Source organism: Callospermophilus lateralis, chromosome 3, assembly GCF_048772815.1.
Source record: "Callospermophilus lateralis isolate mCalLat2 chromosome 3, mCalLat2.hap1, whole genome shotgun sequence".
NCBI classification, from domain to species: domain Eukaryota; kingdom Metazoa; phylum Chordata; class Mammalia; order Rodentia; family Sciuridae; genus Callospermophilus; species Callospermophilus lateralis.
This window is the reverse complement of record NC_135307.1, coordinates 26,863,026-27,004,790: the sequence shown is the minus strand read 5'-3', so window position 1 is coordinate 27,004,790 and position 141,765 is coordinate 26,863,026. Positions and strand designations below refer to the sequence as shown.

Genomic DNA, 141,765 nt, shown 5'->3' with positions numbered 1-141,765 from the left:
GAGGTTGTGATAATGAGGCCACAAAAAGTTGGGAAGCATTCTTGTCCCCTTGCTTTTTGTGTCTCAAGTTCCCTCTGTCTCCTGGTGTGATGAACAAGTATGGAGCAGTCTGTGTCCCTTTTATGTGTAGAATGTTGGTCAACATCTCACTGTTACCTGCACCTGTGTCCCCAAGCTTATTTAAGAACTCTTCCTTCTAAACTCACTCATGAAGCCACGTGCTCACCCCTGGCTGCTGTTTGAACCTGTGGTCAAAAGGAGAATGGGCTGGGAAATTCCAGATGATGCACATTCTTTTCAGCCTCATATTAATAACTGGATGTCTAAGGAGTGGAATTTCAAAGATCATCTCCTCATTTAAAAATTTTATCCTCTTGAAAATTTTATTATTAACAAATTACCTTAATAAGTTCTTATGATCAGTTTCACTTTTTCTGCAAAGGAGATGTCCTTGAGGTGTACTAAACCCATAAGTTCATGTAGTATTTACCAGGGAGTCATAATAACTTGACATAGTTTAGAAATGCTAAGGCTTCAGGATGCCTAGTAATGTGGTCACAAATGCACGATTTAGATATGACTGATTTATAAATAAGCAACTTGGTAAAATCTGATCAACATAGAACTATTACCTGCCGTTTGCTTTCTAAAAGAATTTCCAAAACCACAGCAAATGTGTCCTGAGCAGACTCAGCTCCTTGTAACATTTTCCTCTTGGCCCAGTCGGTTGCCTCCTCTGAGTCTGTGTGGTGCTGTAGACGCTCTGCTCTGCACCGTGCTAGGAAGCTTCCTGTTTGGCAGCATATGTTTGGCAGCAAAGCTATAGAGACAGGTGCATTCTAACAGCCTGGGCTCCAGTCCTGAGTCTTACTGAGTGTCAGAAATCTGAAAACACTTGCTGAGAAACAAATGTATTCCATTGGAAAAACCCTCTGTGGAGCTGTACGCCTCTTGGACTCTTCTTCCTAGACTAAGGTTTGCAGTTCCCTTCCTGTCACGGTAAAAGAGGAAGAAAGCCTTCATCGGTCCTTACTGCTGAGTGGCAGGGAGAGGTGGCCCCCACCTCCAGGTCCTCTCTGATCTTGCAGCTGGATCTGGCAGTCTCTGGGCACTTAGCATGGGTGTCCTTTCCCTAGTTGAGCTGGAAGCAGACAAACCCAAGTAGAGAAGCTAGGTCTTGGACAGGGAGATCCATTGAGGCCAGCGGCCAGACCAGCCAAGGGAGGAAGCTTGGAGATAACCAGAAGACCTCCGTGGGTCGCACCGGGCTGTGAGTACTGATGGCCTTAGTGCTGCATGATGCCCTTTGGTATGAAGTACTGCGGCACAGCTACTGTTTTCTAAAAGTGAGAAGCCAATTAGCTTAGCCCAGCCCTTAAGAGAACTCTGGCAGGTTTTGTTGGCAATATTGAAACACATCTAGAAAAAGTTTCTGATTGAATTGGTTATGGGAATGGAGTTTAATGACATTTGTAATTTATTACACATTGCTTTTTATTGATTATAGTATTGTCTGACTTTTCTTCTCTATTATAATTCTTTAAGCAGCAAAGTAACTTGTGCATATATTGAAGTGGTTTTCCAGCTATGAATTCTGTAGGGTAGAAATTTATTTACCAAATGTGAATTCTTTTGAGAAAGTATGAAGTTATGTAGAAATTGACTGTGAAATGTCAGAGAAAAATAAAAGTCACTTACTTGAAACTATTAGGCCGTTTTGCTTTATAACTGCTTAAAAAATACTGAGTGAAATCTAGAGCAAATATTTGAATTGGGTTAAGTCAAACATGGATACTCATGCCGTTTGAGAATATTGGGATTGGACCTTGAATATGTGGAAATTTCATTGTTCAGATTTTCACCAGTGTAAACTTAAAAGGAAATGCAGGCGGTCTCAAGGTAAGTGAGTGGCCTATTGCTCCCCAGGACTTGGAGGTTTATGCTGCAGTGTTTGGGAAGAGGGAGAGGAGAATCCAATCCAGCAATTTCTTCCTTTCTTTCTTTTTGAAATTTGTTCTTTTTAGATATACATGAGAATAGAGTGGATTTTGTGTGTGGGAGGCGGGTACCAGGAATTGAACCCAGGGGTGCTTAACCACCAAGCCACATCCCCAGCCCTTTTTATTATTTTATTAGAGATAGGGTCTCACTGGGTTACTTAGGCCTTCACTAAGTTCTGAGGCTTGCTTTGAACTCCTGATCCTCCTGTCTCGGTCTCCTGACTTGCTAGGATTACAGGCATGCGCCACCATGCCAGCAAGTAGAGTGTATTTTGACATATTATACATACATGGAGTACAACTTATTGTAATTAGGACCTCATTCTGTGGTAGTACATGATGTGGGGATTCACTGTGGTGCATTCCTATTGTAAGGAAAGTTATGTCTGATTCGTTCTACTGTCTTTCCTGTTCCCATCCCTTCGTTCCCCTTGGCAATCCAGTGATTTCTTCCATCTGACCTGACATTTCACAAATAAAACTTTAAAATGACCAAACTACTCCAGTTGTATTCTGGGATAAACCACAGCCACGTCAGGTGACGTTCTTTCCACAGCAGAGGCAGACTAGCAAGTTATCTCAGGGCCTCCCTTCGTCCTGCTCGCTTAGGCTCTGCTCCCTGTTGAGGCCCATCTAAAGGCTCTCCAAGGGAGAAATGGTGTCCCCCTGCTTCCTATGCCCGTTGGGAGCCCTTTCTGGGGTTTTTAAGACACTGGGAATAAAAAAGCTTATCATCATTAAAAGGCCCAGAGGGTTGTCAGAGCCTACAAGTCTTATAGCACTATTTCTGTTTTATGGAATTGTTTTAAGTGACTTTTGACTGGAATAAAAATGGGTAAAGCCAGGCGTGGTAGCTCATCATCCCACAACTCTGGAGCTGAGGCAGTAGGATCACAAGTTCAAGGCCAGCCTCAAAAACTTGGCAAGACCCTATCTCAAAAAGGACTGGGGTTGTAGCTCAGTGGCAGAACACCCCTGGGTTCAATCCCCAGTACAAAAAGAAATAAAAAAGGTAAAGATGACTAGAGAAGGTCCCTCTTGAAATAATGAGAACCATCATTCCTAAGAAGTGAAATCCAGAGAAGCAAGAGAGGACAAAAAGGAGCTGCCGTAAGGCTTAGGAGGCCCCTGTTGCTTGAGCCTGCAGCTCTGTGCCCATCCCCAGTGTGACTTGTGTGGAGACGCCTGTCTAGGGCTGCCTGTTTGTGAACATGTCATTTAAGCCACATCTTTGATGCTATCACCATGGATGATGGCCTGTGCAATGGCATCTGAAGAGCAGCATTCACATGTTGTATCTATGATTCATTAACCGGTGACTTTGGTTAGGTCACTTAGCCTCTCTAGCTGTCCCCCCTCTCAGCTGAATAAAGAGCTAGTTATCTCTGGGACTCTTCTCAATGCTATTGTTTTGTAAGGGCCGTAGCTATGTTCCTGGTGAGCCACAAAATTAATATATTAAAAATTTAAAGAGCCTGTGGCACTTAGAAAAGAAGTTCCTGGTGCCCTGGGTAAAATTAGTTTAGTGTTCTGCCAGATTTTTACCCAGTGATGTGTGACTCTGGGAGAAGAATTTTGCCAGTCTGCACTGGTTTGGCCTTTTTTAAAAATTTTGAACATGAATTCTCTAATGTCCAGGTGAAAAACTGCACTCAAAAGAATTCTTATTAGCCCAAGCCAGACATGGTGTTGCACACCTGCAAGCCCAGATAGTTGGGAGGCTGAGGTAGGGGATCACAATTTGGAGGCCAGCCTGGGCAACTTAGCAAGACCCTGTCTCAAAATTTAAAACCAAGGGGGAACTGAGGATTTAGCTCAGTCCATGAGGCCTTGGGTTCAACCCGAGTACCACCGAAATAAAAATTTTTTAATAAAGCCCTAAAGGAGAATAATGTGGGTTTAGGCCACCACATGTCCTTGGCTGGTCTGCAAATAGTCCTGTCCTTTCATCTTCGATGAAGAACATTCTGTTTTATCTTTGGAGAGCGTCCTTTGGCTTTTTATTCCCTCTCCCTGTGTCAGGATCCTTGCGTTGATACAATGGTATTTTCACATCAGTAGTCAGACAACAGATGCGGTGGTTCTTTGTGAGGTCTTTATTCTGGTCCCAGCCTCCAGTGTCACCTTTCATCCACATGGGAAGAGAGAGGAGGGGGTATGCTGGCGACGCAGTGCCGGCAGAATGGTCCAGACAGGCAACCATGCGATGCATCTGTCTCTTGCAGCCTCTATCTTCCTTATCAAAAGAGTAAGGGGGGGCTGGGGTTGTGGCTCAGTGGTACAGCGCTCTCCTAGCATGCATGAGGCACTGGGTTCGATTCTCAGCCCCACATAATGGTAAAATAAAGGTATTGTGTCCACCTAAAACTAAAAAATAAATATTAAAAAAAAGGAGGGGAGTAGTCCTTGCTGTATGGTTGCCATCTTGAGGTCATCATGTGATACAAAAGTCCGTCTTAAAAGTGTTTTAAAATGGATCTGCACAGCCGGATGCAGTGGCGCACGCCTATAATTCCAGTGACTCAGGAGGCTGAGACCAGAGGATCACAAGTTTAAGGCCAGCCTCAGTAACTTAATGAGACCCTGCCCCAAAATAAAGAAAGTAAAAAGGGCTGGTGATGCAGCTTGTTGGTAAAGCACCCTGGGTTCAATCCCAATACAAAAAAAAAAAAAAAAAAAAAGCTCTGGCAGCAGGGGTGCCTCCGGTGATGGAATGCAAGTGAGAGCACTCGGCCTCTTGCTTGAAATAATGAAGTTTCTCTTCCACCAAGACCTCAGGCACAGTGAACTTGAAGAGAGTCGAGCCAGGAGGGTCCCTCTGCCTGGCTTTCTGGGAGATGTTCAGGGGTCCACGTGTGACAGTGGCTGTTCCCTCGGAGCCCCTCCTCCTCCTCAGAGCGCGTGCTTGATGAAGGATGGTTATGCAAGACTTAGAGAATTGCTTGAAAGAACAGGCTGCACGATTCCTGCCTCCAGTCGCAGCAGCTGGGATAGACGGCGAGAAGAGCCCGTGGAGCGCGCGGTGAGCAGCGCGTGGGTGGAAGCCGCCAGGAAACCAAGGTAGTAAGCCAGGCGCGGCCGCGGCCAGCCCCGTGAGGCCGGCGGGCTGAGCCACGGGTGTCCCCGCACCTCGCCAGCCTGCCGGTAAAAATAGGTGCCTTTCAATTTCCTAAAGACTCGCTTTCTCTCATGAATCAGTGGCCTCAGAAGGATGCTCACTCCTGGTGACCGTGCTCAGAGCAGAGGACGGCAGCCTCCCTGTCTGGGAACAGCCCCCAGGCTCTGCTTGCTGGGTGGGCAGATGGCAGCACTGGGCCTGGAGCCGGTCCTTCACATGGGCTGAGAGTGACAATCTAAACCCTGAAAAACTGGGACCTGCTACTCCACTCTGTGGAGATGGTAAACCGCAATATGTCTCTGCAGAGGCCTGGATGAAATCCCCATCTCTCCTCATCTCTGCTGCAAATGAGTTGATTGTCCCCACAGGAGCCGGGGAGAGCTCCCCCTTCACCTTCCTAGAGTTCTCTGTAATGAAGTGACCATAGATCCTTCAGGAGAAGGGGCATAGGATTCCTCAGCATGCACGGGGGTAAGTCACAGGACTGCCCTGGGGGTCCAGCAAGGCCCAGATGCCCTGTGCCCTTCTGCATGGTAGCACAGGGAACTAGGCAAGACAGAGGCAAATCAGAGGGGTAGGAAATGAGCCTCAGGAGGAACGCATGGGCCAAGGGGACAATCATTCTTCAGTGGTATTTCTTTGGAAGAATGAACAGGCCAGGGAGACAGCAGGAGCTCGAGACCTTCCTCAGTCTCTCTTCCTGTGACGAGAGGTGAGTTAGTGAAACCTCAGGGAGGGGACCAAAGACAAATGTACTCCTCTTTGGCAGGTCCAGGCTTTACACAGATAAGAGAAATTCAGAGTAAAGCTGCTTCTGTCATGTGCTGTTCTCCGAAAACCTTTAACTTAAAATAACAGTATACCAGGTGCCATATTTTGGGGTGAAATGCCCTGCGCTTCTTCATCCCAGTCAGGGGAAGGAGATGGAAGATGATAGAGCCAAATAGAACATGGCCCCCTCCACAGGTCCTTTGACATGTGCAGGAAACCAGCTCCAGAGGCTGGCAGAGCCTCCCCTGAAGGCCGACTTCTGCTCCCCTCTGTTCTCCAGCAAGGCCTTCCAGCCTCTCACTGTGCAGCTAAGGAAATGCAAACGAGTGTTCACCTAACCAGAGCACACAAGAAGGGCAGGAGCCCACCACAACCAACAATGCTGAGCCCACAGCCTGGCCATTGCAGTCACACAAGTTCAAAAATGGTCCCCTACACTGTGGCAGGCCAAGAGGGACCAGGATCCAAGCCAAAGCTCTTGTCAAGGAGTACATAGGCATATTGCATCCTTCAGCCTGTGATCATTTTATTCTTAAAGGCTTTTACAAGCATCAGCTTTGTGGTGAGCATCTAGCTAGTAAATTACTAACATTGCTGATTATACCAGTCAGGTTGGGTCATAGTGACAATGTCACTTCTGTTCAACCCATAGCCAGGACTGGCCTCCTGGCCCCATCAACCATAGGAGGGTGGGGAGAACACACACTGAATGGTAACTGTGCTAGTCAGCTTTCTGTGGCTGTAACAAAGTACCCGAGAGCAACAATTTAAAACAAGGAAAGGTTTATTTTGGTTCACAGTTTCAGAGGTTTCGGCCCATGTTTGCTTGGCCTGGTGGCTTTGGGCTTAGGTTAGAGGGAGCTCCCCAGGGCAGAAGTGCATGGGAGGAAAGCTGCTCAGCTCCCAGCAACCAGGAAGCTGAGAGAGTGTGAGAGGAAGGGGCAGGGGTTCCCATGTCTCCTTTGAGGACACACCTCCAGTGACCTACTTCCTCCACCTCCTGACGTTTACACTATTCCCCAGCAGAACCCCAGGCTGGGGATCGAGCCTTCAACACATGAGACCACGAGGATATTTAAGGTCCAAACCATCATAGTAACTGTCTCTCCGATTTTTTGTTTTAATTCAGGGGAAGGAAGGGTTCTGTAAATCTCACTTTGGGGACCTTTAAAAATCCCAAACATGTCTGTGGTCCTCATCACTCAGTTATTTACTCCTCCTCAAAAATGTGTGTTCCCAAACTCTTATCATCTCCACTTCCTCAAAGTTTTGATGATTCCCAAAGCTTAGCAACCACAGCATAGGCATTGTTACTTCAGGGTAACAAACACATTAAATTGTTTGTGTCCTAGGCATGAGCCTACCTGTAGGGTATCAAATGTGACTGACACAGACATGGTCCCAGCTTCTAGTCCTGCGGGATGACCATCAGTCAGTCACGTGCCCCTTTGATGATCTGGGTGTCACTAGATGGCCTCTGCATGGTAGGCAAGTGCTCTACCAGGGACCCACACCCCAGCCTTCTCACAAGGTCTTAGGTATCCAGAGTTGGGTGTATTTGCCAGGACAAGGTGGTAACTCCTACTCCCTCCTACTTTTATCCCAGAGATCAGTGCTTTGATAACCTTCGGGTTAGCACACTTTGATGAGTGAGAGTCCTTACTGTCACATTACTAAATGGAGAACAGAAATGTTGCAATAGGCACCATGTATGGATTAGTTGACCATCCACTCCACACCAGGCAAGCATACCGGGAGAGGGTGCTGGGAGGTGGACTTTCCTGCTCAGCCACTCACCCCTAGAGCTCACCCACAAGAGCCCCTGCCTGCTGTTCCTGGGCTGGCCCCATTCTGCCAGCAGCAGCAAGATCCTCTTCTGCCTTTGCCTGGTCCCCGCCCTGGCGGTACGCAATGCTAGTGCCCAGCACCTACACACATACTGTGCTCCCTGGCCTTGGAGCTCTGACATCTGAGCCAGGAGCTGTGACCTGTGGGGAAAGCAGTGGTGCAGGACTATGCCTGGTACCCAAGGCGAGCTACGGACCAGAGCTGCAGGCGCTCTGCAAGGCCTCCAGAGGAGCTCAAGGCTCATTGAGATTTGAGCTCAGCCTTGGCACGTGGTGGAGCCGGGGCAGAGGCATGATGGTGAGATGGAAACATCCCAGCTTCATGCCTTGATCTGGTTTCTGTGTGATCCTAGCAAGTTACATAACCTCTCTGGGCCTTGTTTCCTCATTTGTTGGGTTACTCTCTGTCAACACTAGAAGACTGTTGTGCCTTAATGGAAAGTGTCTAGTGCAGTACAGTGGCCCCACTCAATAAAATGATCATAAAATTGTTCCTGCACGGAAATGGTGCCGCTCAAGGTCCAAGGCCAGCATTCCACTTGGTACTTTCAGATAGTGACCAGCAAATCAGCCAGCTCCCTGCATGCTTCTGGCATCCTGCTGCACCCAGAACAGAGCCCCTCCTAGGTGCACACCCTGCAGAATACCTGCCAAGCATGGTCAGCCACTCTCCCAGCCTGTCCCAGGCCTCACCCCTCTTTAGAGCTGCAGAGCCGATGGGTGGAGAGCCACAGAGGAATCAGGAGTATTGACAGTCAGCCCTGGCCAGGATCCTTAAGCTCACACCTGGCCCAGCCTCCTAGCTGGTGAGTCAGTCTCCAGTCTCCTGCACACCTGTGTCAGGTGAGCATCTTAAACTCCCTTGGCAAATGTGCAAAGCTGGGACCTACAGCAATAGCTCTCTAGCATCACATTGGGATAGTCCCTGGAAGGGGGGGTCATTCATATTCATGCTATAAGTGTGGTCAGCAGCTTCACCATCACCTCGGAGCTTGTTAGAAATGCAGGGCCCCAGGCCCTTCTGCATTATTAACAAGATCCCATGATTCCCAGCATCCTCAGGTCAGTATCAGGAACATCAACACCAGCTTTACTAAATGCTGTGCATCGTCCAAGTCGTCACACCTCTCAGCTATTACACCCCTTTGACAAACAATGATATCACCTGCCATTCATTCAACAAATCCTTAGGAGTGACCATCTGAGAGGCTCTATGCTAGGGATTGGTGATTTAAAAAAAAAAAAAAAAAACAGGGCCACTCTGCTGGGGAAGAGCTCAGAGGCCAATGGGATAGAATTTCAACCTCATCACTTACCAGCTGTGTGTCCCTGGGCGCCTTTCTCAGCCTCTCTGAGTTCCCAGTTTCCTTTTCCGCACAACAGGACTAATAACCACACCGCACAGGGCTGCGGTCATGATTCAGTGAGCTTCCCTGAGCCAGGTCTTCACCAGGCCTGGATCTAGCATGAGCTCAATGACAGTCGCTATTGTGACAAGCAAAAAAAAAAAAAAAAAAAAAAAAAAAAGCCCACGGGGTGGCAGAGAGGAGGGAATGTAGGGAAGACACCACCAGCTCGTGGCATCTGGGGAGGGGGCGATAGGGACCAGAGCGAGGCTGTGAGAGCGGAGAACCTTCCCGGAGGGGCTCAGGCCGGGGGCGCGCTCTAGGGACGCTGTGATGCACCGGCAGCACTGGGGACCCTGTGGCGGGTCTTTGCACTCACGGACGCCGGCTCCGGATCAGGCCGTTCTCCCTACTTTGCTGTCGCGGACAGGAGTCTCTCCAGTCCGGCCGCTACTGGCAACTTCAGATCGCGCCCTGTCCCCCGGACGCCCTTTGTGGCTCGCGAGGCCACCCCCCAACAGTCCTCCAGTCCCGGGGAGCGGGCGCCTGGGGAGCGGGGCAGGGCGGGCGGCATCTGGCGCCCCCTTCCGGTGGACCTGAGCCGCTGCAGCTGACCGCCCGTCCCGGAGGCTGGGTCCCTCCGCCTGGGCAGTGAAAGGCCACCCTGGCGCGCGGGTCCCAGGAGTCGGGGTTCTGCGGTCCTCGGGGGTGCACCATTGTTTCTGTAACTTAATTTCCGCTCCTGAAAGCGTTGCTAATGAACCACTCTCCCCGGCTGCTCGGTGTTAATGATCCGGCCCCGGTGACTCTGTTCGGCCCGTGGGTACAATAGCCCTTCCTGGCTGCTGGTGGTCTCTGCGACTCCGCTCCATCAAAAGCAAATTTTGTGTCATTTCCTCCCTCGTCTTTCCAGCTCTGAAATCACGTCCCCCACTGTTTTTCCTCTTGGCCACTGCGCCTGCCTTCTGCCTGCTGTCCACAGCACAAACACTACGCGAAAGGGTCGGGAACTGGGGCTGATGGCCCAGGACCTCAGCACACCCCCGGCGTAGTCCACAGGAGAACTCAGCTCTCCCGAACTTGGCCTCTGGGGGCCACAAGCTTATCAGCCTTCAGGGGCCACCTAGGCAAGGGAAGGATGTGGGTAGATCAGTGTGGGACAGCGGGGAGGAGTGGAGTCTGTGGCAAAGTAGAACCTGCGTGTCCTTTGGGGGGTCATGTCGATGACTCAGAACCACTGGGCACTGAGTCATTGACACAGGCATTACAGTGTGGTGACCTTTCCAGGATGCTACTTACTGGTGGGGGACTTGTGAGTGCCCCTGCCCACTTCTATCCACCAGAGGCCTCGTTTCTGCCCCTCTGCCTGGCCCCTCTTCCTCCTACCCGCTGGGAAAAGTTACCAGGCAGCCCCTCCGCTGCTCCCACGGGGCCTCCTGCCCCCGGTGCTTATGCCTGCGACGTCTCCCTGCACCTCTGTTGAAATCCGCATTCTCCACTGTCTCAGCGGCTGGCCCACCTGTCGGCCAACGGCCAGGAAGCAAAAGAAGGCAGCTTGGTTTCAAGGTGTTCAGCAACAAAGGCCTCAGCATTTGGAATTATTTTTAGGGAGATATTAGTGGGAGGTATTTCAGGCATGACAAGGAGGCCAGAAAGGGGGCGTCTGGGGACGGGAAGGGTAGGAGGAGCCCACACTGGACGGCCCTCCTGTCTGGAAGGCCCAGCTCTGCTTTGCTAGGGTTCCAGCTCAGCTCCCGCTCCTGCCCCAGAGTTCTGCGCCAACACTGTCCCAGGAGGGAGGACGCGAGTGAGTCCCTCCTGCAGCCATCCTGTGACCTCTAGGAGGCGCTCTTTCCCGGAGTCCTAGATGATCTTGCCTGCAAGCCCACACTATGGGGTCTCTGTGCCTCCCCTGCCTGGGTCTCCAGGGGGTGGGGGTGGAGCCATGGCTGGCTAAGCTCTGCCTGCCATGGTGGCTGGTCCCCTCCTGCCCCACCCTGACCCTGCCTGGGAGGGTGCATCCTTGAGCCCTTGCCCTGGTAAGCCTTCCTCCTTGAGCCCTGGGGAGGCTGGACTGTGCCCAGGACTCCAGACACTCCTCCTCTGGAGAAGCTGCTCCACCCAGGGCAACTTGCCCACAATCCCCAGTCCAGAAAGGACCCCAGCACACCTGCTTCTACCTGCAGAGGCACCAGGAGAGGCTGATTATCAGCTCTGTAAGGCAGAGGCTGAGCCTCGTTCCTTTCTCTGTATCCCCCAATGCCTGTTATGTTGTAGATGCTCAATAAAAATGTTGAATGAATGAGTCAATGAATTAATGCATGAAATTTTCACTCCTTGTTACTTTTCAGAAAGGCATTTATTGGATGTTTACAGTGGGCCACAACAAAAACAGTCTAGTGTCTGGTTGAAAGGAGAGACTCAAGAAGGCATCCTTGGTTTGAAGCCCAGCTTGGCCATTAATTAACCATGAGGCTTTGGGAAAGTTATATAACCTCTCTGTGACTGTATCTTTACCTGGAGAATAGGCATTATAATAGAGCCTACCTGACTGGGCTGATGTGAGGAATAAATGAGTTAATATAGGCAAATTGTATGCATGATGAGCTCTTGGCATGTTGTGAATGCGCAGTAAATGTCGATCATTATTACTACTAGTAGTAGAATTACTGCATCAAAAACAATGTCCGTGCTCTACATGAGAGAGGGGAACCAGGATTCCTGTCTCCAAGAGTGAGCAACGCAGTTGGGAGACAAACCCACAGGCTGGAGTAAGTCAGATGGCAGAGAGCTGTCAAGAGCAGGAGAAGCTGGCTGTGGTGGTGCACATCTGTACTCCCAACGGCTCAGGAGGCTGAGGCAGGAGGATCAGGAATTCAAAGCCAGCCTCAGCAACAGTGAGGTGCTAAGCAACTCAGTGAGACCCTGTCTCTAAATAAAAGACAATAGGGCTGAGGTTGGGGCTCAGTGGTTGAGTGCTCCTGAGTTCAATCCCTGGTACCAAAAAAAAAAAAAAAAAAACAAGAGCAAGAGGAGTTTGGTCAGAAGATTTGGCAGGGGGCTGGACCCTTTGAGGAGAGACCCCAGGGAGAAGAGCCATGTGGAGAGCCCTGACCACAGGAGGAGGTACGCGGACCCCCAGGTTATAGAGAGGGGTGTCCACTGGACACAGAGGGAACTGCCTTGCCGGCTAGGAGGGGACATTGAACATAAGGTCACGCCCTAGACACCAGGCTTCCTGCTCCGTTCCTCTCTGCTCTTGGAGACCGTGCCTGCTGCTGAGGTGGTGTGGAGAGCCAAGCACAGCAGGGGTTCCCCCAGGCCCTTCTTTGGGTGCAGAGGGACTCGGGGATCTCAGCTGAGCTCTTCAGCAGCTCTGGGCTGACGCCCTCAGAAGTGGTCTCCCCCGTGGAGGATACTGTAGGTCATTCAGACAGCATCCACACTGGTCTCACCCAGAAGGACACTGTGAGCCTGCAAGTGTCTGGGTTTTGTGACAAGTGATCAGAGGGAGGAAGCAGGGTTCTTGGGGAACGTGGCTGGGGACAGAATCTCCAAGTGTGCCTGCACTCCCAAACAGATGCAATTCCCAGAAATCACGGGCCTCTACTCTGTGCATTTCTCTGTCCTCCACTTTGGGCCATAGCCCTGCTCTGTGCATCCTGCCTGGTCCAGAGGTGGCCTCCTCCAGGAAGTCTTCCAGCCCACAACAGTTGAGTGATGCTCTTCTCCAGGCTTCCGTAGCACCTGTCCTCCCAGCAGTGCCCAGGCCACTGAATCCCTACTGTCTGCACTCCGGGGTCAGGCTCTGGGTCTTGTTCATCTTTGCCTTTCTAGTTCCTGGTGTGGTGCTTGGCGTGGAGTCAGCTTCCGTGACTGAGGAATGAGGAGTAGTGGGGCCAGCACTGTGCAGAGTGAGAGGGGCCAGGGCAGAAGCAGAGGCCCAGAGCAGAGGCCCAGACCCCCGGCCCAGACCACTGGCTTTGTCCCCACCAGCAGGCTCGCCTGGCTGGCAGGCAGGTCCAAGTTCCTGCCTCCTATCTAAAGCACTCAGATGAGGCAGGAGCACCTCTGCTCCCCTCCAGCCCTCCTTTTCTCCCTGGAGGAGTGGCCACCTGCAAGCCTCACTGTGAGTGTGCCCAGGGGTGGGACAGGAGAGGAGAAGGACTCTCATGAGCAAGGAGGTCATTTGGAGAGCTCAGGTTACAAAAAGGAGCGAGGGCATTTTGGGGACCAAATGCATGGACAGTGACAATGATAATCATGTTCCTAGGGAAGGAAACATGTCCCTAGGACCTAGGATTGACTTGTCGCAACAGAGGAGATGTTAGGGTTGCCCTGGGGTGAAGCAGTTCATCCTTAGCCTAATCCAGCCCCAGGGCCTGGGCCCAAGCAGCAAGTGTCTCATCCAGCCTGGAGGGAAGGGCCAGGGGACCCCTGATTCCTACTGCTCAGGCAGATGGCTTGGGGGAGTCATAGAGAGTCATGCTGCCAAGCATGGCTTGCAGATGTCCCCTGAGCCACACGAGGTGGCCAAGTGTTTAGTTAAGAATGATACCATTGGCTGTCAACTGGTGGGTCAAGAACAGCAGCAAGTGCTTTGGGTGGCTCTGAGCCCCAGCGTCGTGTTCCTCCCTCCACCCCAGTGCTCCTGACAGCCTGTCCTTGGGGGTCATCCTAATCCCCTGACTTAGCCTTCAGGGCTTCTTGGGCCTCTCCCCAGCACTCCTCCAGTCCTGCCTCCTGCCTGAGAAGTGCCTCTGACACCCTCTCCCTTCTTAGGAGCCACACTCCTGCCCCCACCAGACTCCTGTTACATCTCACTCAGACAGAGCATATGGGCGCCGTCAGTGCCCAGCCTGCAGGCTCTCCCACTCTATCCTCCAACGCTCCGCTTGCTGAGTTCTCGTCCTGATCCTGCCACTCCCTTGTTCTAAACCTTTGCTGGGTCCCGGCTGCCTGTCGAAATTGCCACAGATCCCTTAGCCTGGCTTAATAGGCCCTTTCTGCGGGGGTCCCCACTGCCAGTCTTCAGGCCCTCTCTGAGGTCCCCAGTGCTCTGGGACTCCCAGCCTGTTTCCCCGACATGGAAAGCCCTCTTTGTCTTTCTCCATCTGCTGAGATCTCCTCCGGCCTTTCAGGCCCTACACAAACAGAACCCCCCAGCCCAGTCCCAACTGTGTTCCCTCCCTCCTCTGAGCACTCCCAGGAACCAATCCCAGGGTGAGTGTGCACCTGGAACACAGTTGTCTCAGCTGTTTTCTAGTCCCACAGGGTGCAGAGCATGGCTCTGGGCACAGGAGGGAGGGATAAATGGTGGGAAAGGCAGGTGTGGCGTCTGTCCTGGGAGTGCAGACAGCCCTGGGAGGCTCTGAGAATTAGCCACAGTTCCCTCTGGGGAACAGCTGGGTGCTACCTCGCGGGTCGCCTGTCTGTGCGTGTTCAGGCAATGCAGACCATCACCATACGGGCCTGTGCTGAAGCTTCTATAGCCCAAAGAGAATCAGCTCTTTGCCATTGCAACTCCCACCCTTGCAGGGCTGCAGGCCTTTAGGATGCCCCAAAAGCCATCCATTCACCTGTTTAGCCTAACCCCTGTCCCTGCCTGCCTCAACACCTTCCTAGCTGCTCCCGGGGCAGTAGCATAAGGTCTCCAGATGTCACAGGGGCTGTAGGGATGGAGGGCCTGGCCAATCTGCCCGGCAGCCAGCTCCAGCTGGGATGGAAGAGCATCTGGACTGCCTTCCCCACTCTCCTCCCTGCCTGCCCTCTGACAGAGGCAGGGGGGCGGGAGGAAGAGGAAGAGGGAAATTCTCAGGTTAAAACGTCCTATCTCTGGTCTCTGTGGGTCCACAAACCCCAGCCCTGCAGGCCTGCTGTCAATCAGAACTAATTTTTTCCCTATTCACCAGCACAAAGCCGGCCCTGACTAGCCACAGCTGGCCCTGGTGGAGGACTGGAGCAGAGGCCTGGCTTAGCTGCAGGACTGAGTGAGCTGAGGTCCCTGGGGAGAATCAGGGGCTGCAGGGGTGGGTTACCTGGGGAATCTGGGCCTTGGTTATTTACCAACTGGGATGAAAGCATTTTTTTTAAGAGAGAATTTCAATATTTATTTTTCAGTTTTCGGCGGACACAACATCTTTGTTTGTATGTGGTGCTGAGGATCGAACCCGGGCTGCACGCATGCCAGGCGAGCGCGCTACCGCTTGAGCCACATCCCCAGCCCCAAGCATTTTTAATATTTATTTAAAATCTTTGAACAGCTGTCCCAACCACAGTGCCCAAACGATCATATCAAATCCAATTTAAAACCACATATTTTATTGATGTCCTTCATCAACAAACACAGGGCCATGTGCACAAGCACTATTCAAGTCCCACACCTGGCAACCTCCCCGCGGTCACCTCCACTGACCGGTGTTTCAGGAGTTGACCACCCTGAGGGTCTCTTTTTGCCCTCTCGTGGGAGGCCCTGGGGTGCTGAGCCCTCAGGAGGGGGCACAGGGCCCAGCTGGCTTCCAAGCTGGAGCTCCAGGGTAAATGAAATAAGTGATGAAAGAATGAATAAAGGCAGAAGAGAGCCAGGGTGGATTTTCCAGCCTCCCACCATCCCCGCCCCCTGCACCGCCTACGTGTGGTCAGAACTGGGAACGCAGATGGCCCTGGTGACTTCTCCTTCAATGAAGCCTGGACTCCCCATTAGTCTGCCCTGCCACATCCCTTCCCTCAAAGTGGCCTGCCCTGATGACCACCAAAGATAAAGCAGAGTGACCATTTGTCAAAGGGTGGGAGTCAGTGTGCAGGGGGCAAGGAGTCCCTGACGGTAGGGGATCTCATCGTCCTGTCCACCCCTGTATCACCAGAGCCTGACACTCGGCACATAGTTGGTGCTTGATAAACCCATGTTGGATAAATGTGTGAACTGCAACAATGAATAAAGGCAGAGGGGAGAAGCAGGAGCAGTCAACATTCGGACATAGCCCTCTAGGGGGCATGAAGGCGGGGCCTTGGTCAAGTCCTCTGAGCTCTGCTCAAGAATTCAGTGTTGTACAGCAGGGTTGTGTCCCTGTGGCCACCCACTGGACACTGCAGGGTGTGGGCTTCAGTCTTCTGCCTGGATGGATGTCAGGTTGGCCTTGGGACCCAGTCAGGAGGGGGCACTTGTGTGGGGCCCACTCCCTCATGTGTCCCAGGGGTCTGGTTCTCTGGCCCCCATCCAGGGCTACTCAGCCGAGCAGGGAAGGTCTGGCAACTGCACCTCATATTCTGGTCATCCTCATCCCCCAGGCTCCTCCCTCAGAGTTGGACATGACCTTCAGGCTTTTCTCTCCCCACAATGGACCTGACCCTGACACCCTTCTGGGTCTCCCTGTCCTCCATGGCCAGCCCTCTAAACCAGAAACATCCTGGTAGTCCTCACCACAGTGGCTGTATTGGGCCTCAAAAGTTTGCATCATGATTTTTCAGCCCTCTCCTCTGCCTACCTCCGCTCCATGAAAGCAAATAGCTCACAGACATCTCTGCAGCTGTGGCCTCTGGGCCCAGCAGTCACAAAGAGACTCTCCGAGTGGGAAGGGATTTCTTGTGAAAAAAAAATTCCTTGCACAGCATGTCTGACAGAAGCCTTCCTGGACCCCGCTAACCCTAACGCCGACCTCCAATGGCGGAGCTACTGCTTGCCCAGGTATCCATCCCAACATTGGCCATTCCAACACTGAAGCTTTAGCTGCTGGAATGTCCTTTATCCAGGACATAAGTGAATGCATTAGCCCCTCCCTCCCCTAAGCATTCTTCCTCTAGGCTCATAAGAGTGCATCTCTCTCTCTCTCTCTCTCTCTCTCTCTCTCTCTCACACACACACACACACACACACACACACACACCACCCTTCTATTCAGGGATACAGGGCTGCACAGTCACATGCTTTCCTCATTCATTGGGTGACTCCTCTTTCCCTCTTCTTTCTCTCCCAACATCTGGCCAAACCCCAGGGGCTGGGGGAGTGCCGGGCAGGGAAGCCATTTGGTTGCTGTCTCCAGAGAAAGAGCTTTGAGCCTTGGGAGTGGGCACCAAACCACTGTGCTCTTCGTCCCCACCCACAACCCCACAGAGGAGGTGACACATGCCCACCCCTCCCAACTTCCCTGGCAGTTGGCAGAGGGGACTTGGTTGCCACTCGCCCATGGTAATTTTAGACATTTGCCAGCTTCCAGGTCTTGGGGAGCCCCATACCAGCAGCAAGAGTCACTCCCCACCCCCAAGATGAGGGGGAGTTTCCTGCAGACAGAGTGAAGGCAGGAGAGGTGGTAGAGTGTGGTGCACCAGGCACAGAGGGGAAGGAGGGCCCCGAGGAGGGGAACAGAAACAGAGACATCTGGTGAGAAGCCCAGCAGTGCCCGGTGGCCGTTCTTCCTGCCATGGCCCACGAGCTAGCGCTGATCTCTAGGGGTTGAAGATCAGGGGCGGGTGCAAGGACCTTACCAGTTGAAGGTTGCGGTGGATCATGGGTAGAGACAGATGTCATGGTCTTAATGTTCAGAAGGAGAGAAATGATGGAGTGTCTGTCTGCTATTTGTCCTGCTGCTTAGAGCTCTCGCTTCCGACATTGAACATGGGGACCAGCAGGCCCAGCAGCCACCTCTTTCCGAAGACTTCCTGCAAGTTCTTGCGCCAGGGTCGGGCCCTCACTGCCACCCCCTTCCGAGCCTGGTGGCGGGTCTGCCCCCGGAGGATCAACAGCAGCTGGTGGCAGCAGAAGCCGGCGCAGGCCAGGCCGATGGCAAACCAGAGGTAGAGCATGAGGATGACGAACATTTCAGAACCGAGGACAGCTCCTGCGGGGGAGGGGAGACGACAGAGCCGCTTTACACCCAGGCCACGTACGGAAAAGCGATCGGGCAGGCGCTTTCCGCGGGGAGCGGGGGAGATTCATGAGATTGCAACTACGTTTTGTAGCTCTCGCCGCGCTGCAGCGAGCGACAAGAAGGATGAACTAGTTGCCCCAACTTTTCCTTATGTTGATGGCTCCTGGGGGGAGGGGAGAGAACTGGGGATCTGGGGGGAGAAGGCAGAACAGCTTGATAAGCTCAGAATGAGAAGCCCAGCTTCCCTGGGCAGTCCAGATGCTCTTACCGCCCCACCCCTCTTTTTCCCTGGAGGGGTAAGCTGAGGGCCCTTTAGGAACGGATGCCCGAAGCTGTCTAGACTGCTCTCTCCCCTCAGGGCTGGGAACACTGTCCTGAAAGACTCGGGCAAGTGACAGCATGATGGAAAACAGCACCTAGTCATCAAAGGGGACAAGTCATGAGCTCAGTCCCAAAGGCAGGGGGCAGAGCGCGGACTTGGGAGAATAATGCAGTCGTTAATAGCAGCAAGAGGACAGTGTGGTCATCTGAACACTCTGCTAAAGCTGCCCAATCCATCAGAGCTTGCTAAAGCTGGAAGAGGTCCCCAAGGTCATCAGTCTGACCCCCGACAGTGGGGCAACACCTCCCCTAAGGCCCTCTAAGCCAAGCGCTTTCTATTACTGCTTGTAAACATCCACTCAGTAAGAGATCCCAGTCTTCCCCATGGTTGGGGGTGGGTGGTCCACACTGGGCTTGGATCTCCCATCTTGTGGACTCTCACAAGTTTCTGATCCTGTGTTGTGGTTTGTTCCTCTGCAAAATGGGCATAATAATAATGATTCCCAGGGTTGCAGGATTCAAGGAAATGATGTATGAAGGAGTCAGCCTTCTGGTTTACATGCAGCCCAGCACTCCCCTGCTGAAGGTCATTTCACAGAGGAGGTGACTACATCCAAAAAGGGTTCGAGTTTAATTCCTAAGGCCACCAAGCCTTCTCCACCTTTCCAGGACTTGGAATCCTTCCTAGGCTGCAACTTTGGCAGCTATGGTAAAGACACCTACCTTGACCTACCTGGCAGTCAGGATGGTGGGTCCAGTTCAGAACTCAAAAGCCCTCCTTAGCCCTTTGCTCCCTGGAAGACAACCTCTTTGCCACCTTCTCCAGGGAGATTTTGGGTAGCAGCTCCAGGGAACACCTGTTCTACCCCTGTACCTCTCCCTCGTCTCTCCCCGGCCCTTCTACCAGCTCCCTTTTACAGGTTCACATCTTCCAAGGCCTCTCCAGGCTCTGATTTCCAGACTCCAGAGAATTAGGCTTTTGGTCCTTATCAGGTCTGAACAGTGTTGAACTTGGCAGCCAGGAAGAATGTGGGTCTGATTTGGGTTTGTTCATTAGCAGCCTTTTCTCCCCTCATCCCTACGAACTTTGATTATAATTTTTTTTTTTTTTTTTACAAAGTTGAAGACAAATTGATCCAGCTGCCCAGGGGATAGAAAGCTCGCTCCAGCTGGCATTTAGAGCAGCCCCTCCACTGACATGGTGGCATCAGTGGGCCAGAGCTCACATGGAGCCATGCCATCCCCTGACCCACTTCTCCCTTGTCAGCACAGATGAGCTTGGACAGCCACATGCAGGAGGGAGCACCCTGGGGCCCTGACACCCTTTGGGCTTGAGGAATGCTGATGGGCAAAGATGGCCCTCAACTGGGATGTGAGAACATCAGAGCTGTCAAGCTCCGGCCTGCCTTGCATCTCAGCCCCAGGAACGAGCTTGGGCGGGTGGAAGCTGTTTTTCACAGGCTTTTTTTCTGGCACTAAAGCAAGGCATGAGGAGAAACCTTGCCGCCTTCTCCAGGCCCCATGCAGCAGCTACAAAAGGCTATTCTGGGGACCTGCTTCCTTTCAAAGTGTTTGAAGGTCTCTAGCGTGACTGCTTCAGCTCCTCTCAACTATTTAATAATAGTTCCATTTCTTTTAGAAAATCATAGAGTTTTCCTAAAGGGCCTAAAAGGTCCCATTTTCTGATCTCTCCTGTCCCTGACTCCCACCAGCCATCTTCACAAACCATCACCCAATGTCTTCCTGAATACATTGGGGATTTGATGACGCCTCCCTCCCAAAGGGGCTTCTTCATCACGAAACAACAAAAGAGAAGCAGCCCCAGAGAGACAGTGGGGTCTAGTGGAAAAGGTACAAGCTTTGGAGGCAATGGCTTGGAGTCCAAAGCTGTGTGGTTTTGAAGCAACTTCACCTGGCTGAGTGTTTTGTTCCTAGGCTTTAAAAATGACTTGATAATACCTACCTCACAGACTGTCATGATTGGATGAAATGAGATGTGCCTGGTGGATGACACTTAATGGGTGCTCAATAAACATAAGTTCTTTTTCCCCCTTCTGGACTTTCTGGTGGCCCCTATCCACTGACATACTCATCCAAATGCCACAATTCATGTCAGATGCTGTCCTCCTCTTTTCCAGATGAGAATGCAGTTCAGAGGGGTGATACAACTTGTACTGGTCCCACAAAGTCAAAAGAAGAGACAGCTTCTTAAACTTAACTAGCTAGTCCTCTCTCTCTTTGACATTAGCTGAAGATCAGCAGCCAACTTCAGTTCAGAAGACCCCTTCCACCTTTAGTTCTCAGGGCCCCCACTCACAGCATCCTGTGCTTTGATGGCAAATCCAACTCAGGGCTGGGGACAGCTCAACTCCTGTTAACCAAGGTGTGCCTTCTGACACTCCTGCCCTCCTCTCCTGAGCAGATGAGAGAGGGGTTGCTCTGGGAACTGGGGTAGAAAGGATGAGAAGAAGGAGATGGAACACGGAAGTGTATGTGCGGGGGGGGGAGAGATGTAAGGTCAGCAAAGGAGGAAGACGGAGATGGAGAGACGTACACGAGAATCTTAGCCTCCTTTCCTAGTGAGGAATGGTGAGGAGGTGAAGGATAGTGGGACTCAGCAGCCTGATCAGGGACCTGGGACCCAAGGTGGACACTAACTGGCTCTGTCCTCCCAACAGATTAAAGCAAGAAACCCTTCTTGCTTTCTCTCCTATCTCCTAAACCTAGCACATATGGACAGGCCTCAAGCCCAGATTTATCTCAAATCAAACCATTTCAAGATCCTCCTTCTGGAATCACCCATTTTTATGGTTGGTGAAACTACTTGGAAAAGGATGTGTAATCAGGTTCTTTGGCTTTCCTCATCTCCCCACCTGTCTGTGCTCACACTCCACCCCCCAACCCGCCCACCTACCCTCCCCCATCCTGGTTATTTCGGTCTTGGCAGCCTCCTTTGGCAGCACAGAAATCCAGAAGGCCCAAGACTCTGAGTTTTGGGCCCAGCTCAGTCACCAGTCCTCCAGGCATTCCCCTGGCTGGGTCCTCTCTGTTTTCACTGCCAATGTCACCGCAGTGCCATGCCTGGGAAGATCTGGGCTGCGGCCACAGAAGTCACTGAAATGATCATTTCCCCCAGAATGGATCAGAATTTTCTTTCTTTCTTTTTTCTTTTTTTTTTTTTTTGGTACCAGAGATTGAACTCAGAGGCACTTGACCACTGAGCCACATCCCCAGCCCTATTTAGTATTTTATCTAGAGATAGGGTGTCACTGAGTTGCCTCGCGCCTTGCCTCAGTGTTGCTGAGGCTGGCTTTGAACTCACGATCCTCCTGTCTCAGCCTCCTGAGCTGCTAGAATTACAGGCATGCACCACCAAACCTGGCTAATAATACGGCCATCAGATTTGTTGTTGTTGCTTCTGGGGACTGAAGTCAGGGCCTTGTGCATGCAAGGCAAACACTCTACCAACTGAGCTATATCCCCAGGCCCCAAAGTGAACAGAATTTTAAAGAATGTCCAACCTAGGCCAATCCAGGTACTTCAAGATAATCTTAAGTTCTTAGTAGAAGTAGTGCCTTGTCACTCCCTCTTCCTGGAAGGTCAGTGTTTGGGAACATGTTCTATTTCCTGTGCTGCTGAGGGAGCCCTGGGCCAGAGATGTCTAGTTAGTTGTAGTGGTAAGACACTGGGCAGGCCACTTAGTGCCACCTAAGTCTTAGTTTTTTCATCTGAGAAATGGAGTTAACACCATACTCACATGCACAAACATATGCGTGTGCATGCTACCAATTATGGGAACCAAATTGGGCAGAGTCACACACCAGGGTGGGCAGGGAGTGGATGGAAATACAGTAGGGGCAAATTTCAAGTCTGCATAAAGTAATAAGAACTGCCACCAGGAGCTGAGTGCCCCAGGGCCTGGCTCCAGGGAGCATTACTTGCGGCATGCCATCCAAACTACAGTCTTTGCCAGGATGCCCAGTGGGGCACGAGTGTGAGGACCCACATACCTGGTTCCTCAGATTCTACACCAGTCCCAAGCTCTGTAGTGTGGCTATGGAACCATTAGACATGGCTGCATCTCCAACCAGGGTGGCCCTCCTCTAAGCCACCCACAGGCTGCAGCACAGTCTGGTGGGGCCCACAGAGTAGGCAGGAGGATAGGGCTTAGCTGGTGTCAAGTTCAACCTTATTGTGGTTGGTTGGTAGCACCTCTGGAGGACAAAGTCCCAGAGCAGGACTGGGGTCAGACAGAGAAAGGTGATGAGTGTGTCTGGCACAGAGCAGGTGTACTGCCTGGATGTGACATTCCTGAGCAAGTGGATGTTGTGATAGTGAGGAAGGCGGGAGTCTGTCAGATAACAGCATGCCCAGTTAATTTGAATTTCAGATAGACCCCAGGACATTTTCTTAGTTCTGTCTCGTGCAAAATTGGGACTTAATGATACTAAAAAGTCATTTATCTGAAAATTTAATTTAGCTGGGAATCCTGTGTTTTATTTGCTAAGTCTGGCACCCCCTGGAGTTGGGGTGAGAAGTCTTATTTGCGGAAGCTGCCTGCCAAGGCCCACTCACCGGAGAAGAACTGGCTGATGGAAGTGGGCAGGAGCGTGAGGAAGGCCAGGGGATGGGCGAAAGAGATGGAAAGGACAGCAGAGATGTAAGCCACTCCGGCCACCATGGAATAGAGGCAGGCAAGGGAGGTGTAGAGGCAGAACAGGACGAAGTTGCGCATATTCCTGCTGCCGATGCAGTTGCCGGTGAAGAAACAGTGGTGGTCGTGCCGCAGCGTGACTCGGGCGCACACCCGGCAGAAGTGGGTGCTGGGCGGGGGGCACAGAGCCCTCTTGGACGAGGTACCCTGGCAGGCGTCCAGGTCGTCTGGGGAGTTCTGGATGACCAGGACATAATTACCCAGGGCGTTGGCGGAGAGAAATAGGAAAAGCGCCCCGTGGAGCAGGGCAGGCGAGAAGAGAGGGGCAGCCGCGGGGTCCTCGCGCATGCTGGGCAGGAAGAGGAAGAGTTGCAGCACGAAGGTCACCAAGGAGATGCACAGAAAATAGGCGGGGGCCACGACGTTGAGCAGCCTCAGGGCCAGCATCCTCGATTACATTCCTAAGGAGCGCGGGATGAGAGAAAGTCTGACTTACTGCGGTGGCCAGGGGGCGCCCTTGCGCGCTCCTAGCGTCTCCCGTCGGAAGGGCCGCAGGCAAATCTACCCCGCCAACCTCAGTCCCGGGGGGTCATCCTTCTCCATTTCTCTAATCCGGGACCAAGCAAGCCAGGGATCACGAGACCACAACGGGCTCCTGGGGCTAGGCCCTACCTCGGGGAGGCTGCTCCCTCGAATTTTGAGCGACCTTAGGGCTCTGTCGCCACGGGGTCAGGCACAAGAAGGGAAGGGCTTTTTCGTAGTCGTAGGGACCGTGGGGAGGAGAGGGCTAGGGCTGCGCGCCGCAGGGCAGTGGAAACGAGCCCAGGTTTGGGATTTTGGGTTCAGGCCTCCCCAGAAGACAGAGAAGGATTTGAGGCCGGGGGACAGAGGGAACCATTTGACCTACAGGAAGTCCTCCTTCACTTCCCCTTCTTCCGCCCCCCCCCCCTCCTCACCTTGGGCAATACCCAGGGATCTCATTGGTTACCCAAGGCTCTTTGGAGGTATGTTTGTGTTTGTGAGGGCCCTTGGCGGGGGTGGGGGGGTGCGAGTGACAGTACGTGTGATCTATGTGCGCCTGGGTGTCTGGGTTTGTGTGTCTGTGTGTACACACACGCAATCACTGCTTCCTGGCTTTTTATTTAAAAATCGATTCAAACAATCGATACATCCACACGCGCACAGGCAGGCGCTGGGTGGGTTGGGGGCGCAGCGGGAACACTTTTGCTTGTGAGTCCTTCCTGCCCAGCCCATCTCTCGGACTCCGGCTATTTGTTTGCAAAAAAGCGTTTTCCTTTGAGGCGACGAAATTAAAATCCCCCCTTCGCGCCCGCCTCTCGCCCTTCTGGCGGGAGACACCCAAACAATCCCCAAGGCGCCGAAACCCTTTCGATGCCAAGCCCTCCCTGAGCGAACGAGTAGATTCTCGTGTCCCTTTCCTGGGATGGATACCCCTCCACCCTGCCGAGCGCAGCTCCCACCACATCCCTGCCTCACCCCAGCCCCCGGACCCCCGGAGCCCGGGTTCCTGCTCAACTTCGGAAGCCTCCGGGAAATAGCATTCTGCGCGCTGGAGAGAACTTTTCCGGGGGCTAAGGAATTGGACAGGAGGAGGCTCGAGAAAAGTTCTGGGAAGGCGGCTGCACCCAGGATGGACGGATGCCACGGGGCCTCGGTCCAGGCAGTCCCATCTGGATGGAGGGGACAGGTCACCTTGGACTCCTCTTTGCAGGTGATGGCGTCCCCCCTCCCCCGGGACCCCTGGCTGTGGTGGGCAAGCGCAGGCCTCTCTCCGCAGCTGGGTGCAGCGCCGGGCGCGCCTGAGCTTGGTCGCTGAGGCGCGGTACCGCCCCCAGCCGTGCGCCTCCGGAGGCTGCGGCGGCGCTGCCCACCCCGGAGAGCCCTGGGTCCGGGGCTCCAGCGAAGCAAGTGTCTTCCCCGCGCCAGTCGCCAGGGGGGCGCGGGAGCAGCCTCCAGATGTGCGGCGGCTCTGGGAACGCAAGAACAGGGGCTGGGGAGTGAGGGGCGCTCCGCAGGCGGCCGCAGCGCGGGAGAAGGGGCGGCCCAGGGCGCTCCAGCGGCCTGGGGTGCAGGGAGCTGTCCGCTCAGCCCTGGCGCTCGCCTCGCCCGCCACGGAGGGCGGCACAGCGGAGCCCTGCCGAGGCAGGCAGCGCGGGAGGCTGCCGGCTTGTCGGCCACTGCCTTCCGGACGCCGGGGAAGCCGCCCCCCGCGCCACCGTCGCCACCGCCTCCGCCGCACCGCCGCAGAGGGGTGGGGAAATGAACTCACCGAGCTCTGGTCGCCGACAAGAAGAGCCCAGACGCCGGCTCGTGCCCGCCCAGAGGCTGCAAAGTTGTGGGCTCGGCCCGGCTGGCCCTCAGCCTTCTCACGCGTCGCTTCGGGGACTGGGCAGGTAGCGGGGCTGTGGGGAGGAGGGAGCGGGCAGCTGCCGTCCTCCCACTTGGGCGCCAGCGAGTGGGGGCCAGGAGGCGGCGGGGATGGCAGCTGGGCCCCCCCGCCCCGCCCCCTCCCTCCTCTCCTGGGGGCGGTGCTCTGGCCACCGTCTCAGCATCGTGGACTTGCCCCCCTTCCTCCCCTCTTCTTGGTTCCCCTGGAGCGGGCCGGGGCGCCCTGCCTGACTTCAGCCGTGGTTGCAACGGGGAGATAGGAATTCATCCCTGATGTGGACGCTCCAGCCGTCACCCAGTCCTTCTCTCCTTCCTTCTTCCTGGCTATGACCAGTAATCCTTCTCTCAGCCTGGGCTGAAGGGAACTTGGGGTGTTGATAGGCAGCTTACCAGGGCAACACCCAAGAAGTCAGCGTCATCTCCTCAGGAGGGCTGTGTACCAAGAGATTGCAAGGGGACCCCCGGCCTGTCGGCCTGGGTTTGAATATCCACCATTCACCGCTGGGTGATCCTAGATTCCAGGGTCCCCATCTGGAGAATGGAGATGTGAGGGTTAAACGGCAATAGATGTGAAAGCCCCTAGACAGAGCCTATCTAGGGGAAGCACTGTGTCTTGGACCACAGTCATGGATAGTACCGCTCTGGATTTCCTGTGTACCAGGCACACAAGCTTTTAGCATATGAGTCCTTCATCCGTCCTCTCAGTATGATCTGAGCAGCTCATGAGCCCCATTCTGGGATGAGAAGATTGGGATTCAGGAGCTAAGTCACTGCTCAAGGTCACACAGTAGGTGAGTGAACAGATTCTGGATTTGAACCCAGATTTAGCACCAGTGCTGCTGCTCTCAGCCTCAATACAATCCAGCATCACCTTGGGACCCAGCAGCCGCTTTGATTTGGGGAACAGGAGGACAACAGGGGGGTTTATCCCACACAGAGCTCGAACCTGGAGCTGCTGCTTGGAGCCCCAGCCCCAACTCCCTGCTCTTTACCACCTTCCCCTTCTGGGACTCCAGTGTTCTCAGATGGGTACTGTGTGGCATCAAGAGGGTGGTGACACATGTGTGCCTAATGGGGGCGCGATCATAAAGAACACCTTAGAACCCTGGATGGTGCAAGGACATTGGTTGTTGGACCATGATGGCTCACTTGGGTGCCCAGCTCCACTCCTTTGCACGCAGGCCAACCTGATACATGTTGATGGCTTTCTCAACTCGTTGATTAAAATAAGAGCAATCCCTTGAAGTGAGGGCCATATGCCGATCGGCTCATCCTCTATTTTTGAATCATCAGACACTGTTTTCTCTGGATTGTATCAGCACACATAAAAATAAAAAGGGGGCCAGGAAACCTTTTCATGTTCTGAAAGGCTCTTACAGGCCAGTGGAAGAACAGCGTGCCAGGTGGTGGCCTCTGAGAATGGCCTCTGAGAATCCAGAAGGCTCTGTGAGTTCCAGTGGCCACAGCTCAGACATAAGGAAGCACAAGTGGCCTTTTTCCCTTCAGAGCAGCTTTGTGTGACAGGCGTGGCTGTCTGGCCCCTTTCACAAGTGCTGCCTGCGTCTGGCACTGGCTTGGGAGGCAGAGGCACCTGGAGCGCTTGGTTTGGGCCATACTGATTGAAGATCTCCATTCCTTAAATACCTTGAGAGTCGGGTGGTATTTCTAATTTTATTTTGCATATGGGTGTGTGGTGGGAAGGTGTGTGTCTGAATTTGTGTGTGTGAGGGGAAGACAGAGAGAGAGAGGAGCTAAGCGAACGTGGGAAGATGTCAGTGGGGGAAGGGAACATTCAGGAGGGAGAAGATCCAGTCGTGCGAATACAAACGGACGAGGATAATTATTTATTTAGAAATATCGTTATCATCGGAAAAGGACATTCGAGCTGCAGCTCTAGAGCTTGTGGTCCCTCAGCCCCCATTAAAGGAAGGAGCCAAATAGATTTCTAAAATGAGTGTTTATCTCGGACCAAATCAATAGGGAGGCCATCTGAAACTTCATTTTGATTCTGGCTCCAACAGAATTAAGCAGCTGAAGAAGGAACATTTTATGGCCATGTGAACCTGAGCGAGTCATTTAACCCCTCTGCTGTCTGTATTCTCACCCATAAAAATGGGCCTACTGGTGTTGCATGGTGGCGATGGTGTTGAAATGGAATAATGTCATTTATGTGCCCTGGGCTCATCGGAAGATTGGACAGCGTTTGTGTCTCCCATCTCCCGTCTCCCTTCTGGGTTCTTTATCCACAGGGCTGTCTTCTCTTTCCAAATCAGATGAAACCTCTGGCCTCTATTGGAAATATTTTGGAGTCTCCTCTGGTTTGCCCAGGGTTGACCTGAGTAAAAGCGTACTGACGGATGAATCAGTACTGGTCTCTCTGATGGGAAAAGCTGTACCCTGAGGTCTTTGAAATGTCCCGTGAGGCCTTATTTGCTATTGATCTTGCATCCTGCCACCCCCACCCTAACTACAGCCTCATTCTCCATTTACAGTGTCACAGGATAATTTATGAGGCACGTTCTCACCGCCCTCGTCGTATGTGCTCATAGTTCAGCTGTGACTGAACCTGCAGATGGTCCCAAGAGGGCAGGGACACAGATCAGCATCTGATTGCTGCTGAGTACTTTCCTGGAGATATGTGCCATGCATTTTCTATTTCATGGTGTCGTCTGAATAAAACGAATTCCCTTCCAAGTGGCAACTCCGTTTTGCCACAAAATGTTGTATTCAAAGAAAGAAACTCCATGAGACAGCCAGCTTCTCCCACAGGTGAGGGACCAACCCTGTGTCTGTCAGGCCCCATGGTTCCCTAGATGTTTGGGAGAGGGCTGCAGGACTTGGGTTCATCCTCATGCTCTTATATCAGATAGAGGTGAATGATAGACTTGGTCTCAGGTTAATGGGTGCTCTGAAATTAAGAGGGTACTAGACGTCCTCAGACAGGATGCTCTTTGTGGCTAACAGCAAATCATCGCCAGGGGCAACCCACAAAGTGCTCCCCCAAGTCTCTGAAGGCTTAATAAGGCGCCATCCCTGCCTGCCTGGATTTGGAAAACATATAAGGGCAGTTCGTCATCTTAGCCCACTGAATACATGGAAATTGGATTATCACAGAATTTCTATTTGGAGGTGGTAATTTACTTTGCCAACTATGTCTTCATTTTAACAATAATTACATTACTTTGCAGGTTACAAAGTATCTTCACAAAATTAAAAATTCCATTCCATCAGTCTCTCAACAGGTCTGTAGCTAGCTGGGGTTCAAAAATATTAAACCCACTTTTTCTTATGAGAAAACTGAGGTTTGGAGATTTGTTACATGTCAATTTGAAAGCCTTGCCTATGTTCAATTTAAAATGCAATTCAATATGCAAAGATCTCATGGATATTTAGCCTTTCTGAACGTGACATTCATATAAAGGAAGCAGGCATGTAACATTCCCCTAGAATAAAAGACCTGCTGATCTCTCTTTATCTAAAACTGCTCTGCTCTTCACCCTGTGTCCCATCTACTCTGCCATATTTGTCCCCAACACCACTTATCACCATCTGACACAGTGTATATTTATCTGCTTACCATTTGTCTTTCTTATTAGGATGCCAACTCTGTGACAGCAGTATTTGGACTGTTCTTGTCACAGATGTAACCCCAGTGCCTATAACTGTGTCTGGAACATAGTGGGTGCTCAGTAAACACAGTAGCTATTGAACGAATGAACAGATGTACTAGGCAAAAGTGAACCTATAAACCTGCAGCACATTGACCAAAAGCTCTCAAACACTCTGCTGTTTGTGGTGCTGAAAGGGAGTGTGAGGCTGGGTTCAGGAATGCTAGAAAGTTCTGAAGGTCACCCTGTGGGCAACAGGCAACCCCAGCAGTCTCCCTCATGGGGCTGCACCAGGGTGGGAATCCTGGCTTAGCGTGGACGACCCCTTTGCCGTGGTCAGGCCATGGAAGAATGAATGCCATCTTTCCCCAATTAGCCCTGGTTTCCAGGGATCTCTTAGGCCATCCTGGTAGGGATGCTAAAGCCTGCGGACCAGCCTGCAGCTTTGCAGCAAGATTAATTGGCTCTTTCATCTTAGAGAACACGGGGGGGGGGGTTGAGGAAAGGAAAAGGGGGTGGAGGGAGGGAGAGGAGGAGGGAGGGAGGGGACAGAGAGGAGAAACAGGCGGTGGTAAAAGAGGGCGCTTGCTGACCCATGGTGGTTTATGGCTTCTTGAGAGGAAGCTCAGGAGGCGAGGGGTGGGGCGGGGGTGTCAGCTGTGGCTGTGGTGAGCCCAGCAACACCAAGTGTCCAGGATGGGAGGGATCGGGGCGGAAGGGTGACATCTCAATTAGAGGAGGAGGGAGGGAAGACCAGGGGAGGGAGGTTACCACAGTGTCCTTGGCTTTTTAGAGACCTCTTGGATATGTTGCAGCCACAGAGCTGCAGGCAACACAGACTTCACACCCATGACCGCCCCCCTCCTGCCTCCCTTCTACTCTACTTCCCCCTGAATCAGAGAGACTGCTCTGGGCCCAGGAGAGAGGTGGTTTGTTATTATGAAAAAAAAAATAATAATAAGTTTTTGATGTCCGCTGACCCGGACTTGAGCCTCTGTATTCTCATTCACTTGCTATGTGACCTTGAGCAAGTTCCTTAGCCTCTCTGAGCCTCAAATTCCTTGTCCGTTAAATGGGATCTTTAGGTAATTTGCAAAGTTCATTATGAGTTTTAAGCGGCAAAGATTTCAGCTTGATCCATAGCACCTGCACCTTCCACCAGACTGTAGCCTCCACACTACCTCGATCCTACAGTTCCACTACCCCCACCTACGGCCCTCTGCTTATCTCAATTGCTTATTTGTTTGTTGATGGCGTCTTTCCATCTGTAAATATCTGTAGGCCGGTTTCTGCAGCCTGTACCCACACAGAGCCTGGCAGAGTGGGAGCTCAATAGATATTCAAATAAATAAATTATAAATAAATAATAAATTCCAACTCAATACCTGACCTTTAAAACACAGGCTCAGGAGAACAAGCAAATGGGATAAAACCAAAGATTCCTATTTCCTGACGCCTGTTATGTGCCAGGCCCATGGGGGCCCAGGTGCCTACACACAGGTTCTTTTATTTCATCCCTATAATTACTCCGCCTTGTGAAAGTCAGACTCTGCCCACTTTATATAGGCTCAGAGTAGTTAAGAGATTTGCTAAGTTTGCAGAGCTTGCTGGCAGCAGACATCAAGTCCAGGTCACTTAGCCAGGTGTGTTAGCACTTGCCTATAATCTCAGTTACTTGGGAGGCTGAGGCAGGAGGATCACAAGTTTTAGGCCGGTCACAGAGATTTAGTGAGACCTTGTCTCAAAAAAGAAAGTAAAAATAAAAAGGACTGGAGATAGCTCAGTGGCAAATTGATCCTGGGTTCAATCCCCAATAACAACAACAAAATCCAGGTCACTTGGTTCCAAAGCCCAAACCTCACTCAGCACAGCCCCGTGTCTCTCACACATCAGCCTTCACACTGATATAGAAATAGCTAACCTATTTCCTTATGGAGAGATACTATGGAATGCTAATGTTGACCTCTTACACTTCAGGGTGAATTAATCAGTCAGCGCCCTTCCCTGTGAAACAGTATGAGAGAAGGGACTTTTTACTGGAGAGGAGGAAGAAGAGTTGGATGGGATGGAGGTGCAGAGTTTAAAACAGCCCTGCAGTAGGGGATGGAAGTGTAGATGGGACCAGAGGATGAAAAGGGAGTCCAAAAAAGAGAGTCCAGAGGGCCCAAATTGCCTACCTTCAGGTTTCAGCTCTACCAATCATTGTGTAATCTGGAAAAAAAAAAAAAAATAGTTGTCTTGGTGCATTTTCTGTTGCTATACCAAAATGCCTGAGACTTGAAAATCAATAAAGAAGAGAGAATCATTTAGCTCATGGGTTCTGGAGACCAGGAAATCCAAGAACCTGGGGCCGGCATCTGGTGAGGGCTTCTTGCTGCATCATGATCCGGTGGAGGGCATCTCACGGTGACAGAGCTGACTTTTACAACCAAGCCACCTTTTCAGCAACCCATGCGTTACTCACCTTTTCATCACTGTGACCAAAATACCTGACACAGACAACTTAGAGGAAGAAAAGTTTATTTGGGCTCATGGTTTCAGAGGTTCAGTGCCTGGTCGGCCAACTCCCTGGCTCTGGGCCTGAGGTGAGGCAGAACATGGGAGTGGAAGGGCGTGGTGGAGGAAACCTGCTAGGCTCCTGTCGGCCAGGAGGGGGAGCCAGAGTGACAGAGAGAAAGGGGAGGGGCCAGGAACAAGACCGTCCCCCACCCCAGGGCGTGTCCCCAGAGCCCTGCTTCCTCCAATCACGCCCCACCTGCCTACGGTTTCCACCTCCTCCCAGCGTCCATTCGAATTCTTAACCCATCAAATGGATTAATCCACTGATGTGGTGGAATCACTTCCCCATCTCTGGATGATGCTGCGTCGGGGAACAAGGATCCCACACATGAACTTTGGGGGGGCATTTCACATCCAAATCCTAACAGCCCACTAGTCCATACGGGGATGGATCCATTCCTGAAGGTGGGACCCTCCTGACCCCGTCACCTCCCTAAGCCCCACGTCTCACCGAGGACCAGGATTCCAACGTGTGGCATTTGGAAGACACGTTCAAACCGTGGCGCCAGGTGGTGTCTTTGGGTCTCAGTTTCCTGACTGGTGACACGGGGCTGATGACAGTTCCCACCTCGTGGGGTTGTTGCGGAGGCTGACCCAGATAACAGAGCATCTGGAAGAGTGGCTGGCACCGTAGGTTCTGAGAAAGGAGAGCTGTTGTAATTAATTACGATTAGGTTCTGTGGCATGTGACAAACCCAGGAAAACATGATTTAAACTAAAATGGAAGTATACTTGGCTCCCACATAAATGAAGTTTAAGGGAGGCCGCACAGGCCCGGCACTGAGGCTCTATGATCCTGTGAGACCTGGACTCCATCTCATTGCTCCCTCATCCTGAGTGTGTTGCCTCGTGGTCTAGAATGGTTGCTCCTATACCAGTCGTCGTGTCCATATTCCATTCTGCAAAGAGGAGAATAGGAGAAAGGACAGGCCTCTCTTTTTAAGGACATTTCCTGAAGGTTGAGCATGACTTATGCACTTATTTCTCACATTGGCCAGAACTTAGTCACATGGCCCCACCTTGCTACATACCGGTCACTGTGTAACCAGCTAACAGTGGTGCGCTGTGCTGAGAAAGAGGAATAGGGAAATGGATTTGATGGACAACCTTGTAGCTCTGCCCTCGGGGCTGAAGCTGGATTTCCCTGGAACTCCCAGCCTCTGGGAGTCTGGCTCCTCATTGGTCCACTGGGGGCCCTGCCCTCTGCCCTCCTCCACCTTCCCTCTGCTGTTAACCTTCCTCTTGGTGAGGCTCTAGAAGAGGCCCAGGAGAGGCAGCTCCGGGCCTCCAAAGCCTTGACCCTCCAGTGAGTATGGACCGTGGGCGCTGGAGGAGGCTCTGCTCCGTGTCCCAGACCATCTGCTGAGTGTGGAAGGTCGAATGGCCCTGGATGAAAGGGAAAAGGGGAGACAGAAAAGACACACTTTAATATCAAGATACTTGTAACTTTTTTGTTGCTGGTTTTTGTTTTGCTTTTCGGTGCCGGGGATTGAACTCAGGGACACTCAACCACTGAGCCACATCCTCAGCCCTATTTTATATTTTATTTAGAGTCAGGGTCTCACTGAGTTGCTTAGCACCTCACTTTTGCTGAGGCTGACTTTGAACTCGTGATCCTCCTGTCTCAGCCGCCCGAGCCACTGGGATTACAGGTGTGTGCCACTGTACTCAGCTAAAATAACTTGTAATTTTTAAAAGTCATCTAAGTGATATATAAGAAAAGACAAATTTAATTAAAAGTGAAGCAATAATCTTTTAATTCTAAACCCAGAGATGAACATTATTAACATCTTATACGGTGTTTCATTTATCCAGATTTTTTCTTCTTAATCACAAAATTGGGCTCACATCTTCAATCTCTTTTATAATCAACTGTTAAAATTCAGTGATAGTAAGACAATCCTTTCGTGTTGTTTAATACATATTCCCAACAATTTTTTTTTGTGGGGGGGGGGTACTAAGGATTTAACCCAGGGTGCTTAACTACTGAGCCACATCCCCAGCCCTTTTTATGTAGTGAATTTTTAATTTTGAGACAGGGTCTGGCTAAGTTGCATAGGGCCTCACTAAGTTGCTGACGCTGCCTTTGAACTCCTCCTGCCTCGGCCTCCTGAGTTGCTGGGATTACAGGTATTTGCCACCATGTCATGAATGGCTCCAACACAATTTTTAAATGGCTAGCCAGTGGGTCTCTTTTAGAGAAGTGACACAATTTAGTAGGGATACGCCAGGATTTGGCTCTGATCTTAGCATCTGGCCAAAATGAGCTTTTTGGCCTCAACTTCACCTTTGGCTCCTAAAAGTTGGAATAGCCGAATTTCGACTTCAGCCTCACCTCTGGGTCCCCTGGAGTTGATCAGTGATCCTGTGTCCATCCCATGGCCTTCGTGTGTAATAAACATGGTGATCCCCAGGACACACATGGATGCTGCTCAGGTTTACTGTGAACCACTTTCAAAGACAGTAGCCTTCTAGACGGAACTTGCAATGCGTATCTTCGTTTGTGCTCTACTTGATGCAATTCTAGCAGACAACATAGAAACTGTTGTAACTTTTATGAACAGAAAGAAAGACTGAAACTTCTCAAGTGTTCAAATAGAGAGGGACACACTGACGATGAATAAGAAATATTGAGAAAGCCCATGGGCTATGTACCCTGAAGACATGTTGCACGTGTTATAAGGCAACACCAATACAGCCCTAAAATAATAAGATGAGGCAGAGGGATAGACATTGGATTCATGTTAGTGTCTGTAGAATCGTTTGGGATGCCAACATTTATAATGCTAAGCAAAGTAGCTTATAAAACTGCATCCCCATTTTAGTTACTTTTTTCTATTTAAACCATAAGCCTTTCCAAAAAAAAAAAAAAAAAAAAAAAAAATCTCCCATTTGTAATTCTTTGCATCTTGTAAATATAAAAGAAAAACAGAATATAAATTAACCAACCTCATAATTTCAAAAGGAGACAAACCTGTAAAATCACATATAATATCTATGGCAAGTCATATTTAATCCAACATGGGAAGGAAAATAAAGAATATGAGGAGCTGGTGTGGGGGTGCACACCTGTAACTCCAAGGGCTCGGGAGGCTGAGACAGGAGGATAGCGAGTTCAAAGCCAGCCTCAGCAACTTAGCGAGGCACTAAGCAACTGAGACCCTGTCTCTAAATAAAAACACAAAATAGGGCTGGGGATGTGGCTTAGTGCCCCTGAGTTCAATTCCCAGTACCTGCCTCCCCCCAAAAAAGAATATAAAGAAAAGAAGAAATTATTAGAAAAAGCAAGGTATCATATTCCTCCACCAGTATTAGTTGATGTAAGCATCAATTTATTTTTTTTATATTTATTTTTTAGCTGTAGGTGGACACAATATCTTTATTTCATTTTTTATGTGGTGCTGAGGATTGAACCCAGTGCCCCATGTGGGCTAGGTGAGCGCTCTGCCACTAAGTCACAACCCCAGCCCCAGCATCAATTTATTAACACAATGTTCACAACAGAAAGACTCTAGCTGGGGCTAGTACTGAGGCAATATCATTCTTGCACTTTGATGTTAAAATGTTAAACGTTGACAGTGAAACTCACCAGTAAGACATTGTGATCAAAAATAATCTGATAAAGTTGTAAATGCACCGCGTGGTGAAGACACCTGCTCCGTGCAGGTGATATCAGGCACCAACCTGTGCCTCTGCTGAATATTGATCTGAGCCCTCGACCTTCTGGCGTTTGACCAAAATATGGATCGAGTGCACCTCTCACTTTGCTCTGTTTCCAACTTCTCGCTATGACTAGTGACATTGCAATGAATGTCCTGGCACAAACTACTTTGTGGAGTCCGTGGCCGTCTCCTTGGCTGCATTCCTAGGAGTGCCCACCTGGGTTCCCAGGGTCTCTGTCACCCAACCTCCCTCCAGAAAGTTGGTACCAGCTTCCCCCGACATGAGGAGGGCCTGAGAGAGGAGCCTGAGTCCTGGCTCCTCTCTAGCCCTGGGACCTGCATCTTGGAGCCCCAGGTGGTGGGCAGTTGGATGAGAGAGGGTCCTCCTCAGACCCCCCGGCTGAGATGGCAGCCGTCGTTTATTTTGTGATTATTTCATTTCTGGCTTTGCCTAGACCCTTTAGGTACGTGCTTGCATTTAATCCTTGAAATAATGGTGCAAAGTCAACATAACTGGCCTCTTTTCACGGACAGAGAACCAAAGCTGAGGGAGGCTGAGAGGGTCGGTGGCCCTGTTTAGCCCTGGTGGAGGCCCCCAGAGGCCCGGCCAGGCCACGGTCTGCAGGCTTCTCCCTGCAGGTAAATGAAACTTGCTAAGTCTGGTCCCCGTAGCCCCCACTGTTTAGGCTCCCTCAGGACAAAATGACCCCAGCATCAGATTCCAGCCAAGGGTACAGGAAGCCTGCAGGACCCGCCGTGAGGTTGGCCCTGGACATCCACGCACCCGTGTCCCCAGCTGAGTAGCTCAGACCTAACGATGCCAGGAGCAGGTTGAGGGTCCGTCACTGACTCTCCCACCTGCGGAGGTCGACAGTCGACCTTGGGGGCGGAGGAAGCATTGACTAGGTGTCGGGGACTCTGTGTACATTATCTCCTGTGAATCTTGAACTGCCAGCGGAGACACCATCCAGTCTAACAAAGGGGAGCCAGGAGCTTAAGAAAACGTCCCAGAGCTCACAGCTGGTAAATGGTGACAGATTCACATAAGGACCTGGCTCAGAGTGGGTGTCTGGGGCATGTGCATTGAGTGGATGGGAGGATGATGACTCTGCAGGGTCCTGGGTGGTAAAACGAGTGGAGACAGATGGCCAAGACCCTCTGTGGGAGCCAGGAACTTCATGCAGGGAGCAAGGGGGGCAGGACTCGAGTTGCCACGGTGACAGGAGTCTTTTCTGATGCTTTCAGGCAAAAGAAGGTGTGTCTAGGGCTGCTTGGTACAGTGATCCGGGTTCTGCACTGTGTGAATCCAGGGGCATCATTTCACACCTAGGTATTTGAATGATCTTTATGACAGCTTTCCAGTAGGTGGCGGTAAAGCATCTTGAGTTAAGGGTTCCTTTTGGTGTCTGTGCAAATGCACTGTTGGGGCTGTTGGCAGGGGCGGCGAGGGTGTCCACCAGCCCTCCAAGCTGTTGGGAGGTTGCCCGACAGCCCTTCCCGTTTCTGTCCCACCTCCTCGTCACACTGGGGTGTCACAAACCTCACGCAGAACTTCAGTTGGGCTGAGGAGTTCAGAGGAGAGACCCCCGAGACCCAGAAAGTCCCACCCGCAGCTTTTGTGTCCTAGAAGGTGACATTTATAACCAGAAGCCCTGGGTTAGAGTCCCAGCCCCTGTGATTCCTAGTAGGTGATCCTGGGCAAGTGACTTCAGAGTCTGGAGTGGCCTTTCTTTTCTGAAAAGGATGGGGTGGTGATCCCTGCCCTGGCTCTGCGGCAGCCCGCGGAGGGCCTGCCACCAAGGAAACGCAGAGCTGCCCAGGTGACCTGGGAGCGGGTGCAGTGCTGCTGCAGAAGGCGTGTGCACCAGACCAGCTTCGTCACCGGCCACCCAGTCACCGTCTCCCTGGGGATCTCGCTCCTGGCTGTCCACCACCGCTCCATCCCCAGGGGTGCTTCTCTCGTCCATATTCAGTGCAGTAAGTGATCAGCCAAGGACCGTTTATTGAGCACCTACTGTGTGCTGTGCTAGTCTTTACCCTATATTGCTTATAGTCCCGGGAAGGCAATAAAGCCTAAATGATTGACATCTATTTTTCTTTCTTTTTTTTTTAGTATGCGAGAACCCAGGGCCTCACACATGCTAAGCACACACCCAGCCCTGCCATCTTGCTTCTGAATCAGACTTATCCTTGCCCACTCTCCCCCTTTTTAGTCCCTAGGCCAATCCATGACTGGATGCTACCTTGGCCCCCATCATTGTAGATGCCCTCGAAGGTCCAGAGCAGGACAAGCTTAGCAGGACCTTTCCTGTCCTACTGGGAGCAGCCGGGGTCAGGGAGATCTGAGGCAAACTCTCCATGGGTTTACTTGGGATTTGATTTGGATGGGAAGAGATAAGAAACCCCATCAGCAGGACTCCCCTGACATAGACAGTGTTGACTGCTTACCTAACGCAGGTCCCGGCGCTAGCATTCCAGAGCCGACAGAGCCGATCTGCAGTGTCAGGAGGAACCCAGGCTCTCCTCCGTAGTTCCGTGTTCCCTGAAATCTCAGGTGTGCTTCTTAAGCTCATAGTGAAGCAACAGCCCAGGGTTGGTCCTTCATAATATGAGGACCCAGGCTCCTTATCTATCACTTACCTACCCTTCATAGTATGCGGCTTCCAATGCATGGTCCAAAATGGAGGCTCGAGCTCCAGCCATCGAGGCAACATTCCACCAGCAGGAAGTAGGAAAGAAGGTATGAGCAAGGGCATACCTTCTCCCGGTTTAGGATCTTCCCTGGAAGTTACTCGTGATACTTCCATTGGCCTCCCGTGGCTTGGGACTGAGTTACATGACCAAATCCAGCTGCAAAGACAGATGGGATATGAATCTTTACTCCAGGTTACCCTACGCCTATCTAAAAATTGTGAGTCTAATTCCCAGGAAAGAAAAGGAGAGGGGTCGTTGATGAACCGTGAGAATTCTCTACCCCATCTTGTCTAAATTCACCAGGTCAATAACCCAAAAGTGATAATAGATTAAGAACTATATAAATATCCAAATACAGAAATGGGGTAATTTCCTCTCTGCACACAAGTGACATTTGTGTTCTGTTGAAATTATCATCACTGCCAACATTCAACGCTGCAGCCCCCAGGATCTCAGTCCTGTATCTGTGGCACCCCTTCCCCAGCCCTGAGATCTCCTCTCCTGCACCCGTCTTGGGCCCCTCTCTTCCCAGGGTGGAATCTGGCTCCAGCCCAGGGTAGGGGAGGGAGGGGGAGAGGCTGCGACAGCGGCAGCTGCACAGCAGGGACAGGCGCGGTTGCCTTGGTGAGCTGGGCAGAGAGGTTTCTACGATGCTGCTAAATGTGTCTTCCTGACCTGGCAGCCGCCTTCTCCTCACTTAGGAGACACCTCTCGAGGCTGACGCTCCATCTGGCTCTGCTCTGTCCTTTACAACATTCAGGTCCCTCCTGTAGCAGGGGGCTGCAGCCCTCGGGCGCCCCAGCTGAGGTGGAGGGGCGGGGCACAGGTGTTTTTCCACCTGTCCTAGGCCAGCCCTGCCCCTTTGGTCCCCTGGTTTCCCCTTTGACAGGTGAAGTCACTGGACCTGAGCTGCTAAGTCTTTGGTCCTGGTCACTCGGCTTGGCAGTGGCAGGCCTGGGACTGGAACCCGCTCTCTGACTCTGAAGCCCACCCAGGAGTGACCCGGCCCAGGTAGGATTCTGATGGCAGAATTTCCAGCCCGCTGTCCTACTGTGGAGAGGGAGTGGGGCAGGAGAATGAGCGCAGCCTGGCTGTCCCCGCCAACTTTCAGAGCTCAGTGTGGAGCAGGAGAGAAAAACTGGCCCTGCTGGAAACGGAAGGGGGCTACAGACCCTGGCCCACGGCTGGTCACTGGAGACCAAGCACCCTGGCCCCTTGCCCTGTCTGCCCGCCACACGCCCAGGCAGCTTCCGCAGTAGCCCGAAACTGGTGTCCGGGGATGGCAACTCTGCCCTCTCTCTAGTCTCTCCAAGTCCAGAAAAATCAGCCCTCCACTCAGCACAGGAGGGAGGCCATGTCCAGTGGCCTTCAGTTCCCCCATGTCTCCCCAGGTCCCCAGCCTGCGCTGCGTCAGTTCCATCATCTTGCACACTTGGTCCTAGGGTGACTAGCCCAGCACAGTGTTGGGAGGGGTCTAAGAGGGAAGGGTGCCTTCCGATCTAACAGGGCCAGCTCAGTGGAGTCCTACTGAGGAGGCCGGTAGAGGAGGACAATGGAGGAGGCCAGTCAGGGCAGCTGCTCACTTTCCCTCCAAGCTCCACCCCTCCCTCTTGTTCCATTCAGCCCCTAGAAGGGACAGTCAGGGAGATGGTGGGAGGACAGTTAGGGGTTAAGGCCACAAAGTCCAACCTCCTGGACACCGCCTTGGGGATTAGGAGCTGCGTCTTGTGAAGGCTTGTGCACCTTCACTGTCTCCTATGGAGAACGCAGACTCATGCACACATGCACACTCACACACGCTCATATGCACACCCCAGTCCAAACTGCTGGGCAGAATTCTGCTAGGAGCAGAGCTCTGGAGTCAGACGCTGAACTCTCCAGACATTCTCCATCCTGGTTTTTAAACATCTTTTCTCGTTTTGAAGAGCCGTATGAGATTTGAACCTACGCAGGTGTCATGAGCCGGATGCCTTCTTCTTCCCCCTGGGTCCCAATCTCTTGTCCCCTCGCCAGGAACCATTGCCACCATCCCTTCTGTCTTCTTCTAGAGCTGACCTGCACTTTCTTGCTGATTGGTGCTCCTCTGGGACTGCCGGGAGTTGACGTGCCTGCCCCGCTCCTGCCCTTTCTAGTGGCTGTGCACGTCCCTCTCACAGATGCGTCATGGATCACGTACTGTGTCCCCCAGGATGATGTTCTCCCATGAGGGTCCCCTTGTGCCCTTTAGCCCACGTGGGTGTGCACATCTGTCAGAACTGGGCATGATGGAGAGGCCCGCCCTGTGCCTCCCTTTCTCAATCTGTGAATGTGCGACCGAGGGCAGTCAGCCTGTGGCCTCGCTGGACCAGGAGCAAGGAAGTCCTGCTGCAATCCCCAGCAGAGGAGAAGCAGCTGGACTGGGCAGGGGTGAGGGGTGAGGGTGCGCCTTGTGCCATGCAAGCCCAGGGGGAGGCTGAGCAGCCCCTCCTCAAGAGGCCACCAAGGTGAAAGGGCAGCCTGGGGAGCCCCCTGCCTTTGTGATCCAGGCCACAGATTCAGGATCCGGGGCCAGCCAGTGTGGGTGCCACAGGGAGGACAGAGAAGCAGGGGACAGGGTGCTGGCGGGTGGGCAGCAGCTGCAGGGGGCAGCAGAGCACTGGAGCAGCCTGGCTTTCCTGCTGAGTCACTGCCACCGAGTTCCAAGGGGGACAGGCCAGCTGTGAGGGAGAGGGAGAGAGGGAGAGAGGGAGTGAGAGCGAGCAGGAACACACCACACACACACACACACACACACACACACACACACACACACACAGGCTTCCTGACAGCCTTGCAGACAAAGGAAGGGCAGTTCCTGGCCCCAGCGGCTATTTCTCTACCTACTTCCCTCTCTCTTCCCATTCCCACCAGCTTTCTCCATCCCCAACCTGATCCAGGGGAACCCCATTTTCTGACCCCTCTGTCACCCTGCTCACCTGCACCTGCCTCCCCCTCTGCCAACTGCCCAGTGGCCTGGCTGCTCTGAGGTGTGATGGGCTGGTGGGCTGCCGTGCACGAGGGCCAGGCTGGCCCCATGGGGGGAGCAGAGGCAGGCTGGGTGGAGGAGGTGGCGCCTTTCATCAAATGCTGGGGATGGAACCCAAGGCCTTGTGCATGCGAGGCAAGGACTCTACCAACCGAGCTCCACCCCCAGCCCCTTCATCAAAGCCACTTTTTGTCTTAGTACGAAATCCCGACACCTCAGCTCTTGTCCAGGGCTGCTCTGTGCCCTTTAGAACATTCTTCTATTCACTGGGCCCTGGTTCATGGAAAAGCCTGAATGTGGCAGGATTTAGGCAGGAAGTTTGTTGTTGGCACTGGGGATGGAACCCAGAGCCCCAGGCATGCCAGGCGAGTGTGCCACCACCCAGCTGCACCCCGGCCCTGCAAGAAACACTTCTGCTCTGTCCCTGATCACACTCCTTCACCTGCACTTTCAGGCCCCCTCTTCTGTCCCTGAACCATATTCCTGGAAAGTTTACCAGCTATGGTCATCTTCAGTGACCTAAAATACAGGTTAGTTTACAAGATCATTATGGGTGGGCACAGTGGCACAGGCCTGTAATCCTAGTGACTTGGGAGGCTGAGACAGGAGGATTATGAATTAAAAGCCAGCCTCAGCAACTTAGTGAGGCCCTAAGTAACTTGTTGCGACCCTGTCTCTTAATAAAATATAAAAAAAAAAAGGTCTGGGGATATGACTCAGTGGTTAAGCACCCTTGGGTTCAATCCCCAGTACCAGAAGAAAAAAGAGTTAATTGTCTGTGCTAACTAGAGCCAAGCCAGCCTGGGGTGGGAGGCAGGGGTCTCTCTTCCTTCCTGTTCCTCAGTCCCCCATTTCAACAGTGGTGGCTAGGCAGGATGGGGTCAGGGTAAGAGCTGGAGAGGAGCAGAACAGGCCTTGCTCTTGGGCCAGCTCTGCCTCTGGGGACAGGCTTCCAAGTAGGGTGCGTGGTTGAGTGGTGGGGGAGAGGACTGTCTCCAACACCCTCTCAGCTCTGGCGTCCGGAGGCCACCACTGAATTCCTCCCAACTCCGTGGACCCACAGGAAACACCTGTGCTCTTGGCTGACCAAACAGGGCACCCAGGCCCCCTCCGCTGCCCCTGGCCTACCTGGCTGCCTGTGTCATTCTTCTTCCCATCCCGTGTCCCTTGGGCCATGGATGCCCCTCCTTCCCCTCACTAGTACCCACTGTCTGAGAGCAGCCCTCTCCTACTTTCAGAAAAGGGAGGGAGAGCAGCTGTGCAGGTGCAGAGGTCCCCTGCGCCTGGAAGTGCCCCACAGTTGGCCTAAGGCTGGGTGATTTGAAATTCTTCATCATTTGAACGAGGGGCCACTCACTTTGGTTTTATGCTGGGCCTCCCATAATCATGCAGCTGACAGCTCCGAGGGCTGAAATCTTCCTGTGGGCAGGAGAGAAGGACTTCCGTGACCCGGAGCAGCAGAGCTGGTCTGGAGCTCATAGATTTCCCAGGAAGCTCCTCTCTCTTTAGAGAGGTGCCGCTTGACACCCCGCTGTCTCCTGCTGGACTTCCATCATCAACCTCCAGCGATGGGATCTGAGCTAATTAAACATTCTGCTGTGAACAGGAGCGAACTTCCACCTCCCCACCCTCATGTCCCAAATAGGGATGGAGTCGACTTAGATCTGTTGACAACAATGAACCCACGTCTCAGGATTATTTCATAGCCTGCTCTTCTTCACTTAATTTACTGTAGGCGCAGTTTCATGTCTAAAATATTCATCTGCAACCTAAGCTTCAGCACCCCATTTCTGGTGAATATGAGGGGTGACACACCACCCCCAAACCCAATAACTTAAAACAGTAATGATTACTTGTTTCTCACTAGTCTCTGGGCTGAGAGAGGAACCTGGGCTCCGGGCTTAGCTGAGCCTCTTCCTGCAGGGGTGACCCTGGCCAGGTTGTTGAACCTCAGTTTCCTCATGGGTACAGAGTTGCAAAGGACAGCAGCCTTGGCTCCCTCAGCAGAGATGTTCTGAAGATTCAGTGAGAATTATGATAATAGGATCTCCCCTATAGGGTTGTCATGAGCCTGGAAGAAGTAAATGCCGTAAAGTTTAAGGATCCGCTGTTACCATGAAAGCTGTCGTTATTTGGAAGTGCTCAGGGAAGGGGCGAAGCTAGTGAGTGCATTGCTGGGCGAGGAGGTGGTTGGCTCTCCAGCTCATCACCCTGTGAGGCATGCAGGGAGGCAGGATTTCCGCTGGGAATAGAAAGATCTAGAAGGACACTGGGTACAGAGTGAAGAATATTAAACATTGCCCATCCAAAGGGGAAATAAAGGCTGTTGAAAGAATCATGTTACCACAGCAAAAAAGGCATTTGCTTCTTTGCCACGTTCTCGTACATACTAATAACATGCTGGCAACAAAGTCGGGGGTAACCCACTGAGGAGGCCATTTGCCTGTCTCAGGAAACAGGAGGCAGAACCGAAGGAATATGCACAAGGGACAGGAGACAGTGTCAGCAAGCTGGCATCTAGACCTGATGGCTTTCTGACCCCAAATATCTCCGTGCTTTCCGTTCTGTGAAGGGATCCTAACGTGTAGATTTGTATGCTTGTGGGTTTTTTAAAAATATAATATTTTAAAAAAATATTCATTTTTTAATTGTAGTTGGACACCACACCTTTATTTTATTTATTTTTATGTGGTGCTGAGGATCAAACCCAGGGCCTTGCACATACATGCCAGGCAAGTGCTCTACCACTGAGCCACAGACCCAGCCCCAGCCCCAAGTGTAATATTTAAAATAAGTAAATATTAAAAACACAACAAAAATCCATGTTCAAGAAATTACACATTGCAGTACAGTTGGACTGTCCCTGGTGGACTTCCCTTTGCCAACTCGACCCGCCGTGAGAGGTCTCTGCTCTCCTGACCCCTAGGGTGGATGATGCCCTCAAACTCCGTTTTTCAAATATATAAATAAATTTGATTTTTTTTTTTTTTAAAGGGTGAGAACCGGCGAGGAAAAGAGACTACAAAGAGTCCCTGTAACCAGTGACCCAGGGATAGTGTCACCTGGAATAATGCACGTGCACCCAGACTCTCGGGGAAGGAGGGGTGGCACAGGAACATACTGGGAAAAAGATGGCTGAATTTTTTCAAATTCTATGAAAAAATATAAATCCATGGACCTGAAGCTATGAATGAATGCCAAGCTTAAGGAAAAGCACACCAGAGCATGTCAGATCTAAATTACCGAAAACCAATGATGGAAAGAAAAATTGTTAAGGTCTCAGGGGGAAAAGACACATGATGTTCAGTGGTGGAGAGGTCTCATAATCTGACTGCTCTCTGGAAACAAGTTGGAAGATGATGGAACCCCATCTTTAACACACTGCAGGGGAAAACCCTTGTGCAGCTCGGACGCGGAATCCAGCTAAGGCCTCAGAGTGTTGAAGGAGCCAGAGAAATATACCAGGTGGCACCTCAGTCTCCACAAACAAATCTGTAGAAAGCACTGAAGTGGTAAAAATAAAAGAGGAAGCCCTCTCAATTTTGGGGGGGCCACCAGAGATTGAACCCAATGAGACAGACACACTCCAAGCCCTTTTATTTATTTTTTTTAAATAATTATTTTTTAGGTGTAGATGGACACAACGCAATGCCTTTATTTTTATGTGGTGCTGAAGATCGAACCCGGGTGCCGCAGTCTCTGGCTGGGCACAAATCACGAGCCACCACACAGCTTGTAGATTCAAACAGCAATTCTTTATTCCCGAACTCGCACCGGCAGTCTACAAACACGTTCTGGAGGAATCCACGTTCTCTGCCCAAAATCACACTCTGCCCAAATCCACTACTCCTGGGCTTCTGTCTCCAAAATATACTGTCTGACCCTAAGAACTCAAGAGGAACTCAGCAGCAGGATACGCCCTATTCTAAAGGGGGAACACCCTAATCTCCTATTATGCTAAACCAGGGACACCCTAAACACGGATCCGCCCTGGTCCTTGAGCAAGGTCACCTTTCAAGAGTCCTTCCACTAGACAGCATGGGAGTAGCTGGCAAGGAAATTGTCATACCTACTTGGCTGATGGCTCCCAGCACCCGGGTCCCGCCCATGCTAGGGGAGCGCTCTACCACTGAGCCACAGTCCCAGCCCCTGACTTTGAATTCTTGATCCTCCTGCCTCAGCCTCCTGAGCCTCTGGGATTACCGGAGTGTGCCACCGTGCCTGCTGGCCTCTCAATTTTAAAGGTATGTAAAATGCCTGTAAGTTTAAAGCAAAAGCGATAACAATTTACTTTGGAATTTATAATAAATGCAAGAAGCCAGGTGTGGTGGCGTTTCCCTGTGGTCCCCATTACTCAAGAGGCTAAGGCAGAAGGATCAAAGCCTGGGCAACATAATGACACCCTGTCACTAAATTAATGCAAGAAGTAAAAGAACAAAGGGGGAGAAAAGGAGCCACACGGTGGTGTAGATGGACACAACAGTGGTCTCATATTAGGTGAAGGAAGACTATGAGAAGGAAAGATGTGTATTGTGGACTTTAGAGCAACCACCAAAGAAAAAGTTGGACGCCATGGTGCAGGCCAATAGTCCTTACTACTTAGAGGCTCAGGCAGGAGGATGGAGGTCAGCCTGGGCACTATAGTGGACCTTGTCTTAAAATTAAAAAAAAAAAAATGTAAATGTTGGGGATGTAGCTTGGTGATAAATCATTTGCCTAGAATGCACGAGGCCCTGGGTTCAATCCCCAGCACTAGTTAAAGGGGAAAAAAAAAAAAAAAAGGAACAGAAAACAGGAAAGGTGAATAACTAATAAGCAGACATAGATAAAATGGAATCCTAAAAAATGCTCAATTAATACAATAAGGTAGGGAAAAAAGAGGACAAATAACATATGGCACAAAGAGAAAAAAATAGCAAGACAGTAGATTTAAACCCAACCATATAAATAATGACTTTAAATGTAAATGGTGGTGTTGGGCCTAGTAGTGCCCATGCGTAGTCCCAGGTACTTTGGAGGCTGAGGCAGGAGGATCATCCAAACCCAGGATTGGGATGAGATCCAACAGGGAAATATAGTGAGATCCCCGCCTCAAAACAAAAAATAAAACACATCATCTGCGGCTGGGGATGTGGCTCAAGCGGTAGCGCGCTCGGCTGGCATGCGTGCGGCCCGGGTTCGACCCTCAGCACCACATACAAAACAAAGATGTTGTGTCCACCGATAACTAAACAATAAATATTAAAATTCTCTCTCTCTCTCTCTCTCTCTCTCTCTCTCTCTAAAAAAAAAAGGCAGTTATTGCCTAAAACACATCATCTATATAGTTAGCCTTGAACTGGGATCCTCTTGCCTCTCAGCCTCCTGAGTAGCTGGGATTACAGGCAGACACCCCACTCCAGCTAATTATTAAATACTTTTATCACCCCAAAAAGGAATCTGTACCCAGGAAGTCGTCACTCCTCATTCTCTCCACCACGGCTACACCGCCACATCCTCCTCTCCATGCCCAGACCCCGTTAGCGACTGACCACTTTCTAGCTGTATGGATTTGCTTCTTATAGACAGTTGTAAAAAGGAATCCAACAATATGTGGCCTTTGTGTCTATCTTTTATTACTTAGCATAATATTTTCAAAATTTACCTATATTGTAACACATATCATTGCCTTTTCTTAAAATTAAAATTTTTTGGGGGGGTGGGTACTGAGGATTGACCTCAGGGGTGCTTGACCACTGAGCCACATCCCAGCCCTATTTTGCATTTTATTTAGAGACAGGGTCTCACTGAGTCGCTTAGCACTTCACTTTTGCGGAGGCTGGCTTTGAACTCACAATCCTCCTGCCTCAACCTCCTGAGCTGCTTAGATTACAGGCATGCACCACCACACCTGGCAACCACACTGTTTTGATTACTGAAACTTTGTGGTAAAATTTGAAATTGAGATGTGTGAGTTCTCCAACTTTGTTCTTTTTGTTTTTCCTTAAGATTCGGTTGGCTCTTTGCATGTCTTGCAGTTCCATATAAATTTGAGAATCAGTTTATCAATTACTACAAAAAAGTCAGCCAAGAATTCTGAAAGGGATGGACTGCACTGAATTTATAAGTCAATTTGAGCACTGGCATCGTGAAAAGTTAGGTTTTCCAATTCATCAACATGAGATGTCTTCCCATTTGTTTAGGTGTTTTTAAATTTCTTTGGACAACGTTTATAATTTTTAGTGCATATATATCTTATTTTTTCCAATGCTGTTCTGAGTGGAATTTTTTTTCCTAATTTCACTTTCAGATTGTTCATAGTGGCTGTAGAGAAATACAACTGATTTTGTGTATTTATCTTGTATTCTGAAACGTTGCTGAACTTAATAATTCTAATAGGTGTGTGTGTGTGTGTGTGTGTGTGTGTGTGTGTAATGTTTAACATTTTTTTTTTATACACAAGACCTAATATCATCTGCAGATAGAGATCATTTTACTTCTTGCTTTCTAATCTGTTGTCTTTTATTTCTTTTTCTTGTCTAATTGCCCCAACTATAACTACCCGTAAATTGTGGACAGAGTAGCAAGAACCAACTTCTTTGTCTTGTTCTTGACTTCATGGGAAAAGCTTTCAATATTTCACTGTAAAAATGGGGTTGGCTGTGTTTTTCACGGATGCCTGTTATGCACTAGAATGTGTCTTCCCCCACAAAATTCATGTGTAAGCCCTCTACCAACCAATGTGACTAAATTTGGATATAAGGCCTATGAGGAGATAAGGGGGTTCTTAATTTGGTAGGTATGGTGTCTTTACAAGAAGGAAGGGACATGGAGACCCCTCTCTCCACACTAGTGCAGAGGGAAGCCATGTGAGGTACAGTAAGTCAGGAAGAGAGGCCTTACTGGAAGCAAACTCTAACTCCTTGACCTTGATGATCAGCCTCCAGAACTGTGAGATCATAGATGTCTGGGTTTTTTGTTGTTGTTGTTGTTGTTGTTGTTGTTATTGTTTGTTTTTGTTGATGGTGCTGGGGATTGAACCTAGGGCCTCATGCATGCTAGGCAAGCCCCCTACCACAGAGCCACCTTCCCAGCCCCTGGTATTTCGTTATAACAGCCCAAGCTGACTAATACAATATCCTTTGTCAGACGGGGGAAGTTCTCTTCTGTTCCTAGTTTATTGAATGTTTTTTGTTATCATGAAAGGAGATTACATTCACGTCAAATGCTTTTTCTGCAACAATTTTTTTCTTCAGTCTTTTAATATAGTGTAGTACATTGATTGAATATTAAAACATTAAAATTAATACATTGACCTATCCCTGAATTCCTGAGGTAACCCCCACCTGGCCATGGTATAAAAACCCTCAAATACGCTGAAGTTGGATTTTTTTTCATGTGTTTTGTTGAGATTTTTGCATGTGTTTTCATAAGGGATATGGATCTGTCTTCCTTTCTTGTGACATCTTCGCTTTTGGTATCAGGGTGATATAAGCCCCATAAAATGGATTAGGAAGCTTTCCCTCCCCTTGTATTTTTGAAAGAGTTTGAGAAGAATTAGGGCTGATTCTTAAAATGTTTGGTAGACTTCCTTAGTGAGCTAGACTTCCTTAGTGAGCTAGTTTTATTTATTTATTCAGTCTCTTGTTATTTGTCTCTATGTTTTTTATTTCTCTCGAAACAGTTTTGGTAAGATTGTGTGTGTAAGAATTCATTTAGGTTATCTAATTTGTTGGCATGTGTTTTAGTCAGCTTTTTGCTGCTGTGACTAAAAGACCTGACAAGAATAATTTTAGGGGCTCATGGTTTCAGAGTTCTCAGTCCATAACAGGCTGGCTCCATTCCTCCAGGCTCAAGGTGAGGCAGAACCTCACAGCAGAAGACTATGGAGGAGAGAAGCAGCTCCCTATGATGATCAGAAAGCAGAGAGAGACACCACTCATCCGGTACAAAATATAGCCCCCAAAGGCACACCCCTGTGACCCACCTCCTCCAGCCACACCCTACCCACCTACAGCCACCTGTTAATCCCATCAGGGGATCAATTCACGGGTTGGGTGAAGACTGTCATGACCCAGTCGTTTCTCCTCTGAACCATCTTACATTGTCTCACACCTGAGCTTTTGGGGACACCTCACATCCAACCATAGCAGCATGCAATTGTTCATAGTGTTCTCTACTGTCTCTTTGTTTTTTAAGGTCTGTCATGGTGTTGACACTTTAACCCCTGAGTTAAGCAATCTGAATCTTCTCTCCTACCCTCCCATCTCATTCAGTACAGCTAATGGTCTGTCTGCTTGTTGGTGTTTTCAAAGCATCTAGTTTTGGTTTCATTGGTTTCCTCTAGTGTCTCTTTTCTGTTTTCCATTTAATCTGTCTTTCTTCTTGCATTGGGTTTAGTGGGCTCTTCTTTTTTCTAGATTTTTAAGACAGGATGCTGCTATCGATTGGTGATCTTTGTTCTTGTCTGATGTTAGCATTTACAACTGTAAATCTTCCTCTGAGCACTACTTTCACTGCAATCCATAGTTTTTATAGATCATATTAAAACATCTCAAAGTATTTCTAACTTCCCTTTTTTGATTTCTGCTCTGACCCATTGTTTGTTTAAGGCTGTGTTACTTAATTTCCACATATTTGTGAGTTTCCCCTATTTCATTCTGTTATTGATTTCTAATTTCATTTCATTGTGGTCAGAGAACATACTTTGTATAATTTCAGTCTTTTTAGATTTATTCAGACTTGTTTTGGGGCCTGATTTGTACTGGAGAATGTTTCCTATTCACTTGAGAAGAACGTGTGTCCCCTTCTTGTTGGGCAGAGTGTTCTCTAGCGGTCTGCTGGTTCTGATTGGTTTATGCTCTGTTAAACTCTCTGGTAGTCTCGATGGTCTTCTCTAGCTGCTCTGTTCATTTCTACAAGTGGAATATTAAAGCCCCCAACTATTATTGTCAAAATGTCTTTTTTTTCACTTTGATTCTGTTTTAGTTTCATATCATTTGGGGCTCTCTTGCAAGGTGTGTACATCTGTACAATTGATGGGTTGATTCTCTTATCATTATATAATTCTCTAACTCCTGTCAATTTTTGTCTTAAAGTCTGTTTTTTTTTCTGATATTAATATAACCACTGCAGCTCTCTTTGATTGCTGTTTGCCTGTAGTATTCTTTCTATATTTTTACTTTCAACCTATGTGAGATATAAAATGAGTCACTTGTAGGTAACCTATGGCTTAATCATTTTTAAAACTCCATTGACATCTGCCTTTTTCAAAAATATATTTTTTTGGTTGTCAAATGGACCTTTATTTAATTTATTTATATGTAGTGCTGAGAATCAAACCCAGTGTCTCACACATGCTAGACGAGCGCTCTACCACTGAGCCACAACCCCATCCCTGATATCTGCCTTTTGATTAGAGAGTTTAACCTATTTATATTTAAAGTAATTATTGAAAAGCCATTTGGCTATTTAATTTTTGTATCATGCACACCATTTTTGTTCCTTTTTCCTGTCATTATTGCCTTCTTTTGTGTTAACTGGGTCTTAGTTTCTAGTGCACCACTTTAATTTCCTCATTTTTTACATTTGAGATATATATATATATATATATATATATATGATATTATATTCTTAATGATTGTCCTGAGAATTACACTTTCTATCTTAAATAAAAATCTAGTTTGGATTAGTTTCAATAGTATGAAACAACTTTGCTCTTATATATCGCTGTACCTACCTTGATGTTGCCATTATCACAAATTACATCTTTATACATTTTATGCTTATTGGCATAGTTTTACAATTTTTGTTTTCATGCAATTGTCTTTTAAATCACTTGGGAAGGGGCTGGGATTGTGGCTCAGTGGTAGAGCACTCGTCTAGCACAGGCGGGACCCAGGTTCAATCTCAGCACCACATACAAATAAAGTCATTTTGTTGTGTCCATCTACACCTAAAAAAAAAATATATATATATATATAAAATAAATCACTTGGGAAAAAAGAAGAGTCACTAACCAAAAGTATATTAATACTGATGTTTATGTTTCCTGTATATTTAAAAGTAAATATGCCTTATATAACATATATACCTTATATAAAATCTAAATATATAGGAAAATATTTTTCAATATTAAAAATTCTTAAATTATTAAAAATATTAAAGATATTTAAAAATAAGTATTTTTTCACATGGAATATAATTACCATCGACTGTCCTTCCATTTCAGCCTGAGGAATTTCATTTATTATTTCTTATAGGGTAGGTCTCCTAGTAATGAACTCTCTCAGTTTCTGTTTACCTGGAATTGTCTTAATCTCTTTTTTATTTTTGAAAGATAGTTTTGCTGGATACAGAATTCTTAGTTGGAAGACTTTTCTTTTAGCATTTGAATTTGTCATTCATTACCTCCTGACTCCATGGCTTCCAGTGAGAAAGTAGCTGTTAATCTTATTCATCTTGCCTTGCATTCTCTTTTGTTGCTTTCAAGATTCTTTGTCTTTGTCTTCCAAAAGTTTGACTATAACATGTCTTAGTGTGAGTCTCTTTAAAGTTACCCCATTTGGAGTTTCTTGGATGCATATATTAATGTTTTTCATTAAATTTGGGAAGTGTTGGTTCATTATTTCTTCAAGTGTTTTTTCTTTTTTCCTTTTGGAACTCTTTTTTTTTAAAAAAAAAAAAGTTGATTTGTTATCATTAATCAATTAGTTAGTTAATTAGTTAATTAATTTCACAGTGCTGGGAATTGACCCAGAGCCTTATATCTACTACGCAAGTGCTCTACCATGGAGCCACACTGCCAGCTCCCTCTGGACCTCTTATAATGCATTTGTTGCTATGCCTGATGATGTCTACTGCTCTCTTAGGCTGTTTATATGTTTTGTATTCTTTTTATCTTTATGCTCCTTAGGATGGGTAATTTCCATTGATTCATCTTTTTGTTCACCAATTCTTTCTTCTATCTGCTCAGATCTGCTATTGAGTTCCTCTAGTGAGGGTTTTCATTTTAGTTTTGTGCTTTTCTACTCCAGAGCTTCTATTTGACTTTTTGACAACTTCTGTTACTTTACTGATATTCTTCATGTGTGAGACATCATTCTCATGTTTTCTTTTAATTCTTTATGCATATTTTAAATTGCTGATTTAACATCTTCCTATTTATTAATTAATTCTATTAATTGCCATTTTCCTTAGGTATGGGTCATACTTTGTTGTTTCTTTTCATGCCTCATAATTTTTGGTTAAAAATGGACTTTTTAATATTATAATGTACAACTTTCTGGAAGTCAGAGTCCTCTCCTTTCCCAAAGTTCACTGTTTCTGCTTAGGGTAATGTTGTTGTTTGTTTAGTGCCTTTTCTAGACTAGTTTTTTTCTTCCTTTCTCTGTCTTTCTTTTATACTAGATGCTAGACAAGCACTCTGCTACTGAGCTATATCTCTTGCCCTTTTTATTTTTTTGATTTTCAAACGGGTTCTCACTAAGTCACCCAAGTTGGCCTCACACTTGCAATTCTCCTGCCTCAGTTGTCTGAACAGCTGTGATTACAGGCACTCTGCCCAGCTTGAATTATTTTTTTAACTATATATTTTGTGTGTGCCTATGGCCACTGAAATCTTGATTCTGTTAGCTTAAGATCAGTTAGTGGTTGAATGGAGATTTTTCTTAAACACTTGAGACAATAAAAGCAAAAATCTCCCCGTGTTTGCAGATAGGTTCTGTGTTACTCTGTGTTTGTACGCACACATTTGCACGCAAGTTGGGGCACGCCTTCCGAATTCACCGGGCAGTTTCCTGCTCTGCCTTGTCTTCAGTTTCTTCTTGCACAGAGACTGAAGGTCATCCAGAGGTGAATGCGGAAGAGCCTCTTCAGGACGTTCCTGAGCAGGCACTTAGCCCTGGACATGCACTTGACCTCTAGATTCCCAGGGATATGCCAGAGTGTTTCAAAATTCTTATTTAAAATAGAACCTCACCAAGTGGGAGAGATGTCTTCCTGGAAAGGGATTCAGTGTGGACAAATAACTTTTAGAAGCTTTTAGCAGCTCATGGTTGGTGAGCAAGCTGAAGGAGAACAAGTGACATCTCGGAATCAACTGCCATGTCACAGTGATACTGACCCAAGTAGTCAAAAAGTGAGGAAGCAAACTTGAGGAAGGGAAGGAAAAAGTTTTCTGGTATTTTTTCCCAAACCGTGGGGGGTGTGAAGAGAAGGACTGCAGAATGAGGTACAGCAAAACCACCATGAGCACCGACTCTCTCAGGCAGCCCTTCTCCACCTTGAACTTGCAGTAGCAACGGTGGGGAAAATTTTTAAGCAGTGCCTTTTTGTGAAAAGATTCTTGCATGTTGTTTTCTTTAAAAAAAAAAAAAAACTTTTATTTTATTTAATTATTATGTGGAGCTGAGGATCGAACCCAGGACCTTGTATGTGCTAGGCGAGTGCTGTACCCCTGAGCCTGTACCCCAGCCCATTCTTGCTTTAAGTGATATTGGGCCTTCATATAAATTTCATGAATCTTTCTCTGCTCTGGGACAGTTTTAGTAACATTGGTGTTAACTGTATCATTCATAAAAATTCCTCTTTTTAAATGATCACTTGCTTTACCATCTTCTCCAATTAATCAACCAAATACTGGTCCCAGCTGCCTCAGATAAAAGGGTTTTTATAACTTCTGAATTTTTTATAGTAACCATATATTACCCTGATAATCATAGGAGCATTAAAATATTATTAAATTTGAGAAATAAACAGAAATCTGCAAGTGTTGATATGGAAAAATTTTTAGTATAGCATCATTTATAAAAAAAACAAGGTAGAAACTTAAGGGCTAAGTGTTCACAGGGAACTGGTTAAATTATGGCACTTTCTATACCACAAAATACTATGCTATTAAAAATGTTTGGGAGCCAGGCACAGTGGTGCATGCTTATAATCCCAGCAACTTGGGAGGTTGAGGCAGGAGGATCACAAGTTTGAGGCCAGACTCAGCAACTTAGCAAGACCTTATCTCAAAATAAAAATAAAAAAGTGCTGGTGATGTAGCTCAGTTGTATAATGCCCCTGGGTTCAATCCCCAATACCAAAATAAAATAAAGTGGGTATTGAAGGAGTAGAACTTTAATTTTTAATACATTCCTAAACAATCTAAAGATTTCACAACAAGGAAATTATTACTTTGATGCTAAATAATATATGTAGTTTTAAAATTAAAAACTTTATTCTCCAAAGCATCTCATTTCCCAGGGTTTTCTCTCATTTCTCAAGCTTTTTGACTGAGCGCTTTTTATTTGTTTATATATATTTTTAATCTACTGTTATCCAATGCTCCAGGCAGCAGTAATAAACACATTTGCCTTTAAATGGCTGTTGTTTATTTTGTTTTGTTTTGTTTTGGTACCAGGGATTGAACCCAGGGGTGCTTAACCACCGAGCTACATCCCCAGCTTGTTAGGGGCAGAATGCTCGAAGAAAATCTCTCTAGACAGAGTCTCATGCTCAGAAAGCAAAGTTTATTGACAGGAAAGTCCTGCCAGGCTGCCCAGTCAGGTGGCAAAGCAGCCAGCGTCACTTGAATGGAGGTTTATGTACCTTTTAACAAGGAACAAGAGCAAGCTGGAACTGACCTTGGGTGCAGCAAGCCAGGACTGACCTTGGGTGCAGGTGGTTGAGTAACAACAGATTTTGTATTTAGGGAGCTTGGAGGCGGGGAGCGTTTTGGGAACAGGGTATCTTAAGTTTCTTTTCCTTGGCAATTTATAAATTTATAAATTTCAGATTCAGGTTAAGATGTGGTTCTAGAATTAAAATGGAGTCACTAATGTCTAGGATACTTCATTATAGCCCGGGCTGAGAACCAAACCCAGGGCCTTGTGCATTCTAGGCAATTGCTCTGCCACTGAGCTAAAACCCCAAAACTCCCTTTTTTAATTTTTTGAGACAGAGTCTTGCCACTAAGTTGCTTAGGGCCTTACTAAATGGCTGAGGCTGGTTTTGAACTTTCAATCCTCCTGCCTCAGCCTCCTGAGCTGCTGAGATTACACCTAGTGTGGCCACCACGCCCAACCCTTCACATATTTTTGACAAATGCCAGGGCAGCCCTCTGAGTTCTGAGGCAATTCCCAGTTAGGTGAGATCAAAGCGGGCCTCTTTAACTAGTCCATCAAACGAGTCAAAATAAATAATCACATTTTATTTTTTTTAATTTAATGAGGTCAGTTCTGGTGTCTCCCAGAACTGGTCCTGGGAATGCAGGCTGTTGTCCATCAAGGCCACTGCTGAACAGGGAACAGGGTTTGGCACCAGGTAAATCAAAACACCAAAAGGCTCTCTTACTGAGGTTCAGCTGCTCGGGCCCCACCCACCTTGACTAAGTGTTCCCCTAGTTATCTGTAGCTAGCTGGTTTCCAGAATTCCAAAAAAGTTGATTCTTGTGCATTGTTATTATTATTATTATTGTTATTATTATTATTTTGCTAGTTTATTTGTTGCTTTTGCAGAGGAACAGATACTTTGACTTACCCATTGTACCATTTCACAGATGTCTCACCAGACAGACTTTAGACTTAAATATAAAATGCAAAAAAAAAAAAAAAAAAACCCACATAGCTTTTAGAAGGCAGTAAAAGAGAATATCTTCAAGTCCTCAGGGAAGGGAAATGTTTCATAATCATAATACTCGGATTGCTCTCTTTCAAGAAAGAGATAGATAAATTTTTCTAAATTAAAGTTTTAATAACTTGTTCACCCAGGAATTCCACAAAGACACCCAAAAAGCAGGCCACAAAGCAAGCACAGATTTTTTTTTTAAAGAGTGAGAGAGAGGGAGAGAATTTTAATATTCATTTTTTAGTATTTGGCGAACACAACATCTTTGTCTGCATGTGGTGCTGAGGATCGAACCCGGGCCGCACGCATGCCAGGCGAGCGCGCTACCGCTTGAGCCACATCCCCAGCCCCCGCAAGCACAGATTATTCCAACACCTGTAACTGATGAAAACTTTCTCCAAAAAATCCTTCAAATAAATTATTAAAAAAAATGACAGGGGGGCTATACTTCAGTGGTAGAGCGCTTGCCTAGCACGTGTGAGGTCCTGGGTTCAATCCTCCGCACCACATACAAAAGAATAAATAAAATAAAGGTATTATGGAAATTTTTTTTAAAATCACATATCCCAGTATAAAAAAGGGTAAAAGCCATAAATAGGTGCTCCCAAGAACTAGTCCTCCTGACCATCAAATGAGTCTACATTCTAGTCTGGCATGTAGGGAGCTTGTAAGTGGCCACTCTGTCCTGTCAAGTAAGACACTAAACAAACTGAAAAAAAGCAACAGCTATTCTTAGATCTGTAAGCAAATCACTGTTCCCAAGGTGGAGAGGCAGAAAGGTAGGTAGATAGATAATTAGTACTTACTGGAGCTGAAACCCCCAAGCCCAAACCTCTGCAGGAATCAGAGGTGGGTGATAGATTTCAGGTTATTGTGCAAAATGAAATAATCCTGCCACAATCAGACAAATACTGGATGGCTCCACTCACATGAGGTAGTTAAAGCAGCCAAAATCATAAAGACGGAGAGTATGTGGCCTTCAGAGGCTGGGAGGAGCGGAGCATGAGGAAATATCATTTAAGGGCTGCACAGTTTCAGTTTTCCAATAAGAAAAGGTTTATGGAAGCCAGGCACGGTGTCACACTCCTATAATCCCAGCCACTAGGGAGGCTGAGGCAGGAGGATCACAAATTTGAAGCGGGTCTCAGAAACTTAGCAAGACCCTGTCTCAAAAAAAAAAAAAAAAAAAAAAAAGTAGCTCAGCTCAGCAGTAAAGTGCTCCTTGGTTCAACCCCAGAACAAATAAATAAATATAAAAGAAAGAAAGAAAAGGGTTATGAAGGGGATAATTGTGATCGTTGCACTACATTATGAAGCATTTAATACCACTTAACTGTACATTTAAAAGTGGTTAAGATAGTAAAATTTATGATATGCATTTTATTATGACAAGCAAAATAATAAATTTTTAAAAATTAAGTCTCTGGCCAGGACATTTAAGAAAAAAAGAGAAGAAACACAAAATAAAAATATGAAAAAAATAAGAAGAAACATCACAACTCATCCTGGGGACATCACAAGGATAATAAAGTAATATTATGAGCAACTTTATGCTCACAGATTTTATCCCTAGATGAGATCAATCAATCCCATGGAAGATGCAGTTTGCCAAAACTCACACACTTAAGAAATTAAAGAACGAAAGAAATTAAACCAATAACTGATAACCTTCCAAAACAGAAACATCAAGCTTAGATTGGTTCACTGGTGAATTCTAAAATATTAAAGGAAGAAATAATATGAATCCTCTATGATCACTTCCAGAAGATAGAAGCAGAAGGAATATTTTCTAATTCATTCTATAAAGCTAGCATTACCCTAACACTAAAACCAAAGATATTAAAAGAAAACTTCAGACCAACATTCCTCATGAACATAGATGCAAAAATGCTCAATAAAATATTAGCAAATTAAGTCCCCCAATGTTTAAAACTATATACCACAGCCAAGTGTAATGAGTGGTATGAAAGATTGTTTCAATATTCAAAAATCAATTAATAGAATCCATCACATCAACATGATGAGGAAGGAAAAAAATCACATGATTTTATTAATAGATGCAGGTGTTAGTTTTCTGTTGATATAACAAACACCTGAAATAATTAACTTATAGAGAGAAAAGGTTTATTTTTCCAGTATATCCTTCAAAGTCACACCCTCAGGGACCCAACATCTTTTCCACCAAGGCCCCATCTCCTAAAGATTCCACCATTTCCCAATGGCATCACCCTAGGGGTTAAGCCTTTAACCCATGGGACATGGGAGGACACTCAAGATCCAAACTCCAGTAATTCGGAAAAAGCACTTGGCAAAATCTAACACTGATTCATGACAAAAATAACTTTTGACAAACTAGGAACAGAGGGAACTTCCTCGACTTGATGAAGAACATTAACCGGTAAATATATAGTTACCATCATACATAACAGTGGAGACTTAAAGCTTTCCCACTAAGACCAAGAAAAATGGCAAGGATGTCTCCCTCACCACTGCTTTCCAGTACCCTGTGGGAAGTCCCAGTTAATGCAGTAACACAAGGAAAGGAGATAAAAATACAGGATGGAATTGTTCATAGATGACATGATTGTCTATGTGGAAAATGTGAAAGTTTTAACAAGGAAAGTAAAGAAAGAAGACATAAAAGAAAGAAAGAGCGGGGTGGAGGAAGGGGAAACTCACGGCTGGAACTAATAAGCCAGGTTGTAGAATACAAGAACAACACGCAAATGTAATTGCTTTTCTGTATACCAGCCATGAACAACGGGGTTTGAAATTGAAAACACATGATCATTTACATTAGTACTTATGATGGTTTTGACATGGAATGTCCTCCCAAAGCACATGTGTTGAGAACTTTGTCCCCCGTGCAGCCATGTCCAGAGGTGGGGCTTTAGGGAAGTGATTGGACCAAGAGGGCTCTAAACACGTAGTGGATTAATCCACTTGATGATTCATATTTTGAATGGACACTGGGAGGAGGTGAAAACTGTAGGCACATGAGGCGTGCCTAGAGGGAGTGGGTCATTAGGGGCAAGCCCTTGTGTTCCTGGCACCTCCCTTCCCTCACCTCTCTCCTTTCCATGTACCATAAACTGAGCAGCTTTCTTCTGACACGTCCTTCTGCCATGATGTTCTGCCTCAGCTCAGGCACAAAGAGGCTGCTGACCATGGACTGGAACCTTTAAAACCACCAGCCAAAATAAATCTCTCCTTAAGTTGTTTATGTCTTGTATTTGGGTCACAGCAATGAAAAGCTAGCTAACACAGTACTTGAAGAGATGAAATGCTTAGGCATAAAACTAACAAAATAGGCACAAGATCTATGGGAAGAACACCGTCAAACTCTGATGAAAGATGTCAAATAAATAAATAAATGGAGAAAGAGTCCATGTTCATGGATAGGAAGTATCAATATTCCCAAGACACTAGTTCCTCCCAAATGATTTGTAGATTCAAAGCAACTCCAATTTAAAATCCGAAAAAAAACTATTTGGGGAATATTGACAAACTGATTCTAAAGTTTACATGGAGAGTCAAAAGACCCAGAACAGCCAACTCATATTGAAGGAGAAGAACAAAGTTGGAGGACTGACACCACTCAACTTCAAGACTTATTATAAATCTACAGAAGTCATGACAATGTATTGGCAAAAGAATAGACAAGTTCATGAATGAAATCAACAGAGAGACCAGAAAGAGACCTGAATAAACAGGATCTTTGATAAAGGATCTGTGATAGCCAATTTTGCATCACTGTGACAAAATACCTGAGATAAACAGTTTAAAAGAAAGAAAGATTTACTTTGGCTCAAAGTTTCAGATATTTCAAGTCCCTGGTTGGCTGGGCCCATTGCTTTGGGGCCTGTGGCAAGGCAGAACATCATGGCGTGGAACACGTGGTGGAGCAGAGCTGCTCACTCACCTCATGGCAACCAGAAAGCAAAGAGAGCAAGTCAGGTAAGGGCCAGGTCTCAATATACCTCACCAGAGCATTCCCTGCTTCCTCCAACTAGGTCCTGCCTCCTGAAGTTACCACCCTCCACCTAGTAGGGCCATCAGCTAGGGCCTGCGCCTTTAATACATGAACTCTTGGGGGGACACTTAAGATCTAAACCCTAACATTTCCCCTCTGGCCACCAAGGCCTCACGTCCACCTCATTATGCACACTGCGTGCGTTCGGTTCATCTCCACGCCTGCAGCCTTAACGGCATTGCTCAAAGTCCAAGGTAAAAGTCTCCTCTGAGACTGAAGGCAAACTCTTAAGTCCCTATAAAATGCAACACAAAGTTACATATTTCCAAGAGACAACAGCACAGGCCAAACATTTCCATTCTGAAAGGGAGGAATAGGAAAAGAGCAAGGAGCGATCAGACCAAAGCAAGACTAGAACCCAGCAGGGCAAACCTTAAATCCTACAGCTCCAAACTGGCCTCAGGATCACATGGTGGCATGGTGTGAGCTCCAAAGGACTCAGGCAGCCCTGCTCCCACGTCCTTGCCAACTGCAGCCCACACAGCCTTTCTCTTAGACTGGCTCTGTCCACTGCCTTCAGCTTTCCTCCATGGGCAGTCAACATTCCTGGCATCTCCGACTTCCTACATCTCATTTTGGCTTCAGGTTCACTCCCACAGCATCGCACATCACTCTCTTAGAGGCTCTGCTGGCCCTGCCCACCACTGCCTGGCCACCCAGGCTTTGCCCTGAAATCTCTGTGGAACCTCCGTGACCCCACACCTCTTGTGTCCTGGATGCCTGCAAAAACTTGTATCATGTGGACCATGCCAAGGTCTCTCACCTGTGTGAGCAGGAGCCAGACCCTCCTGGACCACAGATGCAGTCATTTCTGAGGACCTAGAGGGCTCAACCTGGGAAAATGAATCCCAGGGAAACAATTCCCTAAGTGGCCACTTTGAGCAGGGTATCCCAGGGCTCCTCTCTCAAAGCAAAGCATTTGAAAGGAGTTTACACGTTTATACCATTGAGATGGGTGGGGATCCTACTGATGCCTGAGTTGCTCTCAAGGTATCTTTCCTATTGTACCATGCAAAGTACTTGACAGCTCCTTTCTCCTCCATCTCCCTCTTCCTTCCTCCTCCCCTCCCCATCCTCCTCCTCCTTCTCTTTCTTCTTCCACACTGGGAATTGAACCTAGGGGCACTTTACCCCAGCCCTTTTTATTATTTTGAATTTTGAGACAGGGCATCACTAGGTAATTGAGAGTCTCACTAAGTTGCTAAAGCTAGCTGGCCTCAAACTTGCAATTCCTCCTGCTTCAGCCTCCTAAATTACTGGGATTACAGGAGGCTACCACACCTGGCTACCTGACTTCTTTATAAAGGCATTCATCTTATTAGCAACCACATCCTCCTTGGTTGCAATTTCAAACTTGCACATTTTCTAGCCAAACTAAGTTTTTTTTTTTCAACACTGTTTTTACTCCCAATTTTTACTGTAAATGGACAAAAGCAATATCCATACCACTGCCTGGAAATTTCCTCCATCAGATTAATTAGTTTGTCACCTTTAAAGTCAACCTCATGCAAACTCCAAGACATGGACAAAATGTACACAAGCACTTTGCCAGATGGAATATGAATGGTCTGTCCAATTCCCAATACAGCCCCATTTCCATCCAAGAGCGTAGCCTTTACTATCTTCAATTCTATCACCATTCTGGCCTTCTGATCACCCGGGAGAATGACCAGTTAATCTCTGCTTATAGCATTCTATGGCTTCTCTACCCTGCTCCTCTAAGCTTTTCCAAATTCCTCCTGCAAACTGGTTTCAAGGGCTCTGGATCACATTGTCAGGTATAGTTATGGTGACAGCCCATTTCTTGGTACTGATTTTCTGTCTTGGCTTCGTATTGCTGTGACAAAATACCTAAAACAAACAATTTAGAAGGAGAGAAGGTTAATTTTGTCTCACTGTTTCAGAGGTTTTGTGATCCATTAGCTCTGTTGGTTTTGGACGGTGGCAACACAGAACATTACGTTGGGAAGCACTTTGTGGAGCAAAGCTCCTTGCCTCATGGTGTCCAGGAACCAGAGAGCACGGAAGGGACCAGGGTCCCAATATAGCCTTCAAGAGCATGTCCCCAGTGACCAACTTCCTCCAACTAAACCCTACCCACCTGTGTCCACCACCTCCCAACAGCTTTACCAGCTCCAGACAAAGCTTTCCACACATGAGTTTTTAAGACGTTCTGGGACATTTAAGATCCAAACCAAAGACAACAAAGGAGAAAAGGATATCCAACAAGTGGATATCTGCAAGGGGAAAAAATGAGTCTAAACTCAGACTTTTGAGTTCATTCAGAAATGAACTCAAAAGGTCTCCACAGACCTGAATGTAAAATGCAAAACTATAGGTTAGATAGGTAGGTAGGTAGGTAGGTAGGTAGATAGATAGACAGACACAGATCACATTTATTCATAATTGACAAAACTTGGAAAGGACTTGTGGTACATCTAAACCATGGAATATTATTTTTAAAAAAATATTTATTTTCAGTTGTATTTGGACACAATACACTTATTTTATTTATTTGTATGTGGTGCTGAGGATCAAACCCAGGGCCTTGCACATGCGAGATGAGCACTCTACCACTGAGCCACAACCTCAGCCCCACCATGGAATATTATTTAGTACTAAAAAGAAATAAGCTGTCATACCATGACAAAGATGGAGGGAACTTAAATGCATATTAATCCTAGAGGATAGGAGAAAACCTAGATAACTTTGAATATGGTGATGACTTTTTTAGATCCAACATTAAAGGCATGATCCATGGCAGAAATAATTGATAAGCTAGAATTCATTAAAATTTAAAATGTCTGCTCCATAAAAGACAATGTCAAAAGGATAAGACATGTCACAGGAAGAGAAAATATTTGCAAAAGACACATCTAATAGAGGACTGTTACCCCAAATATGCAAAGAACTCTTAAAACTCAGCAATAAGAAATGGGCAAAAGATCTTAGCAGATACCTAATTAAAAAGGGGCAAAAGATCTTAGCAGACACCTCATCAAATAAGTTATACAGGTGGCAAATAAACAAATGAAAAGATCTTCCACATGAGGTAGCTACAAATAAAACAGCAATGAGATGGCCATACACAACTATTAGGAATTACCGAAATCCAAAACACTGACACCAACAATGCTGGTGAGGATGTGGAGCCACAGGAACTCTCATTCATTGCTGGTGAGAGTGCAAACAGTACAACCACTGTGAAAGACCACTGAGCACTTTCTTACAAAAAAAATTATTCTTACTAACAGGGACGAGAGGGGGGAGGGAAAGAGAGAGAGAAGGGAAATTGCATGGTAAAGGAAGGAGACCCTCATTGTTATACAAAATTACATATAAGAGGATGTGAGGGGAAAGGGGAAAAAAACAAGAGAGAGAAATGAATTACAGTAGATGGGGTAGAGACAGAAGATGGGATGGGAGGGGAGGGGGCATAGTAGAGGATAGGAAGGGCAGCAGAATACAACATACACTAGTATGGCAGTATGTAAAAAAGTGGATGTGTAACCGAAGTGAATCTGCAATATGTATATGGGGTAAAAATGGGAGTTCATAATCTGCTTGAATCAAATGTATGAAATATGATATGTCAGGAGCTTTGTAATGTTTTGAACAACTAATAATAATAAAAAATATTCTTACTACATAATTCAGCATTTTTACCCTTTACAAATAAAAAAATATGTCCACACAAAAACCTGCACAGGGATGGAGAGATAGGTAGATAGATAGGTAGGTAGGTAGGTAGGTAGATAGACATTTATTCATAATTGACTAAACTTGAAAAGAACTTGTGGTACATCTAAACCATGGAATATTATTTAGTGCTAAAAAGAAATAAGCTGTCATACCATGAAAAGAGATGGAGGAATTTAAATGCATATTACTAAGTGAAGGAAGCCAATCTAAAAAGGCCATATGTTGTGTGATTTCAACTACATGACATTCTGAAAAAGGCAAAAGTATGGAGACAGTAAAAAGGTCAGTGGTTGCCAGATGTTAGTGGAAAAAGAAGGATGACTAGACAGAGCACAGAGGATTTTTAGGGCAAGGAAACCATTTTGTTTGATACTACAATGGTGGATACATGTCATCATGCATCTGTCTAAATCAAGCTCTACACCGACAGTGAACCCTAATATGCCCACTGCGTAATCACAATGTGTTGGTATAGATTCATTGATTGTAACAAATGTACTACTCTGCTGTGGAGTCCTGATAGGGGCAGTGATTGTGCATCTGTGAGTGCATGGGGTGTGTGGGAAATCTCCATACTTCCTGCTCAATTTTCCTACTAATCTAAAACTGCTGTAAAACACAAGTTATTAATTTATAAAAGTCTACAGATAACCAACTGACCAAATGACTACAATATGACCACGTGCCTCACCTCATTGGTCATTCATAAAATGCATATAAAACCCACCAAAGACACCACTCAAAGGGACCAGGAAGGTAACAAGTCCATCAATGCCAAACATTGAAAAGGAAGCAGACCATACAGAACTCCCATCCACCGCTGGAGGACACATGAATGGGTATAATCCCACTCTAGAAAACATCTCAGCATGAACTGGAAAAGCTGAAGATGCACACCCCAGCGATCCCCAAATTTCTCTCCTGGTTTACAGAAACTCAAAAACATGTGAGGCAGGAAGAGTGGCATTGTTTGGAAAAATGATCTTGGATTGTGTTTCTATAACCCAATACCCTGGACTATTTCAATAAATTGAAATTTCTTTCTCACAGTCTGGAGGCTGAGAAGCCCAAGGTCAAGGTATTAGCAGCCTTTTTGTCTGGCAGCGCTACTATCTTCTTCGACTCCGTCCCTTCAAGGCTGCATCCGCACCTGGTGATAAAATGAGGGAGGAGCCCTAAAGACCTAGTCCCCTTGGAGAGGCCTCCCCTCCTTCCACAATTTCTTTGGACATAAGTTTCAACGTGAGTTTTGGAGGGGACAAAAGCATCCAGACCATAGCACTAACTGGATATAACCAAGTATCTACCCAGCAAGACCAATTAATTTATGGCATAGTCAAACAACAGACTGCCCCCAGAGCAATGGCAGCCAATCAGTGCAACTGCATACCATAATGTGGGTCAGTCTCCTAAGTGTGGTAAGAAGCCCAACATGAAAGTATGGGCATACACGACTCCTTTAATGTACTCTTAAAAAACATATCAGACCCAGCCATTCTGATTAGGGTCGAAAATAAGCTGTCAGAAGTAGAAAGCAAAGCCAGGCAGGGGTCCCTCCAAAGTCACGATGGGGCTGTGTCTCGCGGGAAGGAGGGCTGGAGGAGAAAGGGGTGTGATTGGGAAACTACTTAGGGAAATGGGATCCGTTCTTTTTCTCGACTTGGGCTCTGGTTATACAATGTTTGCTTTATGATTATTCGCTAGAGCATTCATTTGGGTTTTGCATATACTTTTCTGTATGTGTATCATTTTTCACAAAGTTAATAAGGGTTACAAAACAAAGAAAAGGTTCATTACTGAAAATAGGGATCCTCTCCCAGTGGAATGGGTGCAACAGAGCTGATTTCAAGAGCCTGGGTGGGCCTGAGTTCAAGGAGAGGGGATCCTCATTTTTGTGGGGATTGAACTCAGGGTCACTTGATCACTGAACCCCATCCCCAGCCCTATTTTGTGTTTTATTTAGAGACGGGTTGCTTAGGGCCTCATTGTTGTTGAGACTGGCTTTGAATTCGCCATCCTCCTGCCTCAGCCTCCCCAGCCACTGGGATTACAGGTGTGTGCCCCTGCACCTGAAGGGATCCTCATTTTTGGCTCAAGGGAAGACCGTATTTCTGCTTCATGAATGTCAGCTTGTGGGTGGAGGGGATCCCTTAGCTGCAATAACATTTAATACAAGGACTCAAATATTCTTTAAGAACCCGACACTGCTGATAAGCAAGGGTCAAGATAGAACTGAGGCTTCAAATCCCAGCCCTGTCTGAAAATGCTCCATTGGCTCATCTCTGGGTGGAGAAGCCCTTCCTCCCAAGTCTCTCCAGAGTTCCAGGACAAGACTGTGCTTCCTTTGTGATGTCATCAGCACCTGTCTCCACCTCACCCACCAGAACCTTCCAATATTGATAATTGGTAGTGTCTCTAGGCGGTGGATGACAGTGACCTCCCCCAGTCTTGAATTTCCCTTCTTCCCGGAGAGAAGTACTGGACAAAGAGGCTGCTGCTGGCTAAGAGCTCAGACCCGATGGGGCCTTGGTGAGTGGAGCCCAGCCTGAGCCAGGAATCAGGGAGGGCAGGGAGGCCAGGGCTGGCCCAGGAGAGGGAGGCCGGGTTTCTCTGCTGTGCAGATGCCAGCTGATTACACGGTCCTCCATTTGCCCACCAATCTCGGGACGGCCCAGGTGAGAGCCGAGCCGTGTGCCTAGATCTAACCCAGAGCTCGAGAAACCCATGTCTGGTTAGACTGAGGACACTGAAAACAAATGGTTCTCCATCCCAATACATTACCTGCTGCCTTTTGCACAGGAACTCAATTCTCTTCTGCCTGGAAAGACAGGTTGGAGTGTATGATAGAACCCCGACTCCCAAAATGAGCCCACTTTCTTAGATAGTCCTTATTTGGCTCTTGGCAACAAAGTATATCATACAGTATCTGGACTGACTCTTAAAATGAATGAATGATTCCTGGGTTCTGCTTGAAAATACACAGTTCATATTCTGGATCCTAGAGCAGATCTACAGTTGGGCTCTTATCACACTAGTCCCACAGCCCCTGCTTTCCTCTGCCTGGCAGGCTTGTCCACACCAGGCCTTGAGGGGGATTGGGACACTCTTGCGTGGATCCCCTGCTCCTGAGCCTAAAATCAGCAGCATGGAACTGAGGAGAAACAGGCCTGGAGCACACCTAGGTGGCTCTCCCCACCTCCCCACCTCTTTCCTCTCACTCTGAGTCCCCTGAGCATCTCATCTGGGCAGTGCAGGAAGGCTGCCTAAAGACACGGAGGTGGTGCACACATGTGTTTGGGTTGGGCAATTACAAGGAATTCTGCAATGACCACCTGGTGCATGCAGGTCTTTGTGAACCAAGGTGAGCATTTCTGATAAGATTTCTAGATCAAGGTCTCCAAGGGATCAGAACATTCTGGGATCCGAGACTGTGCTCTGACCGCTCTTACTGGGCTGGCCTAGGACCTCAGACAGTTTCACCCATCTGTCTTCCAAATCAGCCTACAGACAGACCCCTTCTGAACTCAGTAATCTAGGGGAACATTGACTTCACCCCTATAGTCATTTGTTAGACACTAGACATAAAAAACAGGAAACACAATTGGACTTTAAAAGAATTTATAATCTTGTAAGGGAGAAAGTCAACTTTAATAAATCAAAATCTGCTTTCTGATCCTATATTTTTTTTTGTTGTTGTTGTTTGGTACCAGGGATTGAACCCAGGGACACTCAACCACTGAGCCACATCCCCAACCCTATTTTGTATTTTACTTAGAGACAGAGTCTCACTGAGTTACTTAGAGCATGGCTTTTGTTGAGGCTGTCTTTGAACTCGCCATCCTCCTGCCTCAGCCTCCTGAGTCGTTGGGATATCAGGAATGTGCCTCCATACCCAGCTGCTTTCTGGTTCTTAAAGAAAGGTATCATTTCAGATGACTGAATTTGCTAGATGTTCAAGATGTCTCTCCATAACATACAATCTGTATTTTAACCAATTTTTTTTATTGAAATTACTTTCTAAATATATAATTGCTTCTCTTTCAAAATAAAATATTTAGTTGGTGATTTAACCTTAGTGATGCAGGGTGGTAGTTCCGAGTGGATTCCCAATATGACCCTATTTTACAACCACACCCTCCCAGCCTCTTGGAATGACCCTGCAATCCCTTACACTTGACTGTTGCTGATTCCATCTTTCTCACTTTTTCATAAGTTCTTTCTCCTTCCAATATGCTCCTGCTCATCTGCTGCAGGCTTGGGGCTCCCCATTAGGCGATTGGTTCAGCTGCTGTCACAGAGGTCAACAATGGTGGCTTTACAGAGTGTTTTGTTCTCCCAAGGTGGCTGACACTCTAGGCTTCTAATCCAGGTCATCCTGAGGTCTCCTCCTTCCCGTCCTGTTGCTTGGCCAACCCTCTGGAGTTGTCCTGGTTAGCATCATCAACGCTGCCCTCCCCTCCACCCCCATATCCACAAAGGAGAAAGGGAACATGAAGGGCAGGTGGCTCCCTGTCAAGGATCACTTCCCCTTCATACCCACTGGCCAGGACTTAGTCCATGGCTATAACTGGCTGCAAGCGGGGATGGGACACATGGTCTCCAGCAGAGTAGCCATGATGGCAGGTTGTAAGCTTTGGAGCTCCACTGCTAAAAGGAAGCAGGAAAGAAAGGGTACTCAGGGGCTCAGCAGTCTCTGCCACACTGGATCTGTTGGAATTGTGTGTGGGGGTGGGCTCCAGGGGACAATAGCAGGTGCTCTCATGCAGACAAAGCTCTTGACTTTGTCAGACAGTTGCAGCTGTGTGGGCATCTCAGAGTCCTTCTGTTTCTTTTATATTGTTCTGGATTTCGCTCCCAGACAAGTTTTGGAGGTTAACAACATAGTCATGATGACAATCCAGGCCAAAGGCTCTCCCATCCCAATCCACATGAGGGACAGCATGGAAATTTTTCAGTACCACAGAGGTTGAGAGCAAAGGCCAAAACCCTCTGTTATTCATTCCTACCCATCTTTACAGAGAACCTTCTACAAGCCTGACCCTCACCTGGGCGGTCAATGTTTAGTTGGCTGGACAATGGGAATCACCTTTTCACCACTTCCAGCCCTTCTGGCATTTGCAAGAGTTCATCTTCCTCCTTCTCTGCATCCCCCTCTATGGCATGCCCTGGGTGACTCTCAGGTCTCTCCTCGGGGGCTGGAGTCGGGTAGGTATAGGCTCAGCAGCAGGTACTGTCATGAGGGAGTAGAGAAGAGATTCTACTCTGTCCCACTGCAACAAAGACAGCAACAACCAGCATTTCCAAAGCACTTACTTTGTATACGGTATCTTAGAGCATCCTTTAAGGTTACTATTATTATTTCTCCCATTTTACATATGCAAATGAGGAAGCTTAGAGAGGTTAAGTTCCATATATAGGTGGCCCAGCTGGGACTGGAATCCAGGCAGCTAGAGTTCTTAACATACTCTTGCATTTATCTGGTTTGTCTTTGTACCTACCAGCCCTTCTAAAGAAACATAATAAAAGGGTTAGAGCAGAGGGGCCTTAGACCCCAACCAGTCCAGTCCCCTCTGTTACAGAGGAGAGGGAAAAGTAAAAAGCCATTAAGTGAGCTATCCCAGATTGCATAGTCTGGTAACAGCTGAGCTGTGGCTAGAACTCAGCCCCCAGTGCTCTGTTGCCACTGCAGAATAGATGATCCAGGGGCTGGGGTTGTGGCTCAGTGGTAGATCACTCGCTTGGCATGTGCAAGGCCCTGGGTTCGATCCTCAGCACCACATAAAAATAAATAATCAAAATAAAGGCATTGTGTCCAACTACAACTAAAAAATAAATATTAAAAAAAAGAATAGATGATCCAAAGTCTTCCTGAGAGTGAATGAAGAAATAAGTGAGTGGGTGGGTGAATGAGGGCATAAATGGATAGGCCTTGACAGATTTCATCTAGTGGCTCACCTTGGGTTCGAATGGTGTGGCTGGACAGGAGCATGGCATGGGGAGACATAATCAGAGGGTCCCAGCAAGGTGGAAATGCATGGGGGAGGGGATCGTGCTGCTGGTGATGGGAGAACTGCCCCATGAAAGCCTATCTACCTTTTGCCCCCCTACTCTAGTGTTTCACACCCTTGTGCTGCCCCCCCCCCTACGGTTTTTTAATCACACTGCTGACAACTCTGACTCTACCTTACCACTATAGAGCTGTTGGAAGGAAGTCACTTAGGGAGATTATTCAGTAGTGCTCCTGTTCCATTAGCATTGTAAGGGCAGTTCCAGATGTCTACTAAATAAATGTGCCTAGGCCCCTGCTTGGGAGACAGAGGCTGTTTGCAGCCTCTTATTTAGCATGCTGATCTTTGGGGTGCAAACCAGGGTCTTCTGTCTCCAGGGTCAAAACCAGACATCTTTAGCAGACTAGCCAGTTCTTTGATGAAACTAGAGACCCACTTGAGGAATATAGCCCCCGTCAAACTGGAAATGACCCAACTCACTCCCTTGGGCTTCCTGGGTGGGGCCCTGGCTAATCTGTAGGTCTTTCTTTTGCTGAGGAGCCGGAACTGGATAGAGCCAAGGGCCTGCCAGGAGGTGGTCCTTGGGCGGGGCACAGCGTTACCTTTGTGGGGTTGTCTTTTCTACCTTCTGGCTGAAGGAAATAGGAGGCCTGGGGAGGAGGAGAGTTTGGGGGATAAGGTAGGTGGACTCGCAGCTGCTGAGGCTCAGAGCATCTGTCATTGCTGGAGCAAACTGCAGCAAGGGACCAGCAGTCTGGTGCGTTGGAGATGGTAATTTGCAGATGGTTTCTGGTAGCAATAGGATTTCCGTGGCTGAGCCTGAGTCTCTGTATATGACACCCCAGCGACAGGTCAGAGCAGCCGTGGGGCGGGGCCAAGGTTGGCTCCTGCTGGGAGGAGCCGGGATGCCGCTCCCGCGGTGATGCGGAGGGGAATTTGCTGACAGTCCCTTGCCAGGTGGGGCTGGCTTCGCCAGGCCGCGAGGAGGAGGACCGGCTGGCCATCTCCTCCCAGGTGGGGAGCGTGTTGCCCGTCACTGCACCCCGCAGCCCGAGCACCTTGCCTAGGGCTGCGGCCGCGGCGCGGAGCGCTCAGATGTGGTGAGCACGCGGGTGGTGCGAGCCAGGACAGCGGGACCCGGAGCAGGGGCGAGGAGAGGGGCGAGAATCCGGGTCCCGGACGCGGGAGGGGGCGGGGAAGGGTGGCTAGATCGGTGCTTCCCGGACCTCGCACCGGGAGGGTGGGGGCGGGGGAGACTGCGCCACAGCGCCTCGCCACGCCGGCTGTCCCCCACCAAGGAGGGCCATTGCTTGGTAGACTCGTCTTTACCGGGTGGGGGGATGGAGGTGGGTGGGAGGCTTGCCTGGGGGTCCCCCGGCCCCTGATTGACAGCCAGGTGGGAATTACGGCTCAGGATCACCCCACCCCACCCAGGGATTCCCGGGGCTCTGCCGCCCACTCACGGGGCTGGGATGGGAGGAGGCGGGCTACTCCACCCGCATGGATGTTGACAACGTCACTGATGAGCTACTGCCCCAGTGTGTGTGTGTGTGGGGGGGTCCTGTTCTGTGTTAGGTGGTCCTGGGTTTCCGGGCCCTCAGGGCCAAAGGATGCTACCTTTCCCCCCATGTACTTCCAAAGAAAGGTTCTTTCATTCTCACCTTGGCCTTGAGAAAGAAACTGGGTTTGAATGAAGGTCCTGGGGAAACTGAGGCCCAGAGGCATTAGAGTTTGACCAAGGTCACTTAGCAGGTCCCACAGGGCTGCTTTCCCCCCATGCCTTCTGGAAGGGCAGGGACTGTTGTCTCTCTATAGACCCTGACTGCACCCCCGATCTGGCGCACAGTCCCCAACCCTGTACACCTCCAGCATGAGGCTCGGGTGTGAACATCATGAATGTCTGGGGGCAGGAGAAAGTTCAGGAGGAATGCTCATCTGGGCAGAGGGGACAATGGGGTGGTGCCATGTATCCCTGTGTGGTTCAGAGAAAGAATGAGGGTTGGCATCTGGGACAGGAAAGCCAGAGGTGGGCAGCCTAGGTCCCCAGCGTTGATCCTGTGTGTCAGTCTTGATGGAGAGGCCCGGGAAAGTTCAGATGGACTTTCTTCGGGTGAGTTGCCTTCTCTGTTCTGCTGACTGTCGTCCCCAGGTATCATGGGCCCCCTTGGATCTGTTGCTCTTCCATGTGAACTTTCCCTCAATTCACCTGTCCTCTTTCTCTCTGGGGCAGACACCATTCTCCAGAGGGAAACTGAGGCAGGCAGAGAGTGACAGTGTGTTAGTCCAGGAGCCAGCTATCATGGTTGAGGAAACCGAGGCACAGAGAGTGCAGCAGGTTGCTCCAGCCCCTCACCTGCACACAGGGCTCCTGACTCCCCAGCCGAGCACAGGGCAGACTGGAGACAGCTCCTCCTGGCTCCTACTCGTCTCCCCACAGTCCAGCTCTGACAGGTCCAACTGTGTCTCCTGACAGGTGCAGGAGCCATAGGTGAAAGCCGCAGCATTTTCTCCTCCTTTAAGATGTGCTTTCTAGTTAAATGGGGAGGAAGTAACTTGAAGAGGGCCATCGGAGTCACTGGGCTGTCCTCCCAGTGTGCTCCTGTGGTTTCCATGGGCCTGTTCAAGCCACAGACAGATTTCCTTCCCGCCCTGGTACCCACAGTCGTGAACACAGCTTGGGAGTGGGGACCCACAGCTGTAAGGGGCCCATGGGCATGGGGACCCCGACAGCATGTCGGGGTAGGAGTTCTGACCAGCCTGTTATGAAAGTAATGCCTGGCTCACAAGTTGCTGCTTCTCAAAGACATCCCCTGACCACAGAGCCGGTGAAGCTGGTCCCCGGTGACTCCACAGCATGCCTTGGATAAGGGTTGCTAAGAATCTCTGGGGTGATCTGTGGTCCCCAGAAAGCTCACAGAACCAACTGCTTGTAGAGTGACAGTGTAGTGCTAGAAAATAGAGGGCCCGCCATGTTAGAGGGAGACCATGTGTCTGGCTCCTCCTCTGGAGTCCCTTCTCCAGGAGGAAGGCTGGTGATGGGTGCCCCTCCTGTCTAGCAGAGGCTGGGCCAGAAGCCTTCCTTCTACCCTCAGATCCTGGGGGAGAATCAGACTTGGGGATCAGAGCAGAGAGCCTGTTCTGGACCCAGATTCCCTGTTGGCTGGCACTCTGCCCTCAGTTTCCCTACCTGACAGCTGGGTGTGAAGACACCTCCAGATGGGTGGGAGGGCTTTGGAAATTTATCAAGTGTTTTTCCCGGAGACTTTGGCCTACACGGAAGCCATCTGCTTCCTGCCTGAGTGGAGGAAACGTAGGTGCTCCCTCTTTGGAGGATGCTTTCTCCCTCCGTGGCCAGTCTAGAGCCTCTTCGTTGCTTGGAAGGCAGGCTACCCCTCCCAACCCACTTCAAGCCCTGTTTCGGCTCTGGAGGGCTCCCCTTCCGCCGTCCTTAGTTAACATGTGTAACAGGATTCTCACCATGACATGCTTTCCCACGAGCCTGGGTGCTCCTGCCAGCTCTAGTCCCATGAATTCTGCTCTGGCTCTTCCTGGGCGGCAGCTGGTGGGAGAAGCACAGAGAAAATGGACTTAATGTGCTGGCGCTCTTTGCACTGCATCCAGGGTGGCACTCAGGCTACGGGCAGGCTCGCACCGGGAAGGGAAGGCCCGTTGAAAGTGCTTAGGGGAAGTGCTCAGAGTGGAGTGAGGTCAGCAGCTTTGAGTGCCCATCTTGCTGGAGGAGCGGCCCTGCACTCTCTCCTCCCCTCTCCCGGGAGGGCAGTGGTTTGTGCAGCTTACACATCAGCACACGTGGTGTCCTGGGCTCCACAGCCTTGCCTGTGAGTAGGCTGCTATTACTCCTGCAAGGCTGAGCCACAGGGGAAGCTGAGCCGAGGACATGGGGCCACTGAGATGAGAATGTGGGCAGCTCATGAGGTCTGACGTGTCCTTGTTCTAGATCTTCCTGGATTGCTCAGGGCCAACCAAGGGTGACTCTTAGTGGAACACCCTGAGGCCAGAACTCTGTATCCTGTGTATCTAGGGCAGGATATGCACCTAAGCTGCCAAGTTCCAGCTGGTTCCAAGACCTACGGAGAGACAAGAGAGGAGGGGACACCCGATTATCATCTCCTGCCTCCTCCTAGTCATTAGTGATGTTCCCCAAAGGGAAATGGAAGAATGGACCCATTTAGAAAAATCAGGACTAGGACCCAAGTGTCCTGGGTGCCCAGCTCTGCTTTATGTGCCCTTCCACTCTGCTATCTTACGGGAGCATCCTCAGGAGACTGAAAGGGCTGGGAAGAGCTTCAGCACAGCCTGAGTCTGTGGGGCCTTCATTCCTGCCAAGTCAGAGCCTCTGGTGTCCTCAGAGGATCAGAGGCAGAAAGGCCAGGCCAGCTTCTAGTGGGAAGCCTACCTTCCCTTCCTATCACTGAGTGACCTGGCCCATGGAGGTGGCCCTGGAGACGGGAGCCTGCTCACTGTGGCTGTCTTTTCAGAATAGTGCCCAGGTGGAGGAACACTGGCCTCAGACCCTGGGGCCCTGAAAAAGATTCAGGGAAGTAACATGGTCCTGAGGCCAATTAATAGGGAGATGATTTCTTATTGGATTTTTGATCACGAGACCTGATCACCTTGGGGTTATCTGGGTGGCAGTGAACTAGAAAGAGAGGATAACTGGAGACTCACCTAAGGACCTGTGGGGGGAGATCAGCCATGCTTGATGGGCCTGGGGGACCCATCACACAGGGATGCACTGCCCGGGAGCACTTCAGAGCTGGGTTCCCCCGGCTTTGTTACCTGCTCGTTTTCCTTCCACGAATCTTCCATTTGCAGCGTGGTGAAGTATGCTCAGTGCATGGGGCTGCTGGGAGGACAGATGGGAGGGAGAAGGAAACTACCCAGGGTAGCCCTTGGTGACTGAGTCCCCTTTCCATTGATTTGCCTCTTTATCTCTAGTGGCCAGCCATCTAGGGACCTCTAGGATGGCTGGCCATGCTTTGGGGCCCCCACACAGTGTCCAACAATGGCTGACAGCTAAATTTCCTATAGGCACTGTTAGAACTGACTATTCCTTTCAAAAAAAAGCTTCAGGTCCCTGAGGACCTGGCAAAAGGGAGCTGGACACAGACCCAGAGTGAAAGAGGCCCTTCAGGACAACAGAGGCACCTCTGCTGGCCAGGGAACCCCTCTGGGCCCAGGACCACGTGTGCTCAGGTCTGTAAAGTAGGCCAGGCCTGGAGAGGCCTTCTCAGGCACCAGGGCAGCCTGAAGAGAGAGCCTGGGCTGGGACCTTTGTACCACTCGGCCTCCTCCTGTGCCTTGCCATTACTCTAGAATACTTTTAAGGCCATAGGACAGTAGGACAGAGGTGGAGCAGGTCAAAGTAGCCCACTTGGCAGAGGAGGAAATTGAGGCTCTGAGAGGTCTTATGGGTCACACCACACACATACACACACACTTGTGTGCCTGTGGGCACGCCTGCGGCTCCCAGCCCTCTGGGCCCAGTGGGGCTGATCATCAGGGAGCTGTCCTCCCCAGCACCACAGACACATCCTGCACTCACCTCAGTTGCTGTTGGTGGTGGTTTTGCTGAAGTTGCTTAAGACAGAAGGACTCGGAAGTGAAGGTCGCGTTTCTCCCCTTCCCCTCCACTCTGGGCAGGGTGCCCAGAGCTGGGTCTGCTGAAGGACAGCTGTGTCACGAGAGCAAGGAAACGGAAAGATAAGATTCTGCCCCACTCCCACTGGAGCAGAGGACGGAGACCCAGGCTCCGTGCCCCCTACTCCAGGGTGGCTCCTGGAGGCCTGTGGAGCTGCCGGGGTGCAGGGGACTGGAAGTGAGGCACAGGTCCCAGGCCCTGGTCACAGTGCGGCAAGTGGAGGAACAGGAGGATCCCCAGTCCCAGCCCTCACCAGCGGGACTGGGCAAGAGGCCAACAACAGAGGAGGGAAGGAGATTTGGGAGAGCAGGCTTTCTGACCCTGGCCTTAGCCAGGAGCTGGGGAGCCCAGTGACCCCGCCTGCTGAGCCATCTTTGAGCCCAGCTCTGTCCTGGCCCCTCCTCACTGGCTCCCCAAGGTTCATCGGGATCAAGCCCAAAGTACCTTTCCAGTGAGGCCCCTCTTGTACCCTCTGCTGTTGCTCAGAGGTGCTTTGTGGGTGAGGAGGGGGACATGTCTGATCACCTTTAAATTTTTACAAAATAACACTTTTTTTTTTTTTTTTTTTTGTCCCTGATAACTCCCAGCTCAGCTAAAAAGCATGATTCTGGCAAACTGGATTTTATCAAAAAGAGATTGTTTTCCATCCCATGCCCTGGATTGCCCCGTGCAACTCCTTCTCCTGTTCTAGACCTTGTCCCCACCCCCATCCTTGTCTTTTCTGTCCCTGTGTCCCTCAAAGCCAACTCAAATGCCTCCTCCATGAAGCCCTCCCACCATCTCAGCCAGGAGAGGTCTCAGAGGTCTTCAGTGCACTTCTCACGTCCAGTCTGTCCCTTCTGCTGGACATCCTCTCATCCCCCAAGTGTTCGCTGAGTGCCAGTCACAGGCTTGCCCTCGGTAATTCATGGGGAAGGGGGGGGGCAGGTTGGCGAGGAAATGGATAATGACAGCACCTTGAGAATAACAGTAATATTCTATGATAATGGCAGTGCCAAGTGCCAGGGGACATTCTGGAGCTAGGAAAGCTGAAATGTGCGTACTTTAGGACCCACAGCTTCATGTCTGGGTGTATAATTTTTACCTAGAGAAACTCATGCATGTGTATAAGGAGACAGTTCCAAGGATATCTGGGGCAGCAATACTTGAAGTGCAAAAAAGAAGTTTCAACCACAGTGGCTGTGACATCTGCCATAATGAAATGGACAACAAAACTGGATATTATGCCCCAGTTAAAATAGGTACAATGGGGGATTTTATTGCATATAAATTATGCCTTGATGAAGTTGATACATCCGTGCACACATGCTTGTGTGCATGCATATGTCTGCATGAATGCATGCACATTTATTTTTCTGTATTAACATCAGTAAATCTCAAAAACAATGTTGCCAAAAAAAGGAAATTGCAGAATAATATTAGATTTTAACAAAAATTACCAAATGATATTGTAGAGCTTTGCGGTACTGGGGAGGGAACCCAGGGCCCCATACCTGCTAAGCGCCAGCGCTGCACCACTGAGCCACACCCCCAGCCCTTGAGGTGGTCTTTGGAGAAAGAAGATGCTGAGATGGAAAGAGGAAAAGGGGGAGATTTCTGATTTGTCAGGAATGCTTCATTTAAAAAAAAAATAGATCTTAAACAAAAACGATAGGATGTGAACATGTGTGAATCTGGTTGGCTTTATTCTTTTACCTTTTTTAGGTTTAAAAATTTTTTTAAAGTAACTTAGATGTCCATGGAAAAAGCAGTGGCTTTTCCCCAGGGAGTCAGGGAAGGCCCTGTTCAGGAGGAGGTGACAGCTGGGGGTTGAAGGACGGGTGGGTGGGTTTAGCTGGGACGGGGAGGGAGTGGAGGGCTGGGTGTGCAGGCCAGGGGCCTCGGGTGGGCCCTTCACACTCTTGAAATGTTTGTTGAATGACTGCTTATCAAGCCGCCTCTCCCTGCCACCTTCCATCCCCATCTCTGACTTCAACACCTCTATTTCTGAGCTGTGAACATAGTAAATGAGGCCCTGGAGAAAATATCTTGTATAATGTGATGACTTTTTTTTTTTTTAAAGTCTAGATAAACCAATGAGGATTGGGGAAGGATTGAGGCAAATAGATAAAATTGGATATTAAACAGCCACTAATACAGAGAAAACAGGATCCTTGGAGGATACTGTGTTCAACCATAGGCAAATTCAGGTGAAAGCTAGCTGGAATGGTGGTTTTCTGGAATCATGTAAATCATCAGTTTAGGCCTCTGTGGCACACACCTGTAATCCCAGCAGCCTGGGAGGCTGAGGCAGGAGGATCTCCAGTTCAAAGCCAGCCTCAGCAATGGCAAGGCACTAAGCAACTCAGTGAGACCCTGTCTCTAAATAAAATACAAACTAAGGCTAGGGATGTGGTTCAGTGGTCGAGTGCCCCTGAGTTCAATCCCTGGTATCCCTCCCCACAAAAAAACCCACCAGTTTGACCCCAGAAGAACTGAAACACTCAAAACAGACCAATAATTGTGGAAAAACTAAGTTTTCATAAAATTCTTCTCCAAAAAACCCAAGTTTAGACAGATTCTAATTTCTTTCAAGTCTTTTAGTTTCTGCTATTTCTATCTCCTAGTTTCTATCAGACCTTCAAGTAACAGTTAATTGCAGTTTTATTTCAACTGCACTGACCACAACAGATCACAGAGGAGGAAAAATTTCCAATTATTCTGTGCAGCCAGCCCCACATTGATACTAAAGCTTGGCAAAAATAGGAGAAAAAAGAGAAAATTGCCAAGGAAAACCTTACATTATGAATATTGGTGCTAAATTCATAGATTAAATAATAATAAATAGAATCATGCAGCATTATATTTAAAAAACGAATGCAGAAAAGCAAGTGGAAATATGTTCCACAAATATATTCAATATTAGAAAAACTGTTAATATAATTAAGCAAACTAATAGTGAAAAGATGAAAATCATGTAAATAGCTCCATAAATGCTAAAACAATGCCCAAAAGGTATTTGATAAAATTTAATGTATATCCTTGATTGTAACTTTTTTTTGGGGGGGGGGCGGGTACCAAAGATTGAACCCAGGGGTGCTTAACCACTGAGCCACATCTCCAGCCCTTTTATATATTTTATTTAGAGATAAAATATAGGGCCTTGCCAAGTTGCTGCGGCTGGATTTGAACTCACAATCCTCCTGCCTCAGCCTTTCAAGGCTTGAAAGGCACTGGGATTACAGGTGTGAGTTGATTTTAACTTTTATATTTAATAAAATGTAGACATTGTTTAACACAATGGTGTGTGTAGATTATAAATACATATAAGGAAATAAGGATCACCTTTACCTTAATTTTCTAATCTACTCTAGAAGTCCAAGCCAACACACATTTTGAAAATATAAGTTATAAAAGAGAGGCAGGGCAGAGGTATCTTAGTGGTGAGCCTTGGTTTAGCATATGCAAGTCCTGGGGTCAATCGTTAGGACCAAAAAAGAAAAGGCAAATTTATCAAAATTTAATAAGGATAAGGACTTAATTTAATGAGAATTTAATAAGGATTTGACCACTTGAAAAAAAAAAAGATTGTCAACTGAAAATTTTAGTAGAAATTATTAAGGAAAACATTAAAATGACTGGTAGTAAATACTAGAGATGAAAATGCATAGCATTTCTATACAGAAACATCAGCCTCTTTTGAAATAGAATGGAAGTCGGGCTCAGTGGTACACACCTGTAATCCCAGTGACCCAGGACACTAAGATAGGAGGACCACAAATTTGAGGCCAGCCTCAACAACTTAGAAGTAAACAACTTAGTGAGACCCTGTCTCAAAAATAAAAAAAAACAAAAAGGGGTGGGGATGTGGCTAAATGGTTAAGCACTTCTGAGTTTGATCCCCAGTACCAAAAAGAAGGAGGAGGAGGAGGGAGAGAAGGAGAAGAAGGAAGGAAGGAAGGAAGGAAGGAAGGAAGGAAGGAAGGAAGGAAGGAAGGAAGGAAGGAAGGAAGGGAATGGGAAAAAAACCATTTACAATATCAGTAAAAGTGGCTAAAAATATCTAGAACTTAGTAGCCGTAAGCAGCAGCTCTCACATTTCTGTTGTTCACACCTGGTTCCCTGCACCTGAGGTATGGCCTCATATATGCTAGTAGATGGTTGTTGAATGACGGAACCGGCTCACAGATCCATGGAGCAGAGGGCATTTAAATGTGGTGACCACAGTAGTCATTGTCCATGGCAGTGGGCCCCCTTCTTTACCTGAAGCCTAACATGGTTTCTCCTGGGAAGGTTCTGCTCTGGGGCTGGAGGGGTCTGTGAATAGGTATTAGGTCCGATCTGTCTATAGTGTCCTTGTAGATCTGTCTGGTTGTTCTAATCCTGACTGGAAGTGAGGTGTTGAAATCTACTGCCGTTGTGTCGTTGTTTGTCTCTTCCTTCAATTCGGTTCCTATTTACTTTGTTATTTGGGTGCTGATAGGTACATCTACGTTTATGGCGATCTTATGTCTCTGGTGAACGTACCTTTTATCATTTGCCCCTTGTAGCAGTTTTTGACTCTAAGTATGGTCACCCTGGCCATCTCGTTACTGTCTTAGTCCACTCTGTGCCCCTATAACACAATACCCGAGATTAGATCATTTATAATGAACAGAAATGTACTTGGCTCGCTGCTCTGGAGGCTGAAAAGTCTAAGATCAAGTGGCTGCTCCGTCTGTTCCTGGCCTCCTTGCTGTGTCATAGTCGGATAGAAGGAATCAGAGGGAGAGGAAGGGGAGCTGAACTCCCTTTTGTAACAAGCCCACACCCATGAGACTGACATTGATCATTCTAATCAACCCATCAGTCTAATCAGTTCCTTGTGGGGGGTTGGGGTTGAGCGCAGGGCCTCTCTTGTGCTTGGCGAGTGCTCAACCACAGAGCGCTTGCCCTGATCTAACCCGTTCTTAAAGGTGCCACCTCACAGTGCTGCTGCATTGGGGGTTACGTTTCCAGCGCTTGATCTCTGGGGTACCTGTCTGAGCCACAGCATGGCGACCATCTACATATGGCATATTGTCCCCTTTCACCCCAGGTGTGTATTTCCATCTAAGGTTAGCCTCTTCTGGGCAGCCTATGGTTACATCTTCCAACATCCTTTATTACCTGTTATAACCCATTTAATCCACATCATAACCCTCTGCAAGTGGTAGGTTTATTATCTCCATTTTTAGATAAGGACACTGAGGAACAGGAAAGTTAGGTAACTTATCCTAGATCCAGCAAGGTTGGAGTGTGAATTGGACACCTGACTCTGAGTTCAGACTCTTTGCTTCCATCCTGCTATGTAGTTAAATTGGAATTTTGACTTGAGGGAGGGAGGACAGGAAGTGGGTTACTCAAAAAATGAAGACAACTGGTCAACTGTCCAGCTAGCCCCTTGGGGGAAGCAATATAAGTGGGGCCCTGCAACCTTCCTTGCACCAGTATGAATTCTAGATACAGCCAAGATTGAAAAATAAGAGAGAAGAAAAAAACCCTAATGATACCAGTGGGAAATATGGGCAAATATTTTTATGATCCTTGAGCAGCAAAGGAAGTCCAGACTCCAAAACCTCTGCAGGAGAAGTCTGGTGCGTTTGACTATGGAAAAATCTGAAATATCTGCAAGCGAAATATGCCATAAATTACGTCAAGAAGAGACAAATGACCATTTGCAATATATGTGGCCAAAATTAATTGCATTAATTCAGGAAAATTTCTAAAGATCAGGAAGATAAATTAGAAAGGATGTAAATAGTTCACAGAAAAATAAAAGCTAAAGCCAGTCAATCCAAAAACATGAAAATATGTCTGCCCTTTCTAACAATTAAAGAATAACGAACTGAGACAAAGTATCTGTTTCAACTTTGATATTGGAAAAGATTAAAATTGGATAGTGTGTGACACAGTCGAGGGTGGAGAGAAACAGGCACCTTCCTACATTGTTGGTGCAATGCAAACGGATTCACTTTTTTTTGGAGAGCAATTTGGCACTATTAATTAGAATTTTAGATCCACATAACCATTGATCTAAGGATTCGTCCTATAACTAATTCTGCAGATGTTTTTGTGCACCAAATTGTAAAACAATCTAAATATCCATCAACAAGGATAGATTTACAAAAAGTGTAGGGCATTGCAGGTCATGGTTGCACATGCCTGTAATCCCAGTGGCTGGGGAGGCTGAGGCAGGAGGATTGTGAGTTCAAAACCAGACTCTGCAACAGCGAGGTGCTAAGCAACTCAGTGAGACTCTGTCTCTAAATAAAATACAAAACAGGGCTGGGGATGTGGTTCAGTGGTTGAGTGCATCTGAGTTCAATCCCCAGTACCAAAAAAAAAAAAAAAAAAAAGTATAGGGCCTTGGTTCAATGGAACACTATGAGCAATTAAAAAAACAAAGTGCTCTGTCTAGTTAGGCACATAGAGATGTGATGTATATCAACAAACCAAACAAAGATAGAATACCAGGAATGTGTTCCTGGGTGGATTAAAATAAAGACGTAGGCATAGATCTGTGTGAGTCCATATTTGGGGAAATCATGAAGAACCCTGAAACAGGAGGCTTGACAATGTTTGTGTTGGGGACTGATCAGAGCTCTGGAGTGGTGGGGACAAATGTGCTGCATTTCATTTTCATGGTTTATTATTTGGAAAGGCTTTTTCTGTAGTCATGTCATTTTTCAGAATTAAAAAAAGATATTTAAGAAGAAACCAATCATAAAACCAAGTTTTGCATAGTGCTGGGGATGGAACCCAGGGCCCCATGCAGGCTGGGCAAGTGACCTCTGACCTCTACCTGGGCCTGAACTTCCTCTTTGAATTGGTTGCTTGGTGGATTCATCTCTTCTCACATTGGCGATTTTAGATCAGGGTCCAAGAGATCATCCCTAATCTTCATTTTGTCCAGGAGGAAAAGGAGACCCAGAGAGGCTTCAGCAGGCCACCATGGGGCCCTGCAAGTCTGTCTGCAGATACTGGGCTCCCATGACACTGCTCTCAGGAAAGGGGCCAATGACCCACTCACCTGCATTATGAGACCTCCATCCTAGGGCTGGGGATGGGGTCAGTGGTGGAGTAGTGCTGGCCGGGCATGCGCCAGGTCCTGGCTTCTATCCGCTACCAAAAAACAAAACAAAACAAAAAAACCTTCATCCTTGGACTTAGGTCTGCCTTTTCTGACATGTGCATTGAGTATGATTTTCTGTGCACCTGTGTGGGAACTTGTTAAGATGCAGATTCCCGGGCACCTTCCAGGACGTGCAGTCTCAGGGGTACTGGGGATTGAACTTAGGGGGCCCTACCTCCTAAGTCTGAAGAAGGTGATGACTGTGTCCCCCTGTTACCTGCCTCAGCTCAGTCCTGCTGTTTTTTTTTTCTGTGCATCTAGGCTGAAGCTTCCCCCACTGCAAGGAAAAGTGGGGTGTTCCCACTCATGGGGGTCAAGTGACAGTTGGTGCTTGGACTGCCTTGGAGACTCCCCTTAGATTGCTCCATCCGTGGTCTAGCCTCCCCCCATCCCAGGCTTAGGTTCAGCTGGGATGAGTGGCAGGCCACTCATTCCAGGGGTGGACACTCACTGGCCTGGATTGGAGGTGGGCAGCCTGATGGTCATGGGTACCTCAGAGGTGCCCCTGAGGCCGTCGGAGCTGCCTGGGAGGATGCTGACAAGCTTGCTGGAGTGGGGAGGGGCCTGGCCTGCTTGGGCTTGGGGAGGAGCTGCACAGAGGCCAGGGCGGACTGGGATCCATGCCCGCCTGACCTGAGAGTGTCCCATTGTCCCTGCACCACAGAGCCTTGGAAGAGCCACTTTTGTGGTCCAGAATCAGCGGGATGCTGCTGGGTCACTTGGAAGCACCTTTTCTTAGGGACCAGTCAAGAAGAAGCAGCCCTGGTAACAGTCCATCGGCCTGAGCCCCCACCTCACCTGCTGCTCCAGGTAGGTTCTCCTCTCATCCCGCCAAGCCAGAGCACCAGCTCTGGAAGAGTGGCCGACCTGGGTGGCCCATGGCTCTCTAGTTAACACCAGGGTAAAGGCCTCCCCAAGTCCTCCTAAACCCACAGCCTGACAGGAGGGGGCAGGAAGGGCTTCTCCCTGTCCCCCAAGGACACTGACCACGGCCATCAGCAGACCTAGGTATAGGGTTGGTTCTGGATCTGCTGGATGTTGGGGGGGGGGTAGCTCTGGTTTCCTGTGCATCTCCTGGGACTGCAAATGCAGTAAACTAGACTCCAGAGGCCTGGAAGGGGTGATTCAGATGCTCTCTGGCCCTCAGCAAAACCTCCAGGCTGAGCTCCTAGCTGGGTCCCCTGTGTGGTTCTTGTCCGGCTACACTGATGTGGGGCAGGCCCAGGACCCAGCTGGACACTGCTCTCCCAGGAGTTTCCTGCCTCCTGATATTTATTTCCCGGAGAAAGGATTAAGACAGATGGTATCTTTATAAACTGTTGGAGCTGGAAAGGATCTTAGTGATATAATCCAATCCTAATCCCTTCTACTTCTCAGGCGATACTCACATCCGTAGTGTAGTTCCAAATGTTGTGGCTGAACATCTCAGAGGAATCAGGTGTAAGCTTTTCACAATGACACGGAAAGCCTCTGCTTTCAGACAGCCCTTCTCCTCCCCGCTGGGGCCTCACCAGCCTCTGCTCCCGTCTCCTTTGCCTTCTCCTCCATTTACCCGATCACTGCTAGCAACTTACACCCCTAGGCAGAGGTGCCGCAGCATCCAGAGCTAAAAGTGTTAAAGCCATGTTAGCATCTAAGTGAGTCTTTCTTCCTAGTTTAGGTAAGTATATATGTTAATGAGTACATCTTTGAGAAAGAATTAGATAGTCCAGGAGGCTTATACGGGGAAGCTGTAACTGTGATACCATTTCTCCATTTGAGAGTGTCTAAAATCTTTCTTATGTGAGAGAAGAAGTTTTCCTGTATGGGCTGTTGGCCAAGAACATAGCAGTCGTTGCTATTATCAATAAAAGCCATCTTAGACATAGTTCTCTCTGCAGAGAGAAGTGCTTCATGTTACCATCTCCCTTATAATTTCCTGGTCCTTTCTCAGGAGAGCCTGCAGGGAAGGAGGCTTGGCCATAAGCTGCACTTCACTTCCCTCCCAGGCCATGCTTACCTCCTCATACCAGACCCTGGTTCCTCCAGTGTAGACGGCTCTGAGAAACCGCTTTGAATAGTGGTTAAGAGCTCAGAATTCTGGAACCAGAGGGGTTCACACCCCAGTTCCACCACCACCAACTTTACCAGCTTGGTGGCATCTCTTCCTCTTTATTCCATCTCTTCATCTGTAATACAGGGATAACAATAGTAACCTAGAGTCCCTGTGAGAATTAAATAGGTTAACATCTGTAAGGTGCTTGAAACAGTATCTAGCACCTAGTCAGCGCGTAACAGCTTAGCGCCAATCATTACAAAAGCCCGTTTTCTCCCAACCACGTCCCTCTGCTTAATGAACTTCCCCAAACCACAGCAGAGTCATCCCACTCCCCTCCTCTGCAACCCCCCTGGCTCCCTGTGGCCTCTGTAAAGACTGTGCCCTAATCTGCCTGCCCCTTAAGGATCTGGAAGGCGCTCATATAAGGAATCAGTAAAGCTTACTGAGAAGGAGCTTTTCCACCTCCCATTCTAAGGAGTGGGAGGGCAGCCACCTGCAGCCCCACAGCCGTGGGTTTGCTTAGGCTCCTCCACCCCCCTGACCACAGCCCAGCCATGAGCAGACCTAGGTATAGGGTTCTGGATCTGCTGCATGTGGGGGGTAGCTCTGGTTTGCTTTGCATCTCCTGGGACTGCAAATGCAGCTAGACTCCAGCTCTGTCCATATTGAAGTGAAGAGAGGACACCTGGCCACTACCCAGATGGGCAGGGACTGCAGCCCTCTCTGATGCGTTCAGGCCATCAGGCAGACATGAAGTCATCCTCTTTGTCCCACACTGGGAGATGGCCAGAACTTGGCTCCCCCAGCTCCCCTGAGAAGCCTGAGGCTGATGGAGGCCACACACGATCTAGCACCTTGGACAGAGAACTCAGGCTCCACCCGTGCATGCTGGCTGGTCTGCGGCTTTCTGGGAATACCATGAAGGATAGAGGCTGGGCGAAAGTGGGACAGACCACATCCAAAACCAGGCTTCTGCTCCAGCAGGGAAACCTCGACATTCTCTGAGTCTCTATTTTTCCATCTGTAAAATGGGGAGGATAGCTGGGCACAGTGGTGCGCGCCTGTAATCCCAGAGGCTCAGGAGGCTGAGATGGGAGGATCACGAGTTTAAAGCCAGCCTCATGCAACAGTGAGGCACTAAGAAACTCAGTGCGACCCTGTCTAAATAAAATACAAAATAGGGCTGAGGATGTGGCTCAGTGGTCAGGTGCCCCTGAGTTCAATCCCCAGTACCTCCCCCATGAAAAATATAAGGATGATTCCCACACTGCAGGGTAGGGTCAGTGCAAGGCCAAAATGGAATAAAATGTGCAAAGTGGCTGCACAGCGCCTGTCCGGGGTGGGTCCTTGGTGATTTGCTTTTATTTTTATCAGGCTCTCCGAGTTGTTCTTCCTGCCTGCTGCGCCCCACACACCTCTCACTTTCCTTAGGTGCAGTTTTCCTCTCAGCCTCCACTTTTCCAAGATGAAAGGAAGTTGGGGTGGTTTTTGGCAGGGGAGGGGAAGGGCAGCAGCCAATCTCCCCAGACTCCTGGCAAGGGTGCGAGGCGCAGCAGGAAGCAGCACTGCACTGTCTGGTTCTCGGTTGGGCTGCCAAATCCCGGGAGCCGAGTGCCGGGAACCAGCCACTTCCTGCAGGCTGCCATTTGCCTCCCCACTTCTTCAACACATGGATGGGTTGTTGGGACTCCGCACACCGTACTAGGCCCCCAGGCGCTCAGCGGCAAGGACACCCCGTGCACCCCGCCCTCCCAGGGCCTGCGTTCCAGGGGCGCACGACCAACGGCATAAACTCTGTGAGGATGACCTATGTCAGAAGGACAGAGATACAGAGACGTAGGGCTGCCGCGGGAGCTGCGGAGCTAGCAAAGGTAGTGTCACCAGGACAGGCTGCCCCAAAAATGAGACATCTGAGACATCATGTCTCCCTCGGGAATCCCTGACAGGCCTCAGAATCAAGGCCAAGTGACTTTCGTGGGATCCCAGGACAGGAGCATGATCCAGAAGCCCTTCGAGTCCCAGCCTAGACATGCCCTTTCTCTAAAACCTTCAATGGCTCCCACTGCCTACATGATTAAGTGCAAATCCGTGGGCCTGGTGCAGGGTCTCATGGTCTGGTCCCAGTTGTTAGCTCATCAGACCCTTCTCACTGCAGCTCTGCAGCCAAGCCAGTTGGCCTGTCACTTCACAATATGTCACTCTCTGCTTCCCTCCTCCATTCGTTTTTCTCTCTGCTGGGATCGTCCTCTCCTGCTGGTTTCTGGGAATGTCGTAATCCCTCTGCCCTCACCTTTCTCCCTGACCCTGGGGCTGTGGCCTCTGAGCCTTTCTGAGCCTCTGCTCCTTCCTTTCCCAATGCAGGGGTCTTCCCGCCTCAGGTGCAGACTGAGCTTGGCCATCCAGTCTCCCCACCTGGTGGGGGTGGCCTGGGCAGGGCCTGGGCTCCTTCACCTCCAGCAGGTGTAGTGTTCATGAACTTTGGGTGACGTGTGCCTGTGCTCAAAGGCCCTGGGACACTGAGGCAGGTGGGAGGAGCCTTCAACACACTCAGAAAACACTGTCGGAGTGGAAGGGCGGCAGGAAAGGAGAGGTGAGCAGGAAGGGGAGGGAAATGAACTTGGAAGGAACAGAGATATCCCCACCATAATTTTTTTTTTCCAGGCAGAGAAATAATCACAGACAGGACAGGTCTTTTTTCTCCCTCAGAAATAGCAACTACTTCCTTAAGCATCCCAGGCCAGTGCTTTATTGAGTCTAACTAGTATACCTCTTGCTACAGTGAGTGAGAACTCATTTTCCCTGGCTCCATCTTGTGGATCAGGGTGTCTTTCCTGATGTCCATGCAAGGAGAAAGGAGCAAGGTCAACAGGAGGCTGGCCCTGGGTGGGGTATGGGGCCACCATAGGTCCTGAGGTTGTGCTGTCCCCAGCTGTGCTCGGCTCAGCCTCCTCCGGGGATAACCATCACCAGCAAATCTGAGGTCCCAGCACCGCAGCACATGTCCCAGGCTTTCTGTGAGGCCATGTGAGCCAGCCCCACGGCCTCTGCCCTCTGCCCTCCACCCATGGCTGGAGCAGCTGCACTCAGAGGTCCCTGGGGCAGTCAGCGGGACTCCTGCCCTACTTAGGCAGATGGGCCCAGAACCCAGGGGCACCTGGCCTTGCTCCAGGTCTGCAGGGTGGCGTGCTTCCACCCAGGGGCCTGGGCTCCTGAGGGCATGGGAACTGAATGCAGTCTGGCCCAGGACTTGTCCTGCCCTGCCCCCTTCTCAGCTCTCCTGGAGTGTCCTGCCCCTGTCCACCCCCACATGGTTGGAGGCTCCATGTCCCCAGGGTGGTAAGCACAGCTGTACTGGCTCAGATCTCTCTCAGCAGCAGCTGCTCCCATCTCGGGGTCAAGGTGAGGTTCAAGTGCCCGAGCTCACGGAGCGATGGCTGAGCATCGGGCACCTGGAGCCCTCGTGGGCACTCAGCCACTGCTCTAGAGGGCAGGCCCCTCCAGGCAGGCTCCTCAGACTCCCCAGGGCTGAGGCCGGTGCTCTTCTGAGCCCCCAGACCCCCGGGGGCCTGCGTGCCTAGGCTGAGCCTGCCAGGCATGACTTTTCCAGCCTAGAAAGCCAGGCTGCCCACTCCAAGGCCTGGCGTTGGCCGAGGGGCTGCAGTGGAACCTCCACCTCGTCGTGGCGCGATTCTCCAAACGCGGTCCCCCGTCCTGCGGGATTGGCACCACCCAGGACTCGTTAGCATTCAGACGCAGGCTCCTCCCCAGAACCACGGCAGCAGAACCTCAGGTGGACCCCGCTGTCCAGGGGGGAGCAGGCCCCGCAGGGAGGCTGACCCTCCAGAGTGTGGGGGGCAGGGCCGAGTGTCTCCAAGTAACTCCCCTCAGCCAACCCCAAGGAGGAGCCATGGTGACGCCCTCGGGGACAGGGGTCTCTGCTCTGCTGGAGGTTTTCAGTGAGGCCCTCAGCGGGGCCCCATGACATGGCTGAGCTGTGAGGACGTTTTGCTGACAGGGCAGCTGCAGTGGGGACTGTCCTGCAGACACCTAGGTGCCCCTTCTCCAGCTGGCCCGGGGCCAGGGATGCTGCTGCTCCAGTCTGGCCTGGAGCCGGCTCCTCCCCCACTGCCACTGGCCCCTCAAGGCCCAGGGTCCACTTCTGGAATGGCAGGGCTGAGGGGACCCTAGAGCTCACTGGCTGCACACACATGTGCACACACACACTCTCAGAAACACACAGACATGTACAAATACAGAGACAGATACAGTCTACATGTGCTTATGTGAATACGTAAATACACATGCACCCCAACACACACACCCCGAACCCAGGTCATAGCATAGATTATAGCACAGCCAAATCCCCTCTGAAACACCCACACACATACACACACAAAAAAAACCCACATTGACACAAACACATGGACTACCACCCTGGTGGCCCATCTGGGTGGCTTAGTAGACGTGTCCTCTCACGGTTCCGGAGCTAGAAGCTGGAAGTCAAGGTGCTGAGAGGCTGCGTTCCCTCTGTGGGCTCGGGAGGGTCTTCTGTGCCTCTTTCCTGCCTTCTGGTCGCTACTAGCCACCCTGAGTGTGGCTGGACTTGTAGCTGCATCATTCTAACTCTGCTCTGCTGTCACATAATCTCCTCATAAGGACCCCAGTCATCAGATTTGGGGCCACCCAAACCTATGAGCTCATTTTAACTGATTTCTTCTGCAAAGACCCTTTTTCCCAACCAGGGCACATTCTGTGGTCGCACATGAACATGCTTTCTGGAGGGAAACACAAGCCCCAAGCACATATGGAGGTAGAAGGCAAACTCATAGATGTGCACACACACACACACACACACACACACGCACACACACACACACCCCTTGCAGATGAAGCTCAGATTTGGAGAGGAGAGTCCCCCAGTGTCAGAACCGCCTCCGCCCCAGGCCCCCAGCACCAAGCAGCCACCTATCCTGCAGGTGCACTAGGGCTGCTGTCGGTGAGGTCTGGTTTGCTGGTGGAGTGTCAGCTCTCATGTGTACAGAATTCATAAAGGGATGCAGAGAGTCGGTGAAGGCGAGTCTCCTGTGTCTATGCCGCCCCTTCCCCTCCCATAACATACCCCTGAAGGCAGCCCCTGCAGCAGTCTCCTGCGTGTATCCTCCAGAGAAGATCCAGACCAGGGCACGCAGGGTGGGGCTCCCCCAGGAGCCCCGGCTTTCTTCTTTTGACCATGCACTTTTTACTCCCTGGTTTTCTGGGGTCTTCCCATCTTCCTGTGCACGCACTGACCGCAGGACCATCGGTTGTTCCCTTTGTGGCCCCAGTTTCTAGCTCGGTGCTGGCACACATAGGACTTCCCTTAGGCCCGCTCCCTCTAGACCTCAGTGAGCCTGAGTGTGACCAGGGTTCAGGCGTTGGCCGCAGAGCCTTGGTGGGCCCAAGTGCACCCTGGCAGCAGAGGGAGATGAGGTGGGATGGCACCAGCAGTGCCCTGTTTGCTCCGCCGGGGGTCCCCTGCACCGGCAGCCCTTATTCCCTGTAGCTGGTGCTGGCTCTGGGGCGGGGCCGGCTCTGGGGCGGGGCCCTTGGCTGCTGCTGCATCCTGTGATCCCCTCCCTTTCCCTCCTGTCCTCCCTCCCCAGCCTTCCCCTCTAGACTCCTGCAGAGGAGCCTGGCAGGGCGGAGGCTGGGGAGAGAACCACACCGCTGGCATCTTAGCCCAGGGGCCTGCTGCTGGGGAGCTGAGCAGTGCCCAGTCCTGCCGGCTGAAGGCTCAGGTTGCCACGGAGACGAGAATTACGGCAATAACTCGGGGTCATGCTGCAGGCTGCCGCTTCTCCCAGTGGTGGTGACTGTGTGTGCTCCACAACACTCAGGGATGACATGTGCCACATTTTTCTTTCTTGAAATCAAGTCAGAAATGAATGCCTCAGTCCAAGATCTCACCACGCCCTTGGCTTCAGGCTAAGCCCCGCAGGGTGACAAAGGGGGTGGTGAGACTAGAAGTCCACAGAAGTGTTAGCCCCGTCCTCCCCCCCCCCCCGCCCCCTCCACCTGGCTGTGGAGGGAAGGGCTTGGGGCAGAGCACAGGGAAGACCCCCTCCAGGCTCCCTGAGTGTGACATCATGGGGCCAATGAGTGCCACCAACCCCACTGCTCATCTGCCCTAGATTGGGTTTAATGTGCCTCCTCTGTGACCTCTTCTCACACCTGTGTGCTGTAATGTCCTTTGGGCCAGGCCTTCCTCACCCCCCTTCTAGAATGGGTTTGAAAGGAAGGGACACATCTTGTTCCCTTCTGCACTCGCGACCTGGTAGAGGACTCAGGAAAGGATGAGTGGGGGCCGCGGAAGCCGAGGGGTTGGAGAGGTTGCTGAGACTCGGGGTGATCTGAGAAGGTCCCCCATAAAGGGAGGGAGAGAGGGGCCACAGGAAGACAAGGCCTTTGAGGGACAAGGGGCCATGAGCCTGCTGGGGGAGGGAAGGCAGGATAAGGGGTCCTGGGTCAGGAGGGCCTCCCCTTGGCCCAGCCTCTGTCCCTGGAATGAGTTGAGAGCTCAGGTGCCAATGGGAACTGGGAGCCAGGTGAGGACCCAGGCCTCAGCTTCAGACCCCACCCCTGCCTCACCACTGCTAGCTGGGTGACCCTGGGCAGGCTGCGTGCCCAAGCTGGGCCTCAGTGACCTTGTTTGTAAAATGGGGACCATTGACACCCCTGCCCTGACAGGGTGTAGGGTTGGCTGAGATGATGGCTGCAAACGTGCTTTGTCACCTGGAAGAAGTCACGTATCAGGTCCTCAGTCGGGCGCCTCAGAGATGGCCCAGAGGTCAGGCCCAGGGCAGGACCTCCATCCCGACCCAGGAGGCTCCTGTTTCTCGTTTCCTTCCCCATGGGAGTTCAGGCATGGACCTCCCCAAGTCAAAACAGAGGCTCAATGGCCACCATCACCCACAGACCTATTGGTGCTGAGCAGGAGGCAGGGAGACTGGCCTCTACCAGCCTGGTGAGAGCTGTGATGGGGAGGCCACCAAGCCCCCTCTGATCACCGAGCTGGGTCCTGTTGCTGTGGTCAGCGCTGTGCCTCCGCTGCCTGGGAATGGTTAAGACAGGCCTCTGGCATTGGGGCAGACCTTCAGGGGCCTGGTGGCCACCTTGGCCCTGGTGATGCAAGGTGAAGCTCCGTCTCCCTGCACCTGGCCCCACGGGTCCCTGAGGTGGGGAGGAGGTGGCTTCAGAATCAGGCCTTGGTCTCTTGGAGTAGGCAGGCTGCACAGAGGCGACTGGGCTGCCGTGGCAGGGAGGGCCCTGCACCCCACCCAGAGGCAGATCTGCGTGGGAGCTGGTCGAAGTAAGGACACTTAAGGGAGGTGGGGACTGGATGGGGAAGGGAGGAGGAAAGCTGATTATACGTGTGCCTAGAAATATCAAGCCTTCCTTCAAAAACAGGCTCTTTCCAATTAAATACAATAATACACTTTCATAATAGTTTTTCAAATTCAGAAAAAAAATTTAAAACCGTTGAAAGAACATGGTATAATTTTAGATTTACATTTTTTTCTTTATTCCTTTTACATTTTTTTTTTTAAAGCAAGTGAGACCATGTAGTTTAACAGCACCACATCTTGCTGTTTTGCTTACTATCTTGCCCATATAATACAAGGAGGGTGTCACTCCTTCTCCCAGTGTGTCCCTGGGTCGCTACCCAGCTCCCTGGTGTCCTTGAGGTCACTCCACTTCCTGCCCCCAGCGTGTGGGCACTGTCATGCTGGTGCGTGGCCTCAGAGCCATGGGCAGAGGGCACAGCAGGCAGGGTCTAGGGGACAAGAGGGGGACAGGTCCCAGAGGTGAGACGGGTGGGGTGGGGAAGAAGACGGCTCCCTCAGCTTCCAGCCTCGGCCCTAGTGGCCACCGCAGTCCAGCCCCTTGGCCATGTGAGGTTGAGAGGCCCTTATAGTATAGATCAGGAGCCCACCTTCCTGTACCCAGAATGCACCTCTGGAGTAGGCAGAGGTGCTGTTCCCGTTGTGCTTTCAGGACCATGTGACGTAGTTGAGCCAGACACGCAGATGCCAGCCCTGCGTCTGTCTCCAGCTGGGTGACTTCAGGCCGGTTATTTCACTTCTTTGAGCCTCAGTTTCTCTACCTGTAAAATGGGGATTGGGATTCCCACTTCTTAGGCTACTGCCGCGTATGTTACTTATGAGGATAAATGATGTTCAGTAGGATGACCATAAGAAGGTACTGGGCCACACCTGGCCCATCACCAATGTCCACCTCCTCCTCTTCCCCTTTCTTCTGAGAGCCTCTCAGGATCTGCACCCACTCAAGCCTGGAGCGTGGTTCCATTTTCTCAGCCAGAATGTTCTTTTCTTTACTATGTTGACTGGAGCCTGGGAGATTCATAACTGTCTGTGGGCATTGGTGTTCTGTGCCTCGAGGACATTACATGTCACAGTGATCCAGAGGTGGCTGTGGAGTCAGTGCCCCTGGGCTCAGCCCCTCCTCCCCTGCCCACCAGGTCCTTGACCTCACAAGTTTCTTAACTTCTCTGGTCTAAGATTCCTCCTCCATTAGATGCAAGAATAGTAGAATCTACCTGGTTTTTGCATAGGAAACAAAGCCATTCTAGGAATTTTAAGCAAAACCAAAATGTAATACATGAAAATTACATGCTTCCGAAATCACCCGGAGGTCAGAATCTGGGTCTTCGGAGCAGTGACAAGCCACTCCTCACCCCATCAGGAGGCCATTCCTGGAACCACAGAGCTCACACCTGCAACCCAGGGATCAGAAAACTTCTGTGACTTTAGTCACAATTGCTTCTCATGTCCCCACTCCCGGGGAGCAGAGCCTGGGCACTGAGTGCCACAGAGAACCTCCTCCTTGTTCACTGTGGCTTGTCAGCAGAACACAGCCCGAGCCCGAGCCCCAGGAAGCTGGCCTCTTCCTCCTCCCCGCCACCACCCCCCACCTCAGTCTACAGCACGTCTCCCTGATGGAACCCGACCTGTATGCAGAACCCCAGGGAGTGTTAGAAAAGTAGATCTCCACTTTCCAGCTTTGCAGTAGGAAGTCACACTAGAAAGAGGTGACCACAGATGCTAAGGGCCATCAGTCCTAACCAACACACAACAACCCGAGAAATGTGCTCACCCAACTTATTAAGAAGCTTGACTTAGTGCTTAGCACATAGGACTCACTCAGTAAATGTCAGCTGCATCCTTATGCTTATAATGGAGCTACAAACACCAGTGAGCACTGCCTGGCTCTGCCCACAAGCTCTGGCGGAGAAGCCACTCAGGAATACCTTGGTCTGTGTGGCGCTGTCCACGGTGCTGAACCTCCCGCTGGACCCAGGCTGGCTGCCTTGTTATTAACCAGCTCACACAGAGAGCCCTGTGGCAAGGGGGAAGCCCAGGCCTCTCACCCAGGCTCAGGCTTGGGAAGACATCTGGGGGATTGTGATGGAAGGCTGGCCTCAACCCTAGGAAATGGGTCGCAATGCAATAGCTAACATTTGTGGTGCTCACAGTTTACCCAGCCAGTCTCCACACGCTCTCTCCTTTAAGCCTCAAAATCACCTGGGATAGGCAAGACAGACATCATGATAGCCATGTTGTAGAAGAGAAGACTGAGAACCAGGAGGTTAAGTAGCAACTAGTAAATAATGGAGCCAGATTTGTATCCAATCTCCTGACCCCAAATTGTGCCGCCTCCCTCCTCTCCAAGCTGTGATCTGGGGACAGAGATTTGGAAACCAGGAATGGGCTGTGGGTAGGCAAAAACTCAGAACTCAGGTACTCTCCACACACTCCACAAGTGTGTGCAGATCACCCACGTTTATTCCTTTCCACACTTGAATACGGGTCTGGATAAAGAGCCATGTTTCTGTCTCTCCTTGAGGCCTTTGTGCTCCCATGCTGGTCTCTGTGGGAAAACCATGGAAAGCTTAAGAAAAAACATGGTCCCTGCTGTCAAAGACCCCACAGGTTGTTAGGGAACTGGCTGCATGGGGAAAATGAGAGGGTCATACCAGGAATTGGCAGCAAAAACCAAGTATGTAAAGAAGGAGGTGGAGACAAGGGTTGATGCCAAGAAGTGGCGAGGTTGGTGGCTTTTGCAATAATGGCAGAAATGTCAGAGCTGGGAGATCCCAGGGAAGAGGTGGACACCACAGTCAGCTCCCTTGGACCCACCAGTGCGGGGGATGGAAAGCGAGGGGAACAAAAGAACCAGTCTCCCGGCCTGCCCCACTGCAGCAGGGTTCAAGGGCACCAGGATGCCATTGTTTATGCCCACATCTCCCCATCCTTCCCTGTGTCCCCGTTTTCAGTGCTGGGCATCAAACCCCAGGGCCTTGTGCACATCAGGCAAGTGCTCCACCACTGAGCTACATCCCTGACCCCACCCTCTCACCTTATATAGAGTCAGTAAATTGCGGGGGGGGGGGGGAATCTTTATAAACTCCTATACAGATGCACATAACCATTGAAATCTTAGGCTGGTGGTCCTCAGTCTTGGCTGCACCCGAGAACCGACTGAGGGGTCTCACTCTTAATGTCTGAGAGGGGTGAGTACAGCTGATTCAGTGCCCCTGCCAGACTGAGAGGTCACTAACAATCCTGAGCACAGGGATCCAGAAAAGTCAAGTTCTCACCCCAAATACACCCTTCCCCAGCCTTAGGCAGGTCTCTGAGCTGCTGGGAATTCATTTTTTTTCATATGTGAAGTTGGGCAGAGCTTGGATGTGGAGCTTGGGGACGGTTTGGAGCAAGGAAAGGGCTCACTGGTACTTAAACAAGGCAGGTGTGGGAGGCCATGAACCAGAACCTCTCAGGCCAGTAAAACCCTGCCTACCCCTCCCAGTACAGCTCCCAGCAGCCACAGGGGGTGTAAACTGACGTCCTGGAGTGGAGGGGAAGGGGGAGCAGGTCCAGAGAAGAGGAGGAGGCAAGGGGTGCCCTGGCCAGGAACTCCTGCTTGTGGAAGTCCAGAACCACCGGAGATACTCCTTCTCATTGTTAGCAAACAGATGACACTTCGTTGAGGATACTGAGAGGGCCAGATGGTCGGGGGGTGGAGCTCACCGGGCCCTGGGCAGTGCTGGGAGAAGAAGACTAATGGCCCTAGGTCCAGTCTGGATCCCTGGCTGGGCCCACCATGCTCCCACTGCGTGAAAGGTTGGGAAGGCTGTGCCTCTGAACCAGGCCTCAAGCCAGCTCTTCCCCTTCCTCTGCCCTCACCCAGCACTGCCTTGCAGCAGAGGCTCCAGGGTCCGGGGGACAGCAAAGCTGCCTGGGTTTGAGGGTCAACTCCACCATTTACTAGCACTATGACCTTGGCCTGGTTGTTTAACCTTGTGGGCCTTAATTTTCTCCTTCATCTCGGGATGATTCTGGTGCCCTAGGATAGTTATGATGATTAAGTGAAGTCATTTTTTAATGGAAAACGTGTAGTCCACAGTAAGTGCTCAGTAAAGTCTTCACTATTGATAGAACCAGCCCTTCTGCAGGGCCCTCCAAACTCTGGAACCATCCTGGAGACTTGAGCACTCTGCCTTCCGATGGCCAGCTGATCTGGAAGGAGAAGGAGAGGGCAAAGTGTTGGCCTCTAGCTAGTTAGAACAGCAGATGGAGAAACCAGGCAAGGCCTGGAAGCCTGGTATCCAGGGCTAATGGGCTGGGGAGTCAGAAAAATAGCAAGTTCTTCTTAAAGCCTTCCCCCAATTGCAAGGAAAGCTTAGCTCAAGCCCAGAGCTACAGAGCGTCCAGCTTTGGGCATGAGAGTCCAAATGGTGCAGAAATGGGAAAGAGGAAGGCCACATGTTCTGTCATCCGATGAGATCTGCAGCTCTGGAGGAGATCTGAGGATCCTGACCCCACCAACCAGCATCAGCCTCATCCCCCTGCCCCTCCTAGGCCACAAAGCAAGACTGATATTTGCTTTTGGGGGCAGAAAGAACAGAGACAATGGCTGCCTGGTGGCTACAGTTTGAGAGACAGCAGACTGTCTATCCCATCTCCACAGCCGTCCTCCTACCTGCCCCAGAAGGGAGTGGGTGGGAGGAAGGAGCCTAGGGATCATCCAGTCACCAACATCTCGCAAATACACCAATGACGGTGACGATGGCCCTGGCTAATCTTGTGCACTTGTGTATTTCTCAAGCATTGTTCAGAGGACTTTATATGAATTATCTTATTTCCTCTCCTTTGTTAACCCTGGGAGACAGTATTATTATCACTCTCACTTTCCAGGTCTGGGATCTGAAGTTCAGGGGGTGAAATCACTCTCCGTGGTCATACAGCTAGCAAGGGTGGGTGTAGGATTGAAGTCCACACAGTCTGGCTTCAGACAGCCCAAGTCTCCCCACTGCTTCTCCCAAAAGCCCTTGTCCCCTGTTGTGAAGATGATACCCAACGAGACACATTCTCTGACCCCGCCGATTCAGGCCATGTTGGTGCCCCGCCTTGTGTACCTGAAGCACCCTCGGGTTTCTGATTTTCTTTTTCCTGTGCTCTTAGCTCTTCCTTCAGGAAGAAGGCAGGTCTGGGGATGGCGCCGGGTGCAGAGGAAGGCTGGGTGCTGCTCGGGGTTTCCATGGTAACAGCTTCCCTCATTACCATCTCTGCCTGCTGCCTGAGAGAGCTAAAAGGGGTAGTGAGGTGGGAGAGGGTGAAATCCTCTTTTCCTCTCCCTCCCTCACCTGCCCTGTAGCCTGGTGGCCAGGCTGGGCTGAAACCCTGCACCCCACCAATTTGCTGGACTGACTCCCTCCATCCCAGCTTAGAGGCTGACACCTCGTAGCTGACGGCCCTCCCAGGCAGAATGGTAACCTGGGCCGACAGCCATCCTCTCCCCTCTCCCTCTCCTAAGGGCTCTGACCTCCCTGAGGAGGACCTCATAGGTCTACACAGGTCCTGGCAAGAGTAGATACTCAATAAGTTCTTGTTGAACAGATCGATGGATGGACAGACAGATGGACAGTCAGACAGATGGACAGACAAACCAGTGACCCATCCTACGCATCCTACGCAAATGCTATGCTCCATCTCCCCTCTGTCTTTACCAACGTGGGTCTATCTGTCCACCCGCCCCTCCCCACCCACTGCACAGTGCTCACACCTGCACCTTCGCATCCCAGCTTGGAGATCACTTCGTCAAAATTCAAAACTTTTGCTCTTCAAAAGACATCATCAGGAAATGAAAAGACAAGTAGTCGACTGGAAGGAACAGTTTGCAAAACTTGCATCTGCTAAAGGGTGGGCTTCTGAGCACCAACAGCTGAAAGAGGTTCTCTGGAATGAAGCTGCCCAATAAGGGCTTCCTGGGTCCTTAAGTCTGGTGGTCTCTTCACCACATTTGTTCTTTTACAGCAACCAGACAGCTGAGTGGCGCTTCCAGTTCTGACTTGGACTTTTCCAGGGAAAACCGACAGGTAGGGAAAGTCTCTCCACAAGTTCCATCACCAGCTGCCTTGGCGCGGGCTCCCCCTGGTGGTCACTGGTGGAGCTGCAGTTTACTGCTGGAGCTGATGTAGCCAGGCTCAAGCGCCTGTTCCCAGGCAGCACCCTGTTGTTATATTCTGATGCTTGGGAAGAAGGCTTACCACTTAGAGTGCACATGTTCAATGCAAAATTTTATAAGTTTCCATTTGGCTAACCATGTTAGTGAGTTCATCAGCGACCTGGGGTAGAGATAATAAGACTCCGTGCAGCCTCCGCTGCTCCCCTAGAAGAGAGGAGCAGAAAGTGGGGCAACTTAAAAAGATGGGCAGCAGGAGACTCCCTGTTCTTGTTAGATGCCAACCCAAATAGTAGGAATGCAAGAAGTTTTCTTGTTCTCCTCCCTTTACCGGGACTAATCTCATTGTACCCTCCATCTCTATTTTTGTGAGTGAGCCCAAGGACACTCAGGTTCCCAGGCCACCTTCCTTCCCTCTCCATCCCCACCTCCCCATCCTCCCCAACTCCCCAACAGTGCAACAATCATTGCACTGTGTCCCCGGAAATCCACATCCGCTTCTCATTTGGCAAGTCTTTGTGGGCTGCTCCTGCGACCCAGGCATCGTTCTGATACATCTCAACCCCCTGGCTCCTCTGGACAGCCCTGTGAAGAGGGCATCAGCAGCTCTCACCATCCCCATTTGACGGATGAATTAAGTGAGGCATGGGGAATTGAGTACCTTGATCAAGGTCCCCAGTGAGCAAGTGTGAGAGCTGAGATCAGTGTGGTTGGGCCCTAAAGCACAGACGCCCCGGCTCCTCTGCCTCTTCACTTTCTTTGAAACCTCAACTCCCCTGAACCAGCCTCTCACAGAGCAGCTGTGTCTCCCCCCAACACCGCTGCCAAAGGGCGGAGAGACTTCGTTATTACTTCTCTGCAACTCTTCTTCCTCTCTTCCCTTAATGCTCCTGTCTTGGATCCGTGGGGGTCAGCCTAGGTATACCACTGACCCACTTCACTGTGGTCATCGACTGCTGCCCTGGTCACTGGCCCCCACCTTGAGCCCCTCTCTTCCCTCTGCGTCTCTCCTTCTGTGATCCAGGCCCTTGCTCCTGAGAGACATCTGGATGCTGGTAGCCTCTGTTGCACACTTGTGTCTCCTTTCTCTTCTGAGCTGCACACTCGGCATCCATCTGCCGGTTCCACGTCTCCCCAGCATGAGCCCCTGACCACCCACCCGCCCTCGGCTCTCCTCGCCCTGCTATTCTCGTCTTTTCTATCAATGACTGCAACTCCATGTTTCCAGGCTTAGGCTAGAAACCTTAGAATCTTTGATTCCTCTATTCCCTCAAATTCTCCATCCAGTGTACCAGCACATCTTCAGGCTCCAGGTTCCGTGTATCTGACCCTTCCCACCACCTCCGCTGCCCCAGCCCAGCCCAGGCTGTTTTCTGCCTGGACCCTGACTGCCCTCTCTGTTGGGACCTCCCTGCCCTCTCTGTTCTCAGCCAAAGTGATCCCTTTAAAACCTAGGTTACTTTCATGCCACTCCTCGGCTCAACGCCACCTCCATCTGTCTCCCCTGTCCATCCACAGGTCTGTCGGTCTTCCCTCAACTCCCTGGGCCAGCTCTCACCCAGGGCCTTCGTCTCTGCCTGGTGTGGGCTTCCCCACACCCTTTCTGTCCTCCAGACCTCGGTCAAGTGCCACCCTCTAGCCAGGCCTTCACTGACCCCTCCCTGCCCATTCCTCCCCACTAGACTCCTACAAGGAAGGGCTTTTTATCTCTTGGGTTCACTGTGTATCACCAGCCTCAGGTCTAGCACAAAGCAGTTGCTCATCAAATATTTGAAGGAATGAATGAGGAGGCTTCTTCTCTTGAATGAGAATAATGAGGCTCCAGGGGAAGGGGAGGCCTGGAGCCAAAATAAAAGCTCCTGAGAGTGCAGAGCAGTCCTGCAGATCAGTTCAGGCAATGACCGGGTGCCTCCGGTTTCACCCACTCTTTTCCACACTCTTATCCATGGCTGGAAAGTACAGATGCCTGTGACCACCCCTCTGCATTTGAGTCTTACCAAGATGCCCAGCCTCGCTGGAAGGGCTGTGGACCTGGGTAGGTGCTGATCACCCCGGTTCCCAGGCATGTTTGTAAGATATAGGGACCTTTCCCAAGTCACTGTTCTGTGTTGGGCACACTGCATCCTTCAGGCCCAGAAACTGGATCAGAGAATTGCAAAGGATAGAGGTGATCGACAGCAAGCCCCATCTGCGTGGGCATCCTGTGAACCCGTGATTTGTTTTCCAACTTGAACTTTTCCACTCTGGGGTCTGAGCTTGCCTTTGTGAAATGCATCACTTTATATATAAGCAGAGCTTCACCGAGGAGTGATAAGGAGTCCTCTTGGGATTTGCATTTCACAACTCTTTTTCTTAAGGGATCAAGCGGGTACACAATAACTCCCCCAGGGCCCTGTAGCTCTTCTGTCATCTGGGTTGGAGGCAGCAGCTAGCTAACAGGACAAGGCCTGTGCCATCTTACGGGCTGGACTTCCTGCCTGCCCAGCATTTCCAGGCTTGGAACTGGTCCCTGGCTCTGATGTGCCCCAGGCCCAGCGTGTCCAGTGTACTCAGGGATCATGACCCCAGTTCCCCCAACATGCCCCTGTGTCTTGCAGAGTGAGCCACAGTCTGTGTGTGTGAAGGGAAGACCCCTGTGCTGCCCAGGGAGCCGACCAGGATGTCCGCCCCAATGGAGCCCCTGAGTAGCCATGAGAGGATACGCAACATGACCTACAGCGAGTGCTTCCAGTCTCGGAGCACCGTCCTCCAGGGGCAGCCGTTTGGGGGGATCCCCACTGTGCTGTTCCTCAACGTCATCTTGTGGATGGTGAGTCTGGGTGCTAGGGGGGCGCCCCATGAGGTGGCCGCTGGCCTGGGCTGTTGAACTGAGGATACAGCAGGGGTCCCCGTTGTCCAATGGATGCTAGCCAGGGATGCGGGCTACCCGGATGTCATCCTACTTGGGGTGGCTCAGAGGGGCGAACCTCAGGGGAGAATGCAACAGAGCAGGCAGAATTCCTGGAGTTATCGTCAATGCTTCGTTGTCCAAAGTCCATCTGGTGGCCACCCCTTGGGCCTTGCTTCCTTCCCCTTGCTGAGGACTTTACTACTGCTCTCCACACACTACCAACTTTTAGCACCCACTCCATTTCAGGAAGCTGCAGGGTACTAGGAATGTGGGGTTCACAGGGCTCCATCCCTGATAGAACTCACCATCTGGTGAGGGAGCATCCTGGGGACTTCAGGGATAGGAATGCAGGGGACTGCCCAGAGGAAGGGTCCCCTTATTGCTTTTCCGGTCCTGTAGCTCGTCCTCGTGGTTTATTCCTTCCTCCGGAAGGCTGCGTGGGACTACGGGCGCCTGGCTCTGCTGATCCACAATGACAGGTGAGGAGGCCTGGGGTCACAATGGGTGAGCTCCTTGCGCCCTTGGGAGGGAATGTGCTGTGGAAACCAAGATGCGGCTGTGCCCTGGGCCGGCGCTGCAGCAAGTAGTCCTGTCACCCCTCCCCTGCCCCTGTTCTGCCCCTCCTTGCAGGAAGGGGACTTGGTGGGCCGCCATCTCTGGGCACAGGGCCACATTTTTTCTCTGGTCTCAGACTGTCATGTGGCTAATTCCCAAGAAGCATGGTGCCCCTGGCAACAGGGGTGATGCGGACTATACCCAGAGATCATGTTTGAAGCCTGCCTTCTCCTGGGTAGGAGTGGCCAGCAGCCCACGGCCCAGGGAGAGGAGAGGAGGCAGAAGAGATGTCCGAGGGCTTTTTTCTCAATTCCATGTTTCTGTCACCCTTTCTGACTGGCAGCCTGACCTCGCTGATCTACGGGGAGCAGAGTGAGAAGTCATCGCCCTCAGAGATTTCCTTGGAGATGGAGCGCAGGGACAAGGTGAGTGCTGAGAGCCAGCTGGTGGCAAGGACCCTGGCCCTGGGCAGGTGGTCACAGTGAGGGCAGGAGGGAGCCGGACTGGGCAGAGGATCGCAGCCAGCCGGACTCCACTACTCCGCAGTGTAACCTTGGCCAATTCCTCAGCCTTCCCAGACCCTCCAAGTGGAGATACGGACCACACCTTCCCCCAGGGTGCCAAGAAGTCTCAGCCTATTATAATACCTTAGATTTTTTAAAATGAATTTTTCTTCTTTTCTCAAACCTCTCTTCTCCCTGCCCTTCGTCCCACCCCTAAGGACTCACCTCCCATGTCATGTAGAAGATTCTAGCAGTCAGGAGGCAGCTCCCGCAGTCCCCCCCTTCCCCGGGGGTCCCATGTTCTCCTTCCTTTCCCTCCTGTGGAACCAGTCCACCACCTGAACATGTCCATTCTTCCAGCCAGGTGCCAGGGAGCACCCGCAGTGCGCCAGCCCCTGGTCTGGGAATGGGGAGCCAGCAGGGAACACCACAGACCATGTCCCACCTCTGGCACGTCCTTCCAGGCTGTGGACACCCAGCCAGATGCATGTGGGGAGGGAATGGGTGTACGGCGGAAATGCCTGGAACCGTCTGGCAGCCATAGGAGGGGGCTGTGTTGCAGCTGGCAGCCAGGGATGGTCTTGGGCAGAAGGCAACATTTGAGTGGAGACCTGGTCAGTGGGAGGGAGCCAAGAGGACTTCTGGTGCCCTTCACAGCTCCAGCTGCCTGTGTCCCCCAGCCCACCTCAGTTGGCCTCCTCGCCACCACCCACAACCCTGCCCATGGGGCTTTTACCCTCTCATTCCTCCTGAGCCCCAAGGCTACAGTGGTCCTCTGCACGGAGTCCAATAGCCTTTCCTTATCTTACCCCACGTCAGAATGCCCGGCCCGACAGGCTCCTTCCTCCTTTCTCCTTCAGGTTGCTTCTGTGATATCATGCTTTGGGGGTTTCTTCTCCCTCTGTCTCCTTTGCAGGCTCCTCCTCCACACCTGGAGTCCCCCCAGCTGATCCCAAACCTCCTCCTTCTCACCCTCTCCTGAGCAATGACAGCTTCCTTGGCTGCCGCCACACTGAGACCTCTAAGTTCTATCTCCATCTAATTCTGTCTCCCGATGGCCTTGAAAATGGCCCCACCTGGATACTATCCAGGCATTTTGAATTCAGTATGCCCAAACATTCCACAGTGAGCCTCCGCCCACCAGTCCCTAGTCTCTGTCCGAGATCCTCCTGTCATCTGCCTCTCTCACTTTCCCCCGGGCCCCTGCTGTGATCCATTTGCCCACCCTGTTCGGTTGCTTTTACCTTCCAGTGTTTCTCTCCATCCCTCCGGCTGCCCCCACCCAGATTTCAACCCGTCTCTCTTTGGGTGGCCAGAGCAGCTCTAACCACCCTTAGGTCCTACTTCCCCCTACTCATCCATTTTCCACCTGCATCCTAGACATCCCCATGAAGGGGGACACGGAATGTCCTGTGGGACTCTTCAGTATCGTCCTGATGCTCTGGCAGTAAGTTGCAGGTGCCTTGCCCTGGCCTGGTGGTTTGGTCTCTTTCCCCATTGTCCAGCCTGTCTCTCTTCTCAACACCCCCACCCCCCAGCCACATCAGTCACCTTTTAAACCTCAAGAGAGTGTCCTCCTTCCCATGCTCTCCCCTCACCCTTTCCCAGGTGGCTCTTCTCTGTCACCCCATCCCTTATTTAGATTTCAGCCCAGGCAGCAAATCCCCAGGGACCCAGACCTTTTGATATATGCACATAGAAAATTCAGGTTTTCTTTAACTTCCGTAACTCTGTCTAGCATGACCAGCACCTGCACCGGCAAGCAGTCCTGAATGTCTGCTCACCCCAGTGGGATCAGGCAGGAGCTTGGCCTTGCTTCCCACCAGGTCCCAAATCCAATCCAGACAGCTGCATGATTCACCTCAGATACAGGATTGTTGCTTGTGCTAAGCCAGATGGCAGAACCATATTCCTGCCCCGATCGCCCCTCCAAAAGACCAGGCCCTCTACTTGCCCGGATCTGTCCCACTCAAACTATGAAGCCTCAGATAAGTTACTTAATTTCTTGGAGGCCTCAAGGTGGAGTGAGGACATTCACACCTGCCTTACAAGGTGTTAATACATTTTTTTTTGCTTTGTTGTTCTTACAATGACCAAAGGATTATTATTATTATTTTTTAAATATCTGAGATGGTAAGCCATGATGACAGCAGTGCAGAGGAGAGCAATTCAATTAAACCAGGAGAGAGGGGGGAGCCGCTGGGTGGTTTATGCCTTCAGAAGCATACAGGGGAGCATGTGTGTGCATGCGTGTGTGCATGTGTGCACGCGCACGTAAACATACTGGAGAGACAGATGTATCCACCTGCCCAGGCTCCCCCCCTTACACAATTTCAAGGGCATATCGGACACTCTTCTCACACATCCTCTGCCTTTTCATGGACGATCTGTCTGTCCTGTGTGTATGACAGTTCATGTCCTTGCAGGTGCCTTGGATGCACCTGGGCACCTGTTGTGGAAGAGGCAGGGACACCCTTTCCTTCCCTGGAAGGTGTGTTCTCGACTGTGCCGTGAGAGTCACATCTTGCTCCCAGGGTGGGCGGTGGATAAAGACTATCCGGGTGGGGAGGGGTGCCTGGACCTCTCAGCCCACATTTTATCTAGCAGTCACCCCCTCCCTGGGGACATCCACTATCACTGCTGTGCCCCTTTCATTTCCCTGACTCATACCAGGGTATCTGTCCTTATTTTGGCTCCCCAGAACATGGCTAGGAAAATGGTGTTCCTACCGTGGACACCCCCATGATTGGCCAGTCAACCTGACACAGGGAGAGGACCCGGAAGGTGGCCTTATGTGAGGGAGCAGAGGATTTTCTTCCATTATTTCTTTTGCCTCCCTTGTTGCTTCTTTTGGGGAAAATCCCCTTCTGCGGTCTTCAGAAGACTGTCCATCTGATACCACTGGTTACCGTCCTGCTCCCTCACAAGCTGAAGTTTAACATTAGAGAAGCAGGCCCGAGGCAGGCATAGGAAGCAGGGTTTAGTTAAAAAGGGAGTAACATAGACTCCTCCCAGCAGGGAGAAAGGGGCCATTGTTGGTATCCTGGTATCCCAGGAAGTGAGGGTTTTTGCCCTGTTTTGTGTGTCTCAGGCTTCCTTTGTTCTCCTGCTCTCTTTCCCTTATCTCTCTCCTTCCTGCATATGTGGGTAGGAGAGCTCAGGTGGAGTGGCCAAAAGGTGAGCAGCAGATGAATGGGGGAAGGGCCAGATGGAGCAGCCCAGGACACATTAATTAACTACTTTTATAACTCCAGGAAGGAGGGACAATCCCTGGGGCAGGGGCAGGTTATCTTGGTAAGGGTGGAGGAAGGGCTCTGAAGGCATTTCAGTCCCTCGGGAGTGGGGGCAGTCTGCAGCTTCCCAGACCCACGCCAGGTGGTCTCCTTGATCCAGCCTGACTCGATTTACCCCTCAATCCTGACTGCCTGTCTAAATCTGGCTTCACCCAGTGGGCCTGCCTGGCCACCTAAATGGGCCCATGAAGGGTTGTCGCCTTGTCTGAAGTCTTGATGAGCCCCTGGGATCCCAGAGGGAGACCTGGCCCCTGGAGGGCCCTTTTCCAGAAGGACGCAAGGAAGGACAGACGGAAAGCTGCAGATGAACTCCTAAGAGGCCCTTCTCCCCTGGGTCCTGGGCCCTCCTTTCAAGTCCCATTCCCGGTATCAGGATGACAGGGGTGTCCACTCGCTTCTGGGTAGACATTTCGCTCAGCAGTCACCCCTAATTCCCTGGAGGGAGGAGGCCCTTACTGGACACAGCTGCGCCTGCCCGGGACCACCCATGGCTGCCTGGGCCCTGGGCAGACGGGCAGGGCCCAGCTCCTCTCACTGTTCTGTTCTCTCCTTTCCCCAGGGCTTCTGCTCCTGGCTCTTCAACAGCTTGACCATGAAGTAAGTGCCTGCGCTCCCCGAGCCTGGGACAGCCCTGCCTTAGGGGTGGGAGGGTGGAGATGCGGATTAGCCCCCCTGGCGGGATGCCAGGCCTGAGCTCTGTCCCCCAACCCACCCCCCCAGCTCCTGCCTCCCCAGATGCAGGCAGAGGTCACTTTCCCGGGTTACAACTGACATAGGCCCACTGCCTATGTCACCTCTGCCACAGTCCTTAGGAAGGACCCTGTATAAGAGCCGAGTCATGATTCCCATGCCTAAAAAAATGATTCTGTGAACCCCATGCCAGGAGAACAGACCCTTTCCACATGCTTTTTGCCTGTTTTCTGTATGTGCCACGCATCATTTTTATCAAGAGGAAGCAAACACACCGAGAGAAGGGTGGACAGACTCCCTCCCTCTGTGCCCTGGAGACATCTGCTTTCTTGATCCCCCAACACCAGCCTGGCACTTCAGCCGAGCAGTTGCTGACCACAACTCTATTCCCTTGGTGCCTGTATAAGCATGCACAGGCATACAACCCCCCCACCACCACCCCTACCACCAGGCAGGCCAGTGTGCACACAGCCCCACCTGCTTGTGCTCAGAGCCCCGCAGAATCCTGGCTCTACTGAATTCTCCTCCCGTCCGTCCTGCCCAGCCTGTCCTCCAAACCCCTATTCCAGGGGACTTCCTTGCCTGGTGACACCTGCTTTAGGGCACAGCTTTGCTGTTCCTGGTGGCCACAGGCACTGGGGCTTCTCTGCAGAGGCTGGCATGACTCTTCCTTCCTCCCAGAGTGGTTAGCCTCTCAGGGTTTGCTGTCACAAGACCCCAGCCCCTGGAGCCACCAGGGCACTTCTGTTTCTCCAGACCTAAAAGGCCCTTGTGGGGGTGCACAGGGAACCCCAACTGAGCCTAGGACCAGTGGCCTCTGGTATTTGACCCCAGCCCCACTGCTGGGGACTCCCCGTGGCCTTGGCCTGCAGCGTTCCTTCCCCATCTGTCATAGCCCCAGGGAAGCAAGGCAGCTCCTTTGTGAGTGGGTCAAACACCAGCCTCTCTACTTGTAGCTACCCATGGGTGAGTAGGGGGAGACTTTAACATTGCCCCCCCACCCTCTCCCTCTCCTTTTCCCGCTGCCCACTCTCTGGTTTTGCTTGGTTAATTCGTTAAACATGCACAAGCCAATGTAAGTAAGTTTTCACTAAGAGGAACATGAAAGTCTACCTCCAGTCTTCCCCTGTCAACAGTTTCATATTACCTTTTACGTGCATTCACTGTTTTTTAATTTTTAAAATACCTTACAATGTGTACTAGTCTATTTCTAGTCACTCTGATGAAATACTTAAGGCTAGATAATTTGGTAGAGAAAAGAGGTCTATTTTGCTTAATGGTCTGGAGTTCTAGGGCATGTCGCCAGCACCAACTTGGCTTATGGTGAAAGTCACCTGCCAAAACAAGATTCCACTGCAAGACAGGAAGCCAGAGAGCAATTCCGGAGTCAGGTTCAGACCCTCTTTCTTTCTTTTTTAAAATTTTATTATTTATTTGTTTCGTGGTGCTGAGCATCCAACTCGGGGCCTCCTGTATGCTAACCACGTGCCCTACCACTGAGCCACACGCCCTGCCCTAAGCTCAGGCTTTTACAACAACTCACTCTTGCAAGAATTAACTTCAGGGTCCCCCAAAACTACCTTCTGAAAGCAGGGCCCCCAAAATGACCCAAGGGGACCTCCCATTAGGTCCCGTGTCTTAAAGGTCCCACCGCCCATTAATATTGCCACAGCGGAGAACAAGTATCTCACCCAGGACCCCTTGGGGGACAAATCACATCCAAACCATGGCAGTGTGTATGGATATTTGGAGCTCCTTTCCCTCGAGGCCATGTAGGCTGGTTCTAGGTTCCTGAGTTTAGCAAATTTGTGACTGAGAGGTCAGGCTTGATGGCAAAATGGCCAGTCCCTGGCATGGGTCAGAGGGAAGGAAAATTGGGAAAAGGCGTCCCCCATGCTGACCACATCCTCTGGTGTGGGAGAAAAGGAACCCTGAGGTGGCCTGAGGCTGACTTCCTGGATTTTCCCCACTGCCCACTGGCATGTCACAGGGTGAGACAGGGTCCGTGTTGTGGGGAAGCAGGACACAGGCGAAGCCTAACAGACACCACGTGGTGGGTGTCTCTGTGACTCTGTGGTGTGCACGAGTGTGGCATGAAAGACTGAGTCACCCAGCTGTTGCTCATCTGCATGTGTGTGTGTACCCGGACCTGCAGGTCAGCGGGGAGGCCAGCGCGTACAGCTGAGCGTGTGCTTCCCCCATTCCCGCCCCACCACGAGCTCCCATCAGAGAGACCCCTCCACAGGGGACACCTCTCTCCTGTCGTGGCAGGAGGATAGCAAACAGTGTCATAGAAGACAGTGAAAGCATTCACTGGTCAGGGGCAGGTCAGCCAGAGTTCCCGGGCACACAGCCCGTGCAGTCTACCTGGGGAAACAAGGCGAACGAGACTCTTCCCTCATTCATAATGGAGAGGCTATAATTTGCCATGCAAAAGGGGTGTTTGGGGAAAAGAGGTTGAAATCTAACTGTGGGGCTCAAAAAGTGTAGTTTTGCCCTGGGTCTTGAAGGATGGGAAGAAATGAGTAGAGGGCACATCAGAAATAAAGGTGCAGTGGCACACGCCTATAATCCCAGTGGCTCAGGAGGCTGAGGCAGGAGGACTGCAGGTTCAAGGCCAGCCTCAATAATTTAGCAAGACTATAAGCAACCTAGTGAAATCATGTCTCCAAATAAAAATATAAAAATAAATAAAAAGGGCTGGGGATGTGACTCAGTGGTTGAGCACACTTGGGTTCAATCCCTGGTACCAAAATAAATAAATAAAAGACTCTGCGTGAGCAAAGCATTGGGGCAGAGATACATAGGGAGTGTCTGGAAACGGTAAATCTTTTGGTGGGATACAGGAAGAGGGCAAGGAGAAGGTTGTACCAGAAGGATCAGCTGGGATTGTGGCTGCCACACCAAGAAGCTTGGGCCTTCGTCTAGTTGCAGTAGAGACCCAAGATGAGATCTGAATGGGAGTATATTAGGGTTGAAAACGCCCAAAGTCAAGGCGAGCAGCTAAGCAGGCTATTCCAGGGATCCAGGAAGGATGAGATGGTGACCCAGACTAGGGCAGTGGCCAGTGAAACATGGCGGAGAGGACAGGTGGGAGGGAGGTGGTGGGGCTGCAGTCGATTGGTGAAGAGGGGTGGGAGAGAGGAATCAGGTCTGACTTTCAGGGAGGTCACTAACACTGTGGGGCCAGGGAGGAGACAGACAGGGAGGAGAAGTGGCCAGCACGCGAATGTGCCCACAGGCCTTTGAAAAAGAACGGGGCCAAGGCTCAGAGCAGGGGGTTTGGACTTGGAAGACAGATGTCGCAGCCAGGAGCAAACGGGTTACCCAGGAAGGTGAGATCAGCAAAGGCCAAGAGAGAGCCCGAGGAGCCAGGAGGAGGAAGGGACGTCCTGCGGCCTGGGATCACTGGAGTCCAGCCAGGACGAGGCTCCAGGGCAGGTGTGGCCAGCAACCTCCAGTGTACGGAGCCTGAGAGGAAGAGACCTGCAGCGAGGACATTGGCCTGGGTGACTGAGTCTCCCTTGGGAGGGCTTTGGGACCCCTCCGAGGGGAAGGGACGGAGAACAAAGCTCACCTTGTTCAAGAGGTGGGTGAGGAGGGAGTGGAGATGCTGAGAGAACTAGAGGGGAAGCCGGGCAGGGCGTGGATGCTTGAGGAGCCGTTTGGCTTATTTTAGAGGAAGCAGAGTGCCCTTGAGCCTGGTTGTAGGTAAAGGGGAGATGTGTGTGTCGGTGTAGAGAGAGTGGGATGGTAAAGGGAAAGAGAAGGGCCATGGAGACAGCAAGTCTCCAGAAAGGAGAGAGAGGAAGAGACGGGAGCAGAGAAGGAGAACTAATGGCGCGTGGTAGCAAGGGCAAGTGTCACAGTGGGTGGCGCTTTAAAGAATGGGCCCAGTGGTGAGGGCAGGAACTCCTGGCCCTCTGCTCTCTACCTGGAGACTCTCTCAGACCTCCCACTCCTCAGAATTTTCTGTGGAAAGACCAAATCCCCGGCCTGCAGCAAGACACCTGCTGTTCCCCCGCCCAGCCTTCCCATGGTCCTCAGCCACCCAGTTCCTGGGGCGTAATCCTCCAGTTCAGCAGAAGGAAGTGTTTCAGCTGCCTAGAAATAAATAATTTTTTTAAAAATCAGGAGCTCTGAATAATTCCATAAATGGAATGATTGAAGATGTTCTTTTCATCATAATGTTTAAAAATAAATATGAACTCTGGACTGGATGCTAGATGCTTCGTACAACCCACGTGTCTGACAGAGAGGCCAGGGTGGGAGTCCAGGGTGCATGCACCCATGGAGTGGGGGGCCCAGAGGGCGCTGGGCACAAACAAGTGCTCTGTAAATGGAGGCCACTGTTGCCATTATATAAACAGACGGGAAAGACTTACGACGAAATGTGAAGCTAAAGAGCAGCTCATCAGCCTGTTTGGGTTGCTAAGGACACAGTACCGCAGACTGAGCAAGTCAGAAGGGAAAGAGATTCACTCTGCCTCCTAGTTCTGGTCCAAGGTCAGAGGACAAGGGACTGCATCTGGTGATGGCCTTCCTGCTGGAAAGAATCCCAAGGCTACACAGAGCGTCACATGGCAACAGACAGGGAGCAGGTGTGCTCGTGTGTGTCTGCGTGTGTGTGTGTGCTGTGGTCTCTTTCCTTACAAAGCCACCAGGATCCAACCATGGGCTCCACCCTGGTGACTTTACTTAATCTTTATCACTTCCCACCTCCAAACACCACCATAGCAGGGTTAAGCTTCACCCTCTTTCCACCTCACCCTGGGGACGAGTTTGCAAGGGGCCAGACCCTGTTCAAACCATCGCAGTCACCAAGGAAAACTAGCACAACAGGAAACTGAAGGAAATTAACCAAAATCCTGAATAGTCACTGTTTTAAGTTTGATGAGATTGTCAGCAAATTATTTTCTTAGTATTTCCCAAAGTTACCATGAGCATGTGTTGCTTTTATGTTTTTTAACTGAAGCATAACACACACACACACACACACACACACACACAAATGCACAAAAATTAAATATACAGCTCACTTATACAGTGCAACGCCTATGCCACCAGGACCACCCTGATCCAGAATCAGAACACCCAGAAGCCCCCCCCCCGCCCCGCTCCTTTCCAATCCCCTATCTCCTCCCTCCTCCCTGAGGGTCTCTGGTATTCTGACTTCTAACTGTATAGTTTAGTATTACCCTATTTTGAACTTAATATATTAAATCATACAGTAGCTGTTTGTTGTAGGTGGTGTCTTTCACTCAGCGATGTGTCTGTGAGGTTCAGCTATGGGTGATTCATTTTTAACAGGGTATAGTATTTCATTGTGTGTGTGTAACAATTCTTGTGTCCATCCCATCTCTGAGAGACATTTAAGATGTTTCTAGTTGGGGATGTCACAAATGTCACACATCTGTGATATTCTTACACATGTCTCTGGAGCACATGTCATGTGTTTCTGTAGGGTATAAACCTAGGAGGGGAGCTCTGGGATCCCAGGTTGTGCGTGTACAGAATTTCCATAGATAAGGCTGACCTGCGGTCTCCAGGGTCTTCAGTGCACATCTGCTACAGGGCCCCTCTCTCTGTAAAACCCAGTGACATGCACTTAGGGACACCAGATGCCTAGAGAAGAAGGGCAGTATTCCCCCAGGAAAAGAAAAAGAGGGTTGTTGGAAGTGTAGGTGAGGGGCAGAGGGCTTGCCTCACGTGCATAAGGCCTTGGGTGGGACCCTGTGGGAAAGGAGGGGTGGGGAGAAGGCAAGGAAAGCAAAAATCTAGGGGGAGTGGGACGGTCATCTTCCTGTGGCGCTCGCCTGAACTGTGGCTCCTAAGGAACAGTCTCCATCTGTGTCTCTTCCAGGAACCAGGATCTGATTAACAAGTGTGGGGATGACGCGCGCATCTACATGATGTTCCAGTACCACCTCATCATCTTCGTGCTCATCCTCTGCCTCCCCTCCTTGGGTGTCATTCTGCCCATCAACTACACTGGCACTGTCCTGGGTAGGCGGGGCTCAGCGGGCCCTGGGCCCTGGGCCACTAGACCCAAGGGGCAGCCTGGCAGGCGGGACTGAGACTGAGCCTTGTGGGGTAGAGACCTGGATTTTAACTGTCCTCTGGAAGGTGGCTGCTGGGTGACCCTAATAAGCTGTGCTTCTGTGCTGTCCCATGGAGACAGGAGATGGGTCCTTCTTTGTTTGAGCCAGGACCCGGCATGGAGCATGTGTGGAGGGTCAGCTGAGTCCGGAACCAAGTGTTTACCTGGGATCCCACACACCCCTAGACAGGTGTTCATGGAGGCCCTTTTAGGACATGTGACCACTTCAGAAGTCCCTGTACTCGACCTAACCCTGGGACCCCTCCGCCAATCCTGCCCCATGGACACAGCATGGTCACCTCAGCATCTGTCTCAGAGGTTCTCTGCTCACACTCAGCCTGTTGGGCTAAATAGCATCCAGAGGAAGGGCTTGGCTTCAAAGCCCTTCAAAATCTTGGCTCCCCCAGATTTGCTCCCCAGAAAATACCTTTGCTCAAGCTAACAATTTATTTAACCTTCTATTTGTCAAATCAGTCTTCCCAGGCCTCAGTTTCCTGCTGTCTTAGGCATTGGGAGATAATGTCAAGTGCCTTGCATGGCGCCTGATACACAACAGGGGCTCAGGAGAGAGCAGCAGCAGTTCCCTTAGAACTGTAGGACAAACAGAGCTGTAAGGGAGGACGAACAACCAGCTAGTGTCTAACAGCACCTAAAATACCCAGGTGGCAACCACCTGTCCCTGGATGCCTCAGTTTTCTACCTCTTTCTCAGCCAGATGTGGACCTTGGTATGGTGTGGCACATATGAGTGTCCATGACACCAGATCCTACCATGAGCATGAGTAACACAACTCCTGTCTTTCCAGGTTATCCAGATTCTAAGAGCTGATATGTGGGCAATGAGAGTGTAATGCAGGATTTTTAGATACATTTTGCAAAACTTGAAGGTGTCTGAAATGACAACCTAATATGTTTAGCCAGAAGGATTGACTTTGTTCAAACGAGGCAGCATCCCATGATTTGGGAGGGAGTTCTTGTGATTGTTGCCCAGGTTGCTGATCTCATCACTGGCTCGTGGCTGGACAGTTGGTTCCTTTGACAAGCATTTACTTGGTGTCTATTATGTGCCAGTGTGGCCTTGGGATGCCCCCAAAATATCTGATTTATGCATAAGAGCTTCCATCAGCACTGCCTGGGGGAGGATGTTTGTGTTGGAACCTGGGAACGAACCCTGGGGAACCGGTAGGAAGAAGGGGATGTCGGCGGCATCTCTAGGCCCTAGGTGTTCATCGGGGAACCTTGAATTCTGCACTCTGCCTCCAGCCACTGAGGAGCTGGGCCAGAGGTGAGCACCTTCTTCTCTTTCAGACTGGAATAGCCACTTTGCACGGACCACCATTGTCAATGTCTCCACAGAGTAGGTACCTGATCTTCTGACCTCCCCTTCTCCTGGCTGGGCACTGAGGGGAGGGGAGGGCCAGTGTGTCCGTCCACAAGAGGGGCACCACGGTGCTGGCAGGAGAGGCCTGGTGTCCCTGGAATCCAGAACCAAGTGGGACACCAGAAGTCACAGTCTCTTAGTGGGCAGGGCTCTGTGCCCCAATGTCTCCCTCTGTCACAAGTGGACCTGCCAAACTGGCCATTTGTGAGGGCTGGAGAACACAGTCCTGTTTGCTTTAGTATGTCCAGCTCCCAAGAGGCAGAGACCCTCTTGGTCCAAGATGTGGCCTCCCTGATCATTCAGGGTTCAATTCCGCCCTCGTTGGATCGAGTGAACCATGAACCTGTCAGTCTCCCCCTCCAGTCCATGGAGGGACTAAGAGATCACGTGGTGGTTGGCACCTACCTCTGCCACCCACTGACCCTGGACCTAGGGCTCTGGAGTCTCATGAGAATATGCACCTACAAAACTCAGGCCCGTTCTGGACCTGGCTCCGAGTAAGCCCTTGACAGTGTTAGCCCTTCCTCCAGAGCCAGACCCCTGGCCACCACTGCCACCCCCTTTAAGGTGTCTGAGAGTGGGGACTCCAAGAAGTTGGTCTGGAGGATCTGAGGACATAATGGTGGCTGGAGGGGGTCTGGGAACACTTGTCAGAAGGGCCAGAGTGGCCGGGGGGCCAGGGTGGGAGGAGCTGGGTGGAAGCTGCTTAGCAGCCAGTGTGAGCAGTTTCAGTGGCTCAGCAAACAGGTGGGTGGTGCTGGGCAGGAGGGGCAAGCAGGGCGGGGAGCAGGCCCCGTGGGTGTAAGACTGGAAGACGCCACACCACACGACACAGATCACCAAAGAGTTTCCACTTTATTACAAAAGGCTGTGTGTTTATATAGGTCCAAGGAGAGGTAGCAGGGCTGAGGTAGACAACAGGTCGCCCATTTATTGGCAAGCTCTTCCATATGTCAGTTCCGGAGCCCAGGAAGTTAATTCTTATTGGGGCTAAGGCTTCCCACCAGCAGGGTTAGAACATTGGCGCTGGCAGGAACATTTCGCACCAGTGAAAGAAACAAAGAGGAGAAAGAGGGTCGTTAGACGCCATGTTGGGTTTCATTTTTTCTGGGGTGCTGCTGCCGTTATGTTTTCCCAACAGTGGGGATCTGGGGACACTGTGGTGGTGGGTTTGGGGACACTGGGGGGGTCTGGGGACTCTATGGTGGTGGTTCTGGGGACACTGTGGTGGAGGGGGTATGTCTGGAGACACTGTGGTGGGGGTTATCTGGGGACTTTATGAGGGAGTTTGGGGATAGTGTGGTAGTGAGGTCTGGGGACACTGTAGGGGGTGTCTGGAGACACTTTGGAGGGTCTGGGGATACTGTGTGGAGGGGTCTGGGGACACTGGGAGTGTCTGGGGAGACCGTGATAGTCTGGGGACACTGGGGCTCTGGGAAGACTGTGGTGGTCTGGGGACACCGGGGCTGGGGCCATGGCCAGCTCTCACAGCCTTCTCCCTGCGCAGGAGCAGGCTCCTGTGGCTGCACAGCCTCTTCGCCTTCGTCTACTTTCTCACCAACTTCCTCTTCATGGCTCACCACTGCTTGGGCTTTGTGCCCAGGAAGAACCAACAGGTGAGCAGGTGAAGAGCCCCTCCCCCACTGGCCCTTCCAGGCCGGCCTCAGAGAAGGCCCAGCTCGGCGCACCCCAGGGGACTGACCTCCTGAGCAGGTGCACACCCCTCCTTGCAGCCGGGTGGCCGGGGGCCTGCTCCCTGCCCTGCTCGCCCCTCCTGCCCAGCCCGGTCCACCTGTTTGCTGAGCCCCTGAAACTGCTCACACTGGCTGCTAAGCAGCTTCCACCCAGCTCCTCCCACCCTGGCCCCTCGGCCACTCTAGCCCTTCTCCAAGGCCCCTGGACCCCTCATTCACAAACCAAAGAGTAACAAACACTGGGATACACAGGAGCCTCCATCCTTAGTGGTCAGGGTCCCCTGCAGCCCACTCCAGCTGTGCCCAGGACTTTCCTTCTCCTCTCTGAGGTCGCAGACCCCTGTGCATCCCCACTGTCTCAGTTTGGCACCCCCTACCTCCCAAGCGGACCCTGAGACCATGGCTTGAGTGACATTCATATATCTGGGGGGTGATCTCAGGAAAGGCCAGTAGGGGAGCAAGGACCAGAGAGAAGGTGGCCAACAGAAGGGAGGGTGGGGAGCAGTTTAGCAGTGGGGGCAGCTGCAGTTTAACCCTCTGGAGAACTCCAAGAGCTGCTATAGGACCCGTGGCCTAGAATTTTCCCAGCCTGGAAGTGAGCACTTTGGAGTGCCCCCCCCCGCCCCCCGGCTGCCACCTCACGACTCCCTGTCCACTGTTCGAGGGCTGCATCTGGGGACTTGAACTCTTCACTTCTTGACCTGTGCATGCTCCCAGGGCTAGGAAAGAGTGCTCAGGAGGACACACCAGTGGCCATGGGTGGGCAGCAGCTCTGCCACCTTCCTGGACCAACACCTGCCTCGAGGGAGGGGCCTTCAGGTTGCCCATGCTCTGTGGGAAGGGAAACCAGAGGATCAATATCTTGATTCCATCTCAGGTTTTCAAGGGTTCAGGGGAGTATGATCCACTCCACCAAGGCTGTCCCCGCTACAGGACTGCTTCATTTGAACTCAGTCCAGAGTGCAAACGCACACGCCCTAAAAACTCACCCCAGGTGTTTCCGCCTCCCAGGCAGGGAGGCTTGGCCAACCGTGACCAAGGTCAAGGACTCAGCTACTTCAGCTTTTCTTACTATCACCAGATGCTTCTGCCAAGACCCCCATCTCTCAGTCTACCAAATGCCATCTTGAAGGTGATGGTCAAGGAAGCTATTTCCCACCCACAGGATGAAATAAGAACTCCAGGCAGGGGGCCTCTCCAGTCTCCTTGCAGAGTCTTGCTGTGTTCGTTTTTTGTTACTGTTCACCTGAGATAATCAGCTTAAAAAGAAGAAAGGTTTATGTAGCTCACAGTTTTAGAAGTTCCAGTCTATGGTCAGAAGGTCCCGTTGCTTTGGGCTTGGGTCCAGGCAGCATGTCGTGGTGGGAGCATGTAGCAGAAAAGGCTGTTCACCGTGTGGTAGCGGGGAAGCAAAAAGAAGAGGAGCCTGGAGTCCCAGTGTCACCTCCTGTGACTAAGACTTCCCACTTATCCCCACTTCTTAAAGATTTCCACTGGCTCCCGATAGCACCAAGCCTTTAGCACATGCAGGACATTCCATATCCAAGCTATAGCACCTGCCCTTGTCCCAGCTCCCCTGTCCCTTCTAATTTTAGGGGGTTCCATGGTTATGTGGGACTTTCTGCTGGAATTGGGGAGGGGGTTTGCAGGGAGATCTGGATTCACTGTGGAGCTGCATGTGTTCTGACCCTCCCCCGGGCCCTGTCTGCAGGTTTCTCCCTTTCCCTCCCACTAATCAGCCGTCTATGGCAGGGGCCCAACAGCTGTGGCCCAGAGAATGAGAGAGGCACAGTTTGCTGACCTCAGGGCTGTGGGCTCAGCTGCACACCAAGACAAAGAAACTGGCACTTGCTTACTTAGCAAGGAGGTCCTTGGCATCAGGCCGCCTGGTGTGAACAGAAGGCCTGCTCCCTGGGACTCTGGGCCACCCAGAAACCAGACATCTGGAGTTCCTGTGCAAGCTGAGTCTTCTCTGTCCATTTGCCCTCCCACCTAGGTCACAAGGACACTAATGATCACCTATGTGCCCACGGACATCCAAGACCCAGAGATGGTTAGCAAGCATTTCCAGTAAGTGGGGTGCATTGCCTCCGCCCGTATCCCTACCTGGGTCCTCCTGTGGGTCTCAGTTAGTTAGCTGGTGGCCTTCCCTGGCCTCGGCTCAGAATCAACTTTCCAGAATAGAGAGGAGCCCCAGGGCTGGAGCCGGGTTTCAGGAGCCGGGGACTTCCTGCATGGCTGGGTAGGAAGTAGGAGGTTTTTTTGTTTTGTTTTGTTTCGGGGGGTATACCAGGGATTGAACTCAGAGGCACACTACCCATCCACATCCCCAGCCCTATTTTGTATTTTATTTAGAGACAGGATCTCACTGAGTTGCTTAGAGCCTCACTTTTTATTTTTAAATGTCTTCTTCGTAGTTTTATTTATTTATTTTTATGTGCTGCTGAGGATCAAACCCAGTGCCTCGCGCGTTCGAGGCAAGCACTCCACCGCTGAGCCACAACCCCAGCCACAGTGCTTCACTTTTTGCTGGGGCTGGCTTTGAACTTGTGATCCTCCTGCCTCAGTCCGGAGCCTCTGGGATTACAGGCGTGCACCAGCGCACCTAGTTAGAGATGTTAATTTTCCTTTTTCTTGTGGCTCCAGTTTCTGAGTCCAAGGAGACCCTGCACCGCCCAGGGCTCAGCATCTTGAGACCTCTTCGGTGACTTCAAGTTCCTATCCCCAGATACCCTGTCCTCTGAGTCCACTATCTTTCATGAGCAGCTCTTTCCTGGTCCTCAGTGGTTGAGGCTCTGCCCTGAGCCACATTCTGGGCCATGTAGGAAGGATGTGGTAATCCTCCGATTACCAGAATTCAAACCCCAAAAGTAGTTTGGCCTTAGAAGCGAGAATGGATTCTCCCACTAGAAAAGGTGGGCATGCCAGGCAGCTGGGCTATGCAGCCTGTGGGCGGCCATGCTGGGCAGGGTGAGGGCAGCACCTCCTAGCCCCCCAGCTGGCTCAGCATCTGTGTGTGTGTCTGCAGTGAGGCCTATCCAGGCTGCGTGGTGACCAGGGTCCACTTCTGCTATGACGTCAGGACGCTGATCGACTTGGATGATCAGAGGTGAGGCTGCAGCAGCTCCTGTCAGAATCTGGGCTGGGGTGCGGAGGAGGACGGGCCTCCACTGACCGGAAGCTCTTCCCCCATTGCCCACCTCTGACAGGCGCCATGCCATGCGCGGCCGGCTCTACTACACGGCCAAGGCCAAGAAGACTGGTGGCAAGATCATGATCAGGATTCATCCCTGCTCCCGCCTGTGCTTCTGCAGGTGCTGCACCTGCTTCAAGGAGGTAACCAGCAGGGGTGTCGGATGGCAGGGAGGGGCCAGGGCCCTGGGGCTCCAGGCTGTCCCTTGCTCATACCCTTGGGCCCCCCGGCCCTGTTGGGGTCTGCCCCATGTTCTGGTGCTCACTGGCTCCAGGCTGTCCCTTGCTCATACCCTTGGGCCCCCAGGCCCTGTTGGGGTCTGCCCCATGTTCTGGTGCTCACTGGCTCCAGGCTGTCCCTTGCTCATACCCTTGGGCCCCCAGGCCCTGTTGGGGTCACCCCATGTTCTGGTGCTCTTGTCTCCCTTCTGCTACTGGACAGAGGGTCCAGCGAGAACACCGAAGGCTTCCAAAGAGATAGGGGAGACACCTGTCCCCGCTTTGTCCCCCAATCACGGGTTTTGAGACTTGGACTCCTGCTTCAGGGCAGAACTGGACCCCCAAACAGACCAGAAAGACTCCCCCTCCCCTGACAAAGCTGCACGTTGTACTGTCTCTGTGCTCCAGCCAAGTCTGGAGCACCCCTCTGCCCCGCTGCACCCCACTGTCCCCGGGCCTAAGGCAGGGAGTGCAAGGCAGAGCCAGCCCCTGGTGTTCTAGAGGTGACTTGGAACCCTGCCCCTGGGTGCCTTCCTGGGATTCTGCCCCCACCCCCCACCCCCCGGCTCTGAGGGCTGCCTCTCGCCCCAGGTAGATGCAGAGCAGTATTACAGTGAGCTGGAGGAGCAGCTGACGGACGAGTTCAATGCCGAGCTCAACCGCGTCCGGCTGAAGCGTCTCGACCTGATCTTCGTCACCTTCCAGGACTCCAGGATGGCAAAGAAGTAAGTGCCACATGGTAGCCTCTGCCCCAGCCCAGCCCCGAGGTGAGCGTCTCCCGAGAGAGCCCCCCAGCTCCCACATTTTGACTGACTGCTCTGCTCCTCACAGGGGCCACTATCTTGATTTCCAGAGCTTGGCCCTTCCCATGTCCCCCAGCTCCCAGGGCTCTTTAGGGGTGCCTAGGCACTGGGCTCCTTACTCCACGTGTCCTGATTTCAGTACAGAGGTGGTCACCATAGCCTTTGCCTCTTCTGGGTCTTGCCGAGAATGACAGCCATTTTACCCTCATTGTAAACACATCACCCTCTCCCTCACCACTACGTGTTGGGAGAGATAAGCCCGCCTTGCCCTTTCTCCTCTCTGCCATAGGCATCCTGGTATTCATAGCCCTATAGCCACCCCCATAGCCACCCCGCTCTTCTGTCCTAGCCTCTGGCAGTCCCACCTCATTAAGAAATGAACTAAGTTCATTCTGGAATGTCCCAGAAGGATCCTCAGGATTGGGCTAACTAGAAGGGAAGTCCAGAATCAGTCTCTGAAGGATTTTGGGGGTCCTGCTCTTCTGGTGGGAGCCTGATAATGTAAGGCACTTCATCCTCACCCACCCCGGCCCTACAAAAGAATAGTGGACCATCTTAGATTTAGTTACCCCAAATAATGGCACACAATTTTACAAATTGCTTACACTCTGAATCTTCTTGTCTGATTTTGTTATTGCTATCTGCCCTGTCCACCTCCCAGATGGTGGACAAGGATCATATACATTCATACCTACATACATATATAAAGTCTATTCAAGGTGTGTGTTATATAAATGAAATGCCTTACATTATAAGATAATCCTGTTCATTTCCTGAGACGCTGCCACTTGATAGAGAGGATCCAAGGCTTCATAACAATAGAATTTGAATTAGAAGGTCAAAGATGAGGCTCTAGTGCAAGTACCTGCCCGCTTTTGGATCTATCTTGAGGCACCTCACTTTAGGAAGCTGTGCGATTGAGATTCCATTAATCACCAAAGATCACCAAGGAGCACAGTGCCAGGCACATAGGAAGAATTCAATAATGAGGAGTTATTGTCATTAATACAAGGCTCAAACCAATAGCCTCCTATCAACCTCAAAGCAAGACCAGGCCTCTGTGTTGCCGAGGGGAAGGCAGGAGCTGAGAACTGTGTCCCTCCCTCCCTCTCCTGAACAGTCTAGGCCCCCTCAGATGCCCCTACCCTCGGATACTGGGCCTTAGAAACTATCCTAGGAGACACATCCAAGGCTTTGAGATCCCCCAGGAAGTGGGGTGCCCACCTGTGAGACTGCCACAATGACCCTGGGACCCTGGTCTGTGGCCTTCCGAAGCTCAACCTCCCATCCCCAGACCTCGGTCTCCTCCTCTTCTCCCATCTCTGCAGCGTCCTGGAAGATTACAAGTACATCTATTGTGGTGTGTACCCCCAGCAGTCCTCAGTGACCACCGTCGTCAAATCCTACCGCTGGAGGGTCATTCATGCCCCACACCCCAAAGACATTATTTGGTAAGCCTCCGCTGACCCTCCCCTCTCCTCTGAGCTCCCCTGAGACTGCAGACGACAACAGGAGAGAACCTTCTCTCCCCACCTTATGGCCAGCAGACTCTCCCCGAGGAACAGCCCAGCACTGTCCAAATACAGTCCCTGCCAAGCGGTGCCGGGTACTTCCTGAGCACCACGAGCCTCTGCCCACCCAGCACCCAACCCTTGGGGAAATTGTTTTTTTCCTGCAGAAAGAACTCAAGTATATTTTTTACACACATGAAATATGTCCTAAGCCTTTATAAGTGGTGTGACTCAGGGGAAGGCAGAGGGGCCCGTGGCACACAGGTGTGTGCCCAGGAGGTTGAATTAGACCAGGGCAGCCCAGGTCCAGAGCTGGCATGCTGGAAAGAGCTCGTGAGCTCTCTCCAAGGGCTCGGACCAGGGTTCTAAGCGACTTCCCTGCTCCATCCCTCCCTAGGAAACACCTGTCCATCCGCCGCTTCAATTGGTGGGCCCGCTTCATCGCAATCAACACCTTCCTCTTCTTCCTCTTCTTCTTCCTCACCACGCCTGCCATCATCATCAACACCATCGACATGTACAACGTCACCCGCCCCATCGAGAAGCTGCAGGTGCCTCCTCTGCTCAGGCCAGGCCTGGGGGCCCCAGGGAGATCCAGGAAGAACTCAGGCGAGGATAGGATGGTGGGCCCACTGGGACAGGGCCACAGAGCCCACCTACGGCCAGCGTGGTGGAGGTGGAGTGGCCAGTGGTGGGGTAGAGTTTCCAGTGTTCTAAAGGAGATGAATGTGGGTCATTGCTCATCTTAGAGTTAGAGGCTAGAGAGGAAATGGAGAGTGGAGGGGCCACAGGCAGTTCCCTGGGGTGAGTATAGGGGGACAGATGGTCCCACCATGGGCTTGGAGGTCCCATTACAGGAGGTCACTCTAGGCCATGGAGTGTTCAGAAGGCATGACAGGTGTGAAGAGCTGTCTTGAAGGTGAGAAAGAGTAAGAAAGTCCCCACACAGCCCTTGGAGACCAGGGAGACCTTCAGACCTGTCTCCAACTCCCTCACTTCCAGTAGGAGGCCTCTTTGAAGTTAGAGGATGCCTCCAACTGGGAGGGCAGATCCTAAGTTCTTAGCACTGGTCTGATGCCAAGTCCTATGGCCGCCATGCTGTTTTAATGAACTGGAAGTCTGGTCCTTCCATGTTATCCCCTCCATGTGCCCAGCAAAACACACACACACACAAACACACACAAACACACACACACAAACACACACACACACAAACACACACAAACACACACGCACAAACACACATGCACACACAAACACACACAAACACACACACAAACACACACACACAAACACACACGCACACACAAACACACACAAACATACATGCACAAACACACACACACAAACACACACAAACACACACACAAACACACACACACAAACACACACAAACACACATGCACACACAAACACACACAAACACACACACACAAACACACACGTACACACAAACACACATGTACACACAAACACACACACACAGTCAAGCCACACCACTTCTTTTGCTTACTTTGTCAACTCCACAGCAGGCCTCAGACCTCACACACGCTGGGTTCCCTCTGCTCTCCTTGGGGACACCCCATCCCACTCTCCCTGCATTCTCGGGCCACTCAAGCACATCACAGGAAGGCAGCGTTGTCTCTCTGAGCTGTGAGACGTGAGCAAGAGCTTTTGAATCGCTAGGGGAAGCTCAGGCTGCCTCTCCAGTGATCTCAGCACAGAAGGCCATGCCCGCTGGGGACTCCACTTGACCTTGGGGTGTCAGCCTCTGCCTCCCCCAGCCAAGAGAACTCCTGGCCAGGAAGGCACTTGAGAAAGCGGGGCCGCAGCACGGCCTCCGAGACAGCAGCCTGCTCTTGGATTGAGCTGGAGGTGGAGAGCAGGGGTTAGGGGGAGGCTGGGGCTGTTGGGGGAAGGGGCTGGGTGCACTGATGTCTCTGCTGCCCTCCTCCCGTCTGCTCCTGCAGAGCCCAATTGTGACCCAGTTCTTCCCCTCCGTGCTGCTCTGGGCCTTCACAGTGATGATGCCCCTGATGGTCTACTTCTCTGCCTTCCTTGAGGCCCACTGGACCAGGTGAGCGCAGAGCCTCCTCTCCTAGCCCAGCTCTTGACTCCAGCCTCCCCCCCTTCCTGATTCCCCACCGGCCTGGTACTCATTCCTCCATGGACTCAAAGAATGATAATCAACATGGGATGGCTTGGATACTGGAAACCATCCCGAAGACCAACAGGTGTTTTCTTAATGAAAAGGTGTGCTGGGTTGTGTCTGGGGCTCTGACCTTGAGGATGCTGAGACAGAGTCACCATCTAAGGGATATGAGGCCCACACAAAGTTCCTCCTTGGGCTGCTCCCTCAGCCCCCAGCCATGTACTGAGGGGATGGAGCTATAGACACGAGCTAAACAGTGTCAGGAAGTTTACACAGAAAGCACAGGATGAAAAGCCTTGCTTGCCAAAGACCAGGGAAGCAGTTGCGGATGTAGCCGAGGGGCCCAGGGATGCAATCGGACTGTGGATACCTTTGGCCCACACAGTGTCAATGCTTCGAACACTGGAGATTTTCCATTTGTTCTTCTGCTTCCCTGCTAGTATCTAGTTGGGTACAAGTATTTGCCATATCCCGAGTAAGTGGCACTGCTTTGGCTTGAAAGCTATGTAGGTCTCAAAAGTTATTCCCACCAAATATGGTGGTGCATGCCTGTAATCCCAGCAGATTAGGGGCTGAGGCAGGAGGATCCTAAGTTCCAAGCCAGCCTTAGCAATTTAGGGAGGCCCTAAGCAGATCAGTGAGACCCTGTCTCTAAATAAAATATTAAAAAGGCTTGGGATGTGGCTCAGTGGTTAAGCACCCTTGGTGGGGTTCAACGATCCCTGGTACCAAAAAAAAAATTACTCCCTGCACCAAAAGTTCCTGACATTTACCCAGACATAAGCCAGAGGTTTGCCCCAACAGAAATTTTTATAGGCCTTTCCTCTGCCAAGAACAAGGTTTATATTGATTAATAAAATCCTCAGGGACTCTGAGGATCATCAGAAATGTCTCTTTGATACAGAGATGTCAAATGTATGGCACATATGGCTTTCCCTCCCCTTCTTCTTCCTGTGCCTGGGACAGACATCACTGGGGCCCTCCTCTGTAATTAGATCTTTGGTTCTTATTATGTCTCACACACTGATGGACATCTCTCTTGGTTCTCTTCTAGATCAAGTCAGAATCTGATCATAGTGCACAAGTGCTATGTCTTTCTGGTGTTCATGGTGGTCATCCTGCCCTCTATGGGACTGACCAGGTACCTCACTCCCAAGGACCCCTCCTCTCCCAGAGGTAGCCCAGGGTCAAGAAGGAAGAGGGCCAGGTGACCGGCCAGCTAGAATCAAGCCAAGAGTCTTTGGGGATTGGCAGAGGGAAGCCAGATAGAGGAGTTGAACCCTGGGCTTTAGCTCACAGACTTGCTAACTAAAGGGCTGGCCTTCTTCATGCTTCTAGTTTGGATGTCTTCTTCCGTTGGCTCTTCGACATCTACTATTTAGAGCACGCCACCATCAGGTTCCAGTGAGTACTCCCACACACTTCCCGGGCTTCTTGTGTCCACGCTGGGGTGGGGGTGTGTATCCGTCTCTGAATCCAGCACCTGCATCGCTCACAGGGCTGTTCAGGGATGTGAACAGCACGTGAACTCTCACTAGGCAACCTTGGAACTTTTCTGGGCTGTGACCTCTTTGGCAATCTGGTGACATTTGGGGATCCCTTCTTGGAATGATGTTTTTGAAATCACTGTAGATTTATAGGGTGTTGCCCCCTCCCAAAATGTACAGGGTGGGGTCCCATGTGCCCTTCACCCACTTTTCTCTAATGGTAGCATTTTGCATGATGATAGTGCAATATAAAAACAGGAGAGTGACATCGGTACAATCCACAGAGCCTATTCAGACCTGTCCAGTTTACTCTGAATGATATCTCCAAGTGTGCCAAGTACAGGGATTGCAAAGAAAACCAATTATATTGAAATACGAATATCAGGCCAAGCACAGTGGCACACACCTGTAATCCCAGGAACTCAGGAGGTTGAGGCAAAAAGATCGTAAGTTCAAAGCCAGCCTCAGCAACTAGAGAGACCCTGGGGCAAAATAAAAAAAAATTAAAAGGGCTGGGGATGTGGCTCAGTAGTTAAGTACCCCTGGGTTCAAGCCCTGATACAAGAAAAATGAAAAGAGAAAGAAGGAAGGGAAGGAGGGAGGGAGGGATTCTGAAGGAGTTCTGAAATGAGTCTGGGGACTCACAATTCTCTCTTTTCAAGGAAGTTGACATAAATGTGCCGACAGGGACTGGGAAGTCACAGAGATGCTTGGATCTCCACATTTTAAAATATCCTGATGACTATATTTCAGTATGATGGTTTTCTTTGCAGTGCATGTGTTTTGCACATGGAAGTCACCCATTCAGAGAAGTTGGGTGGCTCCCAGGTACAGTTGGACAGTTCCCTCAAGGACATCTCTGCAGCCAGGAGACTTTTAACCATGTGTCACTTAACAATGTGTCTAAATCATCATTTTGAAATGGTGATGAGCACAAATGGTATTGTATAATGTCAGCCGTGTCTGCGATGCAATTTCAGTTGGAGACAAAGTCACACGGTGGCTGACAGTCCTGCGATGTGTGGCCCACAACCTTAATTGAAGGAAATACTGAATTTCCGTTACAGATTAATGAAAATAAAGATGTCATTTCCCCCCACCCGTAGTCCCCCAGAATTCAGAATCCGTGAGCCCAGCTCACATTCCAGCTTTGGAGCATCCCAGGGCATTCATGTCCTTGCACACTCAAATGCAACTCTGAAGGCCACAGCCCCACCAGGGGACATGACCTGTGGGACCTCCGTTGTATACACAATTTGGAGTTGGTCCAAATGTCCTGTGGCCACACCTGATAGGAAACTTGTCACCCCCGCCACCCACCCTCTATTGTTTCTCTCTCCTCCTCCCTCTCAACTCCTGCCGTCCCCTGGCTCCTCACTGTCTTCCGCTCTCCCCACTGCCCAGGTGTGTGTTCCTGCCAGACAATGGCGCCTTCTTCGTCAACTACGTGATCACGGCGGCCTTGCTCGGCACAGGCATGGAGCTGCTGCGCCTGGGGTCCCTCTTCATGTACAGCACTCGCCTCTTCTTTTCCAGATCGGAGCCCGAGAGAGCCCACATCAGGAAGGTGAGGCCCAGCCCTTCCCTGAGAACAGCCCTTAGTTTCTCTTGGGAGGGGACCAGGATGGGGCCCCTGCTGGGAGCACCCAAGGACAGGTGGCTGCTTCTTGGCCCCCAGGGCTGGCAGGGAGTGCTGCCTGGGCCTGAGCTGCCGGCCGGCTCCCAGGAGGAGCCAGAGATGCAGTCAAGCCAAGGGTGCCAGGAGACCTCAAGGTGACCCCCTGCCTTCTGCCCTAGAACCAAGCCATGGACTTCCAGTTTGGGCGGGAGTACGCATGGATGCTGAACGTCTTCAGCGTGGTGATGGCGTATAGCATCACTTGCCCGATCATCGTCCCTTTTGGTGAGTTGTCTCTGCAGCACACCCGGGGCTGCTCACTCTCAGACTGGAGGAGGAATGGAGCCCCACATCAGGCCACCTCCTGGAGCAGGAGGGGACCTGGGACAGCCCGTGGTGGGGAGGCACCGGGGCCAGGACGGGGTCAGCTGTCTGCTTTGCTGGCAGAGCATTTGTTGAATGAATGCTTGAGTGGTTGGCTTGGTGAAACTAGCGGGATGGGTTCTGGGGCTCAGGGGCAGCTGCTAGCTCTGGAGGTCGGTCTCCCGGGGCCTGCCTTTGCTCTTGCTGCTCTGACAGCTCGGAATTGGGCCTCTCAGACCTGTGGAGACCTCAAGGGAGCACAGGTCTTGACTGTGAAATAGCCACTGACTGTGTCTCCATCTTTGGCCCCTCCCCCAGGGCTTCTCTACCTGTGCATGAAACACCTGACGGACCGTTACAACATGTACTACTCCTTCGCACCCACCAAACTCAACGAGCAGATCCACATGGCCGCCGTCTACCAGGCCATCTTTGCTCCGCTCTTGGGTCTATTCTGGATGCTCTTCTTCTCCATCCTGCGAGTAGGTGGGTGCCGAGCCTGCACGGCGATCCCACCTCAGCCTGCCCCACTCCTCTGTGGGTCCCTCGACATCAACTCTGTTAGAGGACAAAAGCTCAGGGAGAGCCAGATGTGGCCAAGTCCAGTGCCTCCTCTGGGCCTGCAGGGTCTTGGCATAGCCTTGAGGATCGGTATGGATTTCGGTTTAGGCAAGAAACATCCTTCGTTCTAAATCCAAGCGGACAGGAAAATGGGATAGTAGCTGTTGTGGGGGCTCAATTCTCGTGACATTTCTTCTGGGATCCTATAAGGTGCCAGGGTTATGGGTTTGCCAGAACCCTGGACGAGTAGTCAGATCTGCGATGGCAGCCAGCCTGTCCCCGACTCTACTGTTACACAGGGCAGCCCGGAGACACCTTCATGGAAGTCCCCACAAACCACAGACTGGGCCTCCCTTGGCTTTCTCCCCTTTGACTCACCAGGCCACTGCCCGCCTTCAGGTCACTTGACCTTAACCTTTCCCTGGGTGAAGAAGGGAGAGGCAGTGTTCCCGTGGCTCTCTGTCACAGTGGCATCTGAGAGCCACCTACTCTGTCATTAGTGTGGCTTAGCCTTTTGTCATCACCCCCCACCTCTGACCCCTGCCTGTTTCTTGTCCTGCTACCTTTTTCTGATTATCTAGAACTATTTCTAAGGGCAAAAAGATACAAGTTTATTACAAAAAATAGAAAAAATATAAAGGCCCAAACCTAAATCCCCCATCATCTCATCCCAAGCCCCGTGTCTCCTGCAACCAGGCCTCCTCCTGGGCTCGCTCTTGGGGATCAGAACAAAATGAGAGGGAGGGAGTGTGTTGGTCATCGTGACCGCCCTGTTACAGCCTTCCGTCCTGAATCCTGAGTTTTCCCCTGAACGTTAAGTTCTGAGCCTTTTCCTGTGTTATTAAGAGACGGCGTGAACACCTGCCTTTCGACGGCTGCCTGGGGGCTGCTGGTTGTCAGCTCTCTATTGGGGGATGGGGAGGGTCTTTGTCATTTTGTATTCTTGCACAACCACTGGGGTCAGCATCATGAAACAGTCACCTTTGACTGTGAAGGGCCACTTTCCACATTTACTTAGTTAGAAAAGAAAAGGAACCATTCAAAAGGAACTAGATACTCCCATGTGGAATACAAATGACTTTTGATTTCTGGATCGCCGTTCCATGCCATTACACAGGTAATAAGCATGCTCAATCTGGGCTCGCATGGAGACGTGGAGTCACAGGTAGTGGCAGAAAGGATAACTCCCAGATACTTCCCAGGGACCATGGAGAAGGGAGTGTGACTGGTCAAGTGGACTGGTCAAGAAGGACTCAGGAAGGACATGCTTAATGGCTGATATGGATACTTAGTCAATCAAAACCTTTTTTTTTTTTTTTTTTTTTTTTTTTGGTACTGGGGACTGAACCCAGGGGTGTTTTACCTCTAAGCCACATCCCCAACCCTTTTTTGTATTTCATTTACAGATAGGGTCTTGCTATGTTGCTTAGTGCCTCGCTAAGCTGCAGAGGCTGGCTTTGAACTTGCAATCTTCCTGCCTCAGCCTCCCAAGCTGCTGGGATTATAGAATCAAAACATTTTTTTCATGGAATCCACAAGATACCAAATTCTGAACTGGTCAAAGAGAACAGAAGGATGGTGTCATCAAAACTCACTGATTCTCAGAGAATTGGGCAGGGTCTCTGCCCCTAGCTCAGAGCCCCTCAGGAGGTACCGGGATGGTTCCCAGCTATGTGCCAACCATCTCGGCCTAGACGTCCACCCAGCGCTCCACTGCGCTACGCTCACCCCCTTATCTTCTTTCCGGCAGGTTCCCTCCACAACATCACCTTCTTTTCCCTGACCACCCTTATCGTTTCCATGCTAATTGCCTTTTTTGGCGTTTTTCTGGGGAAGCTCCGGACAGTCCATGACTATGAGGTGAGTTCCTGCCTGCCCTTCCTCCTGGGTTCTCCCAGTCCCCGCGGACAGGGCTCTGAGACACCTTCCTGGCCCAGTCACAAGGGCACCACATGGCAGGAGGGTCGAGCCTCTCTCTGGGACTGGGGTGTGTGTGCACATGCTTGCCTCGCGCTACTCGCTCAGGCTGGCCCCCTCCAGGAGACACTGCCCTGTCTTTTGCCACCTGTGGGCACCTCCTCCAACCGCAGACAGCTGCTGGCCCGCCCCTCCTACCACGTGAGTCCACTGTAACCTCTGGGCCATCAGCACCATCCCAAGGGCTGAGAGAGAGGGCAGAACAAAGGCAGGTGAGGGTGGGGGCGGTGGATGGGACGATGACCTGGGGCAGGACAGAGAGTCCTCCCACCTTTTAGAATCCCAGTCTAGGAGCTGGAGGCTCTCTGTTCGGAGATGGCGGTCATGATTCCTCTGGCTCTGTGGTAGGGCAGCCCAGTCTAGGCCACATAGGAAAAGGGAGCCAGCCCATGTCCTCTCAGAGCCCTGCCAGCCACTCTGTCTATATCAGCATTTCCCAAAGTGACTGTCTGCCCAGGAGATTGGAATAATGATAATTCACAGATACTTCCCAGGGACCATGGTAAGAGAGGTGGCCGACGGTCATGACCGGTTTAACAGGCTGATGTGGATACTTAGTCAATGTTACGTGTTAAGTGTTACGTATGTTTTGTTACGTATTTACTTTTCCAGTTAACTTTCTGCTTATGGCTACTGGAGCAGAGTTTGTTTATAACAGCAAACTGTTTCTTTTTCAAATGAATGTAACATAAAGAAAAGAAAGTCGGTTCTAATGGCTGCGACCCTGCTGAGTTGGCAGAGGGAGCTTCTGTGAGGCATTTCCCTTGGCTTCTGGTGTCTGTGTCCGAGGCTCTGGACACAGGCACCTCCTATCCTCTTGTCTGGCCCCCTTGCCCCATTGCTGGCCAGAGTGTCATGCTAGGGGAGGGCCAGAGTGAAGGACAACGCCCCCTCCCATCTTTCTATTACGACAGTGTCACAGGATCTGGTTGCCCATGTCACTCTACAGAAGGCAGGTGGCAGAGAACCTGGACTGGATGAGCTTAGGACTCTTCCAAACACAACAGAGGGGCATCCTAACCCCTAACTGGGGTCCCGTCTTTGAACCTCAATTTCAATTCTGCTTACTTCCCCTTTTATGATGCTTGGGAAGAGAACATTCCAGAAGGGACTCCTGGCATCCTAATCCTCTCCCTGTCCCCTTGGGCTTCCATCCTTCCCTCTGGACTAAAGTTCTGGAAAGAACAGTGTGGCAAGAGGCCCAGGCCCAGGCTTCTCGGACGTGGGGAGTAAGGCGGCAAAGAGCAGCCCCCACTGACCCTCCATCTCTCTCCCTGTGGCAGTCCGAGGAGGAGATCGAGACAGTGTTTGACATGGAGCCAAGCAGCACGTCCTCCACGCCCACGTCCCTTGTGAGTCACCCCCTTCACCCTGGGGCCAGGCAAGGAGGGCGGTACCTGCAGGGGTGGCCTACTCCAGTGATGTTGGGGGGCACCAGCTTAGTGCCCATCCTGGGTATTGGGGAGGAGGAGCTGGGGCCTCTGGGTTCCCTCCTCTGACGCAGCAGGACTCGGCCCAGGTCCAAATGCTGCCGTGGCCCTGGCTGAAGAGCCGGGATATGAGAAGATCCAGCAATTACTCGACATTCCCTAGAAGGCACCCAGAGAGGAGGCAGCCAGAGAGGATGTACTCGGTCAGGGGGACCCCGATCTCAGAGACCTCATTCGTGTAGACCCAGGGGCATGCTGGGGCTCGGCCTCAGGACCCAAGGCTGCCTCCAGGGCACAGGTGCCAGGCAGAGCGGCGCAGACAGAGCTGCAGGGAGCTATTGGAGGATGCACCAAATGGTAAGGCAGGAACACCACCAGATGAGTGAGCCCTGGAAGAGCTGAGGCTAGACTCAGAGGCAGGTGCCACGGGGCTGGGTGTGAGCTCCCACGCCCACGTGGCTGGGCCTGTGCAAGCAAGAGCACTCACCCACATCCCAGCCACATGTGCGCGTGCAGAGCCACTGAGGTGTGCGCCGAGCCTGGGTACCAGGTTGTCCATTCCTAGGTGCTGGGCACCTCGGAGGAGCACTGAAGAAGGGTGCCAGCTGGCCTGGGCTCTTGGGAAAGCTGGCACATTTCATGTCACTCCAGGAATGGAAGGAGGGTTGCTGGGGGAAATAGGGAGCGAGAAAAGCATTGGAGGAAGAGGAGTAGCCTGTACAAAGCCAGAAGAGACACTCTGGAGCGTGCAGGGAGATGGAAGGCAGCTTTCTGCATAGTGGACTGAAGAGTGAGCCCTGTGGGCAGGGCCTGCAGGAGACGAGGCTTTCTCTAGTGGTCAGCAGAGCTGAGTAAAAGTGCATAGACAGAAACGGAGACAGCGGTGACACACCCACTCACCTGCACACAGAGCTGCCAGGACTCCAGGTTTGCATCACTCAGAAAAAAAGCCTACAGACAGGGACAAACTCCTTCGAGAGGAGGCCAGAAGGAGAGTAAGACTCCAGAGCAGGAAAGTCCTTCTTCCCTGGGCCCTTCCAATAGAAGCATGCTCATTCTGTAGGCAGTTATCAAAATCTTAGGAACCTGGGGTTCTACCATTTTCTGTCTTTTTTTTTTTAAGAGAGAAAGAGAGAGAGAATTTTTTAATATTTATTTTTTAGTTTTCGGCGGACACAGCATCTTTATTTGTATGTGGTGCTGAGGACAGAACCCAGCGCTGCGCACATTCCAGGCGAGCGCGCCACCGCTTGAGCCACATCCCCAGCCCTTGATCTTTTGATAAACCCAGACAATAAGAGGTCTTCTTCCCAAAGGAAGCTTCAAAAGGTCAAAAAAAAAAATTGGGGGGTGCTAGGGCCTCCCACATACTAGGCAAGGGTTCTACCACTGAGCTACACCCCAAGCCCCAACAGGTCAATTTAAATAGAGACCACAGGACATAATCAAGGAAGTGGCAGAACAAAGTTTAGTAGGACTATAAATCCTGTGTGTGGTTTTTTTTAATCACTATCAGGCTGGAGAACACAGCTCAGTAGTAGAGGGTAGAGTGGTACCAGGCCCAAGGTTCAATGCCCAGTATTCCCCCCCAAAAAAAAAAAAATTACCAGAATTTGTTATTTACTTACTTATTTATTTTTTGAGACAGGCTCGCGCTCTGTTGCCCAGGCTGGTCTTCAACTTCAGGCTCAAGTTACCTCCTGCCTCAGCCTCCTGAATAGCTGGGACTACAGGCACTCGCCACTGCTCCTGGCTTAGAATTTTTTAATCTTTCATTATGACAAAATTGTAGATAATTATGGGATAAAACAGATAAGCAAGAATAAATAAGGAAATAAAAAGTTCATATTCTTACCGCCCAGAGTTGATCACTGATACCCTGGTGTATGTTCTTCCTAATATTTATATACATATATATGTTTGTATCTCTTCTAGATAATTATGATCATATATATGTAACTGGTTATATAGTTTTTGCTAAAATTACATAATACTCTACGTATGGTTTTATAACTGCATTTTAGTTCACAAACACTATCTTGCCACGTATATACATTTTTATCTCTTCAAATATCCAATCCACATTCAAACTGCCCTAATACTTCCAGAAATATCTTTTACAACTTGTCCAAACCAAGACTCAATCCAGTACCTGTGCTAGATTAATCTGACACCTGTACACCTGGTTGTTTTGTCCCTTTTATTTTGGGACAGTCCCTTTTTAGGATATGTTGGAGACACCAAGTCAGTAGTCCTGCAGTGGTGCCACCTTTGGGATTTTCTGGCTGTATCTTCATGTTCCCTTGTGGAAGATTCCACTATCTTCCACCTTCCTTGAAAACTAGAAGTTCCATTGAGGACTTTATAGGCTCAAGTTCAACATGGGGGCTAGAATGCATTCGGGGTGTGCTGTGCCTCACCCCAGGAACATCTCCTTTATGCCCATCAACTATGCTGGAAGGACCCCCTGACTTTTGTCATCATCTATGGAGTTTAGTTTAGCACAAGCCCCACAGAGGTTATTTGGTTTCATTGAAATAAACACCTATGGAAAGGATTAACTCTATCCCATAATTACCTATTTTCAAAGTAAGGGTGACAAATCACTCTATTCCCTGGTACTTACTGGTTTTCTAATCTGCTGCACTCTTGGGCATTCCTGGGGCAGTTCCTGGGTTTGACATGTCCGACAACCCAGGTCTCAGATGGCCCTCGGTTTCAAATTCCGACTCCTAGGCCAACCCCTGACCCACCCCAAAGGAGTTCCAGTGGCCTGTGATGCTGCTTTATGAAGTGCACTAGATCCTAGCTCAGGGGAGCCCCTGTCATCGCCCCTGGTTCAGCCTGATTGAGAATGAATGGAGCTTGTTTAGAAGGAACAGTGGGCTGAGTTAGGTCACATGCCCCTGAACTAGCGGGGGGGATCAAGGGTGTTCATGATAGCAAGGGCAGCTAGGTGGGAGGGGAGGGCTGGCCACAGGCTGCAGGCTGCCGGGGAGGAAGGAAGGATTGGTGGCTTGGAGGAGCAGAGGTGACAGGTGGAGCTGAGGGAAGAGGGTGTGCCCCAGGCCTTGCTTCCTTGTGACCTTGCCCCCATCTCCCCTCTCTATCCCGAGCAGCTCTACGTGGCCGCCGTACTGCAAGAGCCGGAACTGAACCTGACCCCAGCCTCCTCCCCAGCCCAGCACACCTACGGCACCATGAACAGCCAGCAGGAAGAGGGAGAAGAGGAGAGCGGTTTGAGGGGCTTTGCAAGGGAGCTGGACTCTGCCCAGTTTCAGGAAGGGCTGGAACTGGAGGGCCAGAGCCAGTACCACTGATCAAGACTCCAGTCAGGGGCCGGGGACACCTGGCTCGGGGAGGCAGGAGGGCAGCCCGGACCTCCCCACTCCCTCCCACAGACTTTGGGAAGCTCCAGGTGGAGACATCTGCAGCCCGGCCACAGCCACATGGAGACCCTGACCTGCTGACCGATCAGAACGGGAGGCTCTGGGCAGTGCCAAGGGATCCCAGGATGGGATGGAGAAGGCCAATGCCAAGTCTTGGGAGACATGGCTGAAACCCAGGACACAGACTGAGTGGTGGGTACCTTCTGGGGTCGAGATGGAGAAGGCGTGTATAAGGGAGGAGCAGGAAGAAGCCCGCCCAGGCTCTCTGGGGTCTCCATTGCCCCTGCTCCAGCTGCCCTCCAGGGAGCTTCTGCTGCTCCACTCCCAAAAGAGGCAAAGGTATGTGCACTGGGTGTCACCCGGACTCTGGAGCATCTCAGCACAGGAGGATGAGGGGATCTGTAAAGTCTCTGCACTTACAGCCCCAAGCAGGGGACAGCCGAGACTGCAGACCTGAGGTGACTGAGCCCCTTTCTGTTCCTCTGCCCTTGGGAGATGTCCCCAGGAGCGGCAGGGTGGAGGCCCTTTTTCTACTACTGCTAGGGTAGCTGGGACAAGGTTCCCCGGGCTCATTAAACCAGACCTGTGTGCATCCTGGTGAAGGGAGCCATGGCAAGTTCTTGCGGGTTGTGATAAGGTGGGGAGGGGCAGAGTCAGAATTCAAGGAAGGGAGCTCTTACCCCCAAACTCCGGGGCAGTGGGAAATGGTCACACCTCCCCAAACCCTGGGGCTGAGTAAGAAGATCCCCAAAGCCAAAGAGATGGCCACCAAGTCCTTCCCCTGCCTTTCATCCATCTTGAGTCCTGGGTCCCCAGCTTGGCCAAGATGGGTGACAACTAAGGGTAAGAAATCCAGGCTTCAAAATGAAGGCACTGGCCATCCCCTGCCCTCCAAGGAGGATCCTAAGTGACCTCCAGTGTGGCCCTGGCTAAGACACTGCAGACAAGGGTGAGGAGGGATGAGGGGTGCATCTCTCCATGGAGAAGCCTTTTCTGGTGGGGCAAGGATGACCTCCCAGAGCTGCCTCCCACTGAGGCTTGGAGGAACTGAATCCTGAACAATGCTGGTGACCCTCAGCACCTCTGCTGTCATCCTGGGGGAAGGGGAGGAGTAAAGGCCTCTGCCTCTTGACAGGCTGCCTTCAGGATTACCATGCCATCAGCATTACCCAGCCAGGGTCCTGAGTAATGACCCTGGCTGCATGTCCAGGCCCTTCTGGGCCTAGTAAACCACACAAGCCAAGTTGCATGGGGTCTGCGAGTTCCTGAGCCTCTTGAGCCCCCTCCTCCATAGGTCTGGCTCCCTCCCTTCTTCCAGCCTGCTGCAAGTGGGCCCAGGTCCCCTTCACCTCAGTGTATCCACCGTCCCAGGCACATGGCTCCCTGAATGCAGATCACATAGGCCCATCCCTAGTCTGACTTTGCCCACATCCCAGCCCCAGCTTCAAGCCTCACCCCAGGTGAGAAACAACCACTCGAGGGACCTAGAGCACTATTTTCCCAGGGCTTAGCCCTGACTTTGGCACAGAAGATCCTTCCAGAGAGCTTGGGTCATCTGGGGAGGAAGCTATCTTCCATCCCTTCTCCAGCTTGGAATAAAGGAAAAAGTATACTCATCCAGGCCCCAAGCACCCAGATCCCACAGGAACCTCTCCCCTGGAATGTCACCCACCAAGGAGGGGAAAGCACCCTCCTGTAGCAGAGTGGTCCAGCCCAGAAGGGAACTCTGCCCACAGTGGGAAATGACCGGCACCATGCCCTACCTGCCCTGGCTAGTGGCTATTTGATATGTATGGGGTGGGGTGCTGACAGAGGCTGGCCTGGGGCCTGTCCTTCTCTGGGCACCACTAGACCTGCCCCTGGCCCTGCAGCCCTGCTGGACTGTTGCTGCTGGTCTTGCCACGGGGCCTTCCCTCTTCCCCCACTCCCCTGAAGTCCATGGAAGGGCTCTGCAAACAACGTGGCAGACGGCTGGGGACTTCCATCTAAATCTGAGTCAAGTACTGGAGTGACTGTTGAGGAAGTGCCAGACTCTACTTGCTTCTCTACTCTTCCTGGAGACCCAGGGCCATGGAGAAGGCCCTGGTGAGCATACTGGACCTCAGCCTCCCATGGTCACTGGGGACGGAGGGGTCCTTCAGCTCCTCACATGCATACCACATCCAGGCCCTCCCTGAGAACCTCCCCTCTCCCACCTCCCCTCCCAGCCCACACCGTCTTGGCCTGTCTTCCACCATCCCACCCTTCCCCACCCCAAATCCATCCATATAATCCTTTCTGGAGGGAGCTGCCTCTTGGGGACTTGGTGTGGCCTAGAGCCTCCCAGAGGGGCCTCCCCAGGCCTTGAGCAGCCCCAGCCCTGCCTGCCTGTCCCTCAGTTGCCTCTGGAAGCAAAGTGCCTATCAGCAGCATTGCGTCCTCTAGGGGCCCTGGAGGGGTTGTGGACTAACCTTGGCCACCACCACTAAAGGAATGTGCCAGAATGCTGAACCTTCTTGTTATCAATGCTATGACTGTGCCTTGAATAAATAAGTCCTCCCAACCTCTGCCGGCCTGTGCCTCTACATCTGGGCCAAGCCAGCAGGGCCCTCCTCTACCTGCAAGGAACCAGAGCTCCTACGGATAACCCCCAGGGCCTCCGGGCCCAGGCACCACGCCTCCCTGCATGGCTTTTGCCCCTGGGGCCAGGCCTGCCCCTCAGCAATCCTCTCACCCCTGAGGCCTTCCTTCCCTGGCGCTGACCCCAGAGGAAGGCCAGGCAAGGGCTGCCTTTTGCTGGAGGGATGGGGAATGGCTCAGCCTTCCCTGCTGTGCAGAGGTGAGAAAACTCTGGCCCTTGAGTCATCCAGGAAACCCTAAGGGCAGCCTCACTGGAGCAACAGAAGCCCCAGATGAATGCTGGGCCCTGTGAGGGGACAATTGGCCTCTGCCAGAGGAGGGACTAGATTTCAGGTGGAGGCCCCATGAAGAGTGACAGGGCTCAGGTCTACACCTAGCAAGGGACAAGGGGGTCAGAAAGAGGTTGGGCATCAGGGAGGTGTGGGGGGCAAGCTGGGTTAGGCCTGGGCAGGACAAGAAATGCAAAGGCTGTCACACCTGTGGCAAGGACGAGAAAACGGGTCCCTACCCAAGGAAAATGTCTCCGGGTAGGAGACTCTGGTTCTGGCCTTTCCTTCATCTAGCTGATGACCCTAGGCTGGTTACCTCACAGAGCAAGTCAGGGTAGGAGACCAGGCACAGTGTGCACCCCAGCAATCCCAGCTGCTCTGGAGGCAGAGGCAGGAGGGTTGCAGTTTCAAGGACAGACTGGGCCACTTGGACCCTGTGCAATACTATGATTTTTTTTTTCTTTTTAAAGACAGGGTCTCACTAAGTTGCTCAGGGCCTTGCTAAGTTGCTGAGGCTGGCTTTGAACTTATGATCCCTCTGCCACAGCTACCGGAGCTGCTGGGATTACTGGCATGAACCACGGTGCCCGGCTTTACAAAAAACTCAGTGGTAGTGTGCTCCTGGCTTCAATCCCCAGTACTTGAAAGAGAAAAAGAAGGGGTAGGAGTCCATGCTCTGCCCTATTTCTGAAGAGAGCAGAGTCCCCCTGCCGGGGTCAAGGAGGCTTCCTTCCCACTGCTGCTGTGGGGACAGAGGATGAGTCCAGGGGTGGCTGTACCCCACTGTCCTCACTACGCCACTTTTTAGGCTCTCATTGTCCATCAGTGGGTGTGGGGCCAGAGATCATCCTCTTATTTCCTCTCCCCTGAGAAAACTATTTTTGAAGTCAAACCAGATGAAACCCACCAGGGCTGCTGAATGCAGGGGACAGAGTGGCATAGACTCCTGCCTGAATTTAAGGGGCTAATGGCCGCTGCAGGAAAGGGCCCTTCTCCTGGGGTCTATGCAATCCTGTCAGCTGCCTCTGAGGGTCTCCTCCCAGGGACCAGCAGCCTCCAGGGTCCCCAGATGGCAGGTCCTGGGCCATCCCTTGGTTTAGCTGCCCTGTCAGGGGACTCAGGCAGAGACAGACATACAGACAAGATGTGGAGCCCCAAATAGGGGGTACCCAGGGAAGGCTGGCCCCTCTGCTCAGCCATCCAGGGAGGCTGGGAGGCCTACAAAGCGGACAGGGTGACTGGGCATGGGAGAGGCACGGCGCCAGGGAGGCCAACAGGGCTGTGTCCACGGGACACTAGAGTACCAGTCTGAGCACCACACAGGGCACTGCCAGGTCGGGGAGGTAGTAGGAGTGCCCGGGGCTCCCAGAGCTGCCACCTGGAGCCCAAGCAAGGGCGGCCAAGAGGACCCCCAGGGCAGCTCCCGGCCACCCTCCCAAAGCCATGGCACGGGAGCCGTGGCACTCGGGCCTGTCCTGGGTGGTGGTGCTGGCCCGTGGTGCTCTCTGGAAGGCCTGGCGAGCATGGGGGCTGGAGGGCTGGTTCACAGAGAGACAAGCTCCTGGGTTCGCTCAACAGAGCCTGTTTTCTGAAAATGTGACGGTCCCTCAGCCGTGACAGCGAGCAGGCCTCAAGCCTCCGTGGCTGGGGTCCCTCAGCCCAGCTGCAAGTGGGAGTCTCCGGAAATTCTTGAACCCAATGCCCAGACCCCCATCCCCGAACAAACCCAAATTTCTGGGGTGGTGCCCTGTCACCTCCGTTTTTACAGATGTCCCTCAGCCGGCTGTATTGTGCCGGGAGAGGTAAGGAAGCTCAGCATCTCACCAGCTGGGGCACAACTTCTGTCATAATAATCTTTCTTTTCAAAAGTGTGATTACTGTTTGGGACACACCAGGCCTCAGGGGGCCCTCTGACTGACTACCTTGTCACCTGCAGTAGCAGCGTGGAGAATCTCCTCTTCCTTCAAACATAGTTGCCAAAGTGGCTTTCATGCCCATTTCTATGCAATAGAAGGTTCAAGTGCAATAAACAGATTATATAAGGGGCCATCAGGGAGGAATGAGTGGTTTGAAGAAAGGACAAAGCAGGATGAGGGCAGGGAGTGACTGGGGATGATGAGGATCCAAGATGAACTCCATGAGAATAGAGGGACCACACACAGGTCCCAAAGGGCAGTGAGGAGGCCAGAGTGGCCGAAGCAGCGTGAAGATGGGAAGGAGAGGGTCAGGGTGAGGCCTGAAAGCAGCAGGCTTTGTAGCCTTGGTCCGGCTCTGGGTTTTACCAATGATGTAGGAAGCTACTGGAAGATTCTGAGCAGGGGAGTGGCAAGATCCTCATGTTTTTAATTTTTTTCCAGGGTTGCAAAATACACAAAATATTTACCATCTTAACCATTTTAAATATACAGTTCCATGGGATTAAGTGCATTTATAATGTGCAACTCATCCCCAATCATCTCCATGAGCTTTCCTCTTGGAAGCAATGACTCCTGGAGATTGTCATCCTCTGTCCCCACAGGGAAGAGGCCTGTGAGAGCTTGAGGAGGCCCAGCCTGGGCGGGGGTGGGGAGCTGTCCTTGGGCAGCTACTCTGCAATCACTGGAGCTGGGGGTAAGGGACGGACCAGGATGGGGCAGAGAATAAGGAGAGACGGAGTTGAATTTTTCTAGGGACCAAGGATTCCTAGCTGGATTAGGTGTGGAATCTAAGGGAAAGAAAGAAAGATGAACCCCAGTTTCTTAGTAAGCAGTGGTTTCTGAGGTAGAGAAGCAGGTAGAAGGAGCAGGTTGGGGTGAGGTGGGAGGGATGCCAAGAGTCCCACTTGGTCGTGTTGCATTTGAGGTGCTCAAGAGGAGGTTGAGGAGGTGGCTGGATAACAGGGTGAAGCTGGAAACATAAAGCTTGGGGTCATCAGGTCCTGGCTGGTGGTAGCGCAGGGCACTGGCTGAACCCTAAGCGAGCAAGCACAGGTGAGAAGGCCCAAGGGCTGAACCCATTCAGGACGTGAAAAAGAGAATCCATAGGGAAACAGGGAAGGAGCAGCGGCCAGGACCTGGGGCTCCTGGAGGGACTCAGGAAGCAAGGAGGGGTCCCTAGTCTAGCCACAGCCGACTGTAACTCGGGACACAGACTGGTGTAGACAAGCCAATTAGGTGAAGCCATGAAAGAACACGAAGTTGTGTTTTAAAAGTCTTGGTTGGGTTCAGTGGCGCACACCTGTAATCCCAGCAGCTCGGGAGGCTAAGGCAGGAGGATCACAAGTTCAAAGCCAGACTCAGCAAAAGTGAGGCACTAAGCAACTCAGTGAGACCCTGTCTCTAAATAAAATACAAAATAGGGCTGGGGATGTGGCTCAGTGGTCGAGTGGCCCTGAGTTCAATCCCCAGTAACCCTGCTTCCCCCAAAAAAGTCTTCATCAGGAAGACAAAACAAGAGGCAGGGGGATCTTGAGCTGCCCACTGTCGCTGCTGGCTGGGGTACGCCGGAGCTTCACCTGTCTTGATTTTTGTCATTGTTAGCATTTTCCCATTTTAAAAAACAGGGTTTAAAAATAAAGGAGTGATCAACGCTTTCTAGTGCTGCTGAGCACACAGCAAGGTGAGGACTGTGGGCCACGAATCAGGCAAGACAGTGCCGCTGGAGACCTTGACCGTGGCAGACTGAGTGGAAAGAAAGCATGGCTGGAACAGGCTCCCACTCTCTCTTGGGAAGTGGGGAAGAAGACGGGAAGGGGGGAGACCACTCTTTTGGAGGGTTTTGACACCAAAAGAAGTAAAGGAAGCGGTTGCTGGGGGGAAAGGGGGCTGGCTTTGGATAAGACGGGAGATGCGGGCGCAAGGAAGGGGAAGGATCCTGCAGAGTCTGGGCAGATGGTAAGGCTGAGACCCAGAACAGAGGCGGGAAGGACCCACGGTACACGTGCTCAGAACAGTGGCCTGTGTGAAGGTGGGAGCCCTAGACCTGGGGTAGCCAGGTCATCCCAGTCACCTGAGTGCTCGTCAAACCCCAGGACCTTAGGCCGGGCATAGATGCCCGAGTCTGAGCTGGCCTTAGGTCAGGCAGTGACGAGGCCCTGTCTGCTGGAGCCTGTGGGGCTGGAGATCCAATGCGGCAGCCACTGGCCCCGCAGGCCCTGCATCTGAGATTAGCAACAATGATGCCTCAGCTGGGGGCTGGCAGGACACTACAGGCACCAGCCCCCACTGCAGGCTGAGGACTGCTGGCTGCTGGCCAGGGAGTAGCCCCTCTGGCCAATCCCAGACGAACTGGGAGGCTCGGAGCCTGCTCCTGTGATGGCCACTCAGTACTGCTCCCCCTCCCCATGCCCTGGTCAGTCTTGCCCATCTCCTCCCCAAACCCTGACCCATGGACTGCTCCACACTATGGACTCTGGTGGCCGCAAGTTGTAACTGACCAACCAAAACACGTAACAGCGCAACAGAAGACACGTTCATATCTGTTTCTGATAAAATTCCAGATGGGCGATCCTGATGAGAGGGAACCCTCTCCAAGCAGTGATTCAGGGACCAGACTCCTTTCACCAGGTGGCTCTGTCCCCTTCAGCACATGGTCCTCAAAGTCACTGTGAGGTCTGCTTCGAACTGGCAAGGGATGACAGAGCAGGAGGAGCACATGGGGGCTTGGGGGGACACAACAAGAAGTGGTGCAGCCCCACACATTGTTCATTGACAGAGCTGTCCCCTTCCTACCTGGTTGCAAGGGAGGCTGGGCAGTGTCGCCCAGCTGTAAGCACAGGAGAGACTGGGTTTGTTGGCCTGCCAGTCAGTCTGAAGCCCAAACCAGCAGCTCCGTCTCTACCATGGCCTTCCAGCCTCCCCAGCCTCTGCCTTATTTTCCACCCTCTCGGGCCTTGGCTCCGCTAACCACGCCCCCGCCCCGCCCCCCCAGGACATGCTAGGTCCCATGCCCTGCAGCTGCATTTAGAGCAGCCAGGGCCCAAGAAGAGACCAGTCCCTGAAGGTCAGACAGGCAAACACAGGACATGTTTATTCCTCGAGAGTTTACAGGACCACAGCAGAGAGCAAAAGGGTCGTAGAGGTGGCCGGCAGCGGCAGAGGGCTCTTCACCGCTGCTTCCTCTTCCACCCACCTGCCCAAGTCCTGGCACTCCACGGGCATTAAATATGGCAGCTGTGGGGCCCCAGCCCGAGCCGGTGAGCAGAAAGGAAGTGGGGAGATATGGCGGCCCTGCTGAAGCTGGGAGTTGAGGAAAAGCCACTGTGACTCGGTGGCCCCTCCTCCTTGACCTTCCCAGCCCCTCCCAGGCCTGTTCCCTGATGCTGTTCCCTGCAGCATCAGGGAGTTCCTGCCAGGAGTGCCCAGGGAGGGCCCGATGTTCTGCCAAAGGAAAACTACTCTCTCTGGGGGTATCTGAGCAGTTGAGAGCCAGAGGAGCCCCAGGGTGGAGCAGGCACCCCTTTCCCAAGGCACCCACTACTTGCTCCACTGCTGGGACACATCTGTCCCTAAGCCTGAAACAAACACCCGAGGCAGGCAGGAGAGCAG

The 141,765-nt window shown here is 50.9% G+C and overlaps 3 protein-coding genes across 5 annotated transcripts in view; 2 read left to right on the top strand and 1 right to left on the bottom strand.

Annotated features, from left to right (window-relative positions):
- Positions 1–1,710, top strand: part of Cipc (CLOCK interacting pacemaker) — a 16,051-nt gene extending 14,341 nt beyond the window's left edge. For both annotated transcript variants that reach the window (XM_076849807.2, XM_076849809.2), the window contains exon 4: positions 1–1,710. This exon is cut by the window's left edge and continues 1,863 nt beyond it. The gene's annotated coding sequence lies outside the window, so the exon portion shown is untranslated.
- A 15,940-nt stretch (positions 1,711–17,650) lies between these two features.
- On the bottom strand, positions 17,651–23,368 carry Zdhhc22 (zDHHC palmitoyltransferase 22). The gene is made up of 2 exons (XM_076848073.2): positions 22,843–23,368; positions 17,651–17,916 (listed from the first exon to the last, which is right to left on the bottom strand). Exons 1-2 carry the CDS (start codon positions 23,366–23,368, stop codon positions 17,651–17,653), a joined length of 792 nt encoding a protein of 263 aa, XP_076704188.1.
- A 46,786-nt stretch (positions 23,369–70,154) lies between these two features.
- Tmem63c (transmembrane protein 63C) lies at positions 70,155–135,894 on the top strand. Of its 2 annotated transcripts, none has more exons than XM_076849805.1 (25): positions 70,155–70,292; positions 82,651–82,796; positions 97,398–97,459; positions 100,143–100,354; positions 100,835–100,914; positions 101,334–101,415; positions 105,346–105,383; positions 111,340–111,482; positions 112,884–112,932; positions 114,464–114,572; positions 116,647–116,720; positions 117,679–117,759; positions 117,860–117,986; positions 118,653–118,786; positions 120,193–120,315; positions 120,773–120,926; positions 122,346–122,452; positions 123,582–123,668; positions 123,866–123,931; positions 125,419–125,581; positions 125,812–125,917; positions 126,314–126,481; positions 128,307–128,416; positions 129,817–129,885; positions 133,083–135,894. In XM_076849805.1, exons 4-25 carry the CDS (start codon positions 100,205–100,207, stop codon positions 133,281–133,283), a joined length of 2,421 nt encoding a protein of 806 aa, XP_076705920.1. In that variant the 5' UTR covers positions 70,155–70,292; positions 82,651–82,796; positions 97,398–97,459; positions 100,143–100,204; the 3' UTR covers positions 133,284–135,894. The 2 variants fall into 2 exon arrangements, with proteins under 2 accessions (XP_076705920.1, XP_076705921.1); XM_076849806.1 differs by lacking the exon at positions 133,083–135,894 and adding an exon at positions 131,612–131,756.
- Positions 135,895–141,765: the final 5,871 nt, after the last annotated feature.

Excerpts from the sequence above, each read along its gene's own strand:
- Tmem63c (XM_076849805.1), top strand. The coding sequence starts at position 100,205 with ATGTCCGCCCCAATGGAGCCCCTGAGTAGCCATGAGAGGATACGCAAC. Across the intron at positions 114,573-116,646 it reads TGCCCAGGAAGAACCAACAG|GTCACAAGGACACTAATGAT; the intron begins GTGAGCAGGTGA and ends CCTCCCACCTAG. Across the intron at positions 123,932-125,418 it reads CACGCCACCATCAGGTTCCA|GTGTGTGTTCCTGCCAGACA; the intron begins GTGAGTACTCCC and ends CCCACTGCCCAG.
- Zdhhc22 (XM_076848073.2), bottom strand. The coding sequence starts at position 23,368 with ATGCTGGCCCTGAGGCTGCTCAACGTCGTGGCCCCCGCCTATTTTCTG. Across the intron at positions 17,917-22,842 it reads CATCAGCCAGTTCTTCTCCG|GAGCTGTCCTCGGTTCTGAA; the intron begins GTGAGTGGGCCT and ends CCTCCCCCGCAG.